The sequence below is a fragment of the Triturus cristatus genome, chromosome 6 (assembly GCF_964204655.1).
Source record: "Triturus cristatus chromosome 6, aTriCri1.1, whole genome shotgun sequence".
NCBI classification, from domain to species: Eukaryota; Metazoa; Chordata; class Amphibia; order Caudata; family Salamandridae; genus Triturus; species Triturus cristatus.
The window spans coordinates 525,762,469-525,906,647 of NC_140589.1; positions in this window are offsets into that span (position 1 = coordinate 525,762,469).

Here is a 144,179-nt window from a genome sequence, read left to right on the forward strand (position 1 = left end):
CGACAGGAAACGGCGCAAAACGCAACGTGGTCACACCTCAATTTCGCAGTGAAAAATTACCCTTTTTTGGACAAATGACTAGCTGTAGTTTTTGAACCCTAGCTCTGCGGGACCCTTGAGAAACCTAGCAAACCTATACATTTTTGAAAACTAGACACCCAGGGGAATCCAGGATGGGGTGACTTCACTGCCTCCCACCAGGGTCTGTTACCCAGAATCCCTTGCAAACCTAAAATATTTGTAAAAAAAAAACACATTTTCCCCACATTTCTGTCGTGGAAAGTTCCGGAATCTGCATGGATCCACAGATTTCCACCCACCCCGCGTTCCCCAAAGTCTTACAAGAAAAACGGTACCTCACTTGTGTGGGTCAGCCTAGTGCCTGCGACAGGAAACGGCGCAAAACGCAACGTGGTCACACCTCAATTTCGCAGTGAAAAATGACCCTTTTTTTGGCAAAATGACTAGCTGTAGTTTTTGAACCCTAGCTCTGCGGGCACCTTGGAAAACCTAGCAAACCTATACATTTTGGAAAACTAGACACCCAGGGGAATCCAGGATGGGGTGACTTGGCTGCCTCCCACCAGGGTCTGTTACCCAGAATCCCTTGCAAACCTAAACAATTGTAAAAAAAACACATTTTCCCCACATTTCTGTCGTGGAAAGTTCCGGAATCTGCGTGGATCCACAAATTTCCACCCACCCCGCGTTCCCCAAAGTCTTACGAGAAAAACAGTACCTCACTTGTGTGGGTCGGTCTAGTGCCCGTGACAGGAAACGGCGCAAAACGCAACATGGTCACACCTCAATTTCGCAGTGAAAAATGACCCTTTTTTGGCAAAATGACTAGCTGTAGTTTTTGAACCCTAGCTCTGCGGGCACCTTGGGAAACCTGGCAAACCTATACATTTTTGAAAACTAGACACCCAGGGGAATCCAGGATGGGGTGACTTGACTGCCTCCCACCAGGGTCTGTTACCCAGAATCCCTTGCAAACCTAAAAAATTGTTAAAAAAACCACAAATTCCCCACATTTCTGTCGTGGAAAGTTCCGGAATCTGCGTGGATCCACAAATTTCCACACACCCCGTGTTCCCCAAAGTATTACGAGAAAAACGGTACCTCACTTGTGTGGGCCGGCCTAGTGCCTGCGACAGGAAACGGCGCAAAACGCAACGTGGTTACACCTCAATTTCGCAGTGAAAAATGACCCTTTTTTGGCAAAATGTCTAGCTGTAGTTTTTGAACCCTAGCTCTGCGGGAACCTTGGGAAACTTAGCAAACCTATACATTTTTGAAAACTAGACACCCAGGGGAATCCAGGAAGGGGTGACTTGACTGCCCCCCACCAGGGTCTGTTACCCAGAATCCCTTGCAAACCTAAAAAATTGTCAAAAAAACCACATTTTCCCCACATTTCTGTCGTGGAAAGTTCCGGAATCTGCGTGGATCCACAAATTTCCACCCACCCCGCGTTCCCCAAAGTCTTACGAGAAAAATGGTACCTCACTTGTGTGGGTCGGCCTAGTGCCTGCGACAGGAAATGGCGCAAAATGCAACGTGGTCACACCTCAATTTCGCAGTGAAAAATGACCCTTTTTTGGCAAAATGTCTAGCTGTAGTTTTTGAACCCTAGCTCTGCGGGCACCTTGAGAAATGTTAGAAATGAGATTTCTGGTTGGCTAAGGCTTGCGCCAAAGTCAGGCAGAAACCACCACTCTAGTCAGGGCAAGGAAGTTACACGCCAAAGATAACCCCTGCTCACCGCCTTGGTAGCTTGGCACGAGCAGTCAGGCTTATCTCTGAGGCGATGTGTAAAGCGTTTGCGCGCGCACCCAGCAACAACACCCAAGGCCCACCACAAAGGAAACTCCACACAAGGTATTATAAAAAAATAACCTTTGTATTATACCACAACACATTAGATAAGAACACACACTCTACAATGTGCCAACAGGCACGGGCAGAATTTACAAGGGATTATATATACAGGGGCCAGGGCCACATGGACCGCTGTCAGGAATTAGCACTTTTTAGAACATAGGAATAATACTGTAGTACAAAATAGCAAATGTAGCACACAACCAGTAACTACTGGTATCAGGTAAGTACCACCTACGTAACCCTAACCACCTTAGGAAAATATTGCGCAGGGAATCAGGACCTCACTAGCACCACCTGTACGAGGAGAAAACAACCACCTAAGTATCACAATACCTGTAGGGGTAAACGCACATTACACATGATGCATCACATTCAGAGGTGTAGGGAAGGAAAACACATGATGCATAAAATACATTCAGAGGTGCAGGACAAGAAACAATAGCGCAAAACTCACATTAGCCACCACTGTGGCAGTCCCTAGGCCAACTGGCCTTGAAGGGGCAAGGACGCCCTGTGTCCAGCAGAGTCAGGGCGCACAAAGCACAACCTACACGTAGCCGTTGCCCACTAAGTGCTGGGCAACGGGAGAGATGCTGTGGCACCACTGTGCCTTGTTAAACACAAATCTGCAGCACTCACGTGGAGCCTCTCCTGGGCTCTAAAATGAATAATGTGCCTTTTTGGGCGCCTTCTAGGCTCTTTCAATGATGTGCCCCCTAGAGCGTTCTAGCGCTCTAGAACAACGATTGCCCTCCTCGTTGGAGTCCCGATCAGGGACTCGAGAAATCGCCAGGAATAATGCCCCGTAACGTTGGAGCAGCCCGCTGCCTTCCGGGGCCGCTCTGAGTACCAAAAGAAATGCCCTCGTATGCGTTGTAGAGCCGAGCACGGCTCCGAACCAACCAAGGCTCTCGATGATAATGCTCCTGCCGTTTAGAGTGGCCCTGGCGGGCCGAGCAGCAGGACAAGCACGGGGCGCTGCAGAGGAGGTGGGGACCCCCTCTCTGGGGCCCTTGCCACTAAAATCACCCCCACACTCAGAGCCTCACTCACCGGGACTCCGGCGACGCTTCTCGTGGAGCCTCCGAGGCTCCAGGCTCACTGGACGCGTCGGGGTCAGGGCGGCCGGCACTAGAGAGCTCCCGCTCCTCGGGGGCTCTCTCTCTCTTCCCCGGCGGCCTCCTCTCGCTCCTCCAGGAAGCCGTCCAGTGCGGAGTGGGCTCCCGCCTGGACTTCCGTTGCAGGCCGAGGCTCTGCCCCCGTCCTACGAGCCGTTGCCTGACTTCCGGTTTGAGAACCGGGCCGCCGCGGTGATTTCTCCGGGGATAAGAGGGGTGGGCTCCCTCGATATGCAGTACACGGCGGGGTGGGCACCCGCCATAGGAATACTTCAATAAGCGGGGTGGGCACCCGCCAACAAGCACACAATGCGGGGTGGGCACCCGCTTCGAATATAGCACAATAGCAGGGAATCCCTACGTCGGGGTTCCCTCGCTGATAATCGCAGCGTTGTGCTGCTGGCCCCAATTAAAGCGCTTCTGGCGCTATAAGTGAATGAAAGGCGCTTCCAGGCGCCCTAGGGGGAAAATAAAGTGCTCCCAGCGCCTAGAGTAGGATCCAAGCCAAGTCCAGCAAAGTTTTTAGGAAGGTAGGCAGGGGGACAGGCTGGGCCAGGGGCCAGCTCACTGGGCCCTCCAGAGCAGGAAGGCAGTCCCAAGTGGCGGTTCCTCCTGGCCTCCAGCAGCAGCAGCTGCAGCCCCCCCTCAGGATCCTGGAAGTGAACAGTTTCTGTGGGGACACAGCCCCATTTTTATACACTAAAACCCTTTGTTCTGGGTTCAGGGTGAGGGGGCAAACCAGTCGCAGCTGGTTGGGGAGCACCCTTGATGTGCTCAGCCCCTCACTCTATTCACTGGCAGGGCTAGGGTCGTCAGTCGCACCACAGGGGGCGGAGGCAGCATTGTGTCGGGAAAACCCTGCCCTATTCAGGACCCAGGTGTACTCCTCCCACCCATCTAGCTGCTGATCTCCCCATTCACCACTGGGTGACTCATCCTGACTCTGGGGAATCCCTAGCCCGTCACATGACCTCAACCAGCCAATCACGCGACAAGGCACACATTTTACACTGCACACCGAAGTGCCCACTTCTAGAAGTGGCACTTCCACACTAGGTACATGCACGCCGCACACATCACCGCACAGCATTCAATCACACGAGTCCGCACATACCAAACTCGGGCCTGCACACCCCACGCATCAGGAACTACTAGGGACACATACATTCCCCATTCATTCCTATGGGAGGGCAGGCCTATCTCACCACATGCACTCAGAGCGCGCACGCACTTTACCCTGGGACACAGGGAAAGTGCGCAGAAACCAAAAAATCACCACACCAAGTCACCAGTAAACAGCAAAAAAGTTCAGGGGTGAACCTGCCAGAAGGGCCAAGTCCAACAAGAAACCTAGCAAACCTATACATTTTTGAAACTAGACACCCAGGGGAATTCAGGAAGGGGTGACTTGACTGCCTCCCACCAGGGTCTGTTACCCAGAATCCCTTGCAAACCTAAAAAATTGTCAAAGAAACCACATTTTCCCCACATTTCTGTCGTGGAAAGTTCCGGAATCTGCGTGGATCCACAAATTTCCACCCACCCCTCGTTCCCCAAAGTCTTACGAGAAAAACAGTACCTCACTTGTGTGGGTCGGCCTAGTGCCCCCGACAGGAAACAGCGCAAAACGCAACATGGTCACACCCCAATTTCGCAGTGAAAAATGACCCTTTTTTGGCAAAATGACTAGCTGTAGTTTTTGAACCCTAGCTCTGCGGGCACCTTGGGAAACCTAGCAAACCTATACATTTTTGAAAACTAGACACCCAGGGGAATTCAGGAAGGGGTGACTTGGCTGCCTCCCACCAGGGTCTGTTACCCAGAATCCCTTGCAAACCTAACAAAATTGTCAAAAAAAACACATTTTCCCCACATTTCTGTCGTGGAAAGTTCCGGAATCTGCGTGGATCCACAAATTTCAACCCACCCCACATCCCCCAAAGTCTTACGAGAAAAATGGTACCTCGTTTGTGTGGGTCGGCCTAGTGCCTGCGACAGGAAACGGCGCAAAACGCAATGTGGTCACACCTCAATTTCGCAGTGAAAAATGACCCTTTTTTGGCAAAATGACTAGCTGTAGTTTTTGAACCCTAGCTCTGTGGGCACCTTGGGAAACCTAGCAAACCTATACATTTTTGAAAACTAGACACCCAGGGGAATCCAGGATGGGGTGACTTGACTGCCTCCCACCAGGGTCTGTTACCCAGAATCCCTTACAAACCTATAAATTTGTAAATAAAAACACATCTTCCCCACATTTCTGTCGTGGAAAGTTCCGGAATCTGCGTGGATCCACAAATTTCCACCCACCCCGCGTTCCCCAAAGTCTTAAGAGAAAAACGGTACCTCACTTGTGTGGGTCGGCCTAGTGCCCGCGACAGGAAACGGCACAAAACGCAACGTGGTCACACCTCAATTTCGCAGTGAAAAATGACCCTTTTTTAGCAAAATGACTAGCTGTCGTTTTTGAACCCTAGCTCTGCTGGCACCTTGGGAAACCTAGCAAACCTATACATTTTTTAAAACTAGACACCCAGGGGAATCCAGGATGGGGTGACTTGGCTGCCTCCCACCAGGGTCTCTTACCCAGAATCCCTTGCAAACCTAAAAAATTGGCAAAAAAACCACATTTTCCCCACATTTCTGTCGTGGAAAGTTCCAGAATCTGCGTGGGTCCACAAATTTTCACCCACCCGGCGTTCCCCAAAGTCTTACGAGAAAAACAGTACCTCACTTGTGTGGGTCGGCCTAGTGCCCGCGACACGAAACGGCACAAAACGCAACGTGGTCACACCTCAATTTCGCAGTGAAAAATGACCCTTTTTTCGCAAAATGACTAGCTGTAGTTTTTAAACCCTAGCTCTGCTGGCACCTTGGGAAACCTAGCAAACTTATACATTTTTTAAAACTAGACACCCAGGGGAATCCAGGATGGGGTGACTTGGCTGCCTCCCACCAGGGTCTCTTACCCAGAATCCCTTGCAAACCTAAACAATTGGCAAAAAAAACACATTTTCCCCACATTTCTGTCGTGGAAAGTTCCAGAATCTGCGTGGGTCCACAAATTTCCACCCACCCTGCGTTCCCCAAAGTCTTACGAGAAAAACGGTACCTCACTTGTGTGTGTTGGCCTAGTGCCTGCGACAGGAAACGGTGCAAAACGTAGTGAGGTATCATCAAAATTGCCTATCTCAAAACCACCTGATTTTGCAGGGGGGGTCACTTGGGTTTTTAGCCCGGTGCACGGCGGCCATCTAGGGAAACCTACCAAACCCATACATTTCTGAAGACTAGACTCCTGGGGGCTTCCAGGGAGGTATGGCTTGCATGGATACCCCAACGTTTCCTTACCCAGAATCCCCTGCAAACCTCAATTTTAGCTGAAAAAATCACTTTTTTCACACTTTTTTGTGTGGGAAAGTTGTGGCATCACCGGGCTCACTCAAATTTCCCACCTCCCAGTGTTCCCCTGGGTCTCCCGGTAAAAATGGTGCATCACTTGTGTGGGAGGCCCAAGTACCCGCGACAGGCAAGGGCCCAAAACGTAGTGATGCGACATCAACATTGCCTATCTCAAAACCACCTGGTTTTGCAAGGGGGGTCTCTTGGGTTTTTGGCCCAGTGCACGGCGGCCATCTAGGGAAACCTACCAAACCCATACATTTCTGGAAACTAGACACCCGGGGGCTTCCAGGGAGGTATGGCTTGTGTGGATCCCCCAACGTTTCCTTACCCAGAATCCCCTGCAAACCTCAATTTTAGCTGAAAAAATCACTTTTTTCACACTTTTTTGTGTGGGAAAGTTGTGGCATCACCGGGCTCACTCAAATTTCCCACCTCCCAGCATTCCCCTGGGTCTCCCGGTAAAAATGGTGCCTCACACGTGTGGGAGGCCCAAGTACCCGCGACAGGCAAGGGCCCAAAACGTAGTGTGGTGACATCAAATTTGCCTATCTCAAAACCACCTGGTTTTGCAAGGGGGGTCACTTGGGTTTTTGGCCCGGTGCACGGCGGTCATCTAGGGAAACCTACCAATCCCATACATTTCTGAAAACTAGACACCCAGGGGCTTCCAGGGAGGTATGGCTTGCGTGGATCCCCCAAATTTTCCTTACCCAGAATCCCCTGCAAACCTCAATTTTAGCTGAAAAAATCACTTTTTTCACACTTTTTTGTGTGGGAAAGTTGTGGCATCACCAGGCTCACTCAAATTTCCCACCTCCCAGCGTTCCCCTGGGTCTCCCAGTAAAAATGGTGCCTCACTTGTGTGGGAGGCCCAAGTACCCGCGACACGCAAGGGCCCAAAACGTAGAGATGCGACATCAACATGGCCTATCTCAAAACCACCTGGTTTTGCAAGGGGGGTCTCTTGGGTTTTTGGCCCGGTGCACGGCGGCCATCCAGGGAAACCTACCAAAACCATACATGTATGAAAACTAGACACCCGGGGGCTTCCAGGGAGGTATGGCTTGCGTGGATCCCCCAACGTTTCCTTACCCAGAATCCCCTGCAAACCTCAATTTTAGCTGAAAAATTCACTTTTTTCACACTTTTTTGTGTGAGAAAGTTGTGGCATCACCGGGCTCACTCAAATTTCCCACCTCCCAGCGTTACCCTGGGTCTCCCGGTAAAAATGGAGCCTCACTTGTGTGGGAGGCCCAAGTACCCGCGATAGGCAAGGGCCTAAAACGTAGTGATGCGACATCAACATTGCCTATCTCAAAACCACCTGGTTTTGCAAGGGGGATCTCTTGGGTTTTTGGCCCGGTGCACGGCGGCCATCTAGGGAAACCTACCAAACCCATACATTTCTGAAAACTAGACACCCGGGGGCTTCCAGGAGGTATGGCTTGCGTGGATCCCCCAACGTTACCTTACCCAGAATCCCCTGCAAACCTCAATTTTAGCTGAAAAAAACACTTTTTTCACACTTTTTTGTGTGGGAAAGTTGTGGCATCACCGGGCTCACTCAAATTTCCCACCTCCCAGCATTCCCCTGGGTCTCCCGGTAAAAATGGTGCCTCACTTGTGTGGGAGGCCCAAGTACCCGCGACAGGCAAGGGCCTAAAACATAGTGATGCGACATCAACATTGCCTATCTCAAAACCACCTGGTTTTGCAAGGGGGATCTCTTGGGTTTTTGGCCCGGTGCACGGCGGCCATCTTGGGAAACCTACCAAACCCATACATTTCTGAAAACTAGACACCCGGGGACGTCCAGGGAGGTATGGCTTGCGTGGATCCCCCAACGTTTCCTTACCCAGAATCCCCTGCAAACCTCAACTTTAGCTGTAAAAATCAATTTTTTCACACTTTTTTGTGTGGGAAAGTTGTGGCATCACCGGGCTCACTCAAATTTCCCACCTCCCAGCGTTCCCCTGGGTCTTCCGGTAAAAATGGTGCCTCACTGGTGTGGGAGGCCCAAGTACCCGCGACAGGCAAGGGCCCAAAACGTAATGTGGAGACATCAAAATTGCCTATCTCAAAACCACGTGGTTTTGCAAGGGGGGTCACTTGGGTTTTTGGCCCGGTGCATGGCGGCCATCTAGGGAAACCTACCAAAACTATACATTTCTGAAAACTAGACACCCGGGGGCTTCCAGGGAGGTATGGCTTGCATGGATCCCCCAACGTTTCCTTACCCAGAATCCCCTGCAAACCTCAATTTTAGCTGAAAAAAACACTTTTTTCACACTTTTTTGTGTGGGAAAGTTGTGGCATCACCGTGCTCACTCAAATTTCCCACCTCCCAGCGTTCCCCTGGGTCTCCCGGTAAAAATGGTGCCTCACTTGTGTGGGAGGCCCAAGTACCCGCGACAGGCAAGGGCCCTAAAAGTAGTGATGCGACATCAACATTGCCTATCTCAAAACCACCTGGTTTTGCAAGGGGGGTCTCTTGGGTTTTTGGCCCGGTGCACGGCGGCTATCTAGGGAAACCTACCAAACCCATACATTTCTGAAAACTAGACACCCGGGGGCTTCCAGGGAGGTATGGCTTGCGTGGATCCCCTAACGTTTCCTTACCCAGAATCCCCTGCAAACCTCAATTTTAGCTGAAAAAATCACTTTTTTCACACATTTTTGTGTGAAAAGTTGTGGCATCACCGGGCTCACTCAAATTTCCCACCTCCCAGCATTCCCCTGGGTCTCCCGGTAAAAATGGTGCCTCACTTGTGTGGGAGGCCCAAGTACCCGCAACAGGCAAGGGCCCAAAACGTAGTGATGCAACATCAACATTGCCTATCTCAAAACCACCTGGTTTTGCAAGGGGGGTCTCTTGGGTTTTTGGCCCGGTGCACGGTGGCCATCTAGGGAAACCTACCAAACCCATACATTTCTGAAAACTAGACACCCAGGGGCTTCCAGGGAGGTATGGCGTGCGTGGATCCCCCAATGTTTCCTTACCCAGAATCCCCTGCAAACTTCAATCTTAGCTCAAAAAATCACTTTTTTCACACTTTTTTGTGTGGGAAAGTTGTGGCATCACCGGGCTCACTCAAATTTCCCACCTCCCAGCGTTCCCCTGGGTCTCCCGGTAAAAATGGTGCCTCACTTGTGTGGGAGGCCCAAGTACCCGTGACAGGCAAGGGCCCAAAACTTAGTGATGCGACATCAACATTGCCTATCTCAAAACCACCTGGTTTTGCAAGGGGGGTCTCTTGGGTTTTTGGCCCGGTGCACGGCGGCCATCTAGGGAAACCTACCAAACCCATACATTTCTGAAAACTAGACACCCGGGGGCTTCCAGGGAGGTATGGTTTGCGTGGATCCCCCAACGTTTCCTTACCCAGAATCCCCTGCAAACCTCAATTTTAGCTGAAAAAAATCACTTTTTTTCACACTTTTTTGTGTGGGAAAGTTGTGGCATCACCGGGCTCACTCAAATTTCCCGCCTCCCAGCGTTCCCCTGGGTCTTCCGGTAAAAATGGTGCCTCACTGGTGTGGGAGGCCCAAGTACCCGCGACAGGCAAGGGCCCAAAACGTAATGTGGAAACATCAAAATTGCCTATCTCAAAACCACGTGGTTTTGCAAGGGGGGTCACTTGGGTTTTTGGCCCGGTGCATGGCGGCCATCTAGGGAAACCTACCAAAACCATACATTTCTGAAAACTAGACACCCGGGGGATTCCAGGGAGGTATGGCTTGCATGGATCCCCCAACATTTCCTTACCCAGAATCCCCTGCAAACCTCAATTTTAGCTGAAAAAAACACTTTTTTCACACTTTTTTGTGTGGGAAAGTTGTGGCATCACCGGGCTCAATCAAATTTCCAACCTCCCAGCGTTCCCCTGGGTCTCCCGGTAAAAATGGTGCCTCACTTGTGTGGGAGGCCCAAGTACCCGCGACAGGCAATGGCCCTAAACGTAGTGATGCGACATCAACATTGCCTATCTCAAAACCACCTGGTTTTGCAAGGGGGGTCTCTTGGGTTTTTGGCCCGGTGCACGGCGGCTATCTAGGGAAACCTACCAAACCCATACATTTCTGAAAACTAGACACCCGGGGGCTTCCAGGGAGGTATGGCTTGCGTGGATCCCCTAACATTTCCTTACCCAGAATCCCCTGCAAACCTCAATTTTAGCTGAAAAATTCACTTTTTTCACACTTTTTTGTGTGAGAAAGTTGTGGCATCACCGGGCTCACTCAAATTTCCCACCTCCCAGCATTCCCCTGGGTCTCCCGGTAAAAATGGTGCCTCACTTGTGTGGGAGGCCCAAGTACCCGCAACAGGCAAGGGCCCAAAACGTAGTGATGCAACATCAACATTGCCTATCTCAAAACCACCTGGTTTTGCAAGGGGGGTCTCTTGGGTTTTTGGCCCGGTGCACGGTGGCCATCTAGGGAAACCTACCAAACCCATACATTTATGAAAACTAGACACCCGGGGGCTTCCAGGGAGGTATGGCTTGCGTGGATCCCCCAACATTTCCTTACCCAGAATCCCCTGCAAACATCAATTTTAGCTGAAAAAAATCACTTTTTTTCACACTTTTTTGTGTGGGAAAGTTGTGGCATCACCGGGCTCACTCAAATTTCCCACCTCCCAGCGTTCCCCTGGGTCTCCCGGTAAAAATGGTGCCTCACTTGTGTGGGAGGCCCAAGTACCCGCGACAGGCAAGGGCCCAAAACGTAGTGATGCGACATCAACAATGCCTATCTCAAAACCACCTGGTTTTGCAAGGGGGGTCTCTTGGGTTTTTGGCCCGGTGCACGGCGGACATCTAGGGAAACCTACCAAACCCATACATTTCTGAAAACTAGACACCTGGGGGCTTCCAGGGAGGTATGGCTTGCGTGGATCCCCCAACGTTTCCTTACCCAGAATCCCCTGCAAACCTCAATTTTAGCTGAAAAAATCACTTTTTTCACACATTTTTCTGTGGGAAAGTTGTGGCATCACCGGGCTCACTCAAATTTCCCACCTCCCTGCGTTCCCCTGGGTCTCCCGGTAAAAATGGTGCCTCACTTGTGTGGAAGGCCCAAGTACCCGTGACAGGCAAGGGCCCAAAACGTAGTGATGCAACATCAACATTGCCTATCTCAAAACCACCTGGTTTTGCAAGGGGGGTCTCTTGGGTTTTTGGCCCGGTGCACGGTGGCCATCTAGGGAAACCTACCAAACCCATACATTTCTGAAAACTAGACACCCGGGGTTTCCAGGGATGTATGGCTTGCGTGGATCCCCCAACGTTTCCTTACCCAGAATCTCCTGCAAACCTCAATTGTAGCTGAAAAAATCACTTTTTTCACACTTTTTTGTGTGGGAAAGTTGTGGCATCACCGGGCTCACTCAAATTTCCCACCTCCCAGCGTTCCCCTGGGTCTCCCGGTAAAAATGGTGCCTCACTTGTGTGGGAGGCCCAAGTTCCCGCGACAGGCAAGGGCCCAAAACGTAGTGTGATGACACCAATTTGCCTATCTCAAAACCACCTGGTTTTGCAAGGGGGGTCACTTGGGTTTTTGGCCCGGTGCACGGCGGTCATCTAGGGAAACCTACCAAACCCATACATTTCTGAAAACTAGACACCCAGGGGCTTCCAGAGAGGTATGGCTTGCATGGATCCCCCAAAGTTTCCTTACCCAGAATCCCCTGCAAAGCTCAATTTTAGCTGAAAAAATCACTTTTTTCACACTTTTTTGTGTGGGAAAGTTGTGGCATCACCGGGCTCCCTCAAATTTCCCACCTCCCAGCGTTCTCCTGGGTCTCCCAGTAAAAATTGTGCCTCACTTGTGTGGGAGGCCCAAGTACCCGCGACAGGCAAGGGCCCAAAACGTAGTGATGCAACATCAACATTGCCTATCTCAAAACCACCTGGTTTTGCAAGGGGGGTCTCTTCGGTTTTTGGCCCGGTGCACGGCGGCCATCCAGGGAAACCTACCAAAACCATACATTTCTGAAAACTAGACACCCGGGGGCTTCCAGGGAGGTATGGCTTGCGTGGATCCCCCAACGTTTCCTTACCCAGAATCCCCTGCAAACCTCAATTTTAGCTGAAAAATTCACTTTTTTCACACTTTTTTGTAAGGGAAAGTTGTGGCATCACCGGGCTCACTCAAATTTCCCACCTCGAAGTGTTCCCCTGGGTCTCCCGGTAAAAATGGTGCCTCACTTGTGTGGGAGGCCCAAGTACCCGCGACAGGCAAGGGCCCAAAACGTAGTGATGCAACATCAACATTGCCTATCTCAAAACCACCTGGTTTTGCAAGGGGGGTCTCTTCGGTTTTTGGCCCGGTGCACGGCGGCCATCCAGGGAAACCTACCAAAACCATACATTTCTGAAAACTAGACACCCGGGGGCTTCCAGGGAGGTATGGCTTGTGTGGATCCCCCAAAGTTTCCTTGCCCAGAATCCCCTGCAAACCTCAATTTTAGCTGACAAAATCACTTTTTTCATCTTTTTTGTGTGGGAAAGTTGTGGCATCACCGGGCTCACTCAAATTTCCCACCTCCCAGCGTTCCCCTGGGTCTCCCAGTAAAAATGGTGCCTCACTTGTGTGGGAGGCCCAAGTACCCGCGACAGGTAAGGGCCCAAAACGTAGTGATGCGACATCAACATTGCCTATCTCAAAACCACTTGGTTTTGCAAGGGGGGTCTCTTGGGTTGTTGGCCCGGTGCACGGTGGCCATCTAGGGAAACCTACCAAACCCATACATTTATGAAAACTAGACACCCGGGGGATTCCAGGGAGGTATGGCTTGCGTGGATCCCCCAAAGTTTCCTTACCCAGAATCCCCTGTAAACCTCAATTTTAGCTGACAAAATCACTTTTTTCACACTTTTTTTTGTGGGAAAGTTGTGGCATCACCGGGCTCTCTCAAATTTCCCACCTCCCAGCGTTCCCCTGGGTCTCCCGGTAAAAATGGTGCCTCACTTGGGTGGGAGGCCCAAGTACCCGCGACAGGCAAGGGCCCAAAACGTAGTGATGCGACATCAACATTGACTATCTCAAAACCACCTGGTTTTGCAAGGGGGATCTCTTGGGTTTTTGGCCCGGTGCACGGCGGCCATCTAGGGAAACCTACCAAACCCATACATTTCTGAAAACTAGACACACTGGGGCTTCCAGGGAGGTATGGCTTGTGTGGATCCCCCAACGTTTCCTTACCCAGAATCCCCTGCAAACCTCAATTTTAGCTGAAAAATTCACTTTTTTCACACTTTTTTGTGTGGGAAAGTTGTGGCATCACCGGGCTCACTCAAATTTCCCACCTCCCAGTGTTCCCCTGGGTCTCCCGGGAAAAATGGTGCCTCACTTGTGTGGGAGGCCCAAGTACCCGCGACAGGCAAGGGCCCAAAACGTAGTGATGCGACATCAACATTGCCTATCTCAAAACCACCTGGTTTTGCAAGGGGGGTCTCTTGGGTTTTTGGCCCGGTGCACGGCGGCTATCTAGGGAAACCTACCAAACCCATACATTTCTGAAAACTAGACACCCGGGGGCTTCCAGGGAGGTATGGCTTGCGTGGATCCCGTAACGTTTCCTTACCCAGAATCCCCTGCAAACCTCAATTTTAGCTGAAAAAATCACTTTTTTCGCACATTTTTGTGTGAAAAGTTGTGGCATCACCGGGCTCACTCAAATTTCCCACCTCCCAGCATTCCCCTGGGTCTCCCGGTAAAAATTGTGCCTCACTTGTGTGGGAGGCCCAAGTACCCGCAACAGGCAAGGGCCTAAAACGTAGTGATGCGACATCAACATTGCCTATCTCAAAACCACCTGGTTTTGCAAGGGGGATCTCTTGGGTTTTTGGCCCAGGGCACGGCGGCCATCTAGGGAAACCTACCAAACCCATACATTTCTGAAAACTAGACACCCGGGGGCTTCCAGGGAGGTATGGCTTGTGTGGATCCCCAACGTTTCCTTACCCAGAATCCCCTGCAAACCTCAATTTTAGCTGAAAAAATCACTTTTTTCGCACATTTTTGTGTGAAAAGTTGTGGCATCACCGGGCTCACTCAAATTTCCCACCTCCCAGCATTCCCCTGGGTCTCCCGGTAAAAATTGTGCCTCACTTGTGTGGGAGGCCCAAGTACCCGCAACAGGCAAGGGCCTAAAACGTAGTGATGCGACATCAACATTGCCTATCTCAAAACCACCTGGTTTTGCAAGGGGGATCTCTTGGGTTTTTGGCCCAGGGCACGGCGGCCATCTAGGGAAACCTACCAAACCCATACATTTCTGAAAACTAGACACCCGGGGGCTTCCAGGGAGGTATGGCTTGTGTGGATCCCCAACGTTTCCTTACCCAGAATCCCCTGCAAACCTCAATTTTAGCTGAAAAATTCACTTGTTTCACACTTTTTTGTGTGGGAAAGTTGTGGCATCACCGGGCTCACTCAAATTTCCCACCTCCCAGTGTTCCCCTGGGTCTCCCGGGAAAAATGGTGCCTCACTTGTGTGGGAGGCCCAAGTACCCGCGACAGGCAAGGGCCCAAAACATAGTGATGCGACATCAACGTTGACTATCTCAAAACCACCTGGTTTTGCAAGGGGGGTCTCTTGGGTTTTTGGGCCGGTGCACGGCGGCCATCTAGGGAAACCTACCAAACCTATACATTTCTGAAAACTAGACACCCGGGGGCTTCCAGGGAGGTATGGCTTGCGTGGATCCCCCAACGTTTCCTTACCCAGAATCCCCTGCAAACCTCAATTTTACCTGACAAAATCACTTTTTTCACTCTTGTTTGTGTGGGAAAGTTGTGGCATCAACGGGCTCACACAAATTTCCCACCTCCCAGCATTCCCCTGGGTCTCCCGGTAAAAATGGTGCCTCACTTGTGTGGGAGGCCCAAGTACCCGCGACAGGCAAGGGCCCAAAACGTAGTGATGCGACATCAACGTTGCCTATCTCAAAACCACCTGGTTTTGCAAGGGGGGTCTCTTGGGTTTTTGGCCCGGTGCACGGCGGCCATCTAGGGAAACCTACCAAACCCATACATTTCTGAAAACTAGACACCCGGGGGCTTCCAGGGAGGTATGGCTTGCATGGATCCCCCAACGTTTCCTTACCCAGAATCCCCTGCAAACCTCAATTTTAGCTGAAAAAAATCACTTTTTTTCACACTTTTTTGTGTGGGAAAGTTGTGGCATCACCAGGCTCACTCAAATTTCCCGCCTCCCAGCGTTCCCCTGGGTCTCCCGATAAAAATGATTTCTCACTTGTGTGCGTGGCCCAAGTACCCGTGACAGGCAAGGGCCCAAAACGTAGTGTGGTGACATCAAAATTGCCCATCTCAAAACCACCTGGTTTTGCAAGGGGGGTCACTTGGGTTTTTGGCCCGGTGCACGGCGGCCATCTAGGGAAACCTACCAAATCCATACATTTCTGAAAACTAGACACCCAGGGGCTTCCAGGGAGGTATGGTTTGCGTGGATCCCCCAACGTTTCCTTACCCAGAATCCCCTGCAAACCTCAATTTTAGCTGGAAAAAACACTTTTTTCACACTTTTTTGTGCGGGAAAGTTGTGGCATCACCGGGCTCACTCAAATTTCCCACCTCCCAGCGTTCCCCTGGGTCTCCCGGTAAAAATGGTGCCTCACTTGTGTGGGAGGCCGAAGTACCCGCGACAGGCAAGGGCCTAAAACGTAGTGATGCGAAATCAACATTGCCTATCTCAAAACCACCTGGTTTTGCAAGGGGGATCTCTTGGGTTTTTGGCCCGGTGCACAGCGGCCATCTAGGGAAACCTACCAAACCCATACATTTCTGAAAACTACACACCCGGGGGCTTCCAGGGAGGTATGGCTTGCATGGATCCCCCAACGTTTCCTTAACCAGAATCCCCTGCAAACCTCAATTTTAGCTGAAAAATTCACTTTTTTCACACTTTTTTGTGTGGGAAAGTTGTGGCATCACTGGGCTCACTCAAATTTCCCACCTCCCAGCGTTCCCCTGGGTCTCCCGGTAAAAATGGTGCCTCACTTGTGTGGGAGGCCCAAGTACCCGCGACAGGCAAGGGCCCAAAACGAAGTGATGCGACATCAACATTGCCTATCTCAAAACCACCTGGTTTTGCAAGGGGGGTCTCTTGGGTTTTTGGCCCGGTGCACGGCGGCCATCTAGGGAAACCTACCAAACCCATACATTTCTGAAAACTAGACACCCGGGGGCTTCCAGGGAGGTATGGCTTTCGTGGATCCCCCAACGTTTCCTTACCCAGAATCCCCTGCAAACCTCAATTTTAGCTGAAAAAATCACTTTTTTCACACATTTTTGTGTGGGAAAGTTGTGGCATCACCGGGCTCACTCAAATTTCCCACCTCCCAGTGTTCCCCAGGGTCTCCCGGTAAAAATGGTGCCTCACTTGTGTGGGAGGCCCAAGTACCCGCAACAGGCAAGGACCCAAAACGTAGTGATGCAACATCAACTTTGCCTATCTCAAAACCACCTGGTTTTGCAAGGGGGGTCTCTTGGGTTTTTGGCCCGGTGCACGGTGGCCATCTAGGGAAACCTACCAAACCCATACATTTCTGAAAACTAGACACCCGGGGGCTTCCAGGGAGGTATGGCTTGCGTCGATCCCCCAACGTTTCCTTACCCAGAATCTCCTGCAAACCTCAATTGTAGCTGAAAAAATCACTTTTTTCACACTTTTTTGTGTGGGAAAGTTGTGGCATCACCGGGCTCACTCAAATTTCCCACCTCCCAGCGTTCCCCTGGGTCTCCCGGTAAAAATGGTGCCTCACTTGTGCGGGAGACCCAAGTACCCGCGACAGGCAAGGGCCCAAAACGTAGTGATGCGACATCAACATTGCCTATCTCAAAACCACCTGGTTTTGCAAGGGGGGTCTCTTGGGTTTTTGGCCCGGTGCACGGCAGCCATCTAGGGAAACCTACCAAACCCATACATTTCTGAAAACTAGACACCCGGGGGCTTCCAGGGAGGTATGGCTTGCATGGATCCCCCAACGTTTCCTTACCCAGAATCCCCTGCAAACCTCAATTTTAGCTGAAAAAATCAATTTTTTCACACTTTTTTGTGTGGGAAAGTTGTGGCATCACCGGGCTCACTCAAATTTCCCACCTCCCAGCATTCCCCTGGGTCTCCTGGTAAAAATGGTGCCTCACTTGTGTGGGAGGCCCAAGTACCCGCGACAGGCAAGGGCCCAAAACGTAGTGTGGTGACATCAAAATTGCCTATCTCAAAACCACCTGGTTTTGCAAGGGGGTCACTTTGGTTTTTGGCCCGGTGCACGGCGGCCATCTAGGGAAACCTACCAAACCCATATATTTCTGAAAACTAGACACCCAGGGGCTTCCAGGGAGATATGGCTTGCGTGGATCCCCCAACGTTTCCTTACCCAGAATCCCCTGCAATCCTCAATTTTAGATGGAAAAAACACTTTTTTCACACTTTTTTGTGTGGGAAAGTTGTGGCATCACCGGGCTCACACAAATTTCCCACCTCCCAGCATTCCCCTGGGTCTCCCGGTAAAAATGGTGCCTCACTTGTGTGGTAGGCCCAAGTACCCGCGACAGGCAAGGGCCCAAAACGTAGTGATGCGACATCAACGTTGCCTATCTCAAAACCACCTGGTTTTGCAAGGGGGGTCTCTTGGGTTTTTGGCCCGGTGCACGGCGGCCATCTAGGGAAACCTACCAAACCCATACATTTCTGAAAACTAGACACCCGGGGACGTCCAGGGAGGTATGGCTTGCGTGGATCCCCCAACGTTTCCTTACCCAGAATCCCCTGCAAACCTCAACTTTAGCTGTAAAATCAATTTTTTCACACTTTTTTGTGTGGGAAAGTTGTGGCATCACCGGGCTCACTCTAATTTCCCACCTCCCAGCGTTCCCCTGGGTCTTCCGGTAAAAATGGTGCCTCACTTGTGTGGGAGGCCCAAGTACCCGCGAGAGGCAAGGGCCGAAAACGTAGTGTGGTGACATCAAAATTGCCTATCTCAAAACCACGTGGTTTTGCAAGGGGGGTCACATGGGTTTTTGGCCCGGTGCATGGCGGCCATCTAGGGAAACCTACCAAAACCATACATTTCTGAAAACTAGATACCCGGGGGCTTCCAGGGAGGTATGGCTTGCATGGATCCCCCAACGTTTCCTTACCCAGAATCCCCTGCAAACCTCAATTTTAGCTGAAAAAAACACTTTTTTCACACTTTTTTGTGTGGGAAAGTTGTGGCATCACCGGGCTCACTCAAATTTCCCACCTCCCAGCGTTCCCCTGGGTCTCCCGGTAAAAATGGTGCCTCACTTGTGTGGGAGGCCCAAGTACCCGCGACAGGCAAGGGCCCTAAACGTAGTGATGCGACATCAACATTGCCTATCTCAAAACCACCTGGTTTTGCAAGGGGGGTCTCTTGGGTTTTTGGCCCGGTGCACGGCGGCTATCTAGGGAAACCTACCAAACCCATACATTTCTGAAAACTAGACACCGGGGGCTTCCATGGAGGTATGGCTTGCATGGATCCCGTAAAGTTTCCTTACCCAGAATCCCCTGCAAACCTCAATTTTAGCTGAAAATATCACTTTTTTCACACATTTTTGTGTGAAAAGTTGTGGCATCACCGGGCTCACTCAAATTTCCCACCTCCCAGCATTCCCCTGGGTCTCCCGGTAAAAATGGTGCCTCACTTGTGTGGGAGGCCCAAGTACCCGCAACAGGCAAGGGCCTAAAACGTAGTGATGCGACATCAACATTGCCTATCTCAAAACCACCTGGTTTTGCAAGGGGGATCTCTTGGGTTTTTGGCCCGGTGCACGGCGGCCATCTAGCGAAACCTACCAAACCCATACATTTCTGAAAACTAGACACCCGGGGGCTTCCAGGGAGGTATGGCTTGTGTGGATCCCCAACGTTTCCTTACCCAGAATCCCCTGCAAACCTCAATTTTAGCTGAAAAATTCACTTTTTTCACACTTTTTTGTGTGGGAAAGTTGTGGCATCCCCGGGGTCACTCAAATTTCCCACCTCCCAGTGTTCCCCTGGGTCTCCCAGGAAAAATGGTGCCTCACTTGTGTGGGAGGCCCAAGTACCCGTGACAGGCAAGGGCCCAAAACGTAGTGATGCGACATCAACATTGCCTATCTCAAAACCACCTGATTTTGCAAGGGGGGTCTCTTGGGTTTTTGGCCCGGTGCACGGCGGCCATCTAGGGAAACCTACCAAACCTATACATTTCTGAAAACTAGACACCCGGTGGCTTCCAGGGAGGTATGGCTTGCGTGGATCCCCCAACGTTTCCTTACCCAGAATCCCCTGCAAACCTCAATTTTACCTGACAAAATCACTTTTTTCACATTTTTTTGTGTGGGAAAGTTGTGGCATCAACGGGCTCACACAAATTTCCCATCTCCCAGCATTCCCCTGGGTCTCCCGGTAAAAATGGTACCTCACTTGTGTGGGAGGCCCAAGTACCCGCGACAGGCAAGGGCCCAAAACGTAGTGATGCAACATCAACGTTGCCTATCTCAAAACCACCTGGTTTTGCAAGGGGGGTCTCTTGGGTTTTTGGCCCGGTGCACGGCGGCCATCTAGGGAAACCTACCAAACCCATACATTTCTGAAAACTAGACACCCGGGGACGTCCAGGGAGGTATGGCTTGCGTGGATCCCCCAACGTTTCCTTACCCAGAATCCCCTGCAAACCTCAACTTTAGCTGTAAAAATCAATTTTTTCACAATTTTTTGTGTGGGAAAGTTGTGGCATCACCGGGCTCACTCAAATTTCCCACCTCCCAGCGTTCCCCTGGGTCTTCCGGTAAAAATGGTGCCTCACTTGTGTGGGAGGCCCAAGTACCCGCGACAGGCAAGGGCCCAAAACGTAGTGTGGTGACATCAAAATTGCCTATCTCAAAACCACCTGGTTTTGCAAGGGGGTCACTTTGGTTTTTGGCCCGGTGCACGGCGGCCATCTAGGGAAACCTACCAAACCCATATATTTCTGAAAACTAGACACCCAGGGGCTTCCAGGGAGATATGGCTTGCGTGGATCCCCCAACGTTTCCTTACCCAGAATCCCCTGCAATCCTCAATTTTAGATGGAAAAAACACTTTTTTCACACTTTTTTGTGTGGGAAAGTTGTGGCATCACCGGGCTCACTCAAATTTCCCACCTCGAAGTGTTCCCCTGGGTCTCCCGGTAAAAATGGTGCCTCACTTGTGTGGGAGGCCCAAGTACCCGCGACAGGCAAGGGCCCAAAACGTAGTGATGCAACATCAACATTGCCTATCTCAAAACCACCTGGTTTTGCAAGGGGGTCACTTTGGTTTTTGGCCCGGTGCACGGCGGCCATCTAGGGAAACCTACCAAACCCATATATTTCTGAAAACTAGACACCCAGGGGCTTCCAGGGAGATATGGCTTGCGTGGATCCCCCAACGTTTCCTTACCCAGAATCCCCTGCAATCCTCAATTTTAGATGGAAAAAACACTTTTTTCACACTTTTTTGTGTGGGAAAGTTGTGGCATCACCGGGCTCACTCAAATTTCCCACCTCCCAGCGTTCCCCTGGGTCTCCTAGTAAAAATGGTGCCTCACTTGTGTGGGAGGCCCAAGTACCCGCGACAGGTAAGGGCCCAAAACGTAGTGATGCGACATCAACATTGCCTATCTCAAAACCACTTGGTTTTGCAAGGGGGGTCTCTTGGGTTGTTGGCCCGGTGCACGGTGGCCATCTAGGGAAACCTACCAAACCCATACATTTATGAAAACTAGACACCCGGGGGATTCCAGGGAGGTATGGCTTGCGTGGATCCCCCAAAGTTTCCTTACCCAGAATCCCCTGTAAACCTCAATTTTAGCTGACAAAATCACTTTTTTCACACTTTTTTTTGTGGGAAAGTTGTGGCATCACCGGGCTCTCTCAAATTTCCCACCTCCCAGCGTTCCCCTGGGTCTCCCGGTAAAAATGGTGCCTCACTTGGGTGGGAGGCCCAAGTACCCGCGACAGGCAAGGGCCCAAAACGTAGTGATGCGACATCAACATTGACTATCTCAAAACCACCTGGTTTTGCAAGGGGGATCTCTTGGGTTTTTGGCCCGGTGCACCGCGGCCATCTAGGGAAACCTACCAAACCCATACATTTCTGAAAACTAGACACACTGGGGCTTCCAGGGAGGTATGGCTTGTGTGGATCCCCCAACGTTTCCTTACCCAGAATCCCCTGCAAACCTCAATTTTAGCTGAAAAATTCACTTTTTTCACACTTTTTTGTGTGGGAAAGTTGTGGCATCACCGGGCTCACTCAAATTTCCCACCTCCCAGTGTTCCCCTGGGTCTCCCGGGAAAAATGGTGCCTCACTTGTGTGGGAGGCCCAAGTACCCGCGACAGGCAAGGGCCCAAAACGTAGTGATGCGACATCAACATTGCCTATCTCAAAACCACCTGGTTTTGCAAGGGGGGTCTCTTGGGTTTTTGGCCCGGTGCACGGCGGCTATCTAGGGAAACCTACCAAACCCATACATTTCTGAAAACTAGACACCCGGAGGCTTCCAGGGAGGTATGGCTTGCGTGGATCCCGTAACGTTTCCTTACCCAGAATCCCCTGCAAACCTCAATTTTAGCTGAAAAAATCACTTTTTTCGCACATTTTTGTGTGAAAAGTTGTGGCATCACCGGGCTCACTCAAATTTCCCACCTCCCAGCATTCCCCTGGGTCTCCCGGTAAAAATTGTGCCTCACTTGTGTGGGAGGCCCAAGTACCCGCAACAGGCAAGGGCCTAAAACGTAGTGATGCGACATCAACATTGCCTATCTCAAAACCACCTGGTTTTGCAAGGGGGATCTCTTGGGTTTTTGGCCCAGGGCACGGCGGCCATCTAGGGAAACCTACCAAACCCATACATTTCTGAAAACTAGACACCCGGGGGCTTCCAGGGAGGTATGGCTTGTGTGGATCCCCAACGTTTCCTTACCCAGAATCCCCTGCAAACCTCAATTTTAGCTGAAAAATTCACTTGTTTCACACTTTTTTGTGTGGGAAAGTTGTGGCATCACCGGGCTCACTCAAATTTCCCACCTCCCAGTGTTCCCCTGGGTCTCCCGGGAAAAATGGTGCCTCACTTGTGTGGGAGGCCCAAGTACCCGCGACAGGCAAGGGCCCAAAACATAGTGATGCGACATCAACGTTGACTATCTCAAAACCACCTGGTTTTGCAAGGGGGGTCTCTTGGGTTTTTGGGCCGGTGCACGGCGGCCATCTAGGGAAACCTACCAAACCTATACATTTCTGAAAACTAGACACCCGGGGGCTTCCAGGGAGGTATGGCTTGCGTGGATCCCCCAACGTTTCCTTACCCAGAATCCCCTGCAAACCTCAATTTTACCTGACAAAATCACTTTTTTCACTCTTGTTTGTGTGGGAAAGTTGTGGCATCAACGGGCTCACACAAATTTCCCACCTCCCAGCATTCCCCTGGGTCTCCCGGTAAAAATGGTGCCTCACTTGTGTGGGAGGCCCAAGTACCCGCGACAGGCAAGGGCCCAAAACGTAGTGATGCGACATCAACGTTGCCTATCTCAAAACCACCTGGTTTTGCAAGGGGGGTCACTTGGGTTTTTGGCCCGGTGCACGGCGGCCATCTAGGGAAACCTACCAAACCCATACATTTCTGAAAACTAGACACCCGGGGGCTTCCAGGGAGGTATGGCTTGCATGGATCCCCCAACGTTTCCTTACCCAGAATCCCCTGCAAACCTCAATTTTAGCTGAAAAAAATCACTTTTTTTCACACTTTTTTGTGTGGGAAAGTTGTGGCATCACCAGGCTCACTCAAATTTCCCGCCTCCCAGCGTTCCCCTGGGTCTCCCGATAAAAATGATTTCTCACTTGTGTGCGTGGCCCAAGTACCCGTGACAGGCAAGGGCCCAAAACGTAGTGTGGTGACATCAAAATTGCCCATCTCAAAACCACCTGGTTTTGCAAGGGGGGTCACTTGGGTTTTTGGCCCGGTGCACGGCGGCCATCTAGGGAAACCTACCAAATCCATACATTTCTGAAAACTAGACACCCAGGGGCTTCCAGGGAGGTATGGTTTGCGTGGATCCCCCAACGTTTCCTTACCCAGAATCCCCTGCAAACCTCAATTTTAGCTGGAAAAAACACTTTTTTCACACTTTTTTGTGCGGGAAAGTTGTGGCATCACCGGGCTCACTCAAATTTCCCACCTCCCAGCGTTCCCCTGGGTCTCCCGGTAAAAATGGTGCCTCACTTGTGTGGGAGGCCGAAGTACCCGCGACAGGCAAGGGCCTAAAACGTAGTGATGCGACATCAACATTGCCTATCTCAAAACCACCTGGTTTTGCAAGGGGGATCTCTTGGGTTTTTGGCCCGGTGCACAGCGGCCATCTAGGGAAACCTACCAAACCCATACATTTCTGAAAACTACACACCCGGGGGCTTCCAGGGAGGTATGGCTTGCATGGATCCCCCAACGTTTCCTTAACCAGAATCCCCTGCAAACCTCAATTTTAGCTGAAAAATTCACTTTTTTCACACTTTTTTGTGTGGGAAAGTTGTGGCATCACTGGGCTCACTCAAATTTCCCACCTCCCAGCGTTCCCCTGGGTCTCCCGGAAAAAATGGTGCCTCACTTGTGTGGGAGGCCCAAGTACCCGCGACAGGCAAGGGCCCAAAACGAAGTGATGCGACATCAACATTGCCTATCTCAAAACCACCTGGTTTTGCAAGGGGGGTCTCTTGGGTTTTTGGCCCGGTGCACGGCGGCCATCTAGGGAAACCTACCAAACCCATACATTTCTGAAAACTAGACACCCGGGGGCTTCCAGGGAGGTATGGCTTTTGTGGATCCCCCAACGTTTCCTTACCCAGAATCCCCTGCAAACCTCAATTTTAGCTGAAAAAATCACTTTTTTCACACATTTTTGTGTGGGAAAGTTGTGGCATCACCGGGCTCACTCAAATTTCCCACCTCCCAGTGTTCCCCAGGGTCTCCCGGTAAAAATGGTGCCTCACTTGTGTGGGAGGCCCAAGTACCCGCAACAGGCAAGGACCCAAAACGTAGTGATGCAACATCAACTTTGCCTATCTCAAAACCACCTGGTTTTGCAAGGGGGGTCTCTTGGGTTTTTGGCCCGGTGCACGGTGGCCATCTAGGGAAACCTACCAAACCCATACATTTCTGAAAACTAGACACCCGGGGGCTTCCAGGGAGGTATGGCTTGCGTCGATCCCCCAACGTTTCCTTACCCAGAATCTCCTGCAAACCTCAATTGTAGCTGAAAAAATCACTTTTTTCACACTTTTTTGTGTGGGAAAGTTGTGGCATCACCGGGCTCACTCAAATTTCCCACCTCCCAGCGTTCCCCTGGGTCTCCCGGTAAAAATGGTGCCTCACTTGTGCGGGAGACCCAAGTACCCGCGACAGGCAAGGGCCCAAAACGTAGTGATGCGACATCAACATTGCCTATCTCAAACCACCTGGTTTTGCAAGGGGGGTCTCTTGGGTTTTTGGCCCGGTGCACGGCAGCCATCTAGGGAAACCTACCAAACCCATACATTTCTGAAAACTAGACACCCGGGGGCTTCCAGGGAGGTATGGCTTGCATGGATCCCCCAACGTTTCCTTACCCAGAATCCCCTGCAAACCTCAATTTTAGCTGAAAAAATCAATTTTTTCACACTTTTTTGTGTGGGAAAGTTGTGGCATCACCGGGCTCACTCAAATTTCCCACCTCCCAGCATTCCCCTGGGTCTCCTGGTAAAAATGGTGCCTCACTTGTGTGGGAGGCCCAAGTACCCGCGACAGGCAAGGGCCCAAAACATAGTGATGCGACATCAACGTTGACTATCTCAAAACCACCTGGTTTTGCAAGGGGGGTCTCTTGGGTTTTTGGGCCGGTGCACGGCGGCCATCTAGGGAAACCTACCAAACCTATACATTTCTGAAAACTAGACACCCGGGGGCTTCCAGGGAGGTATGGCTTGCGTGGATCCCCCAACGTTTCCTTACCCAGAATCCCCTGCAAACCTCAATTTTACCTGACAAAATCACTTTTTTCACTCTTGTTTGTGTGGGAAAGTTGTGGCATCAACGGGCTCACACAAATTTCCCACCTCCCAGCATTCCCCTGGGTCTCCCGGTAAAAATGGTGCCTCACTTGTGTGGGAGGCCCAAGTACCCGCGACAGGCAAGGGCCCAAAACGTAGTGATGCGACATCAACGTTGCCTATCTCAAAACCACCTGGTTTTGCAAGGGGGGTCTCTTGGGTTTTTGGCCCGGTGCACGGCGGCCATCTAGGGAAACCTAAGAAACCCATACATTTCTGAAAACTAGACACCCGGGGGCTTCCAGGGAGGTATGGCTTGCATGGATCCCCCAACGTTTCCTTACCCAGAATCCCCTGCAAACCTCAATTTTAGCTGAAAAAAATCACTTTTTTTCACACTTTTTTGTGTGGGAAAGTTGTGGCATCACCAGGCTCACTCAAATTTCCCGCCTCCCAGCGTTCCCCTGGGTCTCCCGATAAAAATTATTTCTCACTTGTGTGCGTGGCCCAAGTACCCGTGACAGGCAAGGGCCCAAAACGTAGTGTGGTGACATCAAAATTGCCCATCTCAAAACCACCTGGTTTTGCAAGGGGGGTCACTTGGGTTTTTGGCCCGGTGCACGGCGGCCATCTAGGGAAACCTACCAAATCCATACATTTCTGAAAACTAGACACCCAGGGGCTTCCAGGGAGGTATGGTTTGCGTGGATCCCCCAACGTTTCCTTACCCAGAATCCCCTGCAAACCTCCATTTTAGCTGGAAAAAACACTTTTTTCACACTTTTTTGTGCGGGAAAGTTGTGGCATCACCGGGCTCACTCAAATTTCCCACCTCCCAGCGTTCCCCTGGGTCTCCCGGTAAAAATGGTGCCTCACTTGTGTGGGAGGCCGAAGTACCCGCGACAGGCAAGGGCCTAAAACGTAGTGATGCGACATCAACATTGCCTATCTCAAAACCACCTGGTTTTGCAAGGGGGATCTCTTGGGTTTTTGGCCCGGTGCACAGCGGCCATCTAGGGAAACCTACCAAACCCATACATTTCTGAAAACTACACACCCGGGGGCTTCCAGGGAGGTATGGCTTGCATGGATCCCCCAACGTTTCCTTACCCAGAATCCCCTGCAAACCTCAATTTTAGCTGAAAAAATCACTTTTTTCACACATTTTTGTGTGGGAAAGTTGTGGCATCACCGGGCTCACTCAAATTTCCCACCTCCCAGTGTTCCCCAGGGTCTCCCGGTAAAAATGGTGCCTCACTTGTGTGGGAGGCCCAAGTACCCGCAACAGGCAAGGACCCAAAACGTAGTGATGCAACATCAACTTTGCCTATCTCAAAACCACCTGGTTTTGCAAGGGGGGTCTCTTGGGTTTTTGGCCCGGTGCACGGTGGCCATCTAGGGAAACCTACCAAACCCATACATTTCTGAAAACTAGACACCCGGGGGCTTCCAGGGAGGTATGGCTTGCGTCGATCCCCCAACGTTTCCTTACCCAGAATCTCCTGCAAACCTCAATTGTAGCTGAAAAAATCACTTTTTTCACACTTTTTTGTGTGGGAAAGTTGTGGCATCACCGGGCTCACTCAAATTTCCCACCTCCCAGCGTTCCCCTGGGTCTCCCGGTAAAAATGGTGCCTCACTTGTGCGGGAGACCCAAGTACCCGCGACAGGCAAGGGCCCAAAACGTAGTGATGCGACATCAACATTGCCTATCTCAAAACCACCTGGTTTTGCAAGGGGGGTCTCTTGGGTTTTTGGCCCGGTGCACGGCAGCCATCTAGGGAAACCTACCAAACCCATACATTTCTGAAAACTAGACACCCGGGGGCTTCCAGGGAGGTATGGCTTGCATGGATCCCCCAACGTTTCCTTACCCAGAATCCCCTGCAAACCTCAATTTTAGCTGAAAAAATCAATTTTTTCTCACTTTTTTGTGTGGGAAAGTTGTGGCATCACCGGGCTCACTCAAATTTCCCACCTCCCAGCATTCCCCTGGGTCTCCTGGTAAAAATGGTGCCTCACTTGTGTGGGAGGCCCAAGTACCCGCGACAGGCAAGGGCCCAAAACGTAGTGTGGTGACATCAAAATTGCCTATCTCAAAACCACCTGGTTTTGCAAGGGGGTCACTTTGGTTTTTGGCCCGGTGCACGGCGGCCATCTAGGGAAACCTACCAAACCCATATATTTCTGAAAACTAGACACCCAGGGGCTTCCAGGGAGATATGGCTTGCGTGGATCCCCCAACGTTTCCTTACCCAGAATCCCCTGCAATCCTCAATTTTAGATGGAAAAAACACTTTTTTCACACTGTTTTGTGTGGGAAAGTTGTGGCATCACCGGGCTCACACAAATTTCCCACCTCCCAGCATTCCCCTGGGTCTCCCGGTAAAAATGGTGCCTCACTTGTGTGGTAGGCCCAAGTACCCGCGACAGGCAAGGGCCCAAAACGTAGTGATGCGACATCAACGTTGCCTATCTCAAAACCACCTGGTTTTGCAAGGGGGGTCTCTTGGGTTTTTGGCCCGGTGCACGGCGGCCATCTAGGGAAACCTACCAAACCCATACATTTCTGAAAACTAGACACCCGGGGACGTCCAGGGAGGTATGGCTTGCGTGGATCCCCCAACGTTTCCTTACCCAGAATCCCCTGCAAACCTCAACTTTAGCTGTAAAATCAATTTTTTCACACTTTTTTGTGTGGGAAAGTTGTGGCATCACCGGGCTCACTCTAATTTCCCACCTCCCAGCGTTCCCCTGGGTCTTCCGGTAAAAATGGTGCCTCACTTGTGTGGGAGGCCCAAGTACCCGCGAGAGGCAAGGGCCGAAAACGTAGTGTGGTGACATCAAAATTGCCTATCTCAAAACCACGTGGTTTTGCAAGGGGGGTCACATGGGCTTTTGGCCCGGTGCATGGCGGCCATCTAGGGAAACCTACCAAAACCATACATTTCTGAAAACTAGATACCCGGGGGCTTCCAGGGAGGTATGGCTTGCATGGATCCCCCAACGTTTCCTTACCCAGAATCCCCTGCAAACCTCAATTTTAGCTGAAAAAAACACTTTTTTCACACTTTTTTGTGTGGGAAAGTTGTGGCATCACCGGGCTCACTCAAATTTCCCACCTCCCAGCGTTCCCCTGGGTCTCCCGGTAAAAATGGTGCCTCACTTGTGTGGGAGGCCCAAGTACCCGCGACAGGCAAGGGCCCTAAACGTAGTGATGCGACATCAACATTGCCTATCTCAAAACCACCTGGTTTTGCAAGGGGGGTCTCTTGGGTTTTTGGCCCGGTGCACGGCGGCTATCTAGGGAAACCTACCAAACCCATACATTTCTGAAAACTAGACACCGGGGGCTTCCATGGAGGTATGGCTTGCATGCATCCCGTAAAGTTTCCTTACCCAGAATCCCCTGCAAACCTCAATTTTAGCTGAAAATATCACTTTTTTCACACATTTTTGTGTGAAAAGTTGTGGCATCACCGGGCTCACTCAAATTTCCCACCTCCCAGCATTCCCCTGGGTCTCCCGGTAAAAATGGTGCCTCACTTGTGTGGGAGGCCCAAGTACCCGCAACAGGCAAGGGCCTAAAACGTAGTGATGCGACATCAACATTGCCTATCTCAAAACCACCTGGTTTTGCAAGGGGGATCTCTTGGGTTTTTGGCCCGGTGCACGGCGGCCATCTAGCGAAACCTACCAAACCCATACATTTCTGAAAACTAGACACCCGGGGGCTTCCAGGGAGGTATGGCTTGTGTGGATCCCCAACGTTTCCTTACCCAGAATCCCCTGCAAACCTCAATTTTAGCTGAAAAATTCACTTTTTTCACACTTTTTTGTGTGGGAAAGTTGTGGCATCCCCGGGGTCACTCAAATTTCCCACCTCCCAGTGTTCCCCTGGGTCTCCCAGGAAAAATGGTGCCTCACTTGTGTGGGAGGCCCAAGTACCCGTGACAGGCAAGGGCCCAAAACGTAGTGATGCGACATCAACATTGCCTATCTCAAAACCACCTGATTTTGCAAGGGGGGTCTCTTGGGTTTTTGGCCCGGTGCACGGCGGCCATCTAGGGAAACCTACCAAACCTATACATTTCTGAAAACTAGACACCCGGTGGCTTCCAGGGAGGTATGGCTTGCGTGGATCCCCCAACGTTTCCTTACCCAGAATCCCCTGCAAACCTCAATTTTACCTGACAAAATCACTTTTTTCACATTTTTTTGTGTGGGAAAGTTGTGGCATCAACGGGCTCACACAAATTTCCCATCTCCCAGCATTCCCCTGGGTCTCCCGGTAAAAATGGTACCTCACTTGTGTGGGAGGCCCAAGTACCCGCGACAGGCAAGGGCCCAAAACGTAGTGATGCGACATCAACGTTGCCTATCTCAAAACCACCTGGTTTTGCAAGGGGGGTCTCTTGGGTTTTTGGCCCGGTGCACGGCGGCCATCTAGGGAAACCTACCAAACCCATACATTTCTGAAAACTAGACACCCGGGGACGTCCAGGGAGGTATGGCTTGCGTGGATCCCCCAACGTTTCCTTACCCAGAATCCCCTGCAAACCTCAACTTTAGCTGTAAAAACCAATTTTTTCACAATTTTTTGTGTGGGAAAGTTGTGGCATCACCGGGCTCACTCAAATTTCCCACCTCCCAGCGTTCCCCTGGGTCTTCCGGTAAAAATGGTGCCTCACTTGTGTGGGAGGCCCAAGTACCCGCGACAGGCAAGGGCCCAAAACGTAGTGTGGTGACATCAAAATTGCCTATCTCAAAACCACCTGGTTTTGCAAGGGGGTCACTTTGGTTTTTGGCCCGGTGCACGGCGGCCATCTAGGGAAACCTACCAAACCCATATATTTCTGAAAACTAGACACCCAGGGGCTTCCAGGGAGATATGGCTTGCGTGGATCCCCCAACGTTTCCTTACCCAGAATCCCCTGCAATCCTCAATTTTAGATGGAAAAAACACTTTTTTCACACTTTTTTGTGTGGGAAAGTTGTGGCATCACCGGGCTCACACAAATTTCCCACCTCCCAGCATTCCCCTGGGTCTCCCGGTAAAAATGGTGCCTCACTTGTGTGGTAGGCCCAAGTACCCGCGACAGGCAAGGGCCCAAAACGTAGTGATGCGACATCAACGTTGCCTATCTCAAAACCACCTGGTTTTGCAAGGGGGGTCTCTTGGGTTTTTGGCCCGGTGCACGGCGGCCATCTAGGGAAACCTACCAAACCCATACATTTCTGAAAACTAGACACCCGGGGACGTCCAGGGAGGTATGGCTTGCATGGATCCCCCAACGTTTCCTTACCCAGAATCCCCTGCAAACCTCAACTTTAGCTGTAAAATCAATTTTTTCACACTTTTTTGTGTGGGAAAGTTGTGGCATCACCGGGCTCACTCTAATTTCCCACCTCCCAGCGTTCCCCTGGGTCTTCCGGTAAAAATGGTGCCTCACTTGTGTGGGAGGCCCAAGTGACCGCGACAGGCAAGGGCCGAAAACGTAGTGTGGTGACATCAAAATTGCCTATCTCAAAACCACGTGGTTTTGCAAGGGGGGTCACATGGGTTTTTGGCCCGGTGCATGGCGGCCATCTAGGGAAACCTACCAAAACCATACATTTCTGAAAACTAGATACCCGGGGGCTTCCAGGGAGGTATGGCTTGCATGGATCCCCCAACGTTTCCTTACCCAGAATCCCCTGCAAACCTCAATTTTAGCTGAAAAAATCACTTTTTTCACACTTTTTTGTGTGGGAAAGTTGTGGCATCACCGGGCTCACTCAAATTTCCCACCTCCCAGCGTTCCCCTGGGTCTCCCGGTAAAAATGGTGCCTCACTTGTGTGGGAGGCCCAAGTACCCGCGACAGGCAAGGGCCCTAAACGTAGTGATGCGACATCAACATTGCCTATCTCAAAACCACCTGGTTTTGCAAGGGGGGTCTCTTGGGTTTTTGGCCCGGTGCACGGCGGCTATCTAGGGAAACCTACCAAACCCATACATTTCTGAAAACTAGACACCGGGGGCTTCCATGGAGGTATGGCTTGCATGGATCCCGTAAAGTTTCCTTACCCAGAATCCCCTGCAAACCTCAATTTTAGCTGAAAATATCACTTTTTTTCACACATTTTTGTGTGAAAAGTTGTGGCATCACCGGGCTCACTCAAATTTCCCACCTCCCAGCATTCCCCTGGGTCTCCCGGTAAAAATGGTGCCTCACTTGTGTGGGAGGCCCAAGTACCCGCAACAGGCAAGGGCCTAAAACGTAGTGATGCGACATCAACATTGCCTATCTCAAAACCACCTGGTTTTGCAAGGGGGATCTCTTGGGTTTTTGGCCCGGTGCACGGCGGCCATCTAGCGAAACCTACCAAACCCATACATTTCTGAAAACTAGACACCCGGGGGCTTCCAGGGAGGTATGGCTTGTGTGGATCCCCAACGTTTCCTTACCCAGAATCCCCTGCAAACCTCAATTTTAGCTGAAAAATTCACTTTTTTCACACTTTTTTGTGTGGGAAAGTTGTGGCATCCCCGGGGTCACTCAAATTTCCCACCTCCCAGTGTTCCCCTGGGTCTCCCAGGAAAAATGGTGCCTCACTTGTGTGGGAGGCCCAAGTACCCGTGACAGGCAAGGGCCCAAAACGTAGTGATGCGACATCAACATTGCCTATCTCAAAACCACCTGATTTTGCAAGGGGGGTCTCTTGGGTTTTTGGCCCGGTGCACGGCGGCCATCTAGGGAAACCTACCAAACCTATACATTTCTGAAAACTAGACACCCGGTGGCTTCCAGGGAGGTATGGCTTGCGTGGATCCCCCAACGTTTCCTTACCCAGAATCCCCTGCAAACCTCAATTTTACCTGACAAAATCACTTTTTTCACATTTTTTTGTGTGGGAAAGTTGTGGCATCAACGGGCTCACACAAATTTCCCACCTCCCAGCATTCCCCTGGGTCTCCCGGTAAAAATGGTACCTCACTTGTGTGGGAGGCCCAAGTACCCGCGACAGGCAAGGGCCCAAAACGTAGTGATGCGACATCAACGTTGCCTATCTCAAAACCACCTGGTTTTGCAAGGGGGGTCTCTTGGGTTTTTGGCCCGGTGCACGGCGGCCATCTAGGGAAACCTACCAAACCCATACATTTCTGAAAACTAGACACCCAGGGACGTCCAGGGAGGTATGGCTTGCGTGGATCCCCCAACGTTTCCTTACCCAGAATCCCCTGCAAACCTCAACTTTAGCTGTAAAAATCAATTTTTTCACAATTTTTTGTGTGGGAAAGTTGTGGCATCACCGGGCTCACTCAAATTTCCCACCTCCCAGCGTTCCCCTGGGTCTTCCGGTAAAAATGGTGCCTCACTTGTGTGGGAGGCCCAAGTACCCGCGACAGGCAAGGGCCCAAAACGTAGTGTGGTGACATCAAAATTGCCTATCTCAAAACCACGTGGTTTTGCAAGGGGGGTCACTTGGGTTTTTGGCCCGGTGCATGGCGGCCATCTAGGGAAACCTACCAAAACCATACATTTCTGAAAACAAGACACCCGGGGTCTTCCAGGGAGATATGGCTTGCATGGATCCCCCAACGTTTCCTTACCCAGAATCCCCTGCAAACCTCAATTTTAGCTGAAAAAAACACTTTTTTCACACTTTTTTGTGTGGGAAAGTTGTGGCATCACCGGGCTCACTCAAATTTCCCACCTCCCAGCGTTCCCCTGGGTCTCCCGGTAAAAATGGTGCCTCACGGGTGTGGGAGGCCCAAGTACCCGCGACAGGCAAGGGCCCTAAACGTAGTGATGCGACATCAACATTGCCTATCTCAAAACCACCTGGTTTTGCAAGGGGGGTCTCTTGGGTTTTTGGCCTGGTGCTCGGCGGCTATCTAGGGAAACCTACCAAACCCATACATTTCTGAAAACTAGACACCCGGGGGCTTCCAGGGAGCTATGGCTTGCGTGGATCCCCTAACGTTTCCTTACCCAGAATCCCCTGCAAACCTCAATTTTAGCTGAAAAAATCACTTTTTTCACACATTTTTGTGTGAAAAGTTGTGGCATCACCGGGCTCACTCAAATTTCCCACCTCCCAGCATTCCCCTGGGTCTCCCGGTAAAAATGGTGCCTCACTTGTGTGGGAGGCCCAAGTACCCGCAACAGGCAAGGGCCCAAAACGTAGTGATGCAACATCAACATTGCCTATCTCAAAACCACCTGGTTTTGCAAGGGGGGTCTCTTGGGTTTGAGGCCCGGTGCACGGTGGCCATCTAGGGAAACCTACCAAACCCATACATTTATGAAAACTAGACACCCGGGGGCTTCCAGGGAGGTATGGCTTGCGTGGATCCCCCAACATTTCCTTACCCAGAATCCCCTGCAAACCTCAATTTTAGCTGAAAAAATCACTTTTTTCACACTTTTTTGTGTGGGAAAGTTGTGGCATCACCGGGCTCACTCGAATTTCCCACCTCCCAGCGTTCCCCTGGGTCTCCCGGTAAAAATGGTGCCTCACTTGTGTGGGAGTCCCAAGTACCCGTGACAGGCAAGGGTCCAAAACGTAGTGTGGTGACATCAAAATTGCCTATCTCAAAACCACGTGGTTTTGCAAGGGGGGTCACTTGGGTTTTTGGCCCGGTGCATGGCGGCCATCTAGGGAAACCTACCAAAACCATACATTTCTGAAAACTAGACACCCAGGGGCTTCCAGGGAGGTATGGCTTGCATGGATCCCCCAACGTTTCCTTACCCAGAATCCCCTGCAAACCTCAATTTTAGCTGAAAAAAACACTTTTTTCACACTTTTTTGTGTGGGAAAGTTGTGGCATCACCGGGCTCACTCAAATTTCCCACCTCCCAGCGTTCCCCTGGGTCTCCCGGTAAAAATGGTGCCTCACGGGTGTGGGAGGCCCAAGTACCCGCGACAGGCAAGGGCCCTAAACGTAGTGATGCGACATCAACATTGCCTATCTCAAAACCACCTGGTTTTGCAAGGGGGGTCTCTTGGGTTTTTGGCCCGGTGCATGGCGGCTATCTAGGGAAACCTACCAAACCCATACATTTCTGAAAACTAGACACCCGGGGGCTTCCAGGGAGGTATGGCTTGTGTGGATCCCCTAACGTTTCCTTACCCAGAATCCCCTGCAAACCTCAATTTTAGCTGAAAAAATCACTTTTTTCACACATTTTTGTGTGAAAAGTTGTGGCATCACTGGGCTCACTCGAATTTCCCACCTCCCAGCGTTCCCCTGGGTCTCCCGGTAAAAATGGTGCCTCACTTGTGTGGGAGGCCCAAGTACCCGTGACAGGCAAGGGCCCAAAACGTAGTGATGCGACATCAACATCGCCTATCTCAAAACCACCTGGTTTTGCAAGGGGGGTCTCTTGGGTTTTTGGCCCGGTGCACGGCGGCCATCTAGGGAAACCTACCAAACCCATACATTTTTGAAAACTAGACACCCGGGGGCTTCCAGGGAGGTATGGCTTGCATGGATCCCCAACGTTTCCTTACCCAGAATCCCCTGCAAACCTCAATTTTAGCTGAAACAAATCACTTTTTTTCACACTTTTTTGTGTGGGAAAGTTGTGGCATCACCGGGCTCACTCAAATTTCCCGCCTCCCAGCGTTCCCCTGGGTCTCCCGATAAAAATGGTTCCTCACTTGTGTGGGTGGCCCAAGTACCCGTGACAGGCAAGGGCCCAAAACATAGTGTGGTGACATCAAAATTGCCTATCCCAAAACCACCTGGTTTTGCAAAGGGGGTCACTTGGGTTTTTGGCCCGGTGCACGGCGGCCATCTCGGGAAACCTACCAAACCCATACATTTCTGAAAACTAGACACCCAGGGGCTTCCAGGGAGGTATGGCTTGCGTGGATCCCCCAACGTTTCCTTACCCAGAATCCCCTGCAAACCTCAATTTTAGCTGGAAAAAACACTTTTTTCACACTTTTTTGTGCGGGAAAGTTGTGGCATCACCGGGCTCACTCAAATTTCCCACCTCCCAGCGTTCCCCAGGGTCTCCCGGTAAAAATGGGGCCTCACTTGTGTGGGAGGCCCAAGTACCCGCAACAGGCAAGGGCCCAAAACGTAGTGATGCAACATCAACATTGCCTATCTCAAAACCACCTGGTTTTGCAAGGGGGGTCTCTTGGGTTTTTGGCCCGGTGCACAGTGGCCATCTAGGGAAACCTACCAAACCCATACATTTCTGAAAACTAGACACCCGGGGGCTTCCAGGGAGGTATGGCTTGCGTCGATCCCCCAACGTTTCCTTACCCAGAATCTCCTGCAAACCTCAATTGTAGCTGAAAAAATCACTTTTTTCACACTTTTTTGTGTGGGAAAGTTGTGGCATCACCGGGCTCACTCAAATTTCCCACCTCCCAGCGTTCCCCTGGGTCTCCCGGTAAAAATGGTGCCTCACTTGTGTGGGAGACCCAAGTACCCGCGACAGGCAAGGGCCCAAAACGTAGTGATGCGACATCAACATTGCCTATCTCAAAACCACCTGGTTTTGCAAGGGGGGTCTCTTGGGTTTTTGGCCCGGTGCACGGCAGCCATCTAGGGAAACCTACCAAACCCATACATTTCTGAAAACTAGACACCCGGGGGCTTCCAGGGAGGTATGACTTGCATGGATCCCCCAACGTTTCCTTACCCAGAATCCCCTGCAAACCTCAATTTTAGCTGAAAAAATCAATTTTTTCACACTTTTTTGTGTGGGAAAGTTGTGGCATCACCGGGCTCACTCAAATTTCCCACCTCCCAGCATTCCCCTGGGTCTCCTGGTAAAAATGGTGCCTCACTTGTGTGGGAGGCCCAAGTACCCGCGACAGGCAAGGGCCCAAAACGTAGTGTGGTGACATCAAAATTGCCTATCTCAAACCACCTGGTTTTGCAAGGGGGTCACTTTGGTTTTTGGCCCGGTGCACGGCGGCCATCTAGGGAAACCTACCAAACCCATACATTTCTGAAAACTAGACACCCAGGGGCTTCCAGGGAGGTATGGCTTGCGTGGATCCCCCAACGTTTCCTTACCCAGAATCCCCTGTAAACCTCAATTTTAGCTGGAAAAAACACTTTTTTCACACTTTTTTGTGTGAGAAAGTTGTGGCATCACCGGGCTCACTCAAATTTCCCACCTCCCAGCGTTCCCCTGGGTCTCCCGGTAAAAATGGTGCCTCACTTGTGTGGGAGGCCCAAGTACCCGCGACAGGCAAGGGCCCAAAACGTAGTGTGGTGATATCAAAATTGCCTATCTCAAAACCACGTGGTTTTGCAAGGGGGGTCACTATGTTTTTGGCCCGGTGCACGGCGGCCATCTAAGGAAACCTACCAAACCCATACATTTCTGAAAACTAGACACCCAGGGGCTTCCAGGGAGGTATGGCTTGCGTGGATCCCCCAACGTTTCCTTACCCAGAATCCCCTGTAAACTTCAATTTTAGCTGGAAAAAACACTTTTTTCACACTTTTTTGTGTGAGAAAGTTGTGGCATCACCGGGCTCACTCAAATTTCCCACCTCCCAGCGTTCCCCTGGGTCTCCCGGTAAAAATGGTGCCTCACTTGTTTGGGAGGCCCAAGTACCCGCGACAGGCAAGGGCCCAAAACGTAGTGATGCGACATCAACATTGCCCATCTCAAAACCACCTGGTTTTGCAAGGGGGGTCTCTTGGGTTTTTGGCCCGGTGCACGGCGGCCATCTAGGGAAACCTACCAAACTCATACATTTCTGAAAACTAGACACCCGGGGGCTTCCAGGGAGGTATGGCTTGCGTGGATTCCCCAACGTTTCCTTACCCAGAATCCCCTGCAAACCTCGGGCCCGATTCACAGAACTAACTTAAGACAAAATCCTAAACTTACTACCATTTTGGTAATCACAGAAGGCACTTACTCATTTTGGTATTCACAGAAGGCACTTACTCATTTCGGTATTCACAGAAGTTAGGAGTCCTAACTTTAGGACTCCTAAATGCCTTCTGTGAATACCGAATGTCTTAAAATTAGGATTTTTCTCAGTTTAGTAGTAGTATAGTTAGGGCTCCTAACTTTAGGACTCCTAAATGCCTTCTGTGAATACCGAAAGTCTTAAAATTAGGAATTTTCTCAATTTAGTAGTCCTAGAGGCATTTAGGAGTCCTAAAGTTAGGACTCCTAACTTCTGTGAATACCGAAATGAGTAAGTGCCTTCTGTGAATACCAAAATGAGTAAGTGCCTTCGGTAAATACCAAAATGGTAGTAAGTTTAGGATTTTGTCTTAAGTTAGTTCTGTGAATCGGGCCCCTCAATTTTAGCTGAAAAAAATCACTTTTTTTCACATTTTTTTGTGTGGGAAAGTAGTGGCATCACCGGGCTCACTCAAATTTCCCACTTCCCAGCGTTCCCCTGAGTCTCCCGGTAAAAATGGTGCCTCACTTGTGTGGGAGGCCCAAGTACCCGTGACAGGCAAGGGCCCAAAACGTAGTGATGCGACATCAACATTGCCTATCTCAAAACCACCTGGTTTTGCAAGGGGGGTCTCTTGGGTTTTTGGCCCGGTGCACGGCGGCCATCTAGGGAAACCTACCAAACCCATGCATTTCTGAAAACTAGACACCCGGGGGCTTCCAGGGAGGTATGGCTTGCGTGGATCCCCTAACGTTTCCTTACCCAGAATCCCCTGCAAACCTCAATTTTAGCTGAAAAAATCACTTTTTTCACACAATTTTGTGTGAAAAGTTGTGGCTTCACCGGGCTCACTCAAATTTCCCACCTCCCAGCATTCCCCTGGGTCTCCCGGTAAAAATGGTGCCTCACTTGTGTGGGAGGCCCAAGTACCCGCGACAGGCAAGGGCCCAAAACGTAGTGATGCGACATCAACATTGCCTATCTCAAAACCACCTGGTTTTGCAAGGGGGGTCTCTTGGGTTTTTGGCCCGGTGCACGGCAGCCATCTAGGGAAACCTACCAAACCCATACATTTCTGAAAACTAGACACCCGGGGGCTTCCAGGGAGGTATGGCTTGCGTGGATCCCCCAACGTTTCCTTACCCAGAATCTCCTGCAAACCTCAATTGTAGCTGAAAAAATCACTTTTTTCACACTTTTTTGTGTGGGAAAGTTGTGGCATCACCGGGCTCACTCAAATTTCCCACCTCCCAGCGTTCCCCTGGGTCTCCCGGTAAAAACTGGTGCCTCACTTGTGTGGGAGGCCCAAGTACCCGCGACAGGCAAGGGCCCAAAACGTAGTGATGCGACATCAACATTGCCTATCTCAAAACCACCTGGTTTTGCAGGGGGGTCTCTTGGGTTTTTGGCCCGGTGCACGGCGGCCATCTAGGGAAACCTACCAAACCCATACATTTCTGAAAACTAGATGGCTTGCGTGGATCCCCCAACATTTCCTTACCCAGAATCCCCTGCAAACCTCAATTTTAGCTGAAAAAATCACTTTTTTCACACTTTTTTTGTGTGGGAAAGTTGTGGCATCACCAGGATCACTCAAATTTCCCACCTCCCAGCGTTCCCCTGGGTCTCCCTGTAAAAATGGTGCCTCACTTGTGTGGGAGGCCCAAGTACCCGTGACAGGCAAGGGCCCAAAACGTAGTGATGCGACATCAACATTGGCTATCTCAAAACCACCTGGTTTTGCAAGGGGGGTCTCTTGGGTTTTTGGCCCGGTGCACGGCGGCCATCTAGGGAAACCTACCAAACCCATACATTTCTGAAAACTAGACACCCGGGGGCTTCCAGGGAGGTATGGCTTGCGTGGATCCCCCAACGTTTCCTTACCCAGAATCCCCTGCAAACCTCAATTTTAGCTGAAAAAACACTTTTTTCACAATTTTTTGTGTGGGAAAGTTGTGGCATCACCGGGCTCACTCAAATTTCCCGCCTCCCAGCGTTCCCCTGGGTCTCCCGATAAAAATGGTTCCTCACTTGTGTGGGAGGCCCAAGTATACGTGACAGGCAAGGGCCCAAAACGTAGTGTGGTGACATCAAAATTGCCTATCTCAAAACCACCTGGTTTTGCAAGGGGGGTCACTTGGGTTTTTGGCCCGGTGCATGGCGGCCATCTAGGGAAACCTACCAAACCCATACATTTCTGAAAACTAGACACCAGGGGGCTTCCAGGGAGGTATGGCTTGCGTGGATCCCCCAACGTTTCCTTACCCAGAATCCCCTGCAAACCTCAATTTTAGCCGAAAAATTCACTTTTTTGACACTTTTTTGTGTGGGAAAGTTGTGGCATCACTGGGCTCACTCAAATTTCCCACCTCCCAGCGTTCCCCTGGGTCTCCCGGTAAAAATGGTGCCTCACTTGTTTGGGAGGCCCAAGTACCCGCGACAGGCAAGGGCCCAAAACTTAGTGATGCGACATCAACATTGCCTATCTCAAAACCACCTGGTTTTGCAAGGGGGGTCTCTTGGGTTTTTGGCCCGGTGCACGGCGGCCATCTAGGGAAACCTACCAAACCCATAAATTTCTGAAAACTAGACACCCGGGGGCTTCCAGGGAGGTATGGCTTGCGTGGATCCCCCAACGTTTCCTTACCCAGAATCTCCTGCAAACCTCAATTGTAGCTGAAAAAATCACTTTTTTCACACTTTTTTGTGTGGGAAGGTTGTGGCATCACCGGGCTCACTCAAATTTCCCACCTCCCAGCATTCCCCTGGGTCTCCCAGTAAAAATGGTGCCTCACTTGTGTGGGAGGCCCAAGTACCCGCGACAGGCAAGGGCCCAAAACGTAGTGATGCGACATCAACATTGCCTATCTCAAAACCACCTGGTTTTGCAAGGGGGGTCTCTTGAGTTTTTGGCCCGGTGCACAGCGGCCATCTAGGGAAACCTACCAAAGCCATACATTTCTGAAAACTAGATACCCGGGGGCTTCCAGGGAGGTATGGCTTGCGTGGATCCCCCAACATTTCCTTACCCAGAATCCCCTGCAAACCTCAATTTTAGCTGAAAAAATCACTTTTTTCACACTTTTTTGTGTGGGAAAGTTGTGGCATCACCGGGCTCACTCAAATTTCCCACCTCTCAGCATTCCCCTGGGTCTCCCGGTAAAAATGGTGCCTCACTTGTGTGGGAGGCCCAAGTACCCGCGACAGGCAAGGGCCCAAAACATAGTGTGGTGACATCAAAATTGCCTATCTCAAAACCACCTGGTTTTGCAAGGGGGGTCACTTGGGTTTTTGGCCCGGTGCACGGTGGCCCTCTAGGGAAACCTACCAAAACCATACATTTCTGAAAACTAGACACCCAGGGGCTTCCAGGGAGGTATGGCGTGTGTGGATACCCCAATGTTTCCTTACCCAGAATCCCCTGCATACCTCACTTTTAGCTCAAAAAATCACTTTTTTCACACTTTTTTGTGTGGGAAAGTTGTGGCATCACCGGGCTCACTCAAATTTCCCACCTCCCAACGTTCCCCTGGGTCTCCCTGTAAAAATGGTGCCTCACTTGTGTGGGAGGCCCAAGTACCCGTGACAGGCAAGGGCCCAAAACGTAGTGATGCGACATCAACATTGCCTATCTCAAAACCACCTGGTTTTGCAAGGGGGTCTCTTGGGTTTTTGGCCCGGTGCACAGCGGCCATCTAGGGAAACCTACAAAACCCATACATTTCTGAAAACTAGACACCCGGGGGCTTCCAGGGAGGTATGGCTTGCGTGGATCCCCCAACGTTTCCTTACCCAGAATCCCCTGCAAACCTCAATTTTAGCTGAAAAAACACTTTTTTCACAATTTTTTGTGTGGGAAAGTTGTGGCATCACCGGGCTCACTCAAATTTCCCGCCTCCCAGCGTTCCCCTGGGTCTCCCGATAAAAATGGTTCCTCACTTGTGTGGGAGGCCCAAGTATCCGTGACAGGCAAGGGCCCAAAACGTAGTGTGGTGACATCAAAATTGCCTATCTCAAAACCACCTGGTTTTGCAAGGGGGGTCACTTGGGTTTTTGGCCCGGTGCATGGCGGCCATCTAGGGAAACCTACCAAACCCATACATTTCTGAAAACTAGACACCCGGGGGCTTCCAGGGAGGTATGGCTTGTGTGGATCCCCCAACGTTTCCTTACCCAGAATCCCCTGCAAACCTCAATTTTAGCTGAAAAAAACACTTTTTTCACAATTTTTTGTGTGGGAAAGTTGTGGCATCACCGGGCTCACTCAAATTTCCCACCTCCCAGCGTTCCCCTGGGTCTCCCGGTAAAAATGGTGCCTCACTTGTGTGGGAGGCCGAAGTACCCGCGACAGGCAAGGGCCTAAAACGTAGAGATGCGACATCAACATTGCCTATCTCAAAACCACCTGGTTTTGCAAGGGGGATCTCTTGGGTTTTTGGCCCGGTGCACAGCGGCCATCTAGGGAAACCTACCAAACCCATACATTTCTGAAAACTAGACACCAGGGGGCTTCCAGGGAGGTATGGCTTGCGTGGATCCCCCAACGTTTCCTTACCCAGAATCCCCTGCAAACCTCAATTTTAGCTGAAAAATTCACTTTTTTGACACTTTTTTGTGTGGGAAAGTTGTGGCATCACTGGGCTCACTCAAATTTCCCACCTCCCAGCGTTCCCCTGGGTCTCCCGGTAAAAATGGTGCCTCACTTGTTTGGGAGGCCCAAGTACCCGCGACAGGCAAGGGCCCAAAACGTAGTGATGCGACATCAACATTGCCTATCTCAAAACCACCTGGTTTTGCAAGGGGGGTCTCTTGGGTTTTTGGCCCGGTGCACGGCGGCCATCTAGGGAAACCTACCAAACCCATAAATTTCTGAAAACTAGACACCCGGGGGCTTCCAGGGAGGTATGGCTTGCGTGGATCCCCCAACGTTTCCTTACCCAGAATCTCCTGCAAACCTCAATTGTAGCTGAAAAAATCACTTTTTTCACACTTTTTTGTGTGGGAAGGTTGTGGCATCACCGGGCTCACTCAAATTTCCCACCTCCCAGCATTCCCCTGGGTCTCCCAGTAAAAATGGTGCCTCACTTGTGTGGGAGGCCCAAGTACCCGCGACAGGCAAGGGCCCAAAACGTAGTGATGCGACATCAACATTGCCTATCTCAAAACCACCTGGTTTTGCAAGGGGGGTCTCTTGAGTTTTTGGCCCGGTGCACAGCGGCCATCTAGGGAAACCTACCAAAGCCATACATTTCTGAAAACTAGATACCCGGGGGCTTCCAGGGAGGTATGGCTTGCGTGGATCCCCCAACATTTCCTTACCCAGAATCCCCTGCAAACCTCAATTTTAGCTGAAAAAATCACTTTTTTCACACTTTTTTGTGTGGGAAAGTTGTGGCATCACCGGGCTCACTCAAATTTCCCACCTCTCAGCATTCCCCTGGGTCTCCCGGTAAAAATGGTGCCTCACTTGTGTGGGAGGCCCAAGTACCCGCGACAGGCAAGGGCCCAAAACATAGTGTGGTGACATCAAAATTGCCTATCTCAAAACCACCTGGTTTTGCAAGGGGGGTCACTTGGGTTTTTGGCCCGGTGCACAGTGGCCCTCTAGGGAAACCTACCAAAACCATACATTTCTGAAAACTAGACACCCAGGGGCTTCCAGGGAGGTATGGCGTGTGTGGATCCCCCAATGTTTCCTTACCCAGAATCCCCTGCAAACCTCAATTTTAGCTCAAAAAATCACTTTTTTCACACTTTTTTGTGTGGGAAAGTTGTGGCATCACCGGGCTCACTCAAATTTCCCACCTCCCAACGTTCCCCTGGGTCTCCCTGTAAAAATGGTGCCTCACTTGTGTGGGAGGCCCAAGTACCCGTGACAGGCAAGGGCCCAAAACGTAGTGATGCGACATCAACATTGCCTATCTCAAAACCACCTGGTTTTGCAAGGGGGTCTCTTGGGTTTTTGGCCCGGTGCACAGCGGCCATCTAGGGAAACCTACAAAACCCATACATTTCTGAAAACTAGACACCCGGGGGCTTCCAGGGAGGTATGGCTTGCGTGGATCCCCCAACGTTTCCTTACCCAGAATCCCCTGCAAACCTCAATTTTAGCTGAAAAAACACTTTTTTCACAATTTTTTGTGTGGGAAAGTTGTGGCATCACCGGGCTCACTCAAATTTCCCGCCTCCCAGCGTTCCCCTGGGTCTCCCGATAAAAATGGTTCCTCACTTGTGTGGGAGGCCCAAGTATCCGTGACAGGCAAGGGCCCAAAACGTAGTGTGGTGACATCAAAATTGCCTATCTCAAAACCACCTGGTTTTGCAAGGGGGGTCACTTGGGTTTTTGGCCCGGTGCACGGCGGCTATCTAGGGAAACCTACCAAACCCATACATTTCTGAAAACTAGAAACCAGGGGGCTTCCAGGGAGGTATGGCTTGCGTGGATCCCCCAACGTTTCCTTACCCAGAATCCCCTGCAAACCTCAATTTTAGCTGAACAATTCACTTTTTTGACACTTTTTTGTGTGGGAAAGTTGTGGCATCACTGGGCTCACTCAAATTTCCCACCTCCCAGCGTTCCCCTGGGTCTCCCGGTAAAAATGGTGCCTCACTTGTTTGGGAGGCCCAAGTACCCGCGACAGGCAAGGGCCCAAAACGTAGTGTGGTGACATCAAAATTGCCTATCTCAAAACCACCTGGTTTTGCAAGGGGGGTCACTTGGGTTTTTGGCCCGGTGCACGGTGGCCCTCTAGGGAAACCTACCAAAACCATACATTTCTGAAAACTAGACACCCAGGGGCTTCCAGGGAGGTATGGCGTGTGTGGATCCCCCAATGTTTCCTTACCCAGAATCCCCTGCAAACCTCAATTTTAGCTCAAAAAATCACTTTTTTCACACTTTTTTGTGTGGGAAAGTTGTGGCATCACCGGGCTCACTCAAATTTCCCACCTCCCAACGTTCCCCTGGGTCTCCCTGTAAAAATGGTGCCTCACTTGTGTGGGAGGCCAAAGTACCCGTGACAGGCAAGGGCCCAAAACGGAGTGATGCGACATCAACATTGCCTATCTCAAAACCACCTGGTTTTGCAAGGGGGTCTCTTGGGTTTTTGGCCCGGTGCACAGCGGCCATCTAGGGAAACCTACAAAACCCATACATTTCTGAAAACTAGACACCCGGGGGCTTCCAGGGAGGTATGGCTTGCGTGGATCCCCCAACGTTTCCTTACCCAGAATCCCCTGCAAACCTCAATTTTAGCTGAAAAAAATCACTTTTTTCACACTTTTTTGTGTGGGAAAGTTGTGGCATCACCGGGCTCACTCAAATTTCCCACCTCCCAGCGTTCCCCTGGGTCTCCCGGTAAAAATGGTGCCTCACTTGTGTGGGAGGCCGAAGTACCCGCGACAGGCAAGGGCCTAAAACATAGTGATGCGACATCAACATTGCCTATCTCAAAACCACCTGGTTTTGCAAGGGGGATCTCTTGGGTTTTTGGCCCGGTGCACAGCGGCCATCTAGGGAAACCTACCAAACCCATACATTTCTGAAAACTAGACACCAGGGGGCTTCCAGGGAGGTATGGCTTGCGTGGATCCCCCAACGTTTCCTTACCCAGAATCCCCTGCAAACCTCAATTTTAGCTGAAAAATTCACTTTTTTCACACTTGTTTGTGTGGGAAAGTTGTGGCATCACTGGGCTCACTCAAATTTCCCACCTCCCAGCGTTTCCCTGGGTCTCCCGGTAAAAATGGTGCCTCACTTGTGTGGGAGGCCCAAGTAACCGCGACAGGCAAGGGCCCAAAACCTAGTGATGCGACATCAACATTGCCTATCTCAAAACACCTGGTTTTGCAAGGGGGGGTCTCTTGGGTTTTTGGCCCGGTGCACGGCGGCCATCTAGGGAAACCTACCAAACCCATACATTTCTGAAAACTAGACACCCGGGGGCTTCCAGGGAGGTATGGCTTGCGTGGATCCCCCAAAGTTTCCTTACCCAGAATCTCCTGCAAACCTCAATTGTAGCTGAAAAAATCACTTTTTTCACACTTTTTTGTGTGGGAAAGTTGTGGCATCACCGGGCTCACTCAAATTTCCCACCTCCCAGCATTCCCCTGGGTCTCCCGGTAAAAATGGTGCCTCACTTGTGTGGGAGGCCCAAGTACACGCGACAGGCAAGGGCCCAAAACGTAGTGTGGTGACATCAAAATTGCCTATCTCAAAACCACCTGGTTTTGCAAGGGGGGTCACTTTGGTTTTTGGCCCGGTGCACGGCGGCCATCTAGGGAAACCTATCAAACCCATACATTTCTGAAAACTAGACACCCGGGGGCTTCCACGGAGGTATGGCTTGCGTGGATCCCCCAACGTTTCCTTACCCAGAATCCCCTGCAAACCTCAACTTTAGCTGAAAAAATCACTTTTTTCACACTTTTTTGTGTGGGAAAGTTGTGGCATCACCGGGCTCACTCAAATTTCCCACCTCCCAGCGTTCCCCTGGGTCTCCCGGTAAAAATGGTGCCTCACTTGTGTGGGAGGCCCAAGTACCCGCTACAGGCAAGGGCCCAAAACGTAGTAGGTTGGTACGTTTCCCTAGATGGCCGCCGTGCACCGGGCCAAAAACCCAAGAGACCCCCCTTGCAAAACCAGGTGGTTTTGAGATAGGCAATGTTGATGTCGCATCACTATGTTTTGGGCCCTTGCCTGTCGCGAGTACTTGGGCCTCCCACACAAGTGAGGCACCATTTTTACCGGGAGACCCAGGGGAACGCTGGGAGGTGGGAAATTTGAGTGAGCCCGGTGATGCCACAACTTTCCCACAAAAAAAAGTGTGAAAAAAGTGAATTTTTCAGCTAAAATTGAGGTTTGCAGGGGATTCTGGGTAAGGAAACGTTGGGGGATCCACGCAAGCCATACCTCCCTGGAAGCCCCCGGGTGTCTAGTTTTTAGATATGTATGGGTTTGGTAGGTTTCCCTAGATGGCCGCCGTGCACCGGGCCAAAAACCCAAGAGACCCCCCCTTGCAAAACCAGGTGGTTTTGAGATAGGCAATGTTGATGTCGCATCACTGCGTTTTGGGCCCTTGCCTGTCGCGGGTACTTGGGCCTCCCACACAAGTAAGGCACCATTTTTACCGGGAGACCCAGGGGAATTCTGGGAGGTGGGAAATTTGTGTGAGCCTGTTGATGCCACAACTTTCCCACACAAGAAAGTGTGAAAAAAGTGATTTTTTCAGCTAAACTTGAGGTTTGCAGGGGATTCTGGGTAAGGAAACGTTGGGGGATCCACACAAGCCATACCTCCCTGGAAGCCCCTGGGTGTCTAGTTTTCAGAAATGTATGGGTTTGGTAGTTTTCCCTAGATGGCCACCGTGCACCGGGCCAAAAACCCAAGTGACCCCCCTTGCAAAACCAGATGGTTTTGAGATAGGCAATTTTGATGTCACCACACTACGTTTTGGGCCCTTGCCTGTCGCGGGTACTTGGGCCTCCCACACAAGTGAGGCACCATTTTTACCGGGAGACCCAGGGTAATGCTGGGAGGTGGGAAATTTGAGTGAGCCCGGTGATGCCACAACTTTCCCACACTGTGAAAAAAGTGATTTTTTCAGCTAAAGTTGAGGTTTGCAGGGGATTCTGGGTAAGGAAACGTTGGGGGATCCATGCAAGCCATACCTCCCTGGAAGCCCTCGGGTGTCTAGTTTTCAGAAATGTATGGGTTGGGTAGGTTTCCCTAGATGGCCGCCGAGCACGGGCCAAAAAGACAGTTGACCCCCTTGCAAAACCAGATCGTTTTGACATTGTTTGTTTCTACAGCGTGAGAATTTCGGCACAATATTGCATGGAAAATATGACAGATATTTTGAGGTTTGCAGGACATTGAGGATAAAAAAACTTTTTGGAATTCACAAGAGAGACATCACCATGAACTCCCATGGGTTTACGACAATATCTACAGTTGGTGGGTTATTTTTACATGGAACATACACCTTGGCAGAGAAACTAAAAAGACTAAGATTCCTGCACAGCCATCTATTCCTCAAACGCACACACATACTGGTTGGATTTGGCACGAGGGCGAGTGATGGTTCAGTATATTAAATTTTATTAACAAGAGATTTCACAAAAATGAAATGCACTGTCAATAATTAAATGGAGAAAAAACTGAACCAATGACTCGCAGCTCTTGAGCTGTAAAGCCACGGCAAGGCACCAACCTCTTTACAGGCCATTCACACACCTTTCATACGTGATACACACAAGACCATTCGCACCACCAGGCACAAAAACAAAACATTACAAAATTCACAAAAGGGACAAGGTACACCCTGCTTCAGAAAGGCAAATATTACTGCACAGCCATCTAATCCTCAAGCACACACACATACTGGTTGGATTTGGCACGAGGGTGAGTGATGGTTCAGTATATACAACTGTATTAGCAAGTGATTTCACAAAAATGAAATGCACTGTTAATAATTGAAAGGGCGAGAAACTGAACCATTGACTCACAGCTCGTGAGCTGTAAAGCCACGACAAGGCACCAACCTCTTTACAGGCCATTCATACACCTTTCATACGTGTGAGACATACAAAACCATTCACACCGCCAGCCGCGGGCCCATCACATAACAAAATTCACACCAGCACACAGCGCCATTCAAGGGCCCATCACTTTCACACGCCCACATTCCTGACACAGCAACTACACAAGCTGATGGATTGCGTGGAGTGGCACTCAGCTAGCAGTGCGTGTAGTGACCAGCAGCAAGTCACTACTCACACACAGCCAGCCGAGCGCCAGTCCACGCATACCGCTAGCCGAGCGCCAGTCCACGCACACCGCTAGCTAAACACCAGTCCACGCACACCGCTAGCCAAGCGCCAGTGCAGGCACACCACCAGCCAAGCACCAGTCCACGCACACCGCCAGCCAAGCACCAGTCCACGCACACCACCAGCCAAGCACCAGTCCACGCACACCACCAGCCAAGCACCAGTCCACGCACACCGCCAGCCAAGCACCATTTCACGCACACCGCCAAAGAAGTGCCAGTCCACACACACTGCCAACACATTTAGGATTTTTTTACACAAAAATAAAAACACAAACAAATCGCAAATAGATACAAATCTACAAACACAAAATCAGAAACTAAACACATTGCACTAACGCCTACCTTGAAACAGAATCAAATTTTTCAAAGAATACAAACCAATCAGTTAACTTTACCACTCATGAATGCTCCCAAAAATTATTTTGCGTATGGTACGCTCTAAAACAAGCAGGGACACACAGCCTAGGTTTAGATGGACAGTCGGGGCAGTACATACGAATTACTTCCGCGTACCTCTTCGCCAACAGACTCTGCATCTCCTAGTGGGAAAATCTTTTGCTGGTGTGGGAGGGATGAAATCAGGAACGTAGCGATCTTTCAATCGAACCACATCCTCCACCACTCCAAATCTAGGAACACTTGCCTGTTCCACAACAACAAGGCTAGCTATCACAGAGTGCTGAAACTGAAGAAATGTCAACTTTGACGCAGGAGAACACTCCTTGAACACAATAAAAGCATTGAAAATTGCAAATTCGAAGAAATGGATGGCCAACTTCTTATAAAAAAACATAAGCCTTCCGAATAGCTGAGTAAGGTTCCAACCTCTGATCTACTCTGTCAACACCACCCATGTGCTTATTGTAGTCTAGAATGCACACAGGTTTGCACACTTCAGCAACCTGACCCCAAACAGCCACAGGTGAAGTACTCTCATCATGGATGGTAGTCAGCATGTACACATCCCTCCTGTCCACAAATTTTACAGCTAGTAGTTCATCACTATGCAAGGAACTGCACTGCCCCCTCTGAAGTTTTTTTCAAACAAGCTCTTTCGGATAACCTTTACGGTTAGAGCGGATTGTGCCACATGCAAAAGTGTCCACTTTATACAATTCCTTAAATAATTGCACAGCAGTATAGAAGTTATCAAGGTACAAATGGTGGCCTCTGTGAAACAGTCTTCTAGCAAGATCCCACACTTTTCTCTGCAACTCCAAAAGTGGACGGACAACCTGGGGGGTCAATAGTAGAATCTCTACCAGTGTACTCACGAAAATTAAAAACATATCCTGTCCTACTCTCAGACAACATATACAGCTTAATTCCATAGCGTGCCCTCTTGCTAGGGATGTACTGCCTAAAAACCAAACGGCCCTTGAACAAGACCAAAGACTCATCAATAGATATTTCTTTCCCTGGAGTATAGATCTCAGAAAATCGATCTACAAAGTGATCAAAAACAGGCCGAATCTTAAAAAGACGGTCACAGTCAGGGTGATCTCGTGGCAACGCCATAGAATTATCAACAAAATGCAGCATACGTAGCAAAAGTAAATACCGATTACGAGTCATAACTGCAGGAAATATGGCAGTTGCCAACAAGGGGCTAGTAGACCAATATGAAGCCAAGGTTGGCTTCCTTACCACACCCATCAATAAAGTCAAACCCAAAAACTTCTTAATCTCTTCCAGATATGTGGGAGTCCACCGGGTAGCTCTAGACAGGGGCCTAAGTTTGTCGCTGTTGTCCCTCAAAAACTGTTCAGCATACACATTCGTCTGCTCAACAATCTCACCCAAAAATACATCATCCATAAACAACTGAAAAAACTGTATAGGCAAAAAGTTTTCACAATTCACTGTACACCCTGCATCACCGCTAAAGGCAGGCAACACCGGCTGCACCATGTTTGGATCAACCCAAAGTCCAGCACTTCCAGTAGGAAGCCTAGCAGCCTCAGACTGCAATCCAGATGCCTCTGGCACCATCGGCACAGCAGTTTCCTCCTCTAAGACAGGCACTTCATCCGCACTGAGAGTTGCTTCATCCACACCAAGAGTACCTTCATCTGCACTGAGAGTACCTTCATCATCCGATGATTCCATGTTGAGTGAAAACTCACTGCCAGAATCTTCCCCTCCCTCCTCTCTCTCAGACGCACTGTCAGTCTCATAATCATGCTCAGAGGAAGATTCAAGAAGCATACTGACCACCTGTTGAGCAGTCATTCTACGGCTAGCCATATTGCTTACTAATAAAGGTAACTTGTCAAACAAGTCAACAACAACAAACACTTTGTAAAATAAGTAATAAACAAAAAGCACCTTTATCAAAAACTCAAATATACTCCAAAACAATACCACTCACTTGCCAGAGGCAGCTAAACTACTCACCACCACCAACTCTGTACAGACACAGTATGGATCAACAATATCCCACTAAAAAAGAAAGAGAAAAGCAATTACACATAAGACTATGCAAAACACATCGCAAAGAATTTCATGCTCAAACCACTAACTAAATATGCCGCCATTATGACATCACTTACAAAAATATTCATTCAGACATTATATTATTACTCATTTGGTGCAAATACAACAACAAAAAAATTCTTACCAAAACAATGCAACTACACAAAACTGCAGAAAAACCACTGTCGAAAAGCTTTAGACTAGAATAAAAAGGAGAAAAAAACGTTATTGTAACATATGCATATAATGCTCTAGACCATCACGTACTGCGCAAAATTTATTGCTTGAACCTCCCACTTTCAAGAAGGAAAGATCGATGGCCCAATCCTTTACAAGCAACGCGGCGAGAATCTGGAACTGAGCCTCAGCTCCGGACCACCCCCTCCCTCTTCCCAGTCCTTCAAAACTGACCTCAAAGTTCTCCTCCTGCAAAGACACTTCCAAACTTAATTCACACCCTCTCTATTGTCTGAAGGAAGTCTTTACATTATAGGAAATTCTGTTCTCCATGCCCGTAGAAGTGCCTTCCCAGTGTGTTCCTGTGTTTTGCGTGTCTGCCATTTATTGCACTTTTATACCTCTACTTGTACTTTGCACTCTTTTGTAAGTTGCACACATGTCACTTTTCCTCTTGTAACGTATTGTTTGCTACCTCTTGTATTTTGTTTGCTTTTGATACATGCACAACTACCACCATTGCCTCATGTAACATAATGTGTGCTCTTGTTTTCAGAGTGTCTGCCATTTATTGCAGTATTTTACCTCATGTGACATCCATCAGAGAGCTGCGTGAATAATTACCTGGTAATCCCCTCATCACAATGCAAACACCCACCCGAAATAGGTACCCAGTGAGGTCACACCGTTCGCATCGCCCTAACCTGCTCAAGGTTCATGTGACCTCAGTGACAGTCACAGCGACTGGATCACTGTTGCTCTAGGGTGTGCTGCTTTGTAGGCCTGTCAGCAACACTGGAGATGAACTTCAGTATGGATTGTGGTGGACAGGCCTTCAAGGATAACCCACAATTGACACCACTACAGTACACCTGCTTGTGCTAAGACATCAAGCCTTCTAAGGTCTAGTGGGGCCTTCTACGGTCTAGCATGGGAATGTGCTCCCTCAGTACAGTGGTGTGGTGGACTGGTCATGAATGCTGAACCCGGTTCCCCAGTTCCAAATTCAACAGCTCCGGCCATAGTGCCACATCCCCACTAAACGCCATACTTGCCCACTGAGAGAAACTCACACTGCCTTCAGCTATAACCTAATTGTGCCCGCTATAAACACTTGGATGTGGCTCAATTCAAATTATGCACTTGATAAGAGTAATACGCTGCCTAAAAAAAAAAAAAACACTCATAGGGAATGCAAAGCATGTGAAATGTAAGCAGAAACAACATGGTTACCTAAACGATCTCTCACTAACTATCCACAAATCAGCGAGTGGTTTCACCTGAAAAGTTATGGACATGACTAGAAGGCCCTGAAGGGAACCGTTTCACTGTCCATTGCTTACATCCTTACAAAACATAAGCAGTATGGTAGACCACATCCATAAACACAGAGCCATGGTGCACATTGTGTTTTCCAATTCACCCATCAACCAGGTATTGCAGTACCTCCAGAAATGGTACACTCTCCCACCCTGGAAACAACAATGCTGTTCAAAGGAAGACGAGAAAACAAAAGTAGCACTTCACTGGCAAACTCTGTGATGCTGGTGTATTTGGATGTAAAAAAAAAACACTCAAGCCACTTTGCAGCCCCTCTGTCTTACTTTATTTTGCCCCCCCTGGAAACAACAATGCTGTTCAAAGAAAGAAGAGAAAACGAAAGTAGCGCTTCACTGGCAAACTCTGTGATGCTGGTGTATTTGGATGTAAATAAAATCAATCTGGCCACTTTGCAACCACTATGTCTTACTTTATTTTTCCACCCCTGGGAACAACAATGCTGTTCAAAGGAAGTCGAGAAAACGAAAGTAGCACTTCACAGGCAAACTCAGTGAAGCTGGTGTATTTGGATGTAAAATAAAAAAAAAACAATCTGGCCACTTTGCAACCCCTCTATCTTACTTTATTTCGCCCCCCCCCCCCCCCCCCTGGGAACAACAATGCTGTTCAAAGGAAGACGAGAAAACAAAAGTAGTGCTTCACTGGCAAACTCTGTGATGCTGGTGTGTTCCGATGCAAATAAAAACAATCTGGCCACTTTGCAACCCCTCGGTATTACTTTATGTCGCCCCCCCTGGGAACAACAATGCTGTTCAAAGGAAGACGAGAAAACGAAAGTAGTGCTTCACTGGCAAACTCTGTGATGCTGGTGTGTTTCGATGCAAATAAAAACAATCTGGCCACTTTGCAACCCCTCGGTATTACTTTATTTGCCCCCCGCCCCCCACGCACCCACCAATCCTAAAATCCCCCCTCCCCAGCCCCAAAACTCACCTTTACTCTCAACGCGCAGGAAGCAAATGGCTTCCTGCGCCTCGGAGAGCAAAGGGGACACCTCCAATGACGTCAGCGCACCGCGCGCGTTGACGTCATTGATGACGTGGGGAGGGGGGCGGGGGGAGGCAGGGGAAGGTCTTCCCCTGCCTTCCCAGTTAAAAAAACAAAGATTGACCACTCACGGGGGAAGCGCCAGCGCTTCCCCCGTGGGTGGGTGTCATGACGAGATGGTCTCGTCATGGGCACAGCGCGACTGTGCTCCATGACGAGCCCATCTCGTCATGGGCACAGAACGGGTTAAAATTCTAGGTTTTAGAATGCATATGCTTTTACAACATATGTCTTTACCACGCATTTAAGATATGTTCAAGGGCGTGGGGTAGTTATAACTAATCTACACAGTGTCTAGTACCAAAGATGCAACAAGTAATGTCCAAACACTAAATACCCTATAAGTGTACCTGCAGAATGAGAAGGGGAAGATTGTTGGTGAAGTTCTCCAATGAATGACCACGTAAAAAAAATCGTTTTTCTCAGTGTTTCTCTCGAGGAGGTGATGACATCACCCCCATTGGGTCAGTGCTTTTAAATTCTTCAGGTACACTTATAGGGTACTTAGTGTTTGAACACTACTTGTTGCATTTTATTTATTTATATATTTTATTTTACAGAGTTTTAGATATAGCGTAAACTTGTCCCGAAGGTATCGGGTATCAGAGCGCCTTACATAGCACCAATTGAGATACTTGAGGACATATTCATTTTTGTTAGGCACGGGGAAATTAAGTGATTTGCCCAGAATCACAGGATGTTCAGCATCATTGCCCAGACTCAAACCCAGTGGCCCAGAGTTGAGGTTGACTGCCCTAGCCGTTAGGCCAACTCCTCTCCCCAGACACTGTGTAGATTAGTTATAAACTTTATGGTCCTGAAGAATTGCCCTAGATCACATCTTGACTGATTGATAGCATGAAACAAGTTGAACTTATAAGTCACCAGGAATCATTGCCCCCACTGGTGACATCATGTTTTTAATAAGTCAAGCATATGCATGGATTAGAATTTGATTTGGGACTTGCCTAGCCTTTTTGAAGTCACTAATGACAACATCGACACCTATGTTTCCTCAATCAACACAAAAATCCCTCAACTTGCACTTGACATCACGGCTTTGAAAGAGATCTCCAATAAAGAGCCCCCCTGAGGCTGCCCATCAGGCATTGCAGCACTGGCCCGATGAGGAGCAAGCCCAATGATGAAGCATGACACCCGCAAGGGTGTGTGAGGGCCACATTTCCAATAGGAACTACTCCCCTTGTAGTGGCTCCTTTTCAATGACCTACACCCCTTTGTCTTTTGTCCTCTTTCTGACCAGCATACCTGTTACACTTACCACACCAGACAAGAGAACATTAGTGGACACTATTCGCAAGATTACAAGCAGTGGTCACCTCAGTTTCCAGGCATGGTTGCCAGCAGTAAAGTAATAAAGGCTTTGTCAATGTAAAATGCCTCTATGTGAATACTACAAAACAGCCATAGCAGTATCACCACTGACATCAAAGTAATATTAGTAATAAGTCTTCCCAACACCACATGATTTATTACTTAAATATCACCTTAAATATATTTAGGAAATTCTGTCCTTTTTTTATTTTTTATTATTAAATAAACACTCTTTCATCTGGAATACATACTTTCAATTTTGGTGTGTGAAGGGTGGGAAACAAAAGATGAGAGAAAGGAGATGGCAAATGGAGAAAGAGTTTATAGCAAATAATGAAACAAAGTGTTGATGGACAAGAGGATGCCAGATGTTTCCTGGTCATGAAGAGTAAGGGACAGGTGGATTAGTGCCTCATCCACACTCCGTAGTTCTCTGATGCTCCAGTAGTCTATAGCTTTAGAAGTTGGTGGACACCTAGAGGAAGTGCAGAATCCACTTCCCCAAATCACCTTTGGAAGACTGCAGAAATCAAAGTTCTCACAAAGACCAAAATCCATTGAATTTCTATGGGGAATGGTGGTCTTCTGAAAATGTTAACTGGGTGCAATGCGGTTCGGAATCATTTGTTCTTTGCTGGTGAATTAAGTAAGGTATAGCATTCACTGATGAGGCAGTAACATTTGAGCCGGAGTAAACTGAAATGAGCTTGGTGTAAGCATACATTATAAGAAATCATTGGACTTTTGAAAGGACCTAATGCTTTACATACCCATACGCTTATCTATACTGAAGTACTACAGGGTGGAAAGGTATTAAACCAAATCACTGATGAACCAATGGAGCTGATTCCACCACAGTGGTACCCTAATGGGAGACATAAATTATCACGCAGCGTTAACCTATCTGAAGGGGCTATTTGTAAAAAAGTGCGCCAGCCTGTGAAGAAGGATAAAAGTGTAGCAAAAACCAAGAAAAATGCCCGACCAGTTTACCAGCATGCTCTCCTCTGTCCCCAGAGGGTGTCAACCAGTCCCTTGGCATTGGTGAGGTGGATGGAACCGAGCAAATTGCCAAACAGAGCTGGGTGGGGGATTTTCTTGGGAAAATCAAAGCTGTGATAAAGTAGGAACCTTTTCCAATATTGGCAAGACTAGCTGAAGTTGAACAACTAATAAAATCTCATATCAAGGTGCCTCCCTCAACAAGGCAATAGGAAAACCATAGTGCTGGTAAAGAGTGTACAGCAAAACAAAATTATATACACGTGCAGCAACACTCCAGAGCAAAGGATGGTTCCTTGGTTGCTTCAATAGATGAGATTGATCCAGCTAGCCCTATGGTAACAACTCCAGACCATACTGAGGAATAGAACCGAAGTAAAATGAGGCTGACTTGTCAAGACAACAGGAAGAAGGACTTAGCACCTATTGATACTAGGAATCCAGCTCTGATCAGCCTGCCCCCTGAACCCACTCCTTATGTGGTTGTGAAGGTTGGAGTTCCAGGTCTCAGAACGGACCAGATGGAAACAAATTCATGAGCTTAAAAACAAGTGTATTAATTGGCTGAGACGGCACAAGAACTCCCCATGTCACTGGTTGACAATATTATTTTCACCCAAAGAGTGACCTGGATAGGAAAGGTGTGGAAGATCAAGAAGAACATTGTATTATCATTAACTTTAGAGACCTGGGGTGGTGAGGACCCTACTACAGAATAGGATTTATAGATGCCCAGGGGGCTTGGGAGCTTCTAGAATAGCACTTCTTCTGTGGTACTTTTACAAACCTTCTGCTAGAGTCACCAGGACCAATACTCTGTTACCAGACTTCAGGTGGCACCAGACCAATGAAACATACAATGTTCCCTCTTTTAACAGGTTTGGGCCACTTGACCAAGTTGTTTGACCGATGGTGAAGGGACAATCCCAACTCCCACCCCACTTAATCAGGAATGCTTATTCGATATGGGGGCACAATGTGAGGTTCAAACAAATAGCAACTATACTAGGCCAAAGGGAAACCAACAGTTTGCTAGCAAAGTTAATGATATAGAACTGGGAAGTCAGGTTTCTTCCTCTCATATAATACCTTCAGACCGTAACAGTCCTGGGCAAAACAGGAATGAAAACAAAAAGAGAGAAATCTCTCAATGCAGTAGACCACCAGAAACTACAGTAGCAAGCACAGGTGAGACTACTACTAATTAGAATACTGGGAGAAAATCTCTCCTGAAGGTAGTTTTTTTGGAATGTTGCAGGAATTGGTTCCAAAAATGGAAACCCGGACTGGGAATCATATATAGAAAAGTACTATATATGTCTCTTTCAAGAAACCTGACATTCCTCTCCCATTGACTAGCCGAGGTGTGTCACATACGGTATAGCAGCAGTAACAGGGGCTCGTGGTAGACCCTCTGGGGACTTGTTGACCAGGGTGGGGATGAACATTGGATCCACGGTGCTGAATCTAGAAGAGTTATCAAAAGACATCTTGCATGTAACTATAAAATTTCCCAAAAGTCTTACCCTTAATGTATATAACATATATTTGTGACCCTCAGTAAGTAAACAGGAATCCCCCCAACTAAGTAATCTTGCACCAGCAACTGTAAAATTAATAGGTGGCGTCTTTAATTGGCAGTTTGAGCCACTAGATATTTCTTGCTGTACTAGCCTCTCGGAAGAAGATAGACTTTGGGCAATTCTCAAGCTAAACCTTCTACCAATTAAAAAATGGTCTGCCTTAGCAATCCAAATAAATGTGATAACTCTTAACCAGGGCATCCAAGCATGCAATTATAGGACAAACTCAAACAAGACAGGGAATTTCACCTATAGTAGAGCATCTAGTCAGAGTCTAATAGACTATGTTCTGGTAGATGTTAGATTGTGGCCCTGTGTATCGGATATGACAGTGACCAACAGAACAGACAGTGACCACAACATCTTAGATCTTTCATTGAGCCTAACAACAAGTGAAGTTGTAGTTACAACTTTTCATCCCCTAGATAATAAATGGCAGCTATCAAATATTTTGCCAAGAATCCAATGACAGTCAGTGAGGCGCTCAGAAGAAGCTATGAGCAAAAGACACACAATTGATGGACGGAATGCAGAACAAATCAAAACATTCACCCCCAGTCAAGAGATCTGGGTTAAATCCATCATTCTTTTGCTCACCATGCCACCCCAGTTTAGACCTGGCCATATGCAAATCATTCTTGACCCTGTGCCTCTTGGGAACAGTCCGGCCCGAACTGCAAGCCAGGTCCTCCCTGGACCGGAAACAAGCATCCTAGGACCGGTTTCGGGGTTTCACCCCTCTTCGGCCAGGATAGCTTGATTCCAGTGGCACAGTGAGCCCAGGACCCACGTCTGGGCATACCTGGGACACATTAAGGGCGAGAAAGCAAAAGACACACAATTGATGGACGGAATGCAGAACAAATCAAAATATTCACCCCCAGTCAAGAGATCTGGGTTTGGAAGAATCTATGAGGCATCTCTATAGCCTAGTGGAAAGGGGTCTAGGGGATTACTGTAACATAGACCTTGATCTAAATCAAGGAAATTTTCTTAGGGTAGATTGATTCTAAGCTTTTTAGGGATTTCAAAGATGTCTTTTATACAGAAATGGGGAAATGGCAAAACCAGTGATGTACCCACCTGGTATAATAAGCAATGTAGATTGGCCAAAGAAGCCTTAATACATGCCGTAAAAATTAAGAATACATGGGAGATCCAAAAATGTAGGGCAGATTATAGTAAAATATTAAAGAATGCAAAAAAATAATGGGAGTGTAGCAAACGGGAGTTGCTCTTGAAAGCAACAAGAGAAAGAAATCATACTACCTTTTGGAACATGGCCACCAAGGGTAATGTGGAAGGAATCACCAAAATTGAAACCAACATAGTGGCAGAGGCATGAATTTCCCATTTTTCGAGTATATATTCAATCCTGCAATGCAGTGGACCTAATAATGTAAATCCATGGGGTTCTATAGGAATTATTATATCTGACCTGCACAGTCCTGATGACTTTCCAACCATTACATGTGAAGAAGTTGAAGGTGCCATCAGGAAGGTAGTTCCCCATAAAGCTCCAGGTTCAGATAACATCCTGGTGGATCTTTTCTTGTCAGAGATAAAAGAATATGGGGTCCTTATCTTATTTTGATATTTAATGCCATTCTAAAAGGCCTATAGGTTCCATACTCATGGGCTGGAGCAGACATTTTTCCAGTTCTGAAAAGGGTTTTCCTTTAGGTCCTGCAAACTATAGGCAACGTAGCCTAATAGAGACTATTCAAAGTTTTCTTAGCAGGGTCATTTTATTCCAGGCTCCAGCAATAGTTAGATCATCATGAAGTCCTATCACCTTTTCAAGCAGGCTTTCGAAGTAGCATATCAACCTTAGATCACATTTTTATGCTCCACTTAATTTATTAGAAGCCTGTAATAATCGATGAGGGAAGACTGTATTCCGTATTTGTGGATTTCAGAATGATTTTTGATTTGGTGCTAGGGGCCACTCTATGGAAGGTACTAACTGACATTGGGTTGCCTGATTACATATGTAGAATTATAGAGGGACTCCACTAGGCTAGTATTGCCCAGGTCCGGTGTGCTAGATTAGGTTAACAGACTGAACCTTTCCCCATAAATAAAAGTGTATGGCAATGGTGTGTGCCGGCCCAACCCTTTTTATGTTGTTCATTAATGGTCTGGATGGCTATTCAAACAAATGCGATAATGATGATGCACCCAAATTAGCAAACTTGAGGGTTCCTGCCCTCACTTTTGCAGATGACACTCTTCTTTTGGCAAAGTCGCCGTTGAGGATCCAAAAACTATTTGATCAGTTTACCATGTTCTGTCTAGACATGGGGTTGGAAATGAATGTGTCTAAGATCAACTTATATGGTTTTCAACCAATGTCATTCGACTTAACCAAACCCAATACTAAATGGAGTCCCTTAGAAATTGTTTGAATATTTGGATGTCACTTTCAGTGGATCCATGGACTGGGCTCATCATATCAGCAAACGAAGGATCAAACTAGGGCAACCGATAGGAGGGTTGCTAAAGATATATCGGGACTTTACTTTGAACCATTTTCTCCAGCTGTCCTGCTCTGTTCCAGTCAGGCTATGGTGGTGGCCCTATATGAGGCAGAGCTATGGAGACATAAACAAATTAAAACCCTAGAGCTTGTGGAAATCAGGCTTTTGAGGCAGGTGTTAAATTTACCGGCTAGTACCCCTTGATCCCTTTAAGACTGGATACTGCCCTTAGATCAATCCCGGAAAAAGCAGCAGTCAGAACCGTGACATTCTGGAGAAGAGTCTGGGCTACCCCAGAAAAATATTCTATCACAAGGGTCTTGAGAAAATTCTCAGATGTTCGGTTGCAGTGGATCTTCCGTGGTTCAACTATATTAGGCTTTCTTTTAATGAATTGGGCTTACCTAAATTGTGAGATGATCCAGGAACCAGCTGCAATGCTACCTCAGCCAAAGAAATACAGACTCAATTTAAATCACATAGATTAAATGAACTATTAACATCATTGACATTGGGTAAATTAAGAGGTACCGTTATAATGATAAAGGACACATACAGTATTGAACCCTTTCTAGATGATATCGAGCCAACTCTGGCCAGGAAACTTTACATGCACTTTAGAGAAGAAACTTTGTCCCTTTGCACATTTAATTCAAGATGGGCTAAGATAATAGACCCTGCTGCATTGAGATGTCCAACCTGTGCTTATGAAAAGGAAACTGTAGCTCATATGTTGTTTTTTTGTCCAACTTATAGTAGGGCTAGGGCCAAGTGGATAATTCTAATCTGTAGATGCATAGGAATCAACAGACATTTGGAGGCCTGTAAAATTAATCAGACTGACTGGACGTCCTCTACTGTGTTTGCGGTTTCCAGATATTTATTGTATATGTGGTATGTAAAGAAGAAACAAAAACTAGCTGCTAATCCCATGTAATTTAGTTCCTATTTTACAATTTTTATAACAATCGAATTTTGTAGTTGTCTGTATTTTACCAGGTAATTGATAAGCCTGTTTTTAACTATATTCCTCTTTTACCTAATTTGGGCATGTATTCTTGTATCATTTGTTAATGAAGTGTTTAATGTTTTTATTGAAATGTTTGTCTCTTCTATGGTATTTTACCGAAATAAAGAGTTTTTGAATTGAATTGAACATTTTTAAGTTTTCTAAGCAGGTAGCCCCCGACTGCAAGAGTCATTGGTGCAATCAGGAGCCTTTAAGACCTGAGAGGAAGCAAGGCTTTGGGTAACTGAGAGTGAGTATGAACCCAAGGAATTTGAAGTTGAGCTGCAGGATCAAGGACCTAAATTAAGCCATACCCTTGAAAGAAGTATTTACCCCCACCAATGCCCAATTAGAGTAAACAGGGGCTTTAGAGATCTGGTGGTGACTATGTGCCATGCAGCAAGGGAACTACAGATAAATATATGCTTTGCAAAGTCTCCTGGTGAACATGGTTTTCCTTGAACTGAGAGTATCCTGAAGCTTTTAGATATGAGTGAGCAAGGGCTATTGAGCCTAAGTGTAAACAGGGAAATCAGGTGACCAGAAGATGAGCTAGAATCCAAAGGCTCCAGAGAGTGAATTGGAACCTCAGAGATCTGAGTCTGAGCAGGATCTACAGGGGTCCAAAGAGTGGAAATGAGCTTAAGGGTCCTATTGGTAAGTAGGTATTTTAGGGACCAAATGATAGGGAGTATGAGCCCCATATCCTTAGGATTTACAGAACCCATGGGTCCTTGAGGTGAGCAGAAGCTTACAGACTTGAGGATGAGTGTGAACCTCTGGGGTTGTGTTTGATAGAAGTGACTGAGAATCCCTAAGGATGACCAGGAGTTTGAGATCCTGACCGGGGATGCATAGATCCTTGCGTGAGCAAGGGCTTGGGGATCTAAGCGAGAGCACAAAGCATTCACGGACCTGACAGTGAGAGCTTTATTGACCTAAAGGTATGTGTCAGAAAATGTAGATGATCTGGTATAGAGTAACAGTGTTTCCAGTCTTGGCTGATGCTACTGGTCTTTGAAATTTAAAAAACATAATTCACCCAAAAATGTCTCCCCAAAATAAGCCCCTAATGCTAACCACACAATGGGGGGTATTCACAAGGATCTGTCGCCATTTTAACGGCACATTATCACAGCCAAAGTTGCGATAAAATTATCGCCCCAATCACAAGCTGGTGTTAACAGCCCACAGCACCAGTTTACCCGCGATAGCAGCCGCAAAAAACATCGCCGCAGATGACCCCCGCAACTATCGCTAATGAGATGAAGACTGAGTAGGCGTTCCCGTGCCAAAAGCCGCGACAATACCACTCAACAACATTCACAACGACCAGCCAGAACTGCGATAAGAACACAAAGCAGGTGATAAGGCGTGTTAGCAGCAGGAAAATAGCACCTGCTCTGACCTGAGTCGGACCACAGCCTGCACCACAAAAGGGAGCACAGCCCACAGCCACATCGGAAGGGCAACAGATGCCATGGAGCCACTGGTCATGTGGCCCGGACACCCAAGATAGCCATAACACCCACTGCCACCACCTAATGACCCCAACCCCACCCGGAACACCCCCCGTACCACCACAGAGGCAGCACTGACAAAGACAGCGGACCCCCAGGAAATGCACCAGCCTCACAGACCCAAAACCTGACAATGTCCTTGCCCACTACAGGCTCAAAAGGACAACCATCCTACGTATCCTGACCAACAACACCCAACAGGCTGACGGCACTAACACAGCGGACAACCAACATCCCACCCCACACGAAGCTGCTGGCTGTGCTGCACCTGTTGGCCCCTGGTACCTGGTACCCCCCCACCCAACACACGCCAGAGTCAGAGGAGTCACACAGCCAGCCACATCCAAGTCCCTCACACCTGTCCTGGACATCACCATCAGCCTGGTACCCTAGTCCCCAAACGTCCAACACAATGCGCAGGATCCGCTGGAGACAAAACAAGGACCACACAAGCCATAGATGGATGCACGCACATGTTGGGGGCAATCCACAGCACACATGTCATACCTGTGCCCCCTGGTGACACAGCACAGAATCACCGCAACAGGAAGCACATGTCTCACATCAATGTGCAGGCAACAACCGAACACCGTGGAACCTCCACCGATGTCGTCTCCAAATACCCAGCCAGTGTGCATGGTTCCTTCATCCTCCGGCAGTCCAGCAGCCACCAGCGTTCCCAGGATAGCACCAAGGGAAATGCACAGCCCCTTGGCAAGTTCCAAATGAACACCCCACTCACCTCAACTCCACAACCATGCAACTCACAACCCTGGCAATGCACACGTCACAAAATCAAAACCAACAAGCAAAACAACATGCACAACCACCAGACACGACAGAGCAACTCACAATGGTAACCTGGGCAAGCCGTGAACATGAGCCATCAATGGCATGGCATCTCAGCCACACACTAGCCGAATGTGGGGAGAGGTGGCAACCAGGCATGTGTGAAGGATGCAGGAGAACCATGATTGGGAAAGTACACAATGCCAGGAGTGGCGGAGATGTGCTGGACAGACCGCAGTATGCCGAACACACCCATATCCATGGGGACATACACCTCTGGTGTATGGAGTGTAGTGGACAGTGGACGAAACCATGTCACCCCAGCCAGTGGGGGAGTTCGCGGAAATGTTGCCTGCTATGTCCCCCCATAAGCGTGAGCGGAGTGGGATGGCCCGGCGTACGCCAGGCCAGCGTAGGGGTGTGAATAAAAAGCACGTAGCCCTGGGAGTGGTCCTCTTCCGGAAAGCTCAACGTCTCTGCCAGGGTGGCACCTCTCACCATGCCACAAGACCCACGCCATACTCGTGAGCGGAGTTGCCTGCGATCCTGTGCGCCTGCCGTACTCCGGCCCACTGGACCCCGAACCTGTCAGGCCCGCCCCTGCGCAGCCTGGCCACACTGATCACCTTCCGACACTGGCGTGTGTCAAGGAGGGCCAACCACGTGCCTGCGCAAGCTCCAAGCCCGAGGCCCGCAACCTTGAAATCCTCTCAGACCATCACGGCTTCCACGGCACAGGCCCGCTTCAGTCCTTTCTCGTTGACGTACTCTACTGCCGACTCCGGTCTACACCACGGTCAAGTAGGTCACACATTTGGAACTGAGTTTTGATTACACCATGGCAGTGAACATTATTTAAGGCAGAGTTCATGCCACTATACTCCCTTCGATGTGGTACCACCAAGTCTGTGCATAGCATTACAACCACACGTATCTGTGGGCTTATGCAGACTACTGCCCTCGGCCAATGCTGCGCAAGGGTAGGTCACACAATTGGAACTGAACATTGGTTATTCAAGGGCAGAATACATATCATCGCACACAAGGAGAGGCATAAGAGTATGATGCGTTGCAGTCCTGAGGGAATAGGATCATCGTTACAGAGGTGATCGAACACTACCGACAACTGCCCTGGTGTCACTAACTCTGTGCATCGTGGGCCAATGACAGGTGGGTGTGGGCCACTGCTGACTACTGCCTTCGACCCACCCTATGGACAAGTAAGTCACACATTTGGAACTGAGTCTTGATCATACATTGTCCGTGTACCCACAAAAAGGAAGATTCGACTTCACTGTACTCCCTTTGGTCAAGTGGCAGCAACCATGTGCATAGCATCCCAACGACAGGTGGGTGTCGGCCACTGCTGACCGCTGCCTCCGGCCTACACTGCGGTCCAGTAGGTCACACAGTCTTGGTTTAGCGATGGTGGAGTTCATATCAGTGTACCGGCATCATCGCAGACTGCTTACCCTCTCAGCACTGGTGCCACTAAGTCTGTTCCCCGACATTCATGGACACTCTCTGGTCATACATTGGTGGAGTCTGAGTCTAGGGGCTAGTTTTCATCCCTGTGTAGCTGATACCGAATTGGTGGTGAAAACGAGGCTGTTACTTTCCACTCCACCATTTACTGCTTCCGGATAACATCAGACCTTCCGTATCTAGCCCTAGAGGACACCTTCCTCTGTCCCCCGCAAGACTCCGCCACATTCACCTTCGACATCAATGAGGACCCGCTCACTGTGTGTGGTCCTACCTCTGTGCACCGTAAGTCACCGTCCAGTGGCAGGGTGCCTGTGCCGGCCGCTGTGTATCCGGGGCCACTAACTCTGTCCTGGTCAGGTCCAGGACACCTTCTTCTGAGATATTGGATGGCCACTGAGGTGATGGCCTTAGGGTCATCAACGCCATGTGTCTGTGGCCCTGCGCTGGCCACTGCCTACGGCCTCAACTGTGGTCCACCAGGGCTCACACACCAAATCGAGTCCTGACCGGCCTGGACATCGCATCACCGCAGGAGGCACACACCACCACCGCCAGGACCACCTCCAACCGCCATCTGCCAGAGATGAAACGGTGGTCCTGACAGTCTTACGGAGTTGCTCACACCTGTCGTGGATGCCATCATGAGACTTAATTCCTGCTAGGCACTCCAGGTGCCACTGACTCAGTGCACCGCAAGCCATCGTCCGTTACTGATTGAGTTTTGTACTGTGGAGAGGTTGCGCAGCAATGTCACCTCAAGCAGTGTGGGAGACCTGGGACGTTGATGAGGAAGATGATGCAGGTCTAACACACCCCTCTGCATCTGCATCAGGAATATCTCGAAGGGACACAATGGGAGACTCTTTCTTCACATTGGCACGCTCAGCTGTAGTGCCCAGACCTCAGTGCACAGCAACTCACAGACACTGTTTGCTCATTGTGTGCCCTCTGGACTTGCTCAGGCTACCTTCATGATGCTCTGCAGTTGTCCCTGTGATGCTGGTGTTGTCTGTTTACGTATTCATTGTGTTAACTGTTGTATTTGTTGCCAGCACCAACAACTCCCTGATGGCTGGCTTGCACCCACCCCACACACATCCAGCACAGCCGTCACTGTACATGTGGCCCTGCCATTAAAGAGGCCAGGCGCACGTGCCCGTAGCCAGTTCAACATAATGTGTGTGTGTGTCCCTGTGGTCATGTTGTATGCATCGGGGCCCAGGGCCATATGACATTACCTTGTGCTGTGTACAGCGGACACAGGCATGTCACCGCAGGCATCTGGTTTGAGCTTGGACATGTAGCTTTGTTGTCACCCACTCAATTGGTAAGGGGAGTGGCCTGGGCCGTAGTACACAGAGCCAATGTGGGTGTGTGATTGATATGTGCGGGCCCCTGGGCGTGGTTCTGTACTGTGAATGTGCATCTGCATGTGTCTCTATGTCAGTGTGCGTCTCCTTTGTGGGGTGTAGATGGTCCCTGAAGGGTAATAGACACCAATGTATGTGATCTAGTTCGCCTTCCATGGGTTCGGAGCGCACCCACACCTGTTGGGCCTCCTCCTTTTGGCGTGCTGACACATGGCATTAGGGTGCCATGTGTGGGTGGGTGAAGTGTCGTGAGCCGGCTGTGCTTGCGGGTGCTTCCTGCTGTGTGGTCTGTTGCAGGCTCTGTGTTCTCCTCTAAGTAGCTTGGCTGCCTGGGTCCTAGTGGTGGGTTGTGTGCGATATCCATGGGCTGTTGTAGGGCGTCGGTGTCAAAGATGTGGTGGTCCTCTCCGGCATCACAGATGTATTGTCTTCTGTGCTCTACTGGAGGTGTTGTGTGCCCCTCTGCAATGTGAAGGGGAGATGCATGTTGACATTGTGTTGACATGTATGTTGGCACATTGTTCTGGTCTACATGCAGAATATATGACAATGTACATTGTGACTGTTTGGGAGGTGCTGACTACTGCTGCGGGACAGTGTACATTTGGACTACATGACGGATGTGAGGTCATACGCGTACATTTCCATTTCACAGTTGCATGCTCTGTCAGATGTAGTAGGCATGTTTCTGTGCCAGTTGTGACCTCTGTTCTGCAGTGTCAGCTCTGCGCATTGTACCACGTTGTCATCAATGTGGGTGTGCTGTGATTGCTACTTGTTTGTGCTGCAGTGTGCCAAGGGGATGAGGGACATGATCCCGGGTAATTGTGGGTGTGCAGTGTGCTACAACTCATTGTGCATGTGTGCCATTGTGCCCATCTCCCCCCATCCCACCAATCCCTGGTCGTTACTCACCCTGTATATGTTGTGTCAGGTCCTCTCGAGCTGTGTCCGTACTCCCTACTCCTTGCACCGTCTCCACTCTGATGACTGTGTCCTCGGTTTCCTCCAGCTCCTCCCGTGCCGCAGGACTGACACCTCCTATCGCCGTTGCGGCCTTCCTGTTGGCAGCGGGTTTGTGCCTGGTTTAGGTTGTCACATCATTCCAGCGCCTCTTGGCCTCCTAGATTGGCCTCCTCAGCACATCGACTGCATTCCAGGTGGTCTACTTGTGGGTCAGTTGCTGGTAGTGTTCTGTCACATCCGTGACGCTGATCTGGTTTTGCTGTGGACTGCACCCCGTCTTCCTCTCCCTCTTCTCCTTGGCCATCCCCATCCCCGTTGTTCCTTGCTGGTGGTCTGTGGGGGTTGTGGGGTTTTCGCATTGGCATCTGCGCTCCGGCAGGGTGCATCCATGTTGCTACGTGCTTTGGCTTGTTTCTGGTGTGTTTTTTCTGTGGTTTTTATGGTGCAGTTTCCCTCCAGACGTGTGGGATTTGCAAGCCTGTGGCTGCTTTTCGCTACTTTTTGTACCGCGATCGGCCTCATCGCATGATTTTTTGCATTCGCGCTTCGCATTTTTGCGACGCTGCGTTGATTTTTGCGCGCCCATGTGACGCGTTATCTGGTGACTATCGCATGCTACCGCACGTTGTGAATACTTGGTTGGCACGGTGTAATTTTCCCACGATAGGCTGTGATGTTGAGAATTGCGTTAAGCTACTCTTGCGGTAGTTATCACACGTTCTTGTGAATATACCCCAATGATTCTTGGAAGGTAGCGATCCGCAAATGTGGATCACTTTTTGGGGGGGGGGGGCTGGCCAATTTTCGCCCTCAATCCGACCCTGTTTGATAGGGGCTGTGAGCATCATAGGAGCCCTGACTACATCGGAACTGTGAGGATATTACACGGTGGTGCACATGGGGGCATGTACGGATATGGTACTGCTGAGGGAATGAGGTCAGGCTGTATCTGAAGGGTGTAAAGTAAACTGTTTATGTTTTTAATTGCACTTTGCTGATATAGGAAATTAATAACTCGGGACATGTTTGTTTAATTCCCGTATCTCTGTTGTCATGAAGGGTCTTCTTGGAGAACGGATTTATGATAAGGGGAATGATTTCTCAATATGATGGCCGTCTTAGCGGTAGGGGCACAGATGGGGTTGTGTATTACAGGCAGTAATGTTTATATTATTTTACAGCACCGTAAAATGATTACAAAACCAAATGATGACTTTAACGTGGATGTGGTTACAGCATAACTACGGAAGCCCTGGCGGGGCTCATTTCCAAAAGGAAAAAGTTGCTTATATATAGTAGCAGGGAACAGAACGTGAGCGAAAGGAATCGAAATTAGAGAAGAAAGAAACAAGACGAAAGAAAAGGAAACAATGACGAAATACTGGAAAAGGGAACACAGGAAAGACAAACAACAAGAACACAAGAAAGAGCATTTAAAAAAATGAAAAGAAGAAGCAAACAAAGACAGAAAAAAACCGAATGAAAGGTAGACAAAAACAGTGTACAGATGCAAAGAAACCATTCTAGTAATGACTTGCATTATACATTGCGCTTCATACTCACTTCTGCCATCGCTTAGCAATGTAACTGTTGGAGTTGGAGTTTAACGCTACTCAGTTTGCCGACTTCTGAAGGATGAAAAGCTGAGCTGGTCACGCCAGGAGTAGAACTTGTGCTGTGAAGTGAAACATTTGTAAAGGGCGAACATTTACGTCACTGAGCTATCTCACAGGAAAGGAAGAGGGAGAAAGGGGAATTGGGAAGAAAAATCCCAAAGGAAGAAAAGAAAAACGGGAAGAAGGAAAGTAGGAAAATAAAATACAAAAAAAGACAACAAATAACGAACAGATTAACAGACACAGAAAGGGAAGGAGATACATCTCTGGATATAAAAAGAAAGAAGAGGGAAACGAGAGAAAGAAAAATAAAGAATCTCGACAGGGCAGGACAAAGACAAATAAAGAAAGTGAAATATTAAACCAAGACAACAAAGGTAAAGTATTGAAAATAAAATGATACATTTAAAGGCTGTGGGGCCCCCGCTCTCTGCCCTGTTATGAGTTGGGTATGTACTATTTCTAGTCTGTTACCACCGAGTTTAGTATTACAAATTACAATATGATTATTATATTAATCATGTAAATTTTTGAATTTTATATTTCACTAAAAAACTTCAGACGCAGAGCCGTAGACGAAGGGGAGGTGTAGGAAGGTGTGTGTATTGGCGTGCGTGTCACTGTTGGTGCTTGTGTGTGATGTGTGTATGTATGGTGGGGCAGGTTTTACTCCCTAACACTTTCAAACAACACCAGCCGCCGCTGCGCGTTTTTTTTTTAAAACTAAAGGTTTATGATGGATGTGTGCCCCCTCCCCTGATGCTTTCATGCAGGGCATCCTGAACCGTTCACGATACACGAAACTTTAATTTCTTCTCTCCATATACCGGTCGTGGATTTGCATAAAATAGCAGAGTTAGAGCCATATCATAATGGGTTACCGTTAAGCACAGAGCTGAGGGCCTGCTTTATGCATTGCAGTGTATGACGTGAATTCGTTCAGCTAAATATTTCTCTGAGCTACTGCTTTATTTCTAGATTGTACAGCTCAGAAGTAGTGAGCAAGGTTTGTCTCTTGCTGTTTCTGAGCTGAACTATTTCAAAATAAAGAGCTAACTCAGAGAAATATGCCACTCCAGGAGCAAAAAACAGTCGCCCGCTCCAGCAAAGCCCACCATGATACGGCCCCTGCAGGGCAATACATGTCCAAGCTCCAATGAGAGGGCTTTTATTTATAATCAACACTCCATCAAAATAACATCCAAACAGCTCAGAGCTCACATATGAGCTCTATTTCCCTGTGAAATGGATTTTCCAAAAGTTGCACCAGAATACCAGTATTTTGTGAACAACCAGATGGGCGGAGCCACCAATGGCAATTTGGGCACCGTGAGTTGCACAGAATCCTCTTTGGAGCAATAAATCCAGGTTGTTGGCAGATGCTGAGCGTTTCCTTTTGCCTTTCACATCTATCATTCAAAGGGCAAAAACAGAAGCATCCGTTTGCGCAATTAATTGCTAAAACATTCCATCTTCTTCATTAAATGTTCCAGAAAACCTAATAACAGATGGGAAATGTCAGGCAAGCAAAAGGAAATATTCTCTGACATGACATAATGCATCCAAATGGATGAAGATGCTAGAGCCCAGAGATTTGTATCTCTGTTAATACACTTTGCAGTAGACGTCTTCTACAGGGGGCGACAGTTAGTAAGAAATCCAAACAACCCTTGACTAGTCAAACATGCAGGCTGTCTGAGTATGCAACAACTAACAGACAATCACGCAAGCCATGCAACTATCGTGATTTGATGGCTTTTCTGAATCCCTAACAGGGTACAACTGTCAGGGAACTGTTCACCGAAACCAAATACACATTTATAGATTTGTTACAATATCTGATAGAGGTGTGAGTAGGTAACTAAAACAGTATGCACCAAGGACCCAAAACATTTTTGCGAATTGTTTGCATGGAAGAAGATTAGGAAGGATTGGTAGTGTTGTGTGATCATGTGCAATAGAACCATTGTGGTCCTTGGCGGACTCCTTACAAAGTTGCGTAATAAATTGCGATGTATTTGGGTGTCTCTTGCTGTTTTCAATTAAATTTTGGACATAGTCCGTTCAGTTTAAAGTTGGATGCCAAAGAATAAGGACGAGTGTTACAGAGCTCCGTGTGTGGCGTGACCATTTGCGTGCTCCAGAGCTGGGGTGGACGCGATAACTGGCGACGAGTAGGGGATACATATCCAGAAGAAGCAAGACTGCTCTCCATGAGATTTTACTAGGGTCCAGTAAACTGCTTGTGCATGCCATGTACGCCCCAAGAAGCAGTTAACGGTTAGCGTATGTGGAGTCAAAGCACCAATCTAGCTCTTACAGGGCCTTCGAAGAAGGTGAAAGCCCACCAAAAGCCTCCTGGTAAGGCTGAAAGAAGAGTGTGCCACAGTGTAACACAGAGCCACCATCCTTACATATCAGAAATACTAAAGGCAGTGAAAACCTGGTACCAAGATGCGCTTGAGGCAGCAACAGCCAGGGTGCAAGAAAGCTTTAAAGGCAGAGATGACCAGGTGCAAAGAGATGCTAAAGGCAATAACAACCAGGTACGATGCACAAAGTTGATAGCGGTGAAGAATACATGCAAAGGGCAAAACCATTACTCACTGTTAAGAAAGAAGATGGTGTCATACAACATCAGCCTTGGTGCGATGAACCAGATGTAAGCACACGGCTGATGCTTACAAAAGAAGCAGGTTGAATTGACCAGTGCTCGTTGTCGGAACAGCATATGCTCTCAACGTCAGTGAGTCCCAAAACAAGTTATGATGCTGCTGTGTTTCAGAAACCACCACTGCCATTCAATACCATCAAAAAGTAGAAGAAGTAAACGACAAAAAGAACACCAAATGCCTAAACAAACTTCTAGGGGATGGAGTGACATAAGTGATACAGAACATATCACAAATTAATGAAGTATCATATTGTCAAATCAAAGAAGTGCTAGAAGCTAAGTTCTATCCAATGTCGAATGTCAACTATGAAAGGTTTATTTTCAACCAGGCAAGATAGCAAGTTGGTAAACTGATGGTTAAGTTTGTTGAAAGACTTAATGTCCTCATCAAGCACTGCACGTTCAGTGAATTCAATTACACAGAAGCAATGCATCTCCGATTTGTTGAGACATTGCATGCTGAGAGAGACACTCAGTCTAGAGAAGGTTCTCATGGGTGTGAGAGCTGAGGGACATGCAGATCAACAAGCTGCTGATAAGGAAGCTGGAACAGCACAGAATGAGTCAGTGTTGATCATGAAAAGTAAACAGAAACATAAAGTGGAGGCCCAGAAGAGGATGTTTTTGAAGATTTTTTTTTTTATTCCCGATGTGGATTCTCGTTTCCACACAAAGGTAAGTGTCCTGCCATTGGACAGATATGCAAAGGCTGCGCAAAAGAAAATCATTTAATGACGGTCTGCAAAGAGAAAGAAAAAATAAGTGTGTCATGACGAGAAGAGAAAATGGGTCACATAAAATTCCAGAAGCATTCTAGCCATTCCCACAAGGAAAGTAAGAGACTAAACAAAGTCGATTGTCATCAAAATCATCTCCCAAAGGCTCTTCAGCATCATCATCGAGCAACAGTGAAGAAGATGGATGGATAATGGTGATGTCGACCACAGAACTACATGCACATGTAGGATTGGCTGCTCGCAAAGAAGAACACAAGTTAAAGAGAGTTTGCCGCTTGAAGCAACCAAATTAATTTGGCCAGTGCCCCAAGATCACTCTAAAGGTGAATTGCTGCTCTATAACCTTTATTATAGACAGTGGTGCATCAATGAATACCATGCCTGCAGAAACATACAACAAACTGTCTTTGATACCATGGCTAATACTATCAAAAACAAAGGGGTACACATGGGCTGCCTCTGCGCTATTGCAAAGTCAAGGGTCATTTATAGCGAACATGAGGCATAAGAAACAACAGTACAAGCGCCAATTCATTTCCTCCAAGGTACTTCGTCGAGTGCATGTCTACTCAGTTTTAGCACTGCTGCTGACATGGGACTGAGATCCATCATCCATCATCTACAACTTCAATGCACATTCCGTAATAGTAAGTAAATCTCCTTCATTGGGACACTTAAGACACTCAAGGTGCAACTTCACATTAGTAGAGGTATGGTATGCATTTTTGTGGATATGCCCCAGGCCATAAAAAGCAACTGAGAGAGAAAGACAGCCAGGCCCACACATAGTGGACATGATTACACAGATGAATGTTGCCAAAGTCGTCTCCTGTCTTGATTTAAACAAAGACTATAATAAACTCAAGCTGGAAGAAAACTGTAGGTACAGTACTACTTTTTCAACTAATTTTTGTTTGTTCACGTACAAATTACAGCTTTGGTGTGTCATCGGCTGTAGAAATGTACATATAAACTAGTTTTGTACATAATTTTTTTGTCACGTTGTATTGTGCACTAGAGTGACTGAAGGTATACAAACACACATGGTTTATTGTTATTTTTTCTTATTATGTTATAGGAGTAGAGAATTGTGGCTACCTGAGGAAGGCTGAACGCCGAAACGCGCGTAGTAACAAAGCCATTTTCGATAACAAATTTCTTCTGCTTTTTTTGTTTGTATGAATTATTAGATGTTACAGAGCCAGCTTTGAGAAAATTCTTCTTTCTCTCTCTCTCTTTTTTTGTGTATATGAACTGTTATATAATCATGTATTTGACCAATGATGTAAACTAGCACCTGAAACAGGGAATATTTATGTTTAAAAAAAACATTATGATAAATGATCAATTGTATATAAGTTTGTAAATATATGTATAACGCAACAAATAACTAATAAAAAGATAGAAAGTACTTAGTTTCGTTGTGGTCCTAGTTGGTCAATTAAATTGTACATCACATTTGTTAATATTTATTTAATATGTTTGGTTTGTATACCAGTCCATTGTATAGTTATTAGTTTCCTATATATTGATTCACAGATATTTTGCTTTATACCCTGAGATAGGAAACTAAATTAGGGGTACCCTTGATACACTACATTATCTTTCTCCATGGCAAGTCCATGTGGGGTAGCTGGTTGATTGATTTTTTGTATATAATTGTATGAATATGTATAAGTGCACTTTACATCACTATCTCCATTAGTTATTCATACACCCTGTAACCATTCATATGCGACTTTTAGATACAGTACATCTATCGGTTACCACTAGAAACATTGATAGTCTTTGTGTCGATATACCTCATGAATTCCCTAGATTTTAGTTCCCCTTTTCAGTAAAATATTTTTGCCTTTTTCACCAACTGTGGTGCTTTAATTTCTATAGACTTATAATTTACCAAACTCCAGCATATCATGGATAAACTTCAAACATTCGGCTTTACCGATGAAGATCTTGCCTCATTACTAGGAGACTGTACCTTAGGTGGCCACACGGCCCATGCAACCAGTGGTATAGGGAATGAAGATTTCAACAAATTAACATCATTAAGGAAAAAAGCAAAGCGAATTGAGATGCATGGACATTTCATGCTTGAATACTTAAAAGCAGGAATTATTCCACAAGGACTGAGAGTCAGGAATATTCCAGGCCTCTTTGTAAAAATAAGAAAATTCCTCGAGCGTTGGTCACACATTGCCAACAGATGCTCGAGGGATTTAATGATCCTGATTGTAGAGACATCGAAGGAGATGGTCCAAGCATTAATGGATGAGATTCAGGATCTTGAAAACAAAATTAAAAATAATCAGGCAATTGAAGAAGCCAAAAAGAAATTAGAGGAAGTAGAAACTGAAATGTCGTCGTATCAGGAGTATTTAATGAAACGAAAAACAGAAAAACTTAAAAAAGATATACGATACACAAGCCAAGAGAAAATGTATCCGTATTTAGCTGACAATTTTTATCAACCCCAACCGATTGAGGAAGATCAATTCCAACCTGTATCTGACAGATTTGCTAAAAAAGTAGTTACATTCTCGGACACTTCAGATTCTGAAGGGGAAAACTATAATCAATTTCAAACTAATACTCCGGGACGGCAAACCCCAAATACCAGCCGAGGTGAACGCCCTGGTTTTTTAGCCAGGCGCGGGATGCAGAGAGCCAGATGGCGCCCCAGATACCAACGACGTCAACGTGCAAATTACCAACAAACATACAACTATCCCCAGGGGCAGAATTTTTACCAGGACGATCCTCAGGTCTTGGTGACGAGACATGCACAATACTGGCGCGAGTAAAGCAAATACCCATTTTCAACCTCAGTACACATCCAATTGATTGTCAGACTGAATCCCTGTTAACCAAAGGTCTGTCCTTCATTCCTCACACCAAAACCAATAGGTTTGAACTGTTCCAGGATCTAATTGCTTTTTTTAGGAAGATTAGATTACGGGCCTTCTACGAAGAACGCATGGATCAAGAACTGTCCACGTTCAATAGATCAGGTTTGAAACCTCCATCCACCTTTGTCCCCACTCTTGAACAAGTGGGACCAGAGATTGCCATCTTTGAACACGTTGTGTTCAATAAGCTCACCGCTGCCGCTAAATTTATTCCGGTGCCAAAATACAATCTATCTCGGGAAGAACACCAAGCACTAGTTGCCCTTAAAAACAATAAAGAGATCACAATTAAGGGTTGCGATAAGGGCGGAGGTATAGTGTTAATTGAAACAGAACAATATGTGACAAATATGACCACGATGCTTTCGAATAAAGATCACTATATCCCTGTATGTATTGATCCTACCAGAAGGGTGTCTAAAATGATAATGGACTTGACTAGCAGAGCACTTGATGATGGGATTATCTGTGACAAAGAATGGCAATATCTAAACGTCACGAAACCTAGGATGGCATCTATATATGGAATTCCAAAAATCCATAAAAGCACCATCAATCCGCCATATAGGCCCATTGTAACAACTATTGGGTCAGTTACAGAAACTTTGTCTAAATACGTTGACGCGATACTTCGTCCACATGTCCCTAGAATTAAATCATACATAAGGGACACGACAGATATAATCAATAAAGTGGAGCAGACACACTTTGAACAGGCCACACAACTTTTGGTCACCATGGACATTGAGGCTCTGTACAGTAACATTCCTCAGACAGCCTCTTTAGAAGCCGTGGGATGGTTCATTGAATTTTTTGATATAGACTGCCCAGCCCAGTTTATCATGGAGTGTTTACGTATTGTACTCCAAGAAAACACCTTTGAATTCAACGGATCACTATTCCAACAGACTAAAGGAGTCAGTATGGGGGCTTCGTGTGCACCCACAGTGGCCAATATTTTTATGGCACACTATGAACATCTATACATCTACAATGATGTGGCTCCTTTCAGTGAATCAGTCCTCAGTTGGTCTAGATTCATAGATGATGTTTTCTACATATGGGAGGGAACCGAAGAAGATCTGGGACAGTTTGTTTCATGGCTCAATCTTTGCGACACTAATATCCGCTTTGTAGCCAAAAGTGACAAACACAATGTGGAATTCCTTGATGTTGTCATCAAAGCCAATGAACAACAACTCGTGGTAGACCTATTTACGAAGCCCACTGCCCGCAACACGTTGTTGCATTTTTCAAGTTATCACCCCAGAACCCAAAAAACCACCATCCCATTTGGACAGTTCCTACGTCTTCGTAGGAACTGCACCAATCTGACAGACTATGATAGGCAATCTGCAATCATGAAAGCGAAATTTTTAACGAGGGGCTATCCAAGAAGATTGATTCGTGACTCATACAAGAGAGCACGATACTACGATCGCCAACACTTGCTTGTTAAAAAAAACCCTAAACAGCAGGATCGTCTCGTGTTCGTTACACGGCACTCTATGATGAACGAAACCGTACGCCAGATTGTTAACTCTAACTGGCATATCTTGAATGCCACTAAAAGTGAGTCAAACCAATTAGCAAAACCTATGTTTGCTTATCGGAAGAACAAAAATCTTAAAGACATAGTAACAAGGTCTCGAATGCGACAGGTTCAATCCACCATGATGCAAACCACCATTGAAGGCATGCGTGCCCCAAAGGGGAACTTCAGATGCATGTCATGCATCGCATGTAAATTTGCACTGGAAGTAAAACAATATTCAATCAATGGTGTAAAAATAGACCTTCAGAGTTTGACAAATTGCAAAACAACCAATGTGGTATACGCAATCCAATGCCCGTGTAATAAAACCTACATAGGTGAGACAGCTAGATCCATGGCAACGCGATTGACCGAACATAGGTCAGCAATCAGAACAAAAAAATCGCAAGCACCATTGGTACAGCACTATATAGATTGCAACCATAGTACAGAGGATGTCAGATGGTTGATTCTAGAGAAGATTAATACCAATGGACCTCAGGGGACTGAAATTCGCAAAAGAAGAGAGGTCTACTGGATTTTTTCTCTAGACACATACAAAAGAGGGCTGAACAATGAGATCCCGTGGAGTCAAGCTATTCGTTTTAATAACCTATAAATTCTCCTCATACCCTTATTTGCATCTGCTGCTGCTGGTCTGGACCTTGTTATGTTACCACACACTTTCTGTTTGCATTGCTTAACATGTAGGGATTTTATTAATAGGTACCTAGCATTTATATCGACATTAGGTTCTCTTTCAATTAAATGTATTGAGAAACATCTTAATGCATCTGTACATAACGAGTGGTCTTCATATGAGAACATGACCGGGTCACAATTATTGCCTTTGTACCCCTTTAAGGGAACGAACGACCTCTATCTGAACATAACGGCGATTGGATGTATTTAGTCACGTGTTGACGGACATCCACCAATCAGCTGTTACGTTAGTGTACAAATGTGTTTTCGGGCTTGAATCCTGTCCCTGATCCGACTTCCTGTTTCGATACAGCCGGCCTGAGTGTAAAGAATATCGAGAGAGACCAGGTAAGCGTAGCTTGACTAGATCAAGGGGAGGCTGCTTTAAGACGAGAAGTATCCTCAGACGGGTTACTTTACCGCCAACAATATAACTCGTGTGCTCCTCGCACCCGTACAAGCAGCGACATGTAGGCCACTCTTTTAGCTTACCTCTCTAGAGGAAATGGCTGATTACATATGCTTTTCCCCTAGATCAAATCTATCGATGAAATAAAATGGATATTTAAAGGTACGAATCGTACAGAAGCAGCCAAACAATCGACGACAAGACGTCCCGATCTAAACGGCAGTAAGTGCTAACACGGCCAGTTTGTCTAGTGCTTTTTTCATGTTTCTCGGACCTTGTACGAGTCGCGCATTTCTATCGTAAATATGAAGGTTCCCAACGCTTGTTTAGTAGTATTATCTCTTTTGCCTGTAGTTACTCCTAACGTCGTTGGAACTACATAAATCTCTGTCATTGTCTCGGCTTTTGGTCAACCAAGACGCTATAAATCACGTGATCAATTGTTATCTGCTCTCGAACACGGTGAAATGAAAAGGCCTTTAGGAAGTCATATTGATACAGAAACCCATCACACTTGAATCGCGTGCTCGCAGCACCAAGAGACAAAAGGTAATATTTGCAATACTCTATTTGAGCTTAGCACCACAGACGGTTAAAATCGACACCAAGTAAATGTAGCTTGGCCTATGAGTAGCAACTATGCTGTTTAAAGCGATACAAAACCCCAAATGTAATTGAGTGTTCTTCCATCATAGATACGTTGTGGCATTGTACAGTCAACCCACGGCATCGAATAAACTACGTTTTACTCCTTGAGTATAACCAAACGGGAACCCATTGATGCTGAACTGTTAAACAATATAAAGGTACAATCTAGGGTCGTTTTTTCTTGTTTTTTCGTGTTTTTTTTTTTTTTCTTGTTTTTTCTTGTATATTATGACACTGAGTAGGCTTAGGACACTTAGCTATCTATAGAATTCATCTATTCACTGATTAATTCCTGACCTTGGTTGTCTTGTATGTCATAGGAATAGTATTAATTACCCCATGGGATGGTTCAGAGACCGCGTCATTTCTTATGTCTTCCTAAGGATATTCCTGTTAATAAGTGTATATTGGTCCCAAAAAATACTCTATTATTAGCTAGTGGTAACCCATCAAAGAAAGCCTCTGGCTATGAAACATTTAGACTAATCAATATACTATAAAATGAATCTATAGATATATCAAACATGTGTTAGATGGAATGCATTGTGTTTTGAGTAGCACTATGTAGTCAGTAACAGAATTGGAGATAGGCTGTTTTTAAGTGTAAATAATGTGTAAATAATGTACATATAAACTAGTTTTGTACATAATTTTTTTGTCACGTTGTATTGTGCACTAGAGTGACTGAAGGTATACAAACACACATGGTTTATTGTTATTTTTTCTTATTATGTTATAGGAGTAGAGAATTGTGGCTACCTGAGGAAGGCTGAACGCCGAAACGCGCGTAGTAACAAAGCCATTTTCGATAACAAATTTCTTCTGCTTTTTTTGTTTGTATGAATTATTAGATGTTACAGAGCCAGCTTTGAGAAAATTCTTCTTTCTCTCTCTCTCTTTTTTTGTGTATATGAACTGTTATATAATCATGTATTTGACCAATGATGTAAACTAGCACCTGAAACAGGGAATATTTATGTTTAAAAAAAACATTATGATAAATGATCAATTGTATATAAGTTTGTAAATATATGTATAACGCAACAAATAACTAATAAAAAGATAGAAAGTACTTAGTTTCGTTGTGGTCCTAGTTGGTCAATTAAATTGTACATCACATTTGTTAATATTTATTTAATATGTTTGGTTTGTATACCAGTCCATTGTATAGTTATTAGTTTCCTATATATTGATTCACAGATATTTTGCTTTATACCCTGAGATAGGAAACTAAATTAGGGGTACCCTTGATACACTACATTATCTTTCTCCATGGCAAGTCCATGTGGGGTAGCTGGTTGATTGATTTTTTGTATATAATTGTATGAATATGTATAAGTGCACTTTACATCACTATCTCCATTAGTTATTCATACACCCTGTAACCATTCATATGCGACTTTTAGATACAGTACATCTATCGGTTACCACTAGAAACATTGATAGTCTTTGTGTCGATATACCTCATGAATTCCCTAGATTTTAGTTCCCCTTTTCAGTAAAATATTTTTGCCTTTTTCACCAACTGTGGTGCTTTAATTTCTATAGACTTATAATTTACCAAACTCCAGCATATCATGGATAAACTTCAAACATTCGGCTTTACCGATGAAGATCTTGCCTCATTACTAGGAGACTGTACCTTAGGTGGCCACACGGCCCATGCAACCAGTGGTATAGGGAATGAAGATTTCAACAAATTAACATCATTAAGGAAAAAAGCAAAGCGAATTGAGATGCATGGACATTTCATGCTTGAATACTTAAAAGCAGGAATTATTCCACAAGGACTGAGAGTCAGGAATATTCCAGGCCTCTTTGTAAAAATAAGAAAATTCCTCGAGCGTTGGTCACACATTGCCAACAGATGCTCGAGGGATTTAATGATCCTGATTGTAGAGACATCGAAGGAGATGGTCCAAGCATTAATGGATGAGATTCAGGATCTTGAAAACAAAATTAAAAATAATCAGGCAATTGAAGAAGCCAAAAAGAAATTAGAGGAAGTAGAAACTGAAATGTCGTCGTATCAGGAGTATTTAATGAAACGAAAAACAGAAAAACTTAAAAAAGATATACGATACACAAGCCAAGAGAAAATGTATCCGTATTTAGCTGACAATTTTTATCAACCCCAACCGATTGAGGAAGATCAATTCCAACCTGTATCTGACAGATTTGCTAAAAAAGTAGTTACATTCTCGGACACTTCAGATTCTGAAGGGGAAAACTATAATCAATTTCAAACTAATACTCCGGGACGGTAAACCCCAAATACCAGCCGAGGTGAACGCCCTGGTTTTTTAGCCAGGCGCGGGATGCAGAGAGCCAGATGGCGCCCCAGATACCAACGACGTCAACGTGCAAATTACCAACAAACATACAACTATCCCCAGGGGCAGAATTTTTACCAGGACGATCCTCAGGTCTTGGTGACGAGACATGCACAATACTGGCGCGAGTAAAGCAAATACCCATTTTCAACCTCAGTACACATCCAATTGATTGTCAGACTGAATCCCTGTTAACCAAAGGTCTGTCCTTCATTCCTCACACCAAAACCAATAGGTTTGAACTGTTCCAGGATCTAATTGCTTTTTTTAGGAAGATTAGATTACGGGCCTTCTACGAAGAACGCATGGATCAAGAACTGTCCACGTTCAATAGATCAGGTTTGAAACCTCCATCCACCTTTGTCCCCACTCTTGAACAAGTGGGACCAGAGATTGCCATCTTTGAACACGTTGTGTTCAATAAGCTCACCGCTGCCGCTAAATTTATTCCGGCGCCAAAATACAATCTATCTCGGGAAGAACACCAAGCACTAGTTGCCCTTAAAAACAATAAAGAGATCACAATTAAGGGTTGCGATAAGGGCGGAGGTATAGTGTTAATTGAAACAGAACAATATGTGACAAATATGACCACGATGCTTTCGAATAAAGATCACTATATCCCTGTATGTATTGATCCTACCAGAAGGGTGTCTAAAATGATAATGGACTTGACTAGCAGAGCACTTGATGATGGGATTATCTGTGACAAAGAATGGCAATATCTAAACGTCACGAAACCTAGGATGGCATCTATATATGGAATTCCAAAAATCCATAAAAGCACCATCAATCCGCCATATAGGCCCATTGTAACAACTATTGGGTCAGTTACAGAAACTTTGTCTAAATACGTTGACGCGATACTTCGTCCACATGTCCCTAGAATTAAATCATACATAAGGGACACGACAGATATAATCAATAAAGTGGAGCAGACACACTTTGAACAGGCCACACAACTTTTGGTCACCATGGACATTGAGGCTCTGTACAGTAACATTCCTCAGACAGCCTCTTTAGAAGCCGTGGGATGGTTCATTGAATTTTTTGATATAGACTGCCCAGCCCAGTTTATCATGGAGTGTTTACGTATTGTACTCCAAGAAAACACCTTTGAATTCAACGGATCACTATTCCAACAGACTAAAGGAGTCAGTATGGGGGCTTCGTGTGCACCCACAGTGGCCAATATTTTTATGGCACACTATGAACATCTATACATCTACAATGATGTGGCTCCTTTCAGTGAATCAGTCCTCAGTTGGTCTAGATTCATAGATGATGTTTTCTACATATGGGAGGGAACCGAAGAAGATCTGGGACAGTTTGTTTCATGGCTCAATCTTTGCGACACTAATATCCGCTTTGTAGCCAAAAGTGACAAACACAATGTGGAATTCCTTGATGTTGTCATCAAAGCCAATGAACAACAACTCGTGGTAGACCTATTTACGAAGCCCACTGCCCGCAACACGTTGTTGCATTTTTCAAGTTATCACCCCAGAACCCAAAAAACCACCATCCCATTTGGACAGTTCCTACGTCTTCGTAGGAACTGCACCAATCTGACAGACTATGATAGGCAATCTGCAATCATGAAAGCGAAATTTTTAACGAGGGGCTATCCAAGAAGATTGATTCGTGACTCATACAAGAGAGCACGATACTACGATCGCCAACACTTGCTTGTTAAAAAAAACCCTAAACAGCAGGATCGTCTCGTGTTCGTTACACGGCACTCTATGATGAACGAAACCGTACGCCAGATTGTTAACTCTAACTGGCATATCTTGAATGCCACTAAAAGTGAGTCAAACCAATTAGCAAAACCTATGTTTGCTTATCGGAAGAACAAAAATCTTAAAGACATAGTAACAAGGTCTCGAATGCGACAGGTTCAATCCACCATGATGCAAACCACCATTGAAGGCATGCGTGCCCCAAAGGGGAACTTCAGATGCATGTCATGCATCGCATGTAAATTTGCACTGGAAGTAAAACAATATTCAATCAATGGTGTAAAAATAGACCTTCAGAGTTTGACAAATTGCAAAACAACCAATGTGGTATACGCAATCCAATGCCCGTGTAATAAAACCTACATAGGTGAGACAGCTAGATCCATGGCAACGCGATTGACCGAACATAGGTCAGCAATCAGAACAAAAAAATCGCAAGCACCATTGGTACAGCACTATATAGATTGCAACCATAGTACAGAGGATGTCAGATGGTTGATTCTAGAGAAGATTAATACCAATGGACCTCAGGGGACTGAAATTCGCAAAAGAAGAGAGGTCTACTGGATTTTTTCTCTAGACACATACAAAAGAGGGCTGAACAATGAGATCCCGTGGAGTCAAGCTATTCGTTTTAATAACCTATAAATTCTCCTCATACCCTTATTTGCATCTGCTGCTGCTGGTCTGGACCTTGTTATGTTACCACACACTTTCTGTTTGCATTGCTTAACATGTAGGGATTTTATTAATAGGTACCTAGCATTTATATCGACATTAGGTTCTCTTTCAATTAAATGTATTGAGAAACATCTTAATGCATCTGTACATAACGAGTGGTCTTCATATGAGAACATGACCGGGTCACAATTATTGCCTTTGTACCCCTTTAAGGGAACGAACGACCTCTATCTGAACATAACGGCGATTGGATGTATTTAGTCACGTGTTGACGGACATCCACCAATCAGCTGTTACGTTAGTGTACAAATGTGTTTTCGGGCTTGAATCCTGTCCCTGATCCGACTTCCTGTTTCGATACAGCCGGCCTGAGTGTAAAGAATATCGAGAGAGACCAGGTAAGCGTAGCTTGACTAGATCAAGGGGAGGCTGCTTTAAGACGAGAAGTATCCTCAGACGGGTTACTTTACCGCCAACAATATAACTCGTGTGCTCCTCGCACCCGTACAAGCAGCGACATGTAGGCCACTCTTTTAGCTTACCTCTCTAGAGGAAATGGCTGATTACATATGCTTTTCCCCTAGATCAAATCTATCGATGAAATAAAATGGATATTTAAAGGTACGAATCGTACAGAAGCAGCCAAACAATCGACGACAAGACGTCCCGATCTAAACGGCAGTAAGTGCTAACACGGCCAGTTTGTCTAGTGCTTTTTTCATGTTTCTCGGACCTTGTACGAGTCGCGCATTTCTATCGTAAATATGAAGGTTCCCAACGCTTGTTTAGTAGTATTATCTCTTTTGCCTGTAGTTACTCCTAACGTCGTTGGAACTACATAAATCTCTGTCATTGTCTCGGCTTTTGGTCAACCAAGACGCTATAAATCACGTGATCAATTGTTATCTGCTCTCGAACACGGTGAAATGAAAAGGCCTTTAGGAAGTCATATTGATACAGAAACCCATCACACTTGAATCGCGTGCTCGCAGCACCAAGAGACAAAAGGTAATATTTGCAATACTCTATTTGAGCTTAGCACCACAGACGGTTAAAATCGACACCAAGTAAATGTAGCTTGGCCTATGAGTAGCAACTATGCTGTTTAAAGCGATACAAAACCCCAAATGTAATTGAGTGTTCTTCCATCATAGATACGTTGTGGCATTGTACAGTCAACCCACGGCATCGAATAAACTACGTTTTACTCCTTGAGTATAACCAAACGGGAACCCATTGATGCTGAACTGTTAAACAATATAAAGGTACAATCTAGGGTCGTTTTTTCTTGTTTTTTCGTGTTTTTTTTTTTTTTTTTCTTGTTTTTTCTTGTATATTATGACACTGAGTAGGCTTAGGACACTTAGCTATCTATAGAATTCATCTATTCACTGATTAATTCCTGACCTTGGTTGTCTTGTATGTCATAGGAATAGTATTAATTACCCCATGGGATGGTTCAGAGACCGCGTCATTTCTTATGTCTTCCTAAGGATATTCCTGTTAATAAGTGTATATTGGTCCCAAAAAATACACTATTATTAGCTAGTGGTAACCCATCAAAGAAAGCCTCTGGCTATGAAACATTTAGACTAATCAATATACTATAAAATGAATCTATAGATATATCAAACATGTGTTAGATGGAATGCATTGTGTTTTGAGTAGCACTATGTAGTCAGTAACAGAATTGGAGATAGGCTGTTTTTAAGTGTAAATAATGTGTAAATAATGTACATATAAACTAGTTTTGTACATAATTTTTTTGTCACGTTGTATTGTGCACTAGAGTGACTGAAGGTATACAAACACACATGGTTTATTGTTATTTTTTCTTATTATGTTATAGGAGTAGAGAATTGTGGCTACCTGAGGAAGGCTGAACGCCGAAACGCGCGTAGTAACAAAGCCATTTTCGATAACAAATTTCTTCTGCTTTTTTTGTTTGTATGAATTATTAGATGTTACAGAGCCAGCTTTGAGAAAATTCTTCTTTCTCTCTCTCTCTTTTTTTGTGTATATGAACTGTTATATAATCATGTATTTGACCAATGATGTAAACTAGCACCTGAAACAGGGAATATTTATGTTTAAAAAAAACATTATGATAAATGATCAATTGTATATAAGTTTGTAAATATATGTATAACGCAACAAATAACTAATAAAAAGATAGAAAGTACTTAGTTTCGTTGTGGTCCTAGTTGGTCAATTAAATTGTACATCACATTTGTTAATATTTATTTAATATGTTTGGTTTGTATACCAGTCCATTGTATAGTTATTAGTTTCCTATATATTGATTCACAGAAATCTTTTAGGATATCATTCACTGAATCCAAAACGCCAAACGGAGAGTGGTCCAATAATTTAATGGATACCAAGAAGTTTGCTAGTTCCTTGTTAATTACCTTTTCAACAATCTTAAATGGAAAGGGGAGACTGAAGATGGGACGTTAATTGCCCGCATCCAATGGATTGAGGTGTTTTTTTTTAACAAAAGTAGAATTGAGGCTACCTTCCATTTTGTTGCAAATTGTTCTTGATGAAACATTTAGTTACAATTGGTGGTTAAGTTGCTGCTCATAGTGGTAGACACCAGCTGTAAATTCTCTGTTGGACAAGGGTCCAAAGGAGATCTGGACCTTGTAGTAAGAATTAGATCCTGAACTTGATCCACCATTAAAGAAGTAAAAGAGGAAAGAGACCTTGGGCTAGAGACAGGTGGCATCGTCATAGAAGTCCTAGAGGAGGCATTTCCAGAGGCTAGAACACCTGCATCCAACAACGGCATGGTGGCTTGCCCAGAGAGTTATATAATACATTAAAAATATTCAGCACTTTCACTTGAAAAGCAACTGCAATTTTGTCACTGACTATTCTATCCTGGTCACAGAACTTAGCAAGTTTTTTGATGTTGGAGAAGAGTACTCTATTTGAGTTCTTAGCTGACACTATTTTTTGTGAAAAATAAGCTGATTTCTCCACAAAGATCTGAGTCTTGAATTCAGAGACTTTGTGTTTGCAGAGAGTATTTTTCCTAGAGTTATAATTTTTTTTCTAGCGATGCACTTGGCACCAGCAGAACTGTTTTAGGTCTTTATGATTCTGCGAAAACCAGGTTTGGGAGGGCATTCATTCTGCCAAGACAACCTCAAGTGTAAGTGAAAAAGAAGCACCATACTAGCAGACAGTGTAGGTATATGATCAAATTCTCATATTGCACATCATTCATATGTACAGCATACCTGCACATGTACATGTCACCAGATGTAATCTGCACATAATGGCAGGAACACACACAGACAGCATGAAACACATGTTGGCTTATACTGAGCCGCCGTAGCTATTATATTAAATCAGGGACAGAACTTGAAAAAGAAGACGTGTCACATGGAAACAAAAGAGAGAGTCACGATTTACTGCAGTCTAATGGCAGCATTTCTCAACTATGCTGTGCAAAGAGTCACGATTCTTACACCAAAAACATATCAAGTAACCCCCGGAGTCACTGGATCTTATGTCTTTTTTGCAATATATTAAAGAGTAATTTCCACCAGTGTATTCTAATGTATGGCGCACTCTATATTGGCTATTAAAAATGTTGAATGCGGACATGGAAGTTGGTTTGAGAGCAATTACACAGGGCCTCCCCTGCCTGACTCTGAAAAGACAGCCTTTTATCAGAGACATTTTAAGGAATGTGCTAAGTGGTCATTTGCTCAGGGCCCCACCTTCCATGGGGCCCCATGGGAAATTATAATTTTTCTCTATCTAGCATACCTCTATCTATTTCTGTAATTCAACTACTCTCCTCTTCTCCTACTTCCAAGTCGGTTTTTCCTTGCCCAGTGGAATCTTAAGGATTTTTTGGGTAATACAATTTAAACTTATTATGAACATGTCCAGCCCGCGGCCCCAAAAGTCCTTTAGGACAACATTGCCTTGTACATTACACACATATCCCTTTTTAGGAATGTTTACTTTTACTTTTCATTTTCCTGTTAGAGGTCCCACCAAGATGGTGGCCACAGATAAATCCCATTCAGTGATTATGCTTTTTCCCTTCTCTCGAGTATAAACCCAAACATCTCACAGTGCATTTTGATTCACTTGATGCACCAAACTGCACACTTGAGGCTCATTTTTGATCCAACAGGGATGCTGACTGGAACTTACACACTTCTTCCTGCAGGTATCTTTACTTCCAGCTCGGTATTTTGAAACTTCCCTCAGTGGCTTTATCCCAAGATTTCCCAAACTCTCTTCCTGCTACTCCAAATTACAGGGCCAATCTGTAATGCTCATAAACTTGTCTACAATGAACAAAAATGTTTTCCCATAGCCTCCCCTCTCTAATGGGGATTATTCCTTTGAATACACGTTTGAATGCTTTGTATCCTACTATTTGGTCTTTATATCACAATGTGAATTTTGCCAGCTTTGCTCATTACCTGTGTCTTTAATTTGAAACGTTGTGGTACACACAGTCTACACTCCCCAATAAATTGTGATTATGAGCTTTATTTTTGACATCCACAGCATTTTTCAATTAATCATCATAACCTTATTTGGTTATTACAAACCAATAAAGTGCACGAAACATGATAAAACACTGTAACATAACAAGTGCAATTCATCAAAAACAGATATGAAAATCAAACAATAAGGTTTAAATGGACCACTCAACAAGGGGAGAAAGGCAAACCATGGTCCAATCACACGTGGACGTCATCACAAAACCTCTTTTGGTCAACCACGATGGCTGCCAATGAGAAGAAGTCCTTCTCGACTTGAATATCCAGTTTTAAAACATTTTAAAGGTACACTATAAAGCTAAAATATGATAAACCATGAAATAAGGAAACCACACAATATTCAGGTACCACATAAGGCTGATAGCTGTGCAACAATGCGTGGGAGCTAAAGTGCAAATCAGCAAGAAAGTGCAACCATGATGAATTTAAAAGTTACATCAAGAGACTTGTCTACTTATACCATGCACCCTGCAAGTACTTCAGACAGCACAACAGCAAAAGGGTCTTGTCCTTTCTTAAAAGCGAACAGCACAGATGTCTAATTGAGTGGACCAAGTGTGCGACATGCCAGGATTATCCATTTAGAGTGACGTGCTGAATATGCTGGACAATAGAAAAGATAATGTTTCTCTGTCTCGTTGTAATAGGAACAGTCACGGCATGCAGCGGAACGTCCGGCATTGGCTAGTCAAGTGCTTGAAAATTCTGCAAACGGAAGGATGCAGCAGCAAAACTTAAAATAAAGAGATCCCACAGAGGCTGGTCAAATGGTATCTAAAAACGTTTCCTGAAAAGGGAGCAATTTCAAAGTAAAAAGAAATGTGAGTTAATACACCTACAGCTCCAGGGGCCATACGTTTTAATATACTGCCTTTCCCAAAACCTCACTTTTAACAATTCCAAGGAACCCTGGCAAATAAGTTCAGGAGAATTCCCGAAAACGTCTAAGTCAAGCTGCACCAAGTTAGCCTTGATTAATTTCAGCCAAGGAATTTTCCCTGAAGATCCTGACCTTCCAAGAATGTCAGCAAGTCCCTCCCTATTGGGCTTCAGTGCGTCCAACTTCCAGATACACACCCAGTAAACGAATGGATGCAATTTGGTCACTAGGCTCAAAGGGCTTATTTCATGATCGTGTAGTACAGGTAGCCAGTGCCGGCTCCCCATTGGATGTGGGGGCGTTGCCCCACTGCTTTCTTGCATCGAAAGAAGAAGGCAAAAACATAAATGTAATAACTACCATTTTATGTTTCTGCTTCTTGCACTGCGAGAAAGCAGAAGTGCCTGGTTGGGGGTGGGCAGTCCTGCTCGAGGGCAGGGGGGGAGTGGCTTGCCCACTGTTGTGCGTACTGACTGTTTGGTTGGTCCTGGGGCTGACCAAACAGTCAGTATGCACAACAGTGCACAAGCCACTCCCCCTGCCCTCGAGCAGGACCGCCCACTCTCCCTTTTTCTCTATGTAGGCTGCTGCATGCAGCAGCCTACATAGAGAAAACGGCCCGGCTGGGGCGCTCTCCGATGCACCTCACCAATGACAACGCTTCCATTGCAGCGTTGTGATTGGCGGAGGGGAGGGAGGGAGGCTGCCATGATAATTCAGGAATTGAAAAAGGGCATGGTAGGATGGCGGGAGTCGGGAGTCGGACGGACCCATCGAGAAGCAGAGGTGGCAGCGGCGCAGGGCGGTAAGTTACGTTTTAATTTATATGTTTTTTTTAATTAAACAAACCCCTCCCGCCTCTCCCCACAACAACCCCATTTCCACCCCTCCCTCCCCCCCATCATGCCGGCCGCTAAGCAAAGCAAATATAAAGAAACACAAGGCCAGACCTACAGAGTCTGGATGAAAAGCATATCTCCCTAATTGTTGCGGTACTTTATTTGATAATATTCTGAGGATCACGAGACATGATCAGAAGAACAATTGTAATTGAATTCTGTGTATAAATTGAGATTCTCCATTCCCTTTCAAAGTCAGATGATGTATGTGAGGCTGCGAGCCAACACATTCACCACCCTGCTGATGTCACTGGCCATGTTCGCTAAATAATAACTTCTGTGTGTGCTCTTGGGCTCTGTGGAACACAGCTTGCTTATTGGAGATTCTTTTCTGTGAACCAAGCAGTATTGGCAACGCCAATAGGTGCTTTGGGACCCATTGGATTTTGCCAATGTTTTTAGCAAAATGAAAACAAGCATAGGGAGCCGTCAATCTCTGCTGGAACTTGCCCAACTTGCCTGTTGTTGCCGCTGCTGTTGGGGGCATGGGACCGCCACCGGACTGCTGCTGGGAAGGCCGCACCCACACCGGCCCATCGTTGTTGCAGGGGTTTCATCCCCCAGAATTCCTAGCGGCGTGCACACCGCGTACCGCGCTTGAGGCACCAGGAAGTACTTGAAAAAGGGGCCAGAGATCCCGCAGCGCGGGAGCCCTCAAACTCTGCTGAAACTTGCCCAACTTGCCTGTTGTTGCCGCTGCTGTTGGGGGCACGGGACTGCCACCGGGCTCCTGCTGGGAAGGCCGCACCCACACCAGCACGTCGTTGTTGCAGGGACTTCATCCCCCAGAATTCCTAGCGGAGCGCACACTGCGCACCGTGCTTGAGGCACCGGGAAGTGCTTGAAAAAGGGGCCAGGGCTCCTGCGGCACGGGAGCCCTCAATCTCTACTGAAAGTCACCCAACTTGCCTGTTGTTGCCGCTGCTTTTTGGGACGTGGGACCGCCACCGCCACCGTACTGCTGCTGGGAAGACCGCACCCACACCGGCCCATCGTTGTTGCAGGGACTTTATCCCCTAGATTTCCTAGTGGCGCGCATGCTGAGTAAAGCGCTTGAGGTGCCAGGAAGTACTTGAAAAAGGGGCCAGGGCTCCCTTAGCGTGGGAACCCTCAATCTCTGCTACAACTTGCCCAACTTGCCTGTTGTTGCGACTGCTGTTGGGGGCGCGGGACCGCCACAACCACCGGACTGCTGCTGGGAAGGCCGCACCCACACTGGCCCATCATTGTTGCAGGGACTTCATCCCCTAGAATTCCTAGCGGCGCGCACGCCGCGTACTGTGCTTGAGGCGCCAGGAAGCACTTGAAAAAGGGCCCAGGGCTCCCACGGCGGGCCTGTCTGCGCCCATCAGAGACTGGAGGTGGCTGGGCTGGGCCACCTCCCTAAGTTCTCGAAGATGGTAAAGGACTGACCTAGGAAGTGTACCATCTCAACTCATCACTAAGGTTAGTGACTCAAGTCTACCTGGTCCCCTCGCTTTGGACACAAAAATTGTCTCTTCTGTAAAGATGGGAAGGCGAGCTGGGGCGGGAAAGACAAATGTTGCACCTGCACAGCCACCCTCTTCCATTCAACAGACCTCAATAGACCGGATGCTTCAGAGAGCCATTGGCATAGTGGCAAATGAAATTGAACTGAGAGGCGTCTATCACTTACACCTAACCTTGCCGCCCCTTTAAGTCCACTTGAACTATCTGATTCCCCCCTTATTAGGCTTCAGGAACCTGACCAATGTGATATAGGTCCCACCGAACAAAATAGGGATGACACCCTACACTCCGGGGAGGCTTGCCCAAAGAAAGGGAAAACCAAGGCTAATACCACAAGAGGATTTAGAAAAAAAAGTTCCAGCACTCGAGACCCCCACTGCCATAAGGGTCAACGACCATAGATTTCCATTTAATGGAGGCCCGGAACAGCCAGCTTGGGTCATGGACGTGGTCGCAGATATGCAGGTCCAAGTAAGGACCATAGTGAGGGATGAATTAAAAAATCTTTGGGATCGGGTCGACAAACTGGCAAGCTAGTAGAACGATGGGTGGATAGGACTGAGGTAATTCTGAAATAAAAGGTGCCAACTAATACACTGTCCCACACGAAATCTGGCCCCCAGACAGTAGATGCAAATATGCCCGCCAAGTGTAAAACATCTCAACTAAATCAGCTCAAGGCCACAATGGTCACAAAAGAGAGAAAATCACTCCAGAAAAATTGACAACCCCTTAGTAGTCTTTGACAGCAAAATGGTTTCATCAGCAAACAACAAGGCAAGGACCTTGATTTCTACTAAAGTAGGGGAGTCATTCTGGCAATCAGTAAGGAAATCCACACGCCCATTAATAAATAATAAAAATAGGGTGGGAGCCTGGACATCGCCATGGTGAATCCCCTTTTCCATCGGAATTCGCCTTGTCAATTCCCCATTACGACTCCATATAACTTGGGTGTAAGTGCCCTCATGCAGTCTAATTAGAATTTCTAAAAGTTCATGGGGCATCCCTTGTTCCCTTAGTAAGCCCCACAATTCCTCCCTGGAACCAGGTCAGAAGCAGAACACAGGTCAACAAAGGCGACAAACAACTTCCACTTGGTTACCTAAAATCTAAAGGTTTGGTTAACACTTCCCACATTATCTTGGAAGACAGCTTGAAAGTGGGTTATCACATGCCCATCTGCTAACCACCCATTGAGTTTATTGAGGATTTGTCTGTAAAAACCTTTGTAGTGGAGTCTATCAGATTAATGGAGCAATAGTTCTGCGGCACATCCCTGGAACCTTTTTTATATACGGGAAGAATCTCCACGTCTTTCCAGATTTGAGGTATAGTAGCACCTGTAAGATTGGCATTTGAAATTGTATTGATATATGGAACCCTGATATCAAAATTTAATTGGAAGAGATCCACAGGGATCTCATCTAGGCCAGCAGCCTTCCTCTTCATTAGCGCGGTCACAGCCCTCGCAACTTCCATTAAAGAAAAATGTAAGAATTGTTCAGCGTAGGGATCGCCACATGCTACCGAAGGGCTGGGTGGGGGGTCAATTCATCTACACAAGTCTTGCACGTCAAAGGGGTGTTATTTGCATACAGAAATTTAAAATGATTCTCCCATACTTCACCATGAATCTGAATTTCTAGAAGCATTTTTGCATGGGAAGAGCCATGTTTGACGATGTGCCAACATTTCTTAACATCTTTACTAGTTGCCGCACTCACAAATTCGTAATTTATCATTACAGTTTGCTTGGGCTCCTGAGTGCAGTTTCATACTTTTCAGAATCTTCCCTTTTGCATTTTTCTATTCAATTTATCCAGATAGAAATAATTTGCATGTTCTCATTCTTTTGAAAAAAGCCCAATTCCATTTCTTTCAGATATTTAAATTTACTTTGTAGGACCTTTTCTGCAAAAAAGATGAAAGTTAGTTACTGTGTGAATAATTTAGAGATGAATGAATGAAATGTATTTGTAAAGCACATGGCTACTCAACAGGAGTGTCCCTGGTGCTAGGGGTTCATGCACAACAGGACCCAAGGGCACGTCTAGCTCTGAAAGAGCCAGGTTTTGAGGGATTTCTTAAAAGCTGTTAAATCAGTTGTTGCTCGCAGAGTGGCATGTAGTTGGTTCCATGCTTGAGCGCTGGAAAACCTGAATGATCTGCCCCCACACATGGGCCAAGCGTACCTTGAGGATGCAGACGAGGTCAGAGGAGGTCAATCTTAAGAGTCTGGCTGGTACGTAGTGGCTCACACGCCTTTTGAGATAGCCGCCCCCTTTACCATGAAGGGCTTTCAAGAACATCACCAGGGCCTTAAACTTGAAGCCAATGAAGAGATTTGAAATAAGGGGTCATGTGCGTCCTGGTATTAGGTCTAAGGATCGCCCTGGCCATGTCGTTTTGAACCACTTGAAGGCGCTGGAGGCGGTAGCCAGGCAAGCCCAGGTACAGGACGTTGAAATGGCCCAGTCTGGAAGTAACTAGAGCCTGGACCACTTTCTTCCTGGTAGCAGGTAAGAGAAGAGGGAAGAACTTTTTAAACATTCAAAGCATGTATAAACAAGTACCCACCAATGCCTGGACTTGGGATCTCACAGAGAGGGCACTATAGATGTGGATGCCAAGGGTTTTCACCGTGGCTTGGGCTGAGAGAGGGGGCCAGCTCCTAAGGCCACCAATGACTCCATGTGGTCATGGAAGGCAGGCCAATAAAGACAATTTCAGATTTGTCGGGGTTGCATTTAAGCTGGTTTGCCTTGAGCCAATTAAACATCTTTGTGAGACAGGATCTGATTCCATCCCCATCAAAATCTGCACCCCTGTTGCAAGTAAAGATCAGCTGCATATCATCAGAATAAGAGAATATTTTAGTGCCATTGGACTCAGGCAGGGGTGCAAGGGGGGGCCTGTATGAATTAAAAAACGTCGGGCTAAGGATAGAGCTCTGAGGAACTCCCACTTTCATACTGGGCATTGGGAAGGCAAAAGGGGGCATCCAGATTTCCTGGTTTCTATCCTCCAGTAAGGATGTTATCCATGCTGGTGCAGTACCCCCAATGCTTATGTTCCTCAGTCTATCGAGAAGTCTCTCATCTGAGATCATGTCGAACACCGCTGACCGGTCAAGTAGGTTGAGGTTAGCTCTGTCTCCCCGGTCAAGCTGTTCCTTTAAGTACTCTGTCACTTCCAACAGAGCTGTCTCAGTGCTATAACTGTCCCTAAAGCCAGATTGAGTCATATGCAGTAGCTTGTGACTTTCTGCATAATCCAAGATCGCTTTGTTAGCATGCTTCTCTAGTACCTTTGAGAGAGCTGGGAGATAGGCCTATACTTTGCAGGAACATTCATGGTCCGCGGACCGTTTTTTTAAGGAGCAGCAGAATTTTTGCCTGCCTCCAAATGGACAGCACAATGCCGGTGGAAAGGGATGTGTATAGTACCATATTCACTGTGGGGTTTACAGTGGGGGTTACAGATGCTAAAATTTTTGCAGGGCAAGCATCCACTAGAGAGCTAAGCTTAAGGCCCTTGAGATATGTAAGCGATTCATCCAGTTGTATAGACGGGAATTGTAATAGTACCGTTGGTTGCCAGGGACCAGATTCTCTGTCAAGTGTCTGATGTGGGGCCAGAACCTCCCCTATATGCGAAGTGAAGGACTGTTGGATCGTGAAAATCTTATTGTGGAGGAATAGGGCCACCTAGCTGGTCCATTCAGCCAAGTGCAGAGATTCCTTAGGTGCCGCCTTGGGGGAGGTGAATGACTTCACTATGCTAAAGATGTCCTTGCCCTTATTGCTAGCGATCTCAATCTTAGCCTACAGATAGCTCTTCTTACCCTTTTTTACCTGCAGGTAATAAGATTTTAGAGCAGCCTTATAGATCAGCTTATCCTCCAATGTATAATGATTACAGCACTTACTTTCTAAGCATTTGCATTTGCTTTTTCTGGCTCTCAGGGATTTGTTGAACAGAAGGGTGGAGAGACTAGTCCTCCTAGAGGCGCTTGAGGTCAAAGGGGCCACCACCTCAATATTTGTCATGAGCCAAGTTTATAGTGCAAGGGCATCTACTTCGGAGTTTCTTAGTAGAGGAGGAGCTAAAGATTCTAAGGCATCCACCAAAGACGGGAGAGATATTTTATGCAGAGTTCTGTAATTATATTCTGCCATTTTCGCCTGAGGCAGGATCTCTGTCCCTGTGCTAGGTATCTTGAAGTTAATTAGAAAGTGGTCAGACCTTATAATGGGGGTCAGAGGATCCATCTCCAACGCCACATTACAAAAGATCTGATCAAGAGTATGGCCCAAGATATGTGTGAGAGAAGAAATGAAAGGGGCAGGGCTGCAAGTTGTCATTATTTCAGACAAAGAAATAACATGTGGATCCAATGGTTTGTCCGTATGTAAGTTAAAATCCCCTAAGAGGAGTAGATGATTGTATCTAAGGGCTAGAGGGGTAATGGCTTTGTTCAGGAACTTACTGAAATGTCCAGGCATTCCTGGGGCCCTGTAGATCAGGATCCCTGCTATGCATTGGCGAGGAGATAAAGTACAGCAGAAACCTAAGCATTCCGTGCCCTCAATAAGGTCTAATGTGATAGAAGTGTAGTCAAACTGTTGTTTGAAGACAATGGTGACGCTGCCTCCTTTTCCTACCAGGCGATCTTTCCACAGAATTTTATATATCCTGATGGAATGGCAGAGATGATAGTGGGGTTTGAGGAATCAGACAACCAAGTTTCTGTGAGAAATAGAAGATTAGGGCAAGCATCTGACAGAAGATCTTTTCTTTTCTTTTTGAAAAACTTTATTCGACAATTAAGTCATGAAAGTATCGTACATCAAGCAATTACATTAACATGGATTAAGGAGAAACAGCAATAAAATAAACTCAACACAAGATATTTACACTTAAACACCCTAGATTACGAAATATTCCATGATTACTAATCGATGCTAATTCCTAGACATCCAGTTCGATTAAAGCAATTCATTTTTAAACAACAATATTAACTCATCCACAACAAAAATTAATCGAAACCACAAAAAAACCAAGACTAAGGTTTTTACATGTGAGGATGGATGAGTAAATTTATATAAAATGATGAAAACATGACTACATTAGGGTGCCTTATCGTTGGTCGCTTTCACATTAGAGTGTCTATGCCGTATAGTCCAAGCCCACTTAATATATTTAGCCATTGCTATTGCAATTGTCGGGCTTGGATCAGAGCGCAAGATTCTTAGTGCCTCTTCATACCTTCGAATGCCTATAAGGCGACAGACAGGTAATACCCATTTGTTTCGAGGGTGCTCATAGAGGGGACAAAAGAAAATGAAATGACTAAGAGACTCAATCGTGTCTCTACATTTAGGACATTTATCCTGCGACCCATTAGTCCATTTGCACGTAAATGTACAAATGGGAAGGGTACCTATCCTAAACTGGAAATATAATTTACGATCGATTGGTTCTTCAATCATGCCCCAGAATTGTTCCTGCCCAGGAAGGGCCTTAACCTCTAGGTATCTAGCTGTTAGCTGGGATGTACTCCCCCTGGAAACAGATTCCATGACTACGAATTCCCAGTACTTAGCTTTGACAATATCTTTTGAAGGGAAAACCGCGTTTTGGGGATCATCCCATAGATTACTCCATCCCAGTCTGAAAAGTAGTGTTTTGATGGACTTCAGCCATTCTATTTTATGAAAGAGGTCCTTCTCCATTATTTCTTTTAATCCCAAAGCATAGTGCCTGAGTTCCTCAGTTGACCAAACCCTACGCCAATACAACAATGGTCGCAGATTAGCAGTGTCTTGCAAGGTTTTTAGACCGAGGTCCCAAAAGAGGGGTAACAGGGGAGTACTTTGTGGTACACCAACGATTTTACGTATAAACTCGCTCTCCATTGTATTCAGACGTTTGGGATTGTTACCATAGCCCCATAGCTCTGCACCATATAATGATGAGCTACGAATCTTCATTGAATACATTTCTAGAAGTGGGCTTATTGGCTGCGAGTGCGAAGCTTTAAATCTTTTTATGAGAAAGCCTGTCTGCTGTTGGAACTTCAGAATTGACATGTCTAGTTGGCTTTTCCAGCACATATTCTTCTGTATCGTGACTCCCAGATATGTAAATGCGTCGACTTGTTCCAGAGGCGAGCCACTCATTACGATTTTACCACCAAACGGTTTATAGGATCTACACGGGTTAGGGCCGTTAAGAACCATAAACTTGGTCTTGGAAACATTTATTTCCAAACCACGGAGCAAGCAGAACTCTTCAAAGCGTCGGAGGGTGAGCTGCAGGCCACTCGGAGTTTTGGAAATCAGCAATGTATCGTCCGTGAACATGAGAACTGGGATACGAGTACCATTCATAGCCGGTGCATCCGAGGGGACCCGGGAGAGGAACTCAGCCACCCCGTTCACGAAGAGCGAGAACAAGGTCGGTGCCAGAACACAGCCCTGCCGAACTCCACGCTCCACGGGGAAAGACTCCGTTACCTCCCCCTGCCGCCCCCATCGGACCCGAGCAAAATTGTTCTCATGTAAGCGGACCACCAATGCCAACAACTCCGGCGCCATCCCCAACTCCTCCAATACCTTCCATAGCTTGCCTCGTGGGACCAGGTCGAAGGCCGCCCTTAGGTCAACAAACACAGCATATAGAACCCCTTTATCTAGAATGACTGTCCGCCAAAAGAGGACGACAAACCTGAAGACCTGATCTATTGTGCTTGTTTTTGGACGAAACCCAGCCTGTAAAGGACTTAATATACTGTTATCTTCCATCCAGGTCTGAATTTTGCCCAAAACCAGTCGGCCCAGGATTTTTTGCATAGCGTCTATTAGGCTTATGGGCCTATAGTTGCAAGCCAGCGATTTGTCCCCTTTTTTATATATCGGGACAATTTCGGCACCCTTCCAAGAATGAGGGATACTCATTCCCTGGGCTATGGCGTTAGCTAAATGAGTAATGTATGAACACCATCTTTTTCTATTGTGGAGAAATACATCGGCCGGGATACAATCCATGCCAGGTGCACGTCCCTGGGTAACCATGTCAAGCGCTGTGTCAACCTCCTCTGTGGTAAACACAGGGCTATTATAGAACGGCCTCTCCCTTTGGTGCATACTAGCATCCTCGATACCTTTACAATATTGTGACTTAAAGAAGTCTATCCAAGAACTCTGGGGTACATGGTTATGAGGACTGTCAATAATTTCGCCCCTCTTCCATTTAAAAATATCCCAGAATTTTTTCTGGTTTTTGTCTGCGCATGCTGCTTTTAATTCTTGCCACTCGCACTCATCCCAATCTTTTTTTGCTTTCCATAAGGTCTTTTTGTGTGCATTGCGAGCTATTTTAATCTTGCTCATATCCTTAGTTTTGAGGGTGAGACCCAAATTGCTGCGCGCATATTTGCAGGAGGCATTATACCAATCCTCCTGTTTGCGTTTAGGGGCTTGTTTTGCTTTAGAAGGTCTGCAAAAGCATGATTTCAACCTTGCTACTAGTTTTTCATATATAATCTCTTGTTCAACTAGAGGTTGACAATTGTTACCTATTGCCATGATTGATAACAACGCCTCTTCCACATAGGACTCGATGCTGCCTAAAAGATCAGGGTGCTCAACAACGTTACGCCATTTAAGGTGGCGTTCATCATTTGATAAAAAGGCAGCTGGACCAATCATTTTTTCAAAACCATAAGTCTCCCTATCGCCCAATCCTAATTTAAAAGTTGCAACTAGCGGGTTATGATCACTTTCTATCCGTGTCTCAACCACCATATCCACAAGGGTATGCCACATCCTTAGGTGAACCAGGAGATAATCTATGTTGCTTGCCCTGATGCCATTATCATACGTTTTATTGCATGTCCTATCTGATATGGTTCTGCCGTTAGCCGCCCTCAATTGGTTGCTCAGGCAAAACCCATTCAGATACAGGGCCGCCTCAGTCCACTTGGTCACTGCCTTTGTCTCAAGCAGTGGAACACCCCACTTCAGATCTTCATCCTCTACTAGAAGCATATCTTGAGACCCTAGAGGCTCAAAATTTGTATTAAAATCACCCGCTATAAGTGGGAGCACATCGATGGGGTTAGATTCGACGAGAGTACTTAGTGTAGGCATCACCTCAGAAATTTTCCCACCAGGTAAGCCCCTTACGTATACATTGTATACGTTAATTTTGAGGTTTGGTGTACAAGTCAATCTAACTCCCAATATATCATTATTCTGGGTTAGAATAGATTGAATTTTACACCCTAGGCTTTGTTTGATCCAAATGGCCAAACCTCCTGATGGTCGTCCCTTAGATTTTTTGACCGCCGGGACATAAAAATTCAAATAGCCCAACATAAATACAGGGTCTGTTGACCATGTCTCCTGAAAAAGACAGATATCATGCTTGTTAATGAAGTCTGCCCACAGAGGAGAGAGAAGTTTAGAACCAATACCCGCAACATTCCAGGATAGAAACAGCACATGACCAGCGGGATTAATTCCGCCATTAACACTCCCATTTTTTAGTATAGGTAAAGGGACTACACCTTGTAAAAGGTTAGGGGCGCCCTCAATACTTAGATTTTCATATTGGAGTTCGCCTTGTAAACCTCCCTCACCAGCCCCTCCAATGTTAGCTTGATCATGAAACCTACTGGCATTAGTTCCATCAGCTATTCTAGGGAGATCCCATTGGCGTGTGCCCTGTACTTCCTCTATGACTACATGCAGTTTTTCATGATTGCCCGATGTCATCGGGCCGCATATAGCATTTTATGTTTAGGATACACTCTACCCTTATTCAGTCAGTCGCAGTCCACTAGCCCAGAGAGCACATCGAATCTATTGATGGATCTTATGTCCTCGTAAGCGTTACCCCTCAACAGAGAGCCCCCGCAAATAAACCCACCTAGGGGCAAGGACATGGGTGCATAGAAAAATGACAATGGCATTGTGCGTATTAGGGGAGAAGGGTCGATTTGGGGCCAAGAGCAGATATGTTCCACGCACCATCTATCCCTAAAGTTAATAACAACACAATCCCCCTTCAATGACTTAGGACTCCTACCCACCCAATTCACTCGCCTAGCATACAGGATTTCAGCTCGCATATGGGCCGGCAATGGTCGCTTATCATTGAGCCAAAAGGTACATTTGTTCTTTAAGTCCCCATAAGATTCTCTTGCTCCATCGGCCAAAGGTGGAACCCCCGTTAAGATCACCACATAAGGGGCGGCTTCCGGGGGCAGATGTAGATCAATTAGGGCCGATGAAGTTTGCGCAAGAGGTTGAACAAGTGGGGGTGGCTTGTCCCTTTTAGCTCTGCCTGTCCCAGGGCTATTTGTTACCACAGATGGAAGTGGATGGTCGGCTCTGGGTTGGTTACCAGGAGCTGGGGTGGGTTGAGATCCATTAGAATTAGTGGGATTGTTTTTCACAGTTGCATTATTATCAATGAGGTTGGTCTCGGTACAATGGCCCACTACACCAGGACATTCCTTTGGTACTCCCAAGCCTTGCCTGCCACCTCGGGGTTGGGCCGCTGCAAGTGAAAGTTCCATACATGTCAGTCTACTTTCAATCGAACCAAGCCTTTCATAAATCGGGTCACACAGATTCTTTACAATTCTTTCTAGTCTCTTCCAAAATATCTTTGGGTCTGATTCTGCCCCACACATAGACCCCGTAGATAATGATAGGTCTGGCCGCGTTTCAGTAGTTAATGGTTTAGGACATTGGGGTAAATCCCTCCTTATGGCAGGGGGAGGAACGTGGTCAATATTAGGCTTCTTCCCAACAACAATCTTTTGGTTTCCCCTGCGAGATTTTTTCGAAGTAGGGGCTACTTGTTGGTGATCAGATGCCGCTATTCTGTTGCTAGTAGAGCGGGTTTTGATACTTGATAGAGGCTTAGAAGTCGGGACCATATTTGCGCTGTTCGCGACATCAGCATTATCAACCAATATTTCGATCACAGGGGTCGGACACATCATGAGATCATCATTTTGCTCTTCCTCCAGAGGAGATATGCAGGTCATAGAATCCGACCTAACGGGCTGACCACAAGGTGGTGAACTTAGATTAGCCATACTTCCTAAAGAGGACCTCTTGTCACATAGGATATCTAAAGATAATCTTTTTTCAGTTAGTTCGATATCCTTTGCAAGCACTGATTGCACCCGAACCAGGAAGTTATCCAATGTTCCCATTAGTGCTCCCCCAGTCGACTGTGTGGTAAAACCATCCCTTTTAGCAGACTTTTCCATCCTTCGATAATACTAGCAGCCACTTAACACGAATTCCCACAGCGTTACACACAAGGGCCTGATGCTTACCCTTTGTTGATTCTCTTTAGGCAATGCTTGTTAGGGGAAGGTCCCGTTCCGTTCTCGGTCGATCTCGGACGGGCTCAGACGGGCCCGCCCTTGGCCCGGGCTTCGCCCGGCGCGCGCCCGCGCGCGTCCCGCGATGCCTGGGCCGTGAGGAGTCTTATGGCGTCAGGGCGGGAGGGCGGGGGTACGGGAAGAGGCCACAGCTGTGTTAGATTACGGGGCTGCTGGTCCTCGCAGTCCCGTGTCCGTTGCTCTACCTCAGCACCCAGTCGCCTTTGAAGATGTTGTCAGTTCCCTCGATGTGGCAGCACTCGCCAGATCCTTGGTTTAAAAATTAATAAAAATGGCACACAAACAGGCTCCAGACACGAACGGCCCCCGCGAAGCGGGGGCCGTGAGGAGTCTTATGGCGTCAGGGCGGGAGGGCGGGAGTACGGGAAGAGGCCACAGCTGTGTTAGATTACAGGGCTGCTGGTCCTCGCAGTCCCGTGTCCGTTGCTCTACCTCAGCACCCAGTCGCCTTTGAAGATGTTGTCAGTTCCCTCGATGTGGCAGCACTCGCCAGATCCTTGGTTTAAAAATTAATAAAAATGGCACACAAACAGGCTCCAGACACGAACGGCACCCCGTTCTTCATTTTATTGCAGGGAGCGTGGGTTGAGCAACATTGCTCTACAGCATTTCCCCTGTCTCTCTTGGTTGACGGCCTTCTTACTAGGGGCAAACACCTTGGGAGATTCTCCTGTGACTCTGGGGAAAGACCATTAGCAAATCGGGCAGTGAAAGTTGGTCCAATTATCACAGCTAGCCACTGCACCCCATCACAAATGAAAGGAGCCTAAATTAAGCAGTTCTTTACCCCCATACTGGATATTAAGAGTCGTACCTGAGGGTAAATGGGCAGCATGGCTGGCCCTGGCCACATCCGGGACACTGACGCAATTGCGAGTCCACTGCGTGCGTCCTTTGCGCGGACACGCAGCATCTCCACTTTTATACATATGAGTCTAGAGCGTGCACCTCCCAAAATGGTGGCACTCTATTTCCTAAGCGTGAGGCAATGCCCATTTGTATATACACATTTGATGACAACTGTCCCATAATGAAGGCTATTCCTCAAAATCAATGTGGAATATGCTACTAAATGTATGTGCAAAATATTATGAGTGCTTCAGAAGTTCATGAAATGAAGGATAATATCATCTACGAAAGCACTGGAATAAGTACTTCTGCTTTGAAAAAAATTGTGAATTTATGCATCCTATGGTGAGGTGGTGCTTTCCCTTGCTGAAGGGAACATTTGTGTTTTTGAGCACAAGTGTGATTTATGAATAATATACTGCATTGAATGCGTGGGTATGCATTGCAATGCCCTCCTAATACACAAACCCAACACTGGCATAGAAAAAAAAGAGGATTTTTTCCTTAGTCACACCTCCCCCTCCCCTTTTAGTGATCTGATGTTTTTGTTTCAACTTACCAGGCCCATTGCATGTGATCTGACCCCTAAAACATGTTGAAATTGGCTTACTCTTAAAATATATATCTTTCTTATAACATCCTAGTATATGGTGTTCCACAGCACACCCATAGTATGGAAAGTTAAACATTACCTATGTGAAAAGAAAAAACATGACTCTGGGCCTGCCACTGTAGCCTTGCTGCTGCATTTTCAAAACTGCAGTCCAGCCTGCCATAATTACCCTTTTTAAATATTGATAAGTCACCACTATTTGGATCTTCTAGACCACAAGACAGGGTGTGTGATATTTAACAGTAGGGCATGTGGAAATTTAAAGTTAAGTGACTAGCACCCATAAGCTATTTTTACTGTAAGAAGGCTGACTGACCCATAAAGAAACAGTGTGAAGTAATATTAAATATTAATTCTGCTATTGCTGGAGCGGGTAATACAACATTTTGTATACCCCCCCATTCTGCATGTTTATATTAATCCAAATAATCAATTAATTGTAATATTATTAATTTGTTTAAAGTGATAACTCACCAACTATATTAACAAAGAATTACACGTGGGAATTGCACCTTGCATGGCTATATTAATTGTAAACTAACTTGGGTACGCATATTAAAAGTAGAAAACTAGAATATTGCATGTTATATGTCGCTTTAGTGATGTATTTGTGATTTGTGCTTTATTCAGTGAGTATTAACCGCTCTGAGTGTTGCTTCTGCTAGATAAATACACACACATATGGGTATTAGCAAGGGGATAACATTTTCTAAGCCATTTCTATGTTTAATTACGTTTTTGTGTTTCTTTTGCTTAAGTTGACCATTTGGCCTAAACAAGATGGCTGAACGAGACGTTAAACGTGACTGCCCTGACAACAAGAGTGGGTGAAGTGCGCAGGCGTCACCGCCAGCAGCAGTGGCCTGGACCTGACCCCGGGAGAACATGTACCCTTCAAGGACGCTCCGGGAACCCATCCAAGACCAAAGACAAAGCTCAATTTAAAAGCCGGAACAATCAAGTTTGATGACTTCATCATTCGACACCCTGAGAACTGTACCCCGCTACCCCAAATGGACCAAACAGGACTCTCTAAATCCCGATCTTGATACTTTTTGACATTATTTTTTTATAAAAGTAGGTAGGGAATTAGGCTAAAAACGCTAACGATATCGCTGATCGACACGCTCTTCTTTGACGAACTCGATTTCCTGACGTTATGCTGACGGAGAGGACGGTGACACTGCTAGACAGCTGTTATCGTGAATCTTTGAGAGACTGAACTGCGGCCTAACTTTGCTGAATAAAAATTCTTCCCTGACCTGAATGACTTAGAGGACGACTTTTAGCCAGAATAGGTAAATATGATGCTCTGAAATGCTGATGATGATTTTCTAACGATTCTTGCAATATTTCTTAGATAAAGAATACTTGATTAATTGACCAATGTGTTGTGTTGATTATTATAAAAAGAGAGTTTGATGGGATTTAAGACTAGATAAATGACTGTGAATCTAAACCTTCAAAACAACTAAATGATCCATCTCCTTATGAGAGGGATATCTTAGGTCTGAGGTTAATGTGTTTAAGTGTAAGGTAAAGGTATTTCTTTCATGTCAGCGTTTAGAAGCGTATTTCCCTCAGGAAAAAAACAAATCAACAGAGTGTAAGTATGTTGGTGTTATGGGCCCCACCAATGAATGTATTTGAGTGAATTTGATGCCTATGTAGTTGGTCTGTGCCGAATTTGACGCTCCGCGCTGCAACAGTTTTCTGGTAGCAAGACGATGGTTTTTATTGTTTTGGTTTGGTGATTATTGCTTGTAAATAGCTTATTGAATATTGGTTATTGATATTGGTTTATGTACTAACACTCTATGGTGAGTCGTGTTGAGTTTTATCTTATTTGCACAGCTTCTGGGATGTAGGAAGTCGGAAGTTTGTAACGGTTCCGTAGTAGAGCAGAGGTACGCGCTGTTCTCGGGAAAGACGGAATTGTTGTTATCCTGTAGGTACACAGGAGAAAACGTGTGACGATTGAAGTTGCACGACGCATTGTCTGGGTTCGATTCGGTGACATCGCCGTGTGTTCCCATTAGAGATATTTTCTGTATGAGAAAAGTTTGTATGATAGCGAAGGTTACCTGTGAAATTCTGGTCTTAGGTACCAGGGATCCAACTGGCATTCCAATAACGCTTATCACTGGAAAGGTAATAGGTACTCTCTGAGCTTGTTAGAAGGACAAAGGAGAGGTAAGCGCTGCTTTGTTAACGTATGTCATAATCCTGTAGCAGGACAGACTGTTCGCTGTTCTCGGGAAAGACAGGATTCTGTGTGAATGTACTACATTTTTCTTGTGTGAAAGTGCGTGAACGAAAAAGCATTTGTGTTAATTGTGAAACTCTGGTTTTATTTCTCAGGAGCATTGGGTCTCCAACTATGTGTCTTAAATACTGGAGAAACGGTTAGCTAATGCTTGTTAGAAGGGGGACGTAGAGGGATGTGCTACTTTATCGACGGAAGTAACGATTCCGCAGTAGGGCAGAGGTAAGCACTGCTCTCAGGAAAGACGGAATTCTTGTGAGAAAGGTCTATTGCTATTCTTTGGTTAGCGAAGCGGACAATGGAAATGTTTTTATGTTGTTACTAACAGAATTGCAGAAATTGAAACAAAATCTTACTGAGCAGATTTGTAAAGGAGGGGTAGACAGCAGCAGGAGCTGCCGCAGCGGCTGCTGACATCAGAATGGCCGCGCTGGGATTGGACAGTCGGTCGGGACTGTAAAACGCTCCGGATTGGTGCGTTAGTGTACGCCGTGCTAGGAGTGGGGAAATACAGGGTGACGTAAACGCTCCCTATTGGTGCATTAGTGTAAGTCGCGCTGGGATTTGAGAATTGTGACAGTGACGTAGACGCTCCGCATTGGTGCGTTAGTGTGAGTCGCGCTGCAATTGGACAGAGTAGCAGTACAGTCGTAAGGAGAAACTAGTGAGACACGAAAGAAAGGAAAATGTATTACGATCCACCAGAAAAAGAGAAAAAGTCTTGGTTTGGTAGAATTAAGAAGTGGTTTAAGAAGGACAAACCGATCATAACTAGGGAAGGACAGTTACTTCCTCCACCGAAAATCCCTGCATCCTTTATGGTTGCGAAATATGGATATCACACCTGTATTTGGTTAGACAACTGGGTTAAGTATACGGAGAAAGACGGAGTGTTGGCTTTCCCAGAGCATGGTTCATTTAATTTGGCTGTTTTGAGAAATTTGAGAGAGAAAATGATGAATTTAGAACCGAGACCTAGACCGACTCAATTTGAGGCTTTGACGGAGTGGGAAGACGAAATGCATGACCGAGAAAGACAGGGAAATGGTAGAGGATATAGGTACCTGTTTGGTAGATCATACGGACATGAGACGCATGCTGATCGAATGAGAACGTGGCAAAATGCGAGTATGACTGAGGGTTTGTTCCCCGTAAGGACGGCAGGAGAAAATGAATGACGAAAGTGTGTAGAAAAGAGGCATAATGTGGAATCGAGAGGTTATGGAGTGAATGAATCAGAGGATGATGTACTTGATGATATGTTCTATAAGAATCCACCACCATACCGACCAGAACCAGAAATATTAAATCCAAGTGCCCCAATGAAAGAAACAGTACGAATCATAAAATCGGAACCAGAGTTCCAAGTTTTGGGAAGAAACAATCCTAATAGAGAGGGAGAAAAGAAGTCTGGAGGAAAATTGGATGGAGAAAATTCAGCAGAATTAGCAAAAACAACCCTAGAATTAACTGAGAAAATAAGAGAATTGACTAACAATTTGGAAGCGGTAACTGTACCAGTAACGATAGGTCCAGTAATGCCTATTTTTGACAAGCAGAAAGACAGTGAACATTGTTTGACAGTCCCTTATAAAAGTAATAAACCAGTTGAACAACCAAGAATGAGTCAGAGTGAGAATTCATGGAGACAGACAATGAGTATGATTGAACCAAATTTTTCAAATAACCCGTTTGTAGGTCAGAACTGTGCAGAGAAACGTATGACAATGATAGAGACGATGTCAGAAACACAAAAAGATTTTGGACAAGGAAATGTAGAGAAGCCAGTAGGACCGTCTACAGAGGAGTTGAGTGAATGGTTGAGAAGCTTGCAAAAGAAAGACAAGGAATCTCAGTCAATAGATGTAGCTAAATTACAAATGGTACTGGATGAATTAATAGTAGGAACTATCCCGACGGAGAAATTAAAAACTTACCAAGATGAGGAGTTGTTATTTCTGTGCAAAAGCGTAACATGGAGAGCGAAAAGTCTTCATGAAAGATTAGAAGAAGCGGCAAATGAGATGGGTATTGATATTGAAAAGGTAAAAGCACTACAGAAACCCTATCGAGTAGATTTCACCGAAAAAGATATTGAAAACATGAATACCACAGGACGAATAGGTCAGATTAAGGATATAAATATTTTGCTGAGAAAATGGGGAGATGTGGACAAATGGAAGAGCAGATGGTATCGTAAGTGAGATGAAGTTTCAGACAAAATGTTTTCAGCCTATCCTATGAGAGAAAAAGAGAAGGTTGTGACAGAATACCCTATGAGAGAGATTCCGGGAGGAGGATATGTGCATGTCCCAATGACTAGACAGGATATTTTGTCATTTACGAATGACTTCCCTCGACTGCGTGAAAAACCCGTTGAGTGGTACAGACAGGTGGACAGATTTGTGAAGCTATCCAACGTATTGTGGATTGACCTGAATAGCTTGTTTGACATAATGGTACCAGCAGATCTATGGACAGAATGTAAAATAGTAATAGATTGGCTGACACAGGAATACCCAAGGGATCCTAAGACAGGAGCTCCAGACCCTGAGGTAATGAAGAAATATGAACAGGTGATGGCATTCCTGAAGAGCAAGGTACCCCCTAAAGAGACAGATTGGGTGAAAATTGACAGAACACATCAAGAAAGCAAAGAATCAGTACATGCCTATCATGAGAGGTTAATCTTAGCCTTTAAACAATTCAGTGGAGATGAAAATTTGAGTGACAAGGATTTGAGTCATTTCGTATACAGGTTTGTATATGGTCTTCGTCCAGAAATTAGTGAAATGATAAAACAGCATACGGTAGATTGGCAAAATAAGAAAATAGACGAAGTATTGAGACATGCTAAATATTTCAGTGATGAAATTGAAGCAAAACAGCGAAAACTAAAAGAGAAGGCAATGTGGGCACAGGTAAAGGTAGCCGAGAGACAGGAAGCACAACTAGTGGAACAAGCTGGGTCAAAACAGAGATTTAATCCTGGGAAAAATAAAGGGAATATTGAGGAAGCTAAAAAGAAATTTCCGTGTCATAATTGCGGTAGAATAGGGCATTGGAAATCCGAGTGTAGGGGGCGTGGCTTGGGCGCCGATGGCGATGGTCGCCTGAGAGCTCGGCTCCGGGACTGAGCCCGTGATTATCCTGTAAATCGGCGGCTACGGGGCACCCCGACCCCCATGTTTTGGCGACCGGCCCAACGGAGACCTGCCGGGGCCCCCAGCGTGATCGGCACGAGCGGTGACCCGGTGCAAATCGCAGTTAAGGGAACTGCGGAGTGTGACCCAACATGGCGCCCGGACTTCTTTGTCCCCGTGGCCGGATCCGATAGACTGGAGGATCGTCGCTGACGACGGGGCGCCCCCTGCTCGGTGGTCTCCCGGTGGGGATTGAAACTGGACATCGGTCAGAGTGGTCTCTGCTACTGGGGATTGCACTCGGATGAACGGATGCCCACACCGTAGCGGAGCCCACGTTGGGACAACGGGAGATCCCGACGGTGGCCCCACTCCCTGCATTGTACTTGGCTACTTTCTCCTGGCTGACCCACTCCCATGGGAGGCGCAACCCTTTGGAACCGCGAGTCGTCCGGTAGTGCTGGTGACACTCGGTCGGCCGTGTGGGCCTGCCCGGCCCGGCGACGATTGTCCCCGCCTCCTCCACGGTGCCCCCGGACGGCAAGGTGGTGGCACGGGCCGCGGCTGGGACGATCCAACGGGCCTTGGAGACGGAGATCTCCGGCACTTGACCTGAGGCCTAGCACCCGAGGGAGTCGTAGCCGGTGCCGACACTCGGGGACGCCTGCCCCGGGACCCGGGCGGAGAACGGCCGGCGACATGGGGAAGCCTAGAGGTGCCAAGGGGACTGCCCCGGTCGTCTCGGACTTGGAGACCCAGGACAAGGAGGAACGCGGAGGTCCAGAGGAGGCCGGTGGTGCACCTCTGCAGCAGCAATTCGACCGTGTTTTGGAGGCGATAGCGACCACGCGCTCGGCCCTCCAGCAGGACATTGCCCAGGTGGCGACGAGCCTGGGTCTCCTTAGAGCGGACCACGGCAAACTGTCGGACCGGGTCAAGGAAGTGGAGGGCTCGGTGAAAACCTTGGAGCCGGCGCAGCGCACCCTGGCCGCGGAAATGAAGGAGGCTTTATCCCGGATCACGGTCCTCGAGCAGAGAGCGGAGGATGCAGAAGGCCGCAACAGGAGGAACAACATTCGTGTGGTTGGCCTGCCGGAAAAGGTCGAGGATGGCGACATGGTGGCGTATCTGGAGGCCTGGCTCCGAGACACGGTGGCCCCGGAGGGTTTGTCCTCCTTTTACACTCTGGAGCGTGCCCATAGAGTCCCGGCGAGGCCGCCGCAGCAGGGCCGTGCCCCGCGGCCGGTGGTGGCGCGGTTGCTGCACTTCAGGGATAGGGACCTGATCCTCAATGCCGCCAGACACAATGGACCATTCAAAGTGGCGAATAGTCAGGTGAACATCTTTCCGGATTACACCTATGAAACCCAACGCAGACGATTTTCCTTCCTGGCGGTCAAGCGCGAGCTCCGGAGTGAGGGTATCCAGTACTCGCTCTTCTACCCGGCGAGACTCCGCGTAATTGTCGATGACAAAACCCAGTTCTTCGACACCCCAGAGGACGCTTGTCACTGGCTCGAACTCTATAGAGCGGGGAAAGGTGGATCCGGCTCTTCGCCTAGACGGATGGCAGAGCCGGGACAGAGGCGGAGATCCAGGAGGACTAGAGGTCGCGGAGGCCGATCGGGGGGTCCCTCAACTGTGGAGACATCGACGGAGCGGAGGGGAGTGCTGGAGGTGCTGACGGCGCTGTCTGGGTCACGGGACGATGCCACGGCGGAGGAGGGGATCCCGGATGACGAGGGGGGCTCAACGGACTCCGAGGGATCTGTACCGGACAGTGGCCATACGCCGGAGATCACACCACAATCGGTGGAGGACATACTGGATGGACAGGGGTAACTGGGTGTGCTTCTTCAGTTTGGGTGGGGGCCCGGCGGGGGGATGGCGGGGGACGGTAAGAGTGGTTGTCTACCGGGGTAGGATGGGCGGGGTGCCCTGGACTGGCCCCTAGGGGGTCTTTTCGTGACACTGTTGTGGGCTTGCTTTAGTCCTGGTGGCCTGGGCGACGAGGGCCCATTGCCTCCGTCCGGCCCGCACCTGGCCCTTAAGGCCTTCCTGTGGTGGCGACTGCAGGATTAGTAAGGTGTAGTGGGTTGTTGGGGAGTATGGTTTGGATGGGAACTAGATGGTGTTATTTGGGTCCTGTTCTGGGGAGGGTGGATGGGGAGTTAATTAATATTTGGGTTGTTCAGTTTGGTTTGGGGACAATGGCCGCCATCAGTGCTATGAGGATCGATGTCCTTTTATGGTTGGGACCCAGCTGGGGAGACTTTGCGAGACTGATATGGGACAATGGCTGAGATTGCCAATCTGAAATGTGTTACTTGGAACGTACGGGGGCTTCATACAATGTCCAGGCGTCACAAGGTCCACGCTTATTTAGTGCGTAGGGGGATACAAATGGCGCTGCTGCAGGAAACCCATCTGAACAAGGCGGAAGGGGCGGCGCTACAGCGTAGATGGAGGGGGCAGGTCTTTTGCACCTCGTACTCCGCGTATGCCAGAGGGGCGCTGATCTGGGTTAGAGCTGGGGTCCCCTTCCAGGTCACGAACTCAGTGATAGATCCAGAGGGGCGCTATGTGGCCATTTCGGGGACTTTGGGAGGGAGAGACCTAAACGTTTGCTGTGTGTATGCTCCTAATGTCGACCAGACTGCCTTCCTTTCCAGGTTATCGGGCTCGTTGGCCCACTGCCTCTCCGGGCCCATCCTGCTGGGTGGAGATTTCAATTCCGTAGTGGATGTAGACAATGACCGCTCGCACCCACCCCTCCCTGATTCTCCGGTTCGTCGTTTGGCTAGGGACCGTCGGGACTGGCAGACTCACTGGGGCCTAACGGACATTTGGAGGGCGCAACACCCCACAACTAGGGACTACTCCTACTTCTCGAGCCTCCATGAATTGCACGTTCGATTGGACGGCTTTCTTGGTTCGCCCGAATTGGTTTCGGCAGCGGTCCGGTCTGAATATTTGACCAGAACCATTTCTGATCATAACCCCCTCCTGTTGGACCTTCGCTGGTTTCCTGGGGTGCCGGCGGTGCCCACCTGGAAATTACGTCCCGAGACCCTTGAGGACAGTGTCTTCAAGGCGGACCTGGGTGACACGATCTCGGAGTACTTTGCGTCCAACGGTGGCACCGCGAGCACGAGAGCGCTAGAGTGGGACGCTTTTAAGGTGGTGGTGAGAGGGTACTGCATATCTAAACAGGTCGGTGTGCGGCGAGTTATCCTCGCGGACCTGGAGACAGCGGATCGGAAACTCCGCGAGCTGGAATTACGCCGCCCAGGGCACCCAGACTTACAGGCGCGCACGGCGGAGGCGAGGGAGGCGGTGGCAGCAGAGGTCGAACGGCTCCGCTGTTTTGACTATAAAGCCTATACGGTTCGGTCCATCGCGGAGGGGGATAGGTCGGGCGCGCTGTTAGCGTGGCTGGCCAACCCTGCGCGGCAGACTTCACTGACGACGTCCATGCGTAGGGCAGACGGAACCCAGGTGTATACTCAGCCTGCGATTTTGAGCTGCTACCGGCAATACTATGAGCGCTTGTACCGCAGTCGCTCTGTCCGAGACCCTGCCCTGCTAGATAATTATTTGCGGCCCCTAGAGATTCCAGCAATGGAGCAGGAGGTGGCTGAAACCTTGGGGGCCGACATAGAACTGGGAGAGATCCGTAGCGCCATTAAAAAGATGGCGAGAAATAAGACCCCGGGCCTGGACGGGCTTCCTGTAGAGTTCTATGCGGCTTATGCCGATCTCCTAGCCCCTAGGTTGTTGGTGGTATATAGAGAGGCGAGGAGGCTGGGGCGCCTTCCAGGCTCGATGTGTGAGGCATTGGTGGTCCCGCTCCTCAAGCCCGGCAGGGACTCATCCGATCCGGGCTCCTACCGTCCCTTATCGATGCTGACGGTGGATTATAAAATACTTAGCAGCATCTTGGCCACGAGGCTGCTTGGGCACATGAGTTCTTTAGTGCATGAGGACCAGGCTGGCTTTATCCCCAGGCGTAACACGACCATGAACATTCGCAGGTTGTGCCGCTTGCTTGAGGAACCGCTTGTGGACGCCCCATGCCCGGTTGTCCTATCAGTGGACTTAGAGAAGGCCTTTGATAGCCTGGAATGGGACTACCTCTGCACTGTGTTGCGGAGGTTCGGCCTCGGAGAGGGTTTCGTCAGCTGGACCAGGGTGCTGTACGCCTCGGCGTCAGCCAGGGTTCGGGCGGGACCGCTGATTTCCCCACGATACCCGGTGGAACGGGGCACGAGGCAGGGCTGCTCGCTCTCCCCACTGCTCTTTGCGCTGGCGGTGGAGCCTCTTGCGTTGCATCTCCGGTCGGGAGCCCATTACGCGGGCCTGTGGACCCTGTCGGGCCCGCACTACGTCTCCCTATACGCAGACGATCTGTTGCTCTTCCTGGAAGACCCGCTTGCTGCCCTACGTGGAGCTGCGACGGCGCTCACGGAGTTTGGGGAGGTCTCGGGCCTTCGAGTGAATTGGACTAAGACATGTCTTTTCCCGATTCGCAGGGGCACCCCTACACCTGCCTTGAGTAGGGAGATTAGATGGGAACCCGACTGCTTCAAATATCTAGGGGTGTATGTCTACCACGAACCTTCTGGCCTCCTTGATGGGAACATTGCCCGGGGCATCCGGGCACTGCGAGGCAGTATGGGCTTTTGGACCACGCTGCCGCTCTCGGTGGCAGGGCGGATCGCTCTGCTTAAAATGGTGGCGCTCCCCCGGCTGTTATATTATTTCCGGACACTACCGATCTGGATCCCACCGACCACGTTTCGACTATTACGGTCCATGATAGTCGGATTCCTTTGGGGCTCGGGCCGCCGGCGGGTGGCCCTCAAGACCCTGATGAGGCCGAAGGAGGAGGGTGGGCTTGCGGCGCCGGACTTCGAAAAATATTACTTAGCGGCGCAGCTCCAGACCTTCACCCAGGAGATCGCTCGGGAGTTCCGGGGCCCCGAGGACAGGAGGGGAACGGGTATGGCCAGGCATGTTCTCTCCTTCATAGTGATGAGGCAACGATTGGCTTTGCAGGACTTGTCCATGGAGGAGCGGACTGTTCGCCTGTGCTGGAACCGGGCTCACGCCCGGGGCCACCAGCGAACACCGTATGCACCTGAAATACCGCTGGGGATGCTAACGGCTTTGCCCCATGGGGGTGATTGGTCGCGGCTGGCGACCTGGGAGGACGCCGGCCTGCAGCTCATCGGTGATCTCTACGAGGACGGGACGCTCTTGCCATTCCAGGAGCTCATTGATCGCTTCGGGATTCCCCGCGGCGACTTTTTGTTGCACTCGGCCCTTGTTCGAGCGATCCAGGCGCACTGGAGGTCCGGGCAGGCAGAACCCCTTTTATCCCCAGTGTGCCAATACGTGATGATGTCCGCGGGCACGGTAAGGGCGGTCACATGCCTTTACGGTAGACTGCTCAAAGAGGGGCTGGCTCCCCTCACCACCCTGAGAAACCGATGGGAGGAGGACATTGGCAAGGAGATCCCAGAGACGACCTGGGCTCAGCTGGTGCGGCGTGCCTGGAAGGGCACACGCCACGCCCGCTTTCAATTAGTCCACTATTATGTGCTCCATAGAGCATATTTGACCCCGGTGAAAATCAGGCGATATTTTGCGGCGGCCTCAGCGGAGTGCCCCAGGTGCCCGGCCCAGGAGGCGGACCTTCTCCACATGCTGTGGACCTGCCCGGGATTGTCGGCCTATTGGGAGGAAGTGGGGAAGACCCTGGAGGAAACGACGGGGAGATCTCTTTCGTTGGATGCGGCGGTGGGTCTCCTGCATTGGTTCCCTCATACCCCCAAGAATAAAATATCTAGTAAATTCATCGATTTGGGGCTGCTCCTTGCTAAACGGGAGGTGACCAGGAATTGGAAGGCACGGACCGGCCCGACGGGGAGCCGGTGGCACAGCGAATTTTTGAAGTGGGCGGCGGGGGAGAGTACGCTTAGATACCAGCTAGCTTGGAGGCAGCGTAACGAGAAGGCCGAGGAGACAGCGCTGGAGTGGGAGATGCTCGTGCAGGCCCTTAGGGAGTACTGCGCCCCCGGCGATGCCGAACATGAGGTAGCGGCGCGCCCTGAGTCCCGGTAGACGGTTGCACTTCTCAGCTTTATTGTTTTCCCCATGGGTCCCCAAGAAGATCCGGTTGCGGTTGATGCCGCGCGCTGATGGCGGTGGGGGGGAGGGTTTTTCTGGGATTGGGGGGTTTTAAGGGTGGGGGGGTGTTCTTGGAGTTATAGGGTTGTTTAGAAAAGCAGATGAAGGACAACGAATCCTCCGGGCCGACCTCGACAACCTCCTGAGCCCCCACGGACTTTCGCCGCCCGACCCCAGGGTTGTGGGCTGAACGGCTGTGTAAGCAACTTCCGGAGGGGATCGGAGAGTTGGGTTTCAACGCTCCGGCTTGAGATGTAATGCTGGCCGATTATGTAAAGATTTACTAATTCCTGCAATAAAAATAATTTAAAAAAAAAAAAAATTGGAAATCCGAGTGTAAGAATCCACCAAGTACTAATAATGAAAATTCATCCTTGAATCCACAGGTGCAGAAAGTGGTCAACAGCAACGACAACAGCAATGTGTACCACAACAGAATCAGGTGCCAAAACCACCTTTTCCACAGAACAAAAATTGCCAGAGGTATAGTAAGGAGAACGCATTCTACAACGAAGAACAGGTAAATAAGCCGCAACGCGCTAGCGCTGCTTCGCAGTATTGGCTGCAATGCGATGAAAGCGATTCAGAAGAGGGTTATTGACGGTGCCGAAGGGAGGAAGAGGAGTGCGTACTTGGCGCAACTCTAGAAGTAGACCAGACAGGCCCATTTGTAGATGGGAAAGTTAATAATGAAAATATTACTTTCCTAGTTGATACTGGTGCTACTCGATCAACTGTTAGATCAGCTGATGTCAAGAATCTTCCTCTCTCGGATGAAACGATCCAAGTAGTTGGGGTCTCCAACAGACAGATTAAAACTTACCTTACTGAACCAGTGAAAGTTAGTACTGGGAAATTTTCTGAAATGCACAGATTCGTAGTGTGTGACACTAGTCTTGTGAACTTGTTAGGTAGAGATTTATTGTGCAAGATGAATTGCACTATATTTTTTACTCCAGATGGAATAGCCTTTGAAACACCAGATGATGATGTGTTGTATAAAATGACATTGGCAAACAGAGAGAAAGAGCTTACAGGAACCTATGCTGTATTCAACCCTGACGAACTACCAAAAGAATTGAAACAATCAGTAAAAGCAGAAGTTTGGGAGTTCACAGGAGAAGATGTAGGATTGATGAGGAATGTAGATCCAGTAAAGGTAACTGTAAAAGAAGGAGTATGTTATCCAAATGTCCCACAATATAAATTGACCCCTGAAATAATAGAAGGAGTTACTCCTGTGATTGAGAGAATGATAAAACAAGGAATTTTCAGAGAAATAATGAGTAGCCCATGTAATTTACCAATAATGGGACTGAAAAAGCCTAGTGGGAAGTTCATAATAGTGCAAGATCTGAGAAAGAGAAACAAAATTGTTGTACCATGTTGTCCCATTGTACCGGATCCATTTGTGATTTTATATCAGATCCCTCATGACGCAGAATGGTACACAGTGATTGATTTGTGCCATGCTTTCTTGTCCATCCCATTGCACCATGACAGTCAGCAAATTTTTGCATTTCGTTTCGGTGAGCGTATTTTGGTATGGTGCCGAATTCCACAGGGGTATACAGAAAGCCCCTCAATATTTAATCAGCTATTGAAAAAGTCTTTGGAGAGTCTAGAAATGCCTGAAAATTCATTACTAGTCCAGTATATCGATGACCTACTTGTGGCATCGAAAACTCGTGAAGCTTGTGAAGTAGATACGGTAGCTTTGTTGAATCATTTGGCAGATGGAGGACTAAAAGTGTCACCTTCGAAATTACAATTCTGTAAGAAAGAAGTCCAATATTTGGGACACAGCATTGAGAAAGGACACAGCAAAATAACCATAGATAGAATCAGGATCATAAAAAGAATGAGTCCACCAATGACCCAAAGAGAAGTGAGAATGTTTCTGGGAATGGTTGGATATTGTCGTCAGTGGATAGGTAACTTTTCATTGATTGCAAAACCTTTGGTACGATTGACAAGAAGTGATGTGAGAGATCCAATTGATTTGAACAAAGAGGAGTTGGCAGCATTTAAGAAGTTGAGAGAAGGATTGTGTGAAGCGCCAGCATTAGGTATGCCTGACTACGATAAGGAGTTCGAGTTGTATTGCAGTGAGAGAAATGGATGTGCACTCTCCGTTCTAGTACAGAAGCATGGAAAACTGAGGAAACCAATTGCTTACTTTTCATGCATGTTGGACCCAGTAGCTGTAGCCCTTCCTGGGTGTCTGAAAGCAGTAGTTGCTACATGTCAAAGTTTGGAACAGAGTGAAGGAATTGTGATGGGATACCCTGTGAAAGTGTTTGTGCCTCATGATGTGGTGATTCTTTTAACAAGGAGTCATACTCAGTATATGACGCACAGCCGACTGACTAAGTATGAAAAGGTCATTTTGGGTGCAACAAATGTGAGTCTTGTGAGATGTGTGAACGTGAATCCTTCAACATTGTTGCCTGATGTAGAGCATGTGGAGGTAAGAGTTGAAGCAGATCATGATTGTTTGGATGTACTTGACTTTTGTACAAAACCAAGACCTGACATAAAAGATGACCCTTTACCAGAAAGTGATTATGTCATGTTTGTTGATGGATCTTGTTTGAGAACAGATGATGGAGTGCTGAGTGCAGCATATGCGGTATGTACAGTTGCAGCAGTGATGGAAGCATCCTATTTGAAGGGAGTAAGGTCGGCCCAAGTAGCTGAAATTGTTGCCCTGACTAGAGCATATAAGATTGGTAAAAGTGTGAGAGTGACTATGATAACTGATAGCCAATATGGCTACGGGGTGGTCCATGATTTCGGCCAAATTTGGCTGCAAAGAGGTTTCCTGACCTCAAGTGGAACTCCCATTAAGAATGCCGAAGTGATTGGGAAGTTGCTTGAGGCAATACAGCTGCCTAGGCAATTGGCTGTGGTAAAATGTGCTGCTCATAGTCGCAGTGGTGATTACATAGCCACTGGAAATAAAATCGCCAATGACATGGCACAGTATCGGGCACGAAATCAGAATTCAATCAATCGGGCAATGAAAAAGGAAATGATTTCTTGTTTCCCAATGTTTACTAACACTGTGGGAACATGGGATGAGGTAAGACAATTGCAGGAAGAAGCAGGAGAGGAAGAAGTAAAACAGTGGGTAAAAGCAGGATGTGCACCAAGAGAGAAAGATCATGTGTGGGTCTATCGAGATGGAAGACCAGTTATGCCCGATAGCATGATGTCTGCCATGGCACGGATGTATCATGGTCAGGGACATATAGGGAGAGACGCCATGATTAGGTCTTTTAAACAAACTTGGTATAATGCCAAGTTTAGGCTTGTGGCGGAAAGTATTTGTCAAAGATATCTAATTTGTCAGCAGTACAATCCAGGAAGAAAAACAGTGGTGATTCTAGGAACAATAGGTCGAGAGGGAGGACCGTTCACCAGAATGCAAGTAGATTTCATTGAGATGCCTCTTTGTAACAGATTGAGGTATGTTTTGGTAAAGGTATGCCTATTCTCTCGGTGGGTAGAGGCGTTCCCAACAAGAAGAAATGATGGAATGACAGTGGCAAAATTATTTTTGAGGGAATTTATACCTAGGTTTGGGTTCCCAATAACAATTGAATCAGACAGAGGAGGACATTTTCATAATGAGATCATAAAATTGATTTGTTAAGCATTGAATGTACGACAAAAACTGCATTATGCCTACCGACCAGTGGCTTCTGGTGTAGTAGAACAAATGAATGGTACTATCAAAAACAGAATAGGGAAAATGTGTTTAGCCACAGGTATGAAATGGCCCGATGTCTTGCCCCTAGTGCTCATGACTATTAGATCAATACCAGACCGAACTACTGGTTTGAGTCCTCATGAGATCATCATGGGATGCGCAATGAGACATGTATTTATACCAGTCAACAAGCTGATGACAATAACTGATGACATGGTATTGGAATACTGTAAAAGCCTGGCTGACGCAGTTCATTCTGTGTTTCATCAGGTTGGAGCGGATGCCACCACTCTTGAAAAGAAGCCAGCTCATGATCTAAGCCCAGGGGACTGGGTAAGGATAAAAGTACACTGAAGAAGAAACTGTTTGGTTCCCAGGTGGGGAAAACCAAGGCAAGTCATTTTGACTACAACAACAGCTGTGAAGTGTGCTGGATTGAAGAACTGGATCCATGCAAGTCATACTTTGAGAATTCCAAATCCAGTTGATTGTAAAGAAAAGGAGTATTTTGATGAGTCAGAATCCAGTACTGAGTCAGATGGCAGAGAGCCAAAAGATAAAGAAGGAGAAAACTCTGAAAGGGGGGATACAGAGCCAAGGTTAACTTTGGTCCCCAGAAGTAACTCCCTGAGGAAAAGGTTACAAATTTCTGAATCCAGTTCAGACTCAGAGACAGAACCAAGAGCCCATTCATCCAAGAAAGAACAAAGGAAGAAGAAAGAAAAGGACAGTGGAGAGACATTAAAAGAAATCCGTGAGAAGGAAGTGCCAGATGAAGGATTGAGAGAAATTCCACCTGAGACAACACCCTTAGATAGACAGGTGCCAGATACAGAGAGAGAGGGAAAGATCATTGCGGAAGACCCCCGAGGAGGTGTAGGGAACTCCAACATCCAGTTAGAAGCAGGGACAAGTAGTCAGCAGGAAGATTGCGTGATGGAGATACGAGGAGGGACAGAAGTAGGGAAAACAAAAGAGGTGGAAAAAGAACTCATTGAAGGTAAAAAGCAAGTTGAAACAGAGTCTGAGGAAAGCGAAGATGAAATACCAGAAGGCCGAGTTCTGAGAAAAAGAGCTTGGAGAACTGAAAAGAATGATAAAGGGAGTAAATTGAAAAGAGCGGCAAAAGACGAGGTGTGGCCAAACAAAATAAAGAGACTGAGGTATCGACTGACACGTGCAAATTCGCCAAGAGCTGAACAGGTGAATGAAGTAACGAGTCAGGAAAAATCAAAAGAAGAAGAACAGACAGCAGTCAAAGAAAACAAACGAACAAGAAAACCTAGCCAGAAGTATAAATCACCGGAATGGACATATGTGGCCCTGCCTGAAGTGAAGGAAGAGGCGGATAGCCAAGGAAATCCAGAGGCGGTTGTACCGGAAGTGGCTGAGGAAGACAAAGAATCAGAAATTCTGAGAGTTATCTTGTTCGATATTGGAGAAGAAGCGGATGTTCAGGACAACCTGTATGTTGAAAACGAAGGGAAGGTGAAAGATGATGAGATGCCAAACTGAATGAGACAAGGAAGTTACTGATGGAAAAACAATAAAATACTGAAAACGACAAAAACTGGTAGAACCACGTAGGTGCTTAGAAGCCTTGGGTTAGAAACTATTGGGAAGTAGAAGAGGCTAAGTCAAAAGACACGGCTCATTTTAGAAAAGATGGCAAACATAAAAAAGTAGCAAAAGTAGATGTACCTTCCTTAGAAGATGGTGCAAAATGTGTTGTTGTTGTACAGGATTATTAATGCTTCTTTGGAGTATTCATTCTCTACTAATTTCATTTAAAGTTACTGTAGATACATTGGAAGGACATAGTGATAACATAACTAATATAGGGAAAGTTCAAAAGGTAGCTCCAACTAGAACAGATAAAAACTATTTACATAAAGATAGGTCAATAACAGATTTTTCTAACAATGTGTTTTCAAAGTTGTTGTATGAATATGTAAAAATAATGGACGTAAGGGATTGCTACGTATGTATGCAATTACCTGCATCTGTATCCGAAGGAGTGACTGATCATCACCTTCCTGTAACATATGGAATAACATGTAGTGTAATAGCTAGTTTATTTTATCAAACAGGTAAATTAGAGTATTATTTTTCAGATATAGATACTATATTTTCACAAGTACCAGCAATTAACAAACTAAACAAGGTAAAACCTGCAAAGGTATTAGGTGAATTTTTCTTAGAGACAAATGAACTAACCTTAGAATATATATTTAGAAATAACTTGACTTGCAGTTTAAAGAAAGAGGAGAAGACATTTTTGGATATGGTTGAAGAAAGGAGATTGAAAATGCAAAGGAAGGTTTTAGAAGGGAAAGTGGAGAAAACGGTTTGGGATGTAGAAACGGAGAAACATTTAAGAGTCCAACTATGGCTTTAGATTGGCCTCAGAAAGGGAAATTGTGTATAAGAAGGAATCAGACGGCATATGACAATTATTTTCTAGGGAATAGTGAGTGCCATGATACATACCGAATCATGGGAGGATGGGGATTTAAAGGTGGAAGAGATCCAGTCTTTCCAGGACTGTATTTTATCTGTGGGAACAGGGCATATTATCATTTGCCAGACCACTGGTATGGCACATGTTATGTTGGCCTGGTCTTTCCAAAGATTTTTCACATGGATAGCGGAGAAGATGGTGTACATAGCTTAGGTAGTTATTTAGCACGTAGTAAGAGAGAATCTTGGACTGAAATTGTGGGTGACATTTTTGGAGCACTGATACCCGCAGTGGGAATATCTCTGAATGCAAACAAAATTAGGAAACTTTCAACAGTAGTGGATCGCTTGTCAACAAGCACCGCTGGAGGATTCTTATTGGTGAATACTGAAATGGTTGCTATGCGTGCTATGGTAATGCAAAATCAACTTGCCCTTGATATTTTATTGGCAAAAGAGGGTGGAGTCTGTGGAATGCTGAAAGTTCAACATTGTTGTACTTACATTCCTGATGAAAGTAGAGATTTGAAAATTTATATTAAAAACATTACAGAATTGCATGACGGAATTATACCACTGGAGGTTGAAGGTGTCTGGGAGAAGATTGGTAAGAAAATATCATCTATTAAGGACTATGTAGTAAAATTAGGTGGCACATTTATAGGTAAGATATTATTTCCATTAACTTGTGTGATTTCCTTAGTATTGATAAATAGACTAGGTTGTATTTGTTGTAGAAAGAATAAACATCAGAAAAGAATAAAAAGAGAAAACTCAAGGAGAAGGGAAAAGAAACAAGAAAGAGAATTTGAAGAAATGGAACTAGAAGAGTTAAAGGATAGCATGTATAAAACAGCAAAAAGAGAAGAAACAGGGGAAACTGAAATATGAACGAAACAAGAAATCAATTGAAATTTCCGAAAAAGGGATACAAAATATTTTAATTAGTGTGGTGATATAATCACCAAAGGGGGGATTGCTGGAGCGGGTAATACAAAATGTTGTATACCCCCCCATTCTGCATGTTTATATTAATCCGAATAATCAATTAATTGTAATATTATTAATTTGTTTGAAGTGATAACTCACCAACTATATTAACAAAGAATTACACGTGGGAATTGCACCTTGCATGGTTATATTAATTGTAAACTAACTTGAGAACGCATATTAATAGTAGAAAACTAGAATATTGCATGTTATATGTCGCTTTAGTGATGAATTTGTGATTTGTGCTTTATTCAGTGAGTATAAACCGCTCTGAGTGTTGCTTCTGCTAGATAAATACACACACATATGGGTATTAGCAAGGGGATAACATTTTATTAGCCATTTCTATGTTTTATTACGTTTTTGTGTTTCTTTTGCTTAAGTTGACCATTTCGGCCCAAACAAGATGGCTGAACTAGACGTTAAACGTGACTGCCCTGACAACACGTGGTTCTGGGTGAAGTGCGCAGGCGTCACCGCCAGCAGCAGTGGCCTGGACCTGACCCCGGGAGAACATGTACCCTTCAAGGACGCTCCGGAAACCCATCCAAGACCAAAGACAAAGCTCAATTTAAAAGCCGGAACAAGCAAGTTTGATGATTTCATCATTCAACACCCTGAGAACTATACCCCACTACCCCAAATGGACCAATCAGGACTCTCTAAAGCCCGATCTTGATAATTTTTGACATTATTTTCAATATAAAAGTAGGTAGGAAATTAGGCTAAAAATGCTAACGATATCGCTGGTCGACACGCTCTTCTTTGACGAACTCGATTTCCTGACGTTATGCTGATGGAGAGGACGGTGACACTGCTGGACAGCTGTTATCCTGAATCTTTGAGAGACTGAACTCCGGCCTAACTTTGCTGAATAAAAATTCTTCCCTGACCTGACTGACTTTTAGCCAGAATAGGTAAATATGATGCTCTGAAATGCTGATGATGATTTCTAACGATTCTTGCAATATTTCTTAGATAAAGAATACTTGATTAATTGACCAATGTGTTTTGTCGATTATTATAAAAAGAGAGTTTGATGGGATTTAAGACTAGATAAATGACTGTGAATCTAAACCTTCAAAACAACTAAATGATCCATCTCCTTATGAGAGGGATATCTTAGGTCTGAGGTTAATGTGTTTAAGTGTAAGGTAAAAGTATTCCTTTCATGTCAGCGTTTAGAAGCGTATTTCCCTCAGGAAAAAAACAGATCAACAGAGTGTAAGTATATTGGTGTTATGGGCCCCATCAATGAATGTATTTGAGTGAATTTGATGCCTATGTAGTTGGTCTGTGCCGAAGGGGGAATTTGACGCTCCGCGCTGCAACACTATCTCAGGCTAGGAATCAGCTATTAAAATGATTAAACAACTATGTTTAATATTTATTAAAAGCCCAAATTTATGGTCAAGTTAGATTTTTAATAAGTATTATGAAAAATAGACTTTTCTCTTCCTGAAGCTCCAGGAGGCAAATTTGCATTAGCTTCTATCTGTCACCCTGAGGATTATTAGCTCTAATTGGTATGAAAACTGCTACCAGAGAAGAGACAATGGCCTGAGTTCAGGAAAATGTTTTTGTTCCTCTTATGTCAGGATCCCTGCCACAGCTCACCTCTCTTTGTTTCTAGTCAGCGTAAGGTGATACACACTTTAGATAACACTTGCTCACCCCCTTGGTAGATTGGTACGAGCAGACAGGGTTATCCCAAAGGCAATGTGTAAAGTATTTGTACTCAAAACACACAGTAAAACAGTGAAAACACCACAAATGGACACCACACCAGTTTAGAAAATAATGTATATTTATCTAAACCAAACAAGACCAAAACAAAATAAATCAAATAAACACACATCCAAAATAGCACTTTAGAACAGGTATTGCAAAAATAGAACATGTAGAAACAAAATAGCTTCACAAGGCACTAATACGACGATGTGACAGGCATTAACCCAAAGTACAGTGCAGACTGCAAGATGCATGGCATTGGGCAGGGAGTCACACGGACCCCAAAACAACAGTACCTTCGACAACTAAGTTTATGGATGATGCACAGTGTCGTGGAGGTAAGGCATCAGTGCCGAGGTCGAGGCCAGTTCCCTGGTTGCCACAGGGGAGGCAAAACATCGTGTCCGCGAGGAGGCAACATGTCAAGTCCAGGACAGGGGTAGTCTGCAGAATCAGCAGTGACAAGTCGGTTCCAGTGAGGCGATGCAAAGAGCTTGTGAAGTTACCCTCATCGGTTATTGGCTCCGTGATAGTGGGAAGCTGGTGCTGGCTGTGATGGCATTGGTGAGAACGCTGGTGTTGGGAAGTCCAATAACTGCAGGCATCGAAGGGCATTTAAGCTGCAGTGCAGGTGGGGTGGTGTATCGTGCACTTTACGAGTGGTGCCCCCGGCCTCGGTGCAGATTGTGGCATCACTGGCAATGGCGCTGAAGCATCAGAGTTGTTTTTTTTGCTTTTGCAGCACCAACCACTCAATTCTCAGGACATGGAATTTGCACCCTTTTGAATACAGGAGCCCACAGAGGAGTCCAGGTGCTGGTCAGTGGGTTGCAGGTGATGTCTTTGTGTCCCTGACACTTAAAAACAGGAGGCCAGCACACACAAGCCCTTGGAGATTCATCTTCCAGCAGGTTCACAGCAAAGTTCCAGTCTTTGTTCTTCATACAAATCAAAGGGACAACACTCCTCCTAACAGCTCTCCAGCTTTTCTCTTCAGCAAAGGTTCTTATTGAGTCCAGAAGTTATCTAATTCTTTGGGGTTTTAGGTCCACTACTTTTACCCCATTCTGTCTCCATTCTCTTTGTGGCTAGGGTCTCTGAGCCCATACCAAACCAGTTCTGTCCTCTCTGGTGCAGCATTACTACAAGAGGTGGAAACAGCGTTGTGCAAAGGAGACACTGCCTATTCAGGTGCAAGTGAAACTCCTCCCACCAATATAAATGCAGCCAAGGTCTATTCAGCTCAGCTATGAGCCACCCAGGAAAGGCAGGACACACCTCAACCTCCCCTTGTGGCTGTCTACAGTGAAAGTACATTCCTAGCTCCTGTCACTCTTAAACCAGACAGTCAATACACAAAACAGCAGAGGCACACAGAATAGTTAAAAAAGAAAATGCCTACTTTCTAAAAGTAAAAACAACAATGGATGGACAGAATGCAGAACAATGTCATACATTCACCCCAGTACAGAGATCTGGGCCCAAATCCATGTTATTTTGCTCACCATGCCATTTCAGTTTGAACCCAGCCATATGCAAATCAGTCTTGACCCTGTGCCCAATGGGAACAGTCCAGCCTGAACTGCCAGGCTAGGTCCTTCCTGGACTGGAAACAAGCATCCTTGGACCGGTTTCAGGGTTTCACCCCTCACCAGCCAGGATAGCTTGACTCCAGTGGCATGGACAGCACAGGGCCCATGTCTGGCCATACCTGTACCACTCTGTGTGACAAATGCAAAAACAACAATTGATGCACAGAATGCAGAACAATGTCATACATTCACCCCAGTACAGAGATCTGGGCCTAAATCCATCGTTATCTTGCTCACCATGCCATTCCAGTTTGAACCCAGCCATGTACAAATCAGTCTTGACCCTGTGCCCAATGGGAACAGTCCAGCCCGAACTGCCAGGTCAGGTCCTCCCTGGACTGGAAGCAAGCATCCGGGGGGTTGGCGGCTGGGCGGCTGAAAAATTCAGCAGTCCTGTCTCTGTTTCCTGCAAGAAGATTCGAGTCACGCATGCAGGGCAGTTCCTGGATGATAACGAATACAGCCTTTTCATGAAGTGCTGCAGCAGGGGAATCTGCACACGCCTGGCATAATGAGTGTCAGTGTCTTTTCTTCACATGCCCCTTGAGATGTTTAGAACCAATTTGTGTCCTACCTGTCAATTCACACATAGCATATGCGCGTTGTTCAGTAAATGAGCATGCCCTGCGAGTAAGCTTTGGTGTGCAACTGTGCCTGAAATAGGAACTGCGTGAAACTGTCCTGCCCGTGCATTCGGCTAATTTATATAGGTATGCAACACGCTCAACAAAGATTCATAAGAACTGAGGAAAGACTCGACCCATGCATGCACCTTCAAGGCATGCATGCACCCTAAAGGCTATACCACCACGGCTTGTTCTGTCTAATCTATGGATGTAGGAAATACCGCCGATTTCAGGTTGTAAAATTCAGAATTACTTGGCAGCAAAATTGTTAAAGGGGGTTGCTTGTATTGTACAAAAAAGTCATGCAAATCTTATCGATTCTAGTAGATACGTAGAACGTATTTTACGTGTTGACACATATTGCTACACTATTAAGGCATGGTCACTGGGGTTAGGCGGCAGGGGAAGACTAAATTATGTGCTATGGTTGACTACATTATGGGTCAAAAAAGGCAAATTATTCAACGTAATGCAGCAAATCTTGTGATTTACTTCATAATTTTTTATAGTCAACCTTTGCATATGGCCTTCCACTGCACGATAACATGTGTTGCTGAAATTTTAGTAATGTTTGATTCATTTGCTCTAGAATTAGTTTTTGGTCCAAATCTACAGATTATGCAGCAGATTATGGTTTATGTGGCAAATGGGGCAAATGCGGCTAATCCAAATTCATTCAGAAAACAGGATTGCATAATTCCAGTAGCCCTGAGTAAACAGTGCATAGTTAAAGAGAGAAAAAGACTTCAAGAGATTACTATTGCTATTTTTTCATTTTCAATAATGAGGTGGCCAGATTAGATGGTTTATTTTTATTTCTGGCATGATCTCATTTTTACATATTAGAAATTACACCAAATCACTGTTTTTCTTGCATCAGGATTGTGTTGCTTTCCCGCTAGTCCCACTCAGATGAATTTCCCTTTGTGGCATCTAGCATTGTGACACAGAGTGAAGAAACCAATTGTTTACATACCGCTTCAGTAAATCAATGACCTCCATTTACTCTCAGGTCCCAAGCACCCCTTCTTCCAGACGATTAGGAAGATCTGCAAATATTTAGGAAAATATTGAAGTAAGGAAGACAGTTGTCACAGAAAACAACAGCTGGAAATCCAAAACAACTTCTGAGCATAGGCCAGCCAAACTGGACTCTGGAGCCAAAGTACAGTGCATAATACTTACAGAAAGTATAAGGAGAAACCCTTGCGGCTGCAGTAAAGTCCCACTCAACAAAACATGACACGATACTGGAGAGCTGCTCTTGCTCTGACTGTGCGCGTGTTTTCTCCTGCTGGGTGAGAGCCGTGGCTAAGGGCCCGATTCACAGAACTAACTTAAGACAAAATCCTAAACTTACTACCATTTACTACCGAAAGTCTTAAAATTAGGATTTTTCTCAGTTTAGTAGTAGTATAGTTAGGACTCCTAACTTTAGGACTCCTAAATGCCTTCTGTGAATACCGAAAGTCTTAAAATTAGGATTTTTCTTAATTTAGTAGTAGTAAAGTTAGGAGTCCTAACTTTAGGACTCCTAAATGCCTTCTGTGAATACCAAAAGCCTTACAATTAGGATTTTTCTCAGTTTAGTAGTAGTATAGTTAGGACTCCTAACTTTAGGACTCCTAAATGCCTTCTGTGAATACCAAACGTCTTAAAATTAGGATTTTTCTCAATTTAGTAGTAGTAAAGTTCGTAGTCCTAACTTTAGGACTCCTAAATGCCTTCTGTAAATACCGAAAGCCTTAAAATTAGGATTTTTCTCAGTTTAGTAGTAGTAAAGTTAGGAGTCCTAACTTTAGGACTCCTAAACTGAGAAAAAACCTAATTTTAGACTTTCGGTATTCACAGAAGGCATTTAGGAGTCCTAAAGTTAGGACTCCTAACTTCTGTGAATACCGAAGTGAGTAAGTGTCTTCTGTGAATACCAAAATGAGTAAGTGCCTTCTGTGAATACGAAAATGGTAGTAAGTTTAGGATTTTGTCTTAAGTTAGTGAATCGGGCCCTAAGTGTTTAGAAACATGGATTTTGGGAGAGGATAAGAGTGACGTTTAATACAGGGAGTAAAAAGGAACAATCTTTTCGGGGTGATGGGAGTCAAACTTGAGGAGCATGAAGGAGAGTTCCCAACAGAACAGAAATGTTGGTGTGACGCGGTCATCGCATGGAAGAATGCATGTAATGAGATAAGCTCCTTACCTAAGGCTAACATGCAAAAATATTTCTTCCTACTGCATTCTATTAAATGCTGATTTATATTTAATTACACAGCACTGGTGGACAAGAATGCTTGGATTAATCCATTACCCCCTCTCTTTTCAAGTACCTTTCATAACAAAGTGAGACATTTTGAGTCCTAACAGACTTATGAACCCCCCAGCAATATGTTACTGGGTAGCCTTCCCTTGGGGCCCTTCCTTTCCCAAAGCAAAATATAATTTGTTAAATCTCATAATGTGCTTAAATGTACTCATGATGTACCTGATAAACCTATTTGTGAGGTCTTAATATGTGATGTCACTTCCAGAAAGATCACTTCCTGTGATCCCACGTGCAATGTTACGCGTCGTGGCATCATGTGTTATGGTGGCACATGCCATGATGTCACTTGCAAACTACCTAACTTGGTTAATCCCCCCACTTCTTTTCTTTTAGGACTTGTATACTGGAGGAGGGGGTGGTAGTAGGTGGAAGGTGGGGGCAAAGGGGGGGGTCAGTCAGTATAATCACGTGTGCAACTTGTTGTTTACTGCACTGTTTTAAAGTGCATGAGCAGCCGGTAGAGAATTGAATTACAGCAAACCATGCTGGAGGATTGTAAGCAGAGTCGAAGGGTTGATGCCACTGATCAGGGCCGGGGTGCCTGCACCCTGTTCTGGGGTGAGAGTAGACAGGATGCGGGCGCAGGGTTGGGCACCAATGCATTCTCTTCTTGTTTCTGGGCCGAGCAGGGGTGCATTTAGGCTTGCAAGAGTGTCTTAGACTCTTTCGTGCATGCCAATTTAAAAGTAGAGAGTTATAATTGGTCCTTGGATCTTTATTTCCCTTGGGCCATATTGTCCTGCAGAAGTCAGAGTCCCGCAGGTTCTCTGAATGGCTGCCAGCAACATGAGGAAAATGTTGCTGCCAGCCATTACAGGACTTAGGGACTTAGCACAGCAAACAAATACTCTCAGACACTTTCAACATGCCTATTTAAAAGTGGAATACTCTGATAAAATAGTTTCCATTGATTTAAGACTGAAAAGGAATGATTATTAGTAAAATAAAGTGCCACAATAATGCCACTAAATTTGACTTTTTGTGCAGCTAAATTTAATTTCTTTTGCCTTTAAATTTGCAAATCTATGCCACAATATCCTGGGGGGTCTGATTAAGATAATTACCCACATGTTACTACAAAACAACCAGTTCATATATCTTATTTATATTTCCATGAACATACCCTGCGCAGAATTCATACTGTGCAGGAAAACTGGTGTATGCTCTCAGCTCCTTCTTTCCTTTACCTCTAAATTTACACCTATGACTCTTTATGTCTCAATTTCAACCACGATTGCCTGAGCTGCTAGTCAGTCACTTTCATGAGCCTATTCACAATGTGATTGAACCATTGTTGGATCTGAACTGTAACTGGCACAACCGAGATAATCGATGTCTGAAATTTTGAAATAAGTTCATAGAATTCTGCAAGGGTTGTTTTAACGCAAGAACTATTATAAGACATTCACATCAGAAATCAGCAGCAATTGAGCGATGAGACGGACGTGACCCACACGCGCTGCCGTCACCTGATTCACTGATGCCCCACCCACGAGAGGAGAGGAGAGGAGGAATGGCCGCGGTAGCATTGTTCCGCTGTTGTGCTCCGACTACCAAAGCGTTCTTGGGTTGGTAAGCCCACTAACGCGAACGAGCGCGTGAGAGGCGCATGAGAGGCAAGAGGAAAAAAGAGGAAAAAAACGGAGTACGGGACGAGCTGGGAGACGGAGTGAGGTACGGGGGAAAGGCAACTGTGAGACGCCGGTACCGAGCAGAGCAGAGCGGAGCTCGTGTACATCTGAAGTGGTGAAAAATGAGCAGCAGGCGGTAAGCGTCACCGCCTGCTGCTCATTTTTGAGCACTTCAGCAAAGATCACTTGGCACACCAACGGTGTGCCAAGTGATCTTGTGTGTGCTTGACTGGCTGCCCTGAATATTTTAGTGGAGATAAGAGAGACTCAGCTTAAGGCCAGCCCAGCACACCAAATACGCCAGTGTATGTCAATATACCCCCCAAGATTTAAGGAAAAACAAGGGGGAAACAAAGCATTTAAAACCCCCAAAGACCCACTCGTCCCCCAGCTGTTACCTGGACATTATATCTAGTAGTGTCCAAAGGAAGAAAAGAGAGACTCTCATTTGTTAATCTCCTGCACCGACTATTAGTATCTCTATAATTTTTGACACACTAGAACAAGTAAGGAAGGGTAAAGGGGGGTCTTGTTTACTATCTTCTATCCCCCTTTACTTTGCATTAAATGGAAAAGACTCCCTTATTGCGCCGTTGCTTGTTATTGCCTTGTGCCCATTGCTACGTGCGTGATACGTGCGTGCAGTCCGCTGCTCATAGTCATCTACTTTACTCTTTGCTGTGGCCTAAGGAAGATAGAAGAGAATGTCGGTAGTCTTAAAGGCAGCGGCAAAATTGCGGAGTAAACAATCTAAGGCTGGGTCAGGAAAGGATTTTTTTTAAACTGGCCAATCACCATTGCAATCACCATCAATGCCAGCTAAAGGTGCTAAGAGAAGAAGAAGGATTGGTCAGCAGAGAATGGACTTAAAAGTTAAAGCGCTAGCATTGGCTGAGAAAAATAAAGTACCTGAGCAGAGTGACTTTGATAAAACGTTGGAGGAGGATGATGAAGATGAGGAGACCCTATCTGACCTCTCGGCCGATTTAAGTATGTTGGCTGTGGTTGGGGAAGAAAGAGATGGAGTAGAGGATGTACCGTGCAGAGAGAATGATAGTTTGGCAAGTTCAAAACAATATCCTCTCTTCGGTAGGCCCCCCACGATACGGGGAAAACCTACTAGCACGCCGCAGCCAATTCAGGAAGAGCGAAAGGCGGAAGGTGAAATGCACTCACAGGGTGCGCAGGATATACAGGGACAGAAAACGTCACCCATCTCTGCCCATGTGCATGTGATAGAGATCAGGGTGTGTATAATATTCCCACTACCACAGATAGAGTAATCTTACAGTTACACGCACATACATTCATCATACGCTAGGGCCCATTTCACTAACATACACTCAAATACTCTACCAGCAGCAATAAACCTGTGGAAAGAAAACTCCTAATCACCCTGCATCTCTATCAGGTCGATAAGATCTGGTTATTGTGACTGTCCATAAACATAATCTATACAACCTATACGAATAATCAAAATATAATACACAATAATTGACAAGAAATAATATCCAACACCATGTTCTAGTTATATTGCTTTATCTAAAATTAGTCAAATGGAAATCAAGCAGCATAAATCATTTTTCCCATAGTTACGTATTCTAGCTAAATGTCAGAACGGGTCAGGACAAGTCTCTCGGTAAAGTCTCTCAAGACGAAGTCCCTTCAGCATCAATCCTCAGCAACGCAGATTCGGTACGCGGCAAAGGCAAATGGCAAGTGGCAAGACCCTCTCTAGGCTAACAATTCTTATACTGAATCGAACAAAAAAAAGATACAAAGAAAAGTTGTAATGTCCGCTGGACCGCTGAGCAGAGCGAGAAGGAAAGGATGTAACATTGCTACATTCGGAAATCTCCGCTCAGGAAAAATCACAAAATAAAGACTACGGAACAGGAACCAAGAATCTCAAATGTATCTGTTAGTTCTACTTCTCCTCGGCAATGAGACCAATGCTCAGAGTCTTTCTCTAAGGCTCCTTTGTTTTCCCAAGGCTGCCAAGGACGTTCCATTTCACTCGAAGATTACCCCGGCTGCTGATGTCCTCACGGAAAATTTCATAAGGCAAGCAAGGACTGTGGTCAGCTGACTTCAGGACCATATTCAGCAGGGCTCTCTTCCATCACAGTTTTCTATTCTCAACTCGAGGCCAGGCTTACGAAATCGGCCATCTTTAACTAGGCCACCATAGGCCACAATAGACCATCTTAATTGAAAGAAACAAAAACAACGTTACCACAGCATAGTGATTAAACAGTGTTAACCCCACTAATACCCTTATGTGTATGCATCTATCTAGCACTTGCAACATAGAAAAGCATTATTCGGAAAGCGTTTTGTGCTCAAAAATAAACAGCACATAGCAACGTTTAAACATAAAAACACGCACGTTATTGTTAAACAGCACATTTATGCGCACCCACGTGTAACTCTCTCTTGTTAGGACAAACGGATTGATTAATATAAACACACTTGCACAAGACAAATAATTAATCACTAGTAATTAGAAAATTAATATGACAAATAGACATGCCAGAGCTTCAAAAACCAGCGAATTTTCAAACAGAAAACTCTGCTCCAGCAATCCCCCCTTTGGTGATTTTATCACCAAATAAACCCAAAAAAAAAATTAGTGAAAATTTAGTCCCATTTTAGGAGAAATCGGAAATGTCTTTTTCCCCTTACACAACATTACACACCAGTCACTCTTTCATCATCCCCTTTTGTCTCTAAGTAAACACTCTCCCTCAATTCTTCTAATTCAATTTCTTGAAGTTCTCTTTTCAACCTCTTGTTTTGTCCCATTTTATTCAATTTCTTCCTCCCTCCCCTGTTTTTACAACACACACACACCAATCTTATTATCAATAAAGCAACAATTTTACAAGTTAAAGGAAACAATATTCTACCTATAATAGTACTACCTATTTTTGCAATAAAATCTTTAACAGCTATCATTTTATTAGCTATTTTAGTCCATAAATTCTCAGCTTCAAGTGGTACTAATTCTTCATGCAAATCAGTAATATTTTTGATATAGACCTTCAGGTCTTTGTTTTCATCTGGAATGTAAGTGCAACAATGTTGAACTTTCAGCATTCCACAGACTCCACCCTCCTTGGCCAATAGAATATCAAGGGCAAGCCGATTTTGCATAGACATGGCACGTACGGCACTTAATTCCGTATTCACCAAAAGAAACCCTCCTGCGGTATTTGTCGATAAGCGATCAACCACTGTGGACAGTTTCCAAATTCCATAAGCATTCAAAGAAATTCCCACTGCTGGAATCAAAACCCCAAAAATGTCACCCACTATTTCAGACCAAGTTTCTCTCTTAAAGCGCATTAGTAAATTAATATGTTCTACATCTGTTATTTTATCTATATGAAAAATCTTTGGAAAAACCAGGCCCACATAACACGTGCCATACCAATGGTCAGGCAACTTGTAATAAGCCTTGTTCCCACAAACATAATATACTCCTGGAAAAATTGTATCTTCTCCACCTCTGAAACCCCAACCTGTTGCAATGAAGTATGTATCATGGCACTCACTAGTCCCAACAAAATATGTATCATATTGGGATTTCCTTCTTGTAATGCAAAGTTTACCCTTCTGTGGTGCATCTAAAGCTAAAGTTGGACTAGCCCCATTCTTCAACTCTTTTCCCATCTCAATGTCCCAAATTGTCTCACTCACTTTATATTTTCCTGCTTTCTCCTGCATGTTCAATCTCCTTTCTTCTACCATATCCAGGAAAGCTTTCTCCTCTCCTTTCAGACTGCAAGTTAAATTATTCTTAAAAATGTAATCTAATGTTAATCCTTTTTCTTCAATAAAAATTTCACCAAAAGTGTTAGCTTCTTTAGCTGGATTCAGCTCTTTACTCATTGGCAAGTGCCCAAAAATACTATCTCTGTTAGACATCTTATAATCTACTTTCCCTAACAAATAAAAAACACTACTTAAAATACTACAAGAAATACCATATGTAGCTGGTAAATGATGATAAGTAACACCCTCTGAAACGGATGCAGGTAATTGCATACAGACGTAGCAATCCCTTACTTCCATTGTTTTCACATATTCATATAACAATTTTGAAAAAACATTACTAGAAAAATTATTAATTGACCTATCTTTGTGTATGTAAGTATTACTAATTCTAATTGGAACTACTTTTTGCGAATTCTTCTCTACATTTGTTACATTCTCTGTATGCATCTCAAACTCTACTTTAAAAGTAACTAATAAAACTAAAACACCCCATAGAAGCATTAATAATCCAGTACAGCAGCAGCACATTCTACACCACCTTTTAAAGAAGGCACATCTATTTCTATTATCCTCTATGTTAGCCATTTTACTACTTTAGTTTAGCCTCTACTACTCCACTACTGTTGGAACTCTTCAATTCTTCAGCAATGCTTCAGCTTTTCAGTTTTTCCAAATGATCCTTTCGTTCACTTAATCCAAGTGAATTCTTCTTTTATTCAGTTTGGATACTTGTCATTCTTCACTTCAATTTCTTCAACATCAAATTGTATTAGATCTCCAACATCAAAATCTTCAGTACTCGACTCTTCTCCAATGTCAGTCAAGAGTACTTTCAAAATTTCACCAGTATCTTCCTCAACCACTTCTCTCAAGATCTCTTCCGGATTATCTCGAGTCACTGTTTCTTCTTTTCCTCCTTCAGACAGTGCCACATAAGACCATTCCGGTGATCTGTACTTTTGGTTGGGTCTTCTTACTCTTTTTATTTCCACTGGTTCTTTTGACTCCTTTGATTCTTCTCCTTCGGCTTTTGAACTTTGACTCGAAACTTCATTCACTTGTTCAGCTTTCGATGTACTTGCTCTTATTATTTTGTATCTCAGCCTCTTAACTCTGTTGTTAGGCCAACGATCTCCTTTTATCACCTTTTTCGGCTTTATTTCTTTATTACTTCTTTCTCCAATCCAAGTTCTCTTTCTCAGAACTCGACCCTCTGTTTGTTCATTCTCATCATCCAATTCTGCTTCAAGTGCCTCTTGTTTCCGTTTTCTAGCAGCTTTCTTCTTTTCCACAGATTTTTTCACCACTGTTTGAGATTTCCCTACTTTTGTTCCTCCTCGAGTCTCCGACACGCAATCTTCTTGCTGTCTACTTGTCCCTTCACCTAGCTCATCAAGAATGTTCCCTACACCTCCTCGGGGGTCTTCCGCAATCTGTCCCTCTCTATCTTCTTCTGACCCTACTTCTTCAAGTATAATCTCAAGTGGTTCTTCGATCTCCTCCTCTTCTGATTCAGGAGTAGTCTCTGTGAAATTTCTCTTTTCTTTTCTTTTTCCTTCACTACTTTTTGAAACTTCAGGCTCTCTTACAGAATTTGATCTCTTCTCTGATACTCGCAGTGGTTCATTCGAAGCTTTTCCTACTTCTTTCCCCACTGATTCTGTATCTTCATCATCACTGGAATCTGACTCTTCAAAATACTCTTTACCAGTCCCTTCTTTTGGGTTTGGAACTCTCAGAGTATGACTTGCATGTACCCAGTGTCTCACTCCAGCACACTTCACTGCAGTCGTCGTAGTCAGAATAACTTGTCTTGGCCTTCCCCACCTTGGAACCAAGCAATTTCTTCTTCTGTGAACTTTAATCCTCACCCAGTCTCCTGGACTCAGATCATGGGCTTGCTTCTTCTCAAGTGTGGTAGCTTCTTCTCCAACCTGGTGAAACACAGAATGAACTGCGTCAGCCAGGCCTTTACAGTAATCCAAAATCATGTCATCAGTTATTGTCACCAACTTATTGACAGGCACGAATGCATGGCGCATTGCACGTCCCATGATTATCTCGTGCGGACTCAAACCAGTAGTTCTATCTGGAGTAGATCTAATAGTCATCAGCACTAAAGGTAAAACATCTGGCCATTTCATGCCAGTGGCTAAGCACATCTTTCCAATTCTGTTCTTTATTGTGCCATTAATCTGCTCAACCACACCAGAAGCCTCTGGTCGGTATGCACAATGTAGCTTCTGCTGTATTTTCAATGCTTCACAAATCAAACCCATGAGTTCATTTTGAAAGTGTTCACCTGTATCAGACTCAACTGTTACTGCAAACCCGTACCTAGGAATCAACTCTCTTAACAGTAACTTTGCCACTGTTATTCCATCATTTCTTCTAGTCGGGTAAGCTTCCACCCACCTTGAAAACAAACAGACTACCACTAGAACATACCTCAGTCTGTTTACTTGGGGCATTTCAATGAAATCAATCTGCATTCTTGTAAAAGGACCTCCTTCTCTGCCTATTGTTCCCAGACTCACCACTGTCTTTTTCCCAGTGTTAAATTGCTGACAAACCAAACACCTCTGACAGATGCTTTCTGCAATTGTCCTGAACTTTGCATTGTACCAGGTCTGTTTAAATGACCTTACCATCGCATCCCTTCCCAAATGTCCCTGGCCATGATACATTCTTGCCATTGACGACAAAATGGAGTTAGGCATTACTGGTCTGCCATCACTGTAGACCCAAACATGGTCTGTTTCTCTTGGAGCACATCCTGCCTTAATCCAATCTTTTTTCTCTTCCTCTCCTGCCTCATCTTGTAACTGTTTCACTTCATCCCAGGTTTCTAAGACATTAGTAAACATCACAGAGAGAAAAGACATTTCCCCCTCTCGGTCCCGATTTATGGACTGATTTGTTTTGGCACAGTATTGCGCAACATCATTGGCGTAACGGTTTCCAACCGTGATAAAATCTTCTCCTGGTCCATGGGCAGCACATTTTACAACTGCTAACTCTTTAGGCAGCTGTATCGCCTCAAGCAATTTACCAATCATTTCAGCATTCTTTATTGGAGTTCCACTCGATGTCAAGAAACCTCTTTGTAGCCAAAGCTGGCCAAAGTCATGCACAACTCCAAATCCATACTGACTATCAGTCAACACAGTCGTCCTCAAATCTTTCCCAATTTCGCAAGCTTTTGTCAATGCTATCAATTCAGCAACTTGTGCAGATTTCACTCCTTTCAATGGTGATGCTTCCATAACCTCTGAAACTTTGCACACTGCATATGCTGCACATAACACACCATCATCATTTCTCAGGCATGAACCATCCACAAACAACACATGATCACTCACATGCAAGGGAAGATCCCTTATGTCTGGTCTCGGTTTTGTACAGTACTCAAGCACATCCAAACAATCATGATCATCTTCCATTTTCACACCCACATTTTCAATATCCGGCAAGAGTGTCGCTGGATTCACATTCACACATCTCTCAAGAGTCACATTTGATGCTCCCAGAATCACTTTTTCATATTTAGTCAACCGACTATGTGACATGTACTGGGTTCTGCTTCTTGTCAAAAGAATTGCCACATTGTGAGGCACGAATACCCTTACAGGATATCCCATTATGATTCCTTCACTTTGTTCCAGACTCCTGCATGTTGCAGCCACAGATTTCAGACAACCTGGTAAACCCACAGCTACAGGGTCAAGTGTCGATGAGAAGTACGCAATAGGCCTTCTCAGTAATCCATGTTTCTGAATTAACACTGAAAGTGCACATCCATTTCTCTCACTGCAGTACAGCTCAAATTCCTTTTCGTAATCAGGCATACCCAAAGCTGGAGCCTCACACATTTTACTTTTGAGCTCTTCAAATGCTGCCATTTGTTCCGCATCTAGATCCAATGGATCTGTCATTTCACTTTTTGTCAGTTTAATCAGTGGCTTTGCTATCAAGGAAAAATTAATTATCCACTGACGACAATAACCCACCATACCCAGGAACATTCTCACTTCTCTCTGAGTTTTTGGAGCTTTCATTTCTCTGATTATTCTGATCCTGTCATCCGTCACTTTTCTCAGACCCTTTTCAATATTATGTCCAAGATAATGCACCTCTTTCTTGCAAAATTGCAATTTGGCTGGAGATACCTTTAACCCTCCATCTGCCAGATGATTCAGTAAAGCTATGGTATCTACTTCACAAGCTTCACGTGTCTTTGATGCCACAAGTAGGTCATCAATGTATTGCACTAGTACTGAGCTCTCAGGCATGATCAAACTCTCCAACGATTTCTTCAATAACTGATTGAATATCGAAGGACTCTCCGTATACCCCTGTGGGATTCGACACCATGCTAAGATACGCTGGCCAAACCTAAATGCAAAAATCGGCTGGCTATCATGATGTTATGGAATTGAAAAGAACGCATGGCACAAATCAATTAGTGTATACCACTCGGCATCATGTGGAATTTGATACAGGATCACTGATGGATTTGGCACGATAGGACAACATGCCACCACAATTTGATTAACTTTTCTCAAATCCTGTACGATCCTAAATTTCCCATTAGGCTTTTTCAGTCCCATTATCGGTGAATTACACGGACTACTCAGTAGTTCTCTCAGGACTCCTTGCTGAATCATTTTCTCAATTATAGGAGTTATCCCTTCAATTATTTCTGGTGTCATTTTGTATTGAGGAATGTTAGGATATGTAATCCCCTCTTTTACTGCAATTTTCACTGGATCTACATTATTCATCAATCCCACATCCTCTCCAGTAAAATCCCAAACTGTCCTTTTCACTGTGTCTCTCAGCTCTCGAGGCAAATCCTCCGGATTAAACACAGCAAATGCACCAATTAACTCACTTTCTCTATTTTCTAGAGTCACTCGGTACAAAACATCCTCATCTGGTGTCTCAAAGGCTATTCCATCCGGTGTACAAAAAATTGTGCAGTTCATTTTGCACAACAAGTCCCTACCTAACAGGTTCACTGGACTCGTGTCACAGACAATGAATCTGTGCATATCTGAAAATTTCCCTATCTGTACTCTTACAGGTTCAGTAAGACGTGTTCTGATTTGCGTATTGGCTACACCAACTACTTGGATTGCTTCATCCGAGAGAGGAAGATTTCTAACATCTGTTGACCTGACAGTTGATCTTGTCGCACCTGTGTCTACCAAAAAAGTAACACTCTCCTCATTTATTTTCCCATCCACAAATGGTCCTGCCTGGTCTATTTCTAGAGTTGCACCAAGTATGCACTCTTCTTCCTCTCCTCGGCACCGTCAATAATCACCCTCAGATTCACTCCCTTCACTCTTTAACAAGTACTGTTGTACCTTGTTTGAACGTCTTGGTTTGTTTACCTGTTCATCATTGTAGAATCCTGAATCCTGATTATACTTTTGTAACCCTTTATTCTGCAGCAAGGGCGGTTTTGGCTCTTGACTCTGCTGTCTCACAACTTTCTGTTGTTGCTGCTGTTGATTATTTCCTTCATTCTGCACCTGTTGATTTAAGGATTTATTCTCATTACTCACTAATGGTGGATTAGGACACTCCGATCTCCAATGCCCCAATTGGCCACAGTTGTGACAAGGAAACTTTTTCTTCGCTTCCTCAAGACTTCCTTTTCCTTTCCCTGCATATCTAGGTCTATTCCCTGCATTATTTCCTGGATTATTTGCCTGTTCCACTAACTGTGCTTCCTGCCTTTCCGCAACTTTCACTTGTGCCCACATTGCTTTCTCTTTCAGCTTTCTTTGTTTTGCTTCAATTTCATCACTGAAGTATTTTGCATGTCTCAGGATCTCATCTACTTTCTTACTCTGCCAATCCACTGTATGCTCACGAATTCTCTCACCAATTTCAGGTCTAAGGCCATATACAAATCTGTATACAAAATGACTCAAATCTTTGTCACCCAGGTGTTCATCTCCACTGAATTGTTTAAATGCTAGTATCAGCCTCTCGTAAAGAGCATGAACTGATTCTTTCGCTTCCTGTTGTGTTCGATCTATCTTTACCCAGTCTGTCTCTTTTGCAGGAACTTTACTCTTCAGATATACCATCACCTGATCATACTTTCTCATTACCTCTGGATCTGGTGCCCCTGTTCTTGGGTCTCTTGGATATTCCTCAGTAGGCCAACTCACAACTATTTTACACTCAGTCAACAAGTCTGCTGGAACAATTATATCAAACAGACTATTCAGGTCAACCCACAGCACTTTTGACAATTTCACAAACCTATCTACCTGCCTATACCACTCGACGGGCTTTTCTCTCAATCGAGGGAAATCATTCGTGAATGATAAAATATCCTGTCTGGTCCATGGAACATATACATATCCTCCTCCAGGTATTTCTCTCATAGGATAATTATCCACTGGTTTCTCCTTTTCTCTCACTGGAAATGCTGAATAAGTTGTTCTATCTTCAGCCTCATCTCTTTTCTTATACCACTTATCCTTCCACTTTTCTACATCACCCCATCTTCGCAATAATGCTACCATTTCCTTAATCTGTCCTGTTCTACCAGTAGCATTCAAATTCTCAATATCCTTCTCTGTAAAATCCATCCTGTAAGTTTTTTGTAAAGCTTTCACTTTATCAATGTCAACTCCCTGTTCATTCGCTATTGCTCTTAGCCTGTCATGTGTATTTCTTGCTCTCCAGGTAATGTTTTTACACATGAACATTAGTTCACCATCATGATGAATCTTCAGAATTTCTGTTGGAACTGTTCCTGTAACAAGCTCTTCTAGTTCTACACGTAACCTAGCCACGTCAATTACTTGTGAATCTTTATCCTTTTTCTGTAGAACTTTCATCCAATCATTCAAATCCTCAACTGTTATTTCAGCAGTTTTTCTCACTGGAACTTCTCTCTTCTGCGGTTCTAAAATTGGCATCCCTGAACAACTAGCTTCACTAGCATCCAATATTTCACTACATGTGTCATGTCTTGATTGTCTCAGGTCACTTCTTTCTGCTCTTTTGCCTGAATCTCCTGAAGGACCAACTGAATTTGTCAAATTATTCCCAACATATGGAATCGCCAGTCCATTCTCACCTGTCCTCTGTTTGTCAAACACAGGCATAACCGGACCTATTGTTACAGGCACCGTAACAGCTTCTAGATTCTTCGTTAACTCCCTAATTTTCTCTGTCAACTCTGTTGTAGTTCTGGCTAATTGTCTGGCATTCTCATCAAGGTAATGATCACTTCTTACCTCAGGTGTCTCATTTTCTGTCTCACTAAAACAAACTGTATCTCTTATCTGAGAAACAACTGGTGTACTCTTATCTGGTTCTGGTCTATATGGAGGTGGTCTCTTGTAAATCATGTCATTCAAGACCTCATCCTCATACTCATTAACTCCATATTTTCTCATTTCTGACTCAGGAACCCTTTCTGCTCCTCCTTCAACTGTTCTCATCGGATATAATCCCTCTGACATACTAACATCTCGCCACCTTTTCATTCGATCATGATGAGTCTCACGATCATGTCTCCTCCCAAACATGTACCTGTAGTACCCTCCAGATCTCTGTTTTTCTCGCTCATGTACTTCCTCTTCCCATTCCACTAAAGCCTCGAACTGTGTAGGTCTCGGTTTCGGGTCTAGACATAACATCTTTTCCCGTAAATTTCTCAACACGGCCAGATGAAATGAACCATGTTCTGGAAATGCTAGAACACCATCTTCTTTAGTATACCTAACCCAATTCTCCAACCATATACAGGTATGAAACCCATGTCTTGCAGCCATGAAGGATGCAGGTGTTTTCGGTGGAGGTAACAACTCACCCTCTCTCGTTTTAACATCTTTATCCTTGCTAAACCACTTTTTAATTTTACCAAAAAATGTTTTCTTCTTTTTCTCTTCTTGGTAATACATTTTAGCGTTTACCAAAAAACTCTCTACTCTTTCCGTATTATAAATATACAATACGAATTTTCAACCAATTGCAGCGCGACTCACACTAACGCACCAATCCTGGAACGTCTACGTCACTAAATAGCCCTTCCAATCCTTGCGCAGCTCACACTAACACACCAATCCTAGCGCGAGCACTATTCTGATCTACTATCCAATCAGAGCGCGGTCTTTCTGACGTCAACAGTCGCTGCAGTCGCTTGTCTCCTGTCTTCTGTCACTCGTCTACCCCTCCTTTACAAAATCTTTTCAGTAGACTTTGTGTCAAAATTTCTACAAAATCTATTAGTTACAACATAAAAACATCTCCATTGTCTGCTTCGCTAACCACAGAATAGTAAAAGAGAGTCTATTTCACAAGAAATCTCTCGTTTACACAGTAGCACTTCCTCTACTCTGCCCTTCTAACATACATTCATTAACTGTTTCCTCTAGGACTTGTCCAAAGAGTCTTACAATCAACTAAATGTACAAACATTCACGCACATTCATACAAGGAAATATAGTACTTACGCACAGAATCCTGCTTCCCGAGAACAGACAATCTGCTCCACTACAGAATTATAACATACATCAACTAAACAGCTTTCCTCTGTTCAGTTTCTCAAATAAGCTCAGAGAATACCTATTATTTCTCCCGCGATAAGCTTTAACGGTAATCCTTACGGATCCCTGGGACTTAAGACAGAGTTTCACAGATAACCTTCACTATCATACACACTCCTTATATACCAGAAATATCTAATAGTAACATACGACGATGTCACTGATTCCGAACCCAGACAATGTGACGCGCAACTTCAATTGTCACACGTTATTCCATACAATTCCGTCTTTCCCGAGAGCAGCATATACTTCCCTCTGCCCTACTACGGAACTGCTACCAGCTCCCAAGTTCCAGAAGCACTACATATAACTCAACATTACGACTCCAACATATAATATTAGTACATATACCAACATCAATCAATAATCAATAAGCTAATGTACATGCAATCTTATCAGATCAAGACAATCATCAATAACCATCCTCTGCTACCAGGAAATTGATAGAGATCAGGGTGTGTATAATATTCCCACTACCACAGATAGAGTAATCTTACAGTTACACGCACATACATTCATCATACGCTAGGGCCCATTTCACTAACATATGCTCAAATACTCTACCAGCAGCAATAAACCTGTGGAAAGAAAACTCCTAATCACCCTGCATCTATATCAGGTCGATAAGATCTGGTTATTGTGACTGTCCATAAACATAATCTATACAACCTATACGAATAATCAAAATATAATACACAATAATTGACAAGAAATAATATCCAACACCATGTTCTAGTTATATTGCTTTATCTAAAATTAGTCAAATGGAAATCAAGCAGCATATATCATTTTTCTCATACTTACCTATTCTAGCTAAATGTCAGAACGGGTCAGGACAAGTCTCTCGGTAAAGTCTCTCAAGACGAAGTCCCTTCAGCATCAATCCTCAGCAACGCAGATTCGGTACGCGGCAAAGGCAAATGGCAAGTGGCAAGACCCTCTCTAGGCTAACAATTCTTATACTGAATCGAACAAAAAAAAGATACAAAGAAAAGTTGTAATGTCTGCTGGACCGCTGAGCAGAGCGAGAAGGAAAGGATGTAACATTGCTACATTCGGAAATCTCCGCTCAGGAAAAATCACAAAATAAAGACTACGGAACAGGAACCAAGAATCTTAAATGTATCTGTTAGTTCTACTTCTCCTCGTCAATGAGACCAATGCTCAGAGTCTTTCTTTAAGGCTCCTTTGTTTTCCCAAGGCTGCCAAGGACGTTCCATTTCACTCGAAGATTACCCCGGCTGCTGATGTCCTCACGGAAAATTTCATAAGGCAAGCAAGGACTGTGGTCAGCTGACTTCAGGACCATATTCAGCAGGGCTCTCTTCCATCACAGTTTTCTATTCTCAACTCGAGGCCAGGCTTACGAAATCGGCCATCTTTAACTAGGCCACCATAGGCCACAATAGACCATCTTAATTGAAAGAAACAAAAACAACGTTACCACAGCATAGTGATTAAACAGTGTTAACCCCACTAATACCCTTATGTGTATGCATCTATCTAGCACTTGCAACATAGAAAAGCATTATTCGGAAAGCGTTTTGTGCTCAGAAATAAACAGCACATAGCAACGTTTAAACATAAAAACACGCACGTTATTGTTAAACAGCACATTTATGCGCACCCACGTGTAACTCTCTCTTGTTAGGACAAACGGATTGATTAATATAAACACACTTGCACAAGACAAATAATTAATCACTAGTAATTAGAAAATTAATATGACAAATAGACATGCCAGAGCTTCAAAAACCAGCGAATTTTCAAACAGAAAACTCTGCTCCAGCACATGCCCCTTCAACGCAAGTTATGATCCCACAGCCCTCACTGAGATTGCACACAGGATTAGAACCTATAGCGGTAAGCACAGCTATTTATGTGAAATCAACATTGATCATTCAGTCGCTGACTGAGAAACCTGAAAATCTCTAACCTCAGACACATCCACCACTGCAAAAGACATCGCAAATGGAAGTTGGTAAAGAGATATGCTTAGTTGAGGTTGACTCTATGGCTGAAGAATTACAATCAGAGTCAGAAAGGGAAGTAGAAAAAGAAAAGGGGATGCTCCTTGCCGCAAGAGTCAACACAACCCTGGGTAAAAGAGTAGAGCAAGACACTTTAATACAAGAAATGCTCACAACTATTTTACAGGAAATACGAGACCTCAAGGCTTCACAAGCATTTGAAATATCTCAGCTGCATAATAGGCTAACAAAGATGGAGGAAAGTCTAGGTAGTTTACCAAGAAGGGTTACTGAGGCGGAGGTTCGTATCTCTGCCCTGGAAGACAACATCGTCACTATGCAAAAAGATCTCCAGGTGTTGAATAAGAGCAAGAGCCAGATGGAATTGAAGCTTCAAGATTTAGAGAATTATAACAGGAGATCTAACCTGCGCCTTGTGGGGATAGCGGAGGGATTGGAAGGTGCAGAAGTGGTGAAATGGACTGAATCCCTGTTGAAAAAGGTAATACCTGAACTACAAGGAGACCTCACAATTACGAGAGCTCATAGGGTACCTGCACATAAACCCGTAAATCCTAAATACTCTCGAACTATCCTAATAAACTTCTCTTATTATAGAATAAAAGAACAGATGTTAAATACGGCAATATCAAGGAGATCATTCAATACCAATGACATTAAAAGTTTTAAAATCTTCTCTGACATGTCAGCAG